Source organism: Lygodium microphyllum, chromosome 13, assembly GCF_053477565.2.
Source record: "Lygodium microphyllum isolate KBCC chromosome 13, Lygodium_microphyllum_v1.1.10, whole genome shotgun sequence".
Taxonomy (NCBI): Eukaryota; Viridiplantae; Streptophyta; class Polypodiopsida; order Schizaeales; family Lygodiaceae; genus Lygodium; species Lygodium microphyllum.
The window spans coordinates 14,902,860-15,047,038 of NC_141147.1; the positions used below are offsets into that span (position 1 = coordinate 14,902,860).

At 44.5% G+C, this 144,179-nt stretch overlaps 1 protein-coding gene across 2 annotated transcripts; it reads left to right on the forward strand.

Moving 5' to 3' along the window:
• The first annotated feature begins 25,707 nt into the window (after window positions 1-25,707).
• Window positions 25,708-108,883, forward strand: LOC148026366 (protein CHROMATIN REMODELING 35-like). 2 transcript variants are annotated; one of them, XR_015692828.1, is made up of 5 exons: window positions 25,708-25,977; window positions 53,807-54,810; window positions 80,869-81,021; window positions 103,159-105,153; window positions 108,421-108,883. XR_015692828.1 is itself a non-coding variant. In XM_087690800.1 (4 exons), exons 1-4 carry the CDS (start codon window positions 25,905-25,907, stop codon window positions 105,025-105,027), a joined length of 3,099 nt encoding a protein of 1,032 aa, XP_087546926.1. In that variant the 5' UTR covers window positions 25,708-25,904; the 3' UTR covers window positions 105,028-105,658. The 2 variants fall into 2 exon arrangements, 1 of the variants encoding a protein (XP_087546926.1); XM_087690800.1 differs by lacking the exon at window positions 108,421-108,883 and having other exon boundaries at window positions 103,159-105,658.
• The last annotated feature ends 35,296 nt before the right edge of the window (window positions 108,884-144,179 follow it).

Genomic DNA, 144,179 nt, shown 5'->3' on the forward strand with positions numbered 1-144,179 from the left:
ATGATCTTGACTCTAAATAGCCTCCTCAAGGCTCTCAAGAAGCCACAAGCTCTGATCTTGACCCTGGAGTGTGTAGTGAACAAATGCCTACCTGCAGTCCACAATGGCAGCCTGTCTGCACAAAGGAAAAATGAGTCTTCACTTCCTGGAAGTAGATCTTCACTTTCTCTAGCTCTCAGAGATCCACCAAGTCCTGCTCTGATACCATGTTAGAAGAGGAGAGAGAGACAGGGTTGAGCACGATCTGAACCATTCAGGTTCCACACTCTTCTTCTCATTATTCCATCATAGAGTGAAAACACACATACAAGAGTAACATAGAGTAAGTGACATGCTGACTAGACAAACTAACCATAGTCAGGTCACCGACTAGCTAACCGACTTATTTAATGTAGTCACATGCAGGAGACAACTATACACTAGCTGTCATGTCGGTAGTACATAAAGACAGTCACACACTACACGGGGAGCTTGACTTCTAACAGGTCATTATGTGACATCCTTCAACTTCCCATTGCAACCTAAGAGCATACCACTGCCTCAAGAAAGGTGATCCAGTATCAGCGAGTTGTGATAACTCCGCGATTTCTTGGTCAATGATAACAGAAGTGGTTCGCGGATCATATGACGTAATAAGGCACTGCTTGATGGCTTGCTCCTTGGAGATTTCGTTGTTAAGCAACTCAGCGGGCAAAGTGAGAAGCTTTTGCGAACGCGAATTCAAAGGTTTCCCAAGAGCAAGGTATATTTTACACTTCAGTTGCAAAGGGTTCTTCTAATAGACCTAAGTCCAAGAGGTCGTAGCTTAGTGCGAGTAACACGAAAGTGTCATCTAGTATTTTATTACAATCCACACGTCATCCCCGATGTCCTCAGCGAGGTCAGCAGCTAGCGCTAAAAAGGATTTTCATTCATAGGAGGGCATAAGGCTGACAGGTGGTTGAGGTTTGATAGAGCAAGAGCTTTTGACAATGAAGATGGGCAGTTGGGAGGGTTCGTGAGATTATGGTTGGGCTGCTAGGATGTTGAGTGTATTAGGAGTAGCCATGACGAATGGGCTACTGCATTCAGGCTGGAGTTGAGGAGGCGGATTGACTTCGGCGGGTGATGACTCTTGTGAGACGGAGCGTGCGGTTTAGGCCGGTAGGCTTGTGGCACTCTCTTGGGCCTAGGCGTGGATGAGGCGGATGGTTGTGGTTCAGGAGAGCACTGCGGCTTGTGGTTTTGAGGGTTTATGGAACGCAGTTTGATCAAGCTTGAGGGCGGTGTATGAATGGTGCCTTTGGCCGTGTGGGCCTTAAGGATCCACAGCCAAGTATTTCCCTCGTAGTAGCCTCGTGCATGTAAGAGGGCTTTAGGGACCCATCTTTGCGTGATCATGCGGCGCTTTCTATGAGACTGCGTCTTGGCCTCCTACGTTTAGAGTTCTTGGTCTTATGAGGATAGGAGCGTCAACTCCAAGGCGGCAGTTGCGGCTGCTTAGGCTTCCATTGAAATCGAGGCTGTTGAGCCTTATGTTTTGCTAATGTGGCCTATGATTCCTGAATTCTGGGAGGTGGCGGCCGCGCACTACCCCCCTCCTTAGATTTGGTTATGGAGAATTCTATCGGTGGCTTTTCGGACGTTGATGATGTCGCACAGCCCTTGCTGAAAGTTGTGACAATGCGAACGTTGCCTATTGCGAGGTGGATGTGCTACGACTCATAATCAACATTACAATGAGTCTGCTTTTTGAAAGTGCACCCTAGCAGTGACTCCGTGCCTGTGTCTTTAGCATTTGGCAACACGTAAAAAATCATTGCGACAGTCTCAGACTCGATAGAAATGGCTACTTTGCACTTGCTGAGGAGTGCGTAGGAATGGGCTCCATATGGGCTTAACTTAGCATTCGTGGGCTGAAGTTGTGGTCTGCCAAGTTTGGTCCAATTATCGTGAGTTAGGACATTGAAGTCTGCTCCCTCATCGATCAAAGCGTTGAAAGCGCAGGTTTGCTATTCTTCAACACTATGTGCCCTAAGATGCATCTGTGCTTTACCCAAAACTGGCACTTGAAGGGGTTCAAGGAGAGACGATATAAGCGACATTGTTCAAAGACTGCGCGGAGTTTGTCTAAGTGTTCGATCCAGGTCGAATGGACACATAGGTTATCGACAAATATTTCTAACTCCTTACGAAGCATGTCCCTAAAGATGGTGCACATGAGGCCTTGGAAAGTGGCAGGGGCGTTAGTCAACCCGAAGGGCATGACTATGTAAGCAAAGACGCCCCACTCAGTGGCGAAGGCGGTCTGTCTGCAGGATGCACTTGCACCTGGTTGTACCCTGAGAAGCCGTCTAGAAAACTGTAGCCTTCCTTGTCTGCCACCCTCTCAAGCATGTGCTCGGTGTACGGCAATGGATAGTTATCCCTCTTTGTAGCAACGTTCACCTTCTTGTAATTGACACACACTCAGATTTTTCCATTCTTTTTCATCACGATGACTATGGGTGATACCCAATCTGTGTGCTCAATTTCGTAAATGAACCCCGCTCTCATCAGCTTGTCAATTTCCTCTTTGACAGCATGAGCGTGTTTTGGATTCATAGGGTACGGTCGCTGCTTGACTGGCGTTGCGTCTGGCATCATGGGTATGTTGTGAGTCACGACACTCGGATCTACCCCCTTAAGCTCTTCCAAGGACCAGGCGAATACGTCTATGTACTCTCACAAGAGAGTGACAAGATTAATTTCTTCTTCCTCACTCAAGTCGTCGACAATGAAGACTGGTCGGGGTGTTTCCCCTTCCTGGGCCAGATTCACCTCCTTGACCTTGGCTGGTCCCTCGATTAGTTCGTTGGTTTGTCCTTGACGTTTGGCACCTAACAGAACTACTACCCTATCCCCTTTTTTGAATTTCGTGAAGTGCTTAGGGAGGTCCTGTGGTTTTCGTTGTTCTTCCATTCGTGTATCCCTGGATTGTTTTTTTCCTGCCTTAACCATCTACGCCTCAGGTGGACGGGTAGGTCCCCCTTCGTGCGTCTAGTCGTGGGCGGCCTAGGGATTTCTGGATCACTGTCTGAACTAACCTCCGACTCAGAGTCAAACTCCCCGTCCTCGCTAGAAGAGGTAGTCTCCCCTGGTGGACGTAGTTCAGATGGTGATTCTGTCCTAAGGACTAGTGTCCTCCCTGGCTGGGCTAAGCCTGCTTGTTCAAGGTCTATTGCTCCTACGTGTTGCAACCAGGCGCGATCACATTCCCTGCGCATGACCCCTCGCTCTATCCTAAAGATATTTCTTTTCTGCGGCTTGGAGTCTGCTCATATTTGCTCTATTTCTTGTCCTTCAGTGTCGTATTCTACGGTATCTACTTCACCCTCAGTTCCATCACTGAAGGATTGGTAGTCTTCGTATTCATTGTTAGAATCCCCTTCATCATACTGCTCGTCCTCTCCTGGGGCTTGGTACACCTCTTGTCGTTGGTCAGGGAGTAGGGCCCAGTTATAGATGAGGTTTAAGTCATGCACTCTGGTCCATTGCCACTTGGATTCACCTAAGAGATCCTGTAGTGGTTTGAAGTTTGCAGCTGAATTGCCAGCTAGCTTGTCTGTCAAGTATTCCAGCATCTCTTGGAGTTCCCTTTTGTTAGTTGGGAATTGGAAGTTGACAGGCTTAGGCTTTCCCCGAAGGGTTCCTGCCATCATGCAGATTGGTACGGAGAGTGTGTTGTTAGGCTTGCCGATCATTTTCATGGTTTGCTCATACACCCCATGGTCTAAGAATGGCAGGTCGATTGCAGCAAGAATATGCATCCAATCCCGCTCATCCTCTGGGCATGGGATATACTTGGTCAAGGGCCCATAGGACTCCTTGACCTAAGTGTTACCCTTGAGCATAGCAGAGATGGCGTCTAGGTCGACTGGTGATGTCTTCCAAGTATCCATCTCTATCCTTATAACATCCATTCTGTTGCGAAGGAAGATCAAGCCGTTACCCCAACCTTTGATTACTCTAGCGTTGCGTATCTAGGGTCGGCCTAATAGGATATCGTAGTCCACTCCCTTCATAACTATAAAGTCAACAGAGAACTGGACGCCTACAATCTTTAGTGGCCAATTCTTAAGTACCCCGAATGGCTTTACTCTCATATCGTTTGCTAGTGTGACATTAAACCTAGAAGTTTCGACAGGCAGGTTTCCCCAAGTCTATGATGGGCTTAGCATCCTTGAGATGCTCTTGAGCCTCCTTCACCCATTCCTTCACCTTTTCTATGGCCTCTAGCTGTCGCTTCGGATGCAGGTATTCCCCTACCTCAGCGCTTCCCTTTTCGGCCGTCTTAGGGGCTGAAGTCTCTGGCTTTGCGTCTGAAACCTTCTTTCCACTGAGCAAAGTCGTAGCACTCTCGGTTTTTAGTGCAACTTTAGCTTCCGATCTCTTCTTTTTCTGCCTACGGATTTTCTTCCCTATCGAGGTTGTGTCAAGATTGCTAGGTCCTGGCAAAGAGATGCCGGCCTGTTTCGTTTGGGCTCGGGTCATGACCCGCAATGGGATAGTGTGGCCTCCCCATCGAGGTTTTTGACACCAAACAACCCCAATGGGACAGATGGTACGTTGGTTGAGCTAGAGGATGGCTTTCGCTTTGGGCAATCTACGAAGAGATCGGTGATTCCGCACTCTGCGGACCTTTGGTCAGCCTTGTCTCTGTTTTGCTGCTCTCTTTCAGGGCAACGTGATGAGACATGACCGGGGTGACTGCAAGTCCAACAGATGATTGGATCCTGTAGTTGCCCTCCTAGGCCTCTACATCGTCCTCTTCCCAACGCCATCACCGACACGAGTTGATAGTCCATGAGGACAGCGTTGCCCTCTTCGTCATGCAAGACGTAAGGGTATATGTAAGTTTCTTCCTCACTTGGCTCTTCCACGTAGTGGACTGGAGCATCGCTCGGTGGATGGGTCACGTAAGGACCAGGCAGTCTAAGGATGCCCGTAGGATTTATTTCCATCCTAGGAACAGCTGGCTTCATATCGTTAGGCGCGAGAAGGGCCAATGGGGCTCCCCTTCCAAAAAATGGCTGCGGCCTGTTCGCTAGGTAAGGAGGGCCATAGGGTTGCGAGTACGGAAGTCTTCTTGGTAGTTTACAATGTGTGACATCATGGCCAAACCTACCGCAGTTAGCACAAGATCTTGACCTAGGGTCTTGACACTCGGCCGGTAAGTGGTTTCCGCCACAGTACATGCATTGAACGTGCGGGCGCGTTGGTGGTCTCAACATGTCTTGCAACTTGGCTAATTCCATCCTAACATCAGCTAAGCCTTGGTCTGTCTCGGTGGCCTTCCCCTTATCTTGGGATGATGGGATTGATCGCTCACTAGAGGCTGACGCTCTCTTTGAACCTAGCGAGTTGGTCTCCTCCACATTCGAGCTCTTGGAGCTCCGCTCTTTCAGCTGATCATTGACTCTGATGGTTTCCTCAAACAAAGCCTTATATAACTCCTCGTCTCGAATTCCACTGCTGAATACAGTCGAAACTACTCTTTCAGTCGGTCGCTCGGCCAGAGGGATTCTCTTGAAGAGACTCCTCACATGGGTTACGTAGTCGCGAATGTCCTCCTTCTCTTTCTTTTTGACGTTCATCAAGCGCACTAGTAGGTTATCGAAGTATTCGAGCTCAGCGAATCTCTTAATGAAGAGATCCTTGAGGCCGTTGAAGTTGGCTCGCTCTACATCATCTAGGCTCGTATACCACATCCTACCCTTGCCGCCTAGGCAAAGCCCGAATGCTTGTGAGTGTCGAGTTAGGTCGTTGAGGCCGTTGGCTTCGCAAACTTGCTCAAACTGCTCAACAAAGCTAAATGGGTTGTCATGGGGTTGGTACTTGTCGAGTTGCTTGGCAACGATTGGTATTTTGGACTGGCTCTTTGAGCCTTGGTTCGCCCCTAGTCCTGCGAGCAGCGATGTTGCTAGTGTCGTGGCACTTTGCTCTGCAGCCGTGTTATCTAGCAGTCGCTTCATGAGAAGCTCGCTCAACATCAAGTCCCCCTCTAGGGTTCTCTTGTTATCTATTCGGTTCCTACCTACTAAGTTCAACACTCGCTGCACCTCACGCAACTTCGTACTTTGCCTTTGGCTTCCAGCCTGTTGATCCCTATTGTATTCGGCTATGCTTTGCAATGCTTTGCGGGCTAGCTTTCTCTCCTCTTCTAGATCTGCGATGATAGCGTCTGCTGTCCTACCACGATGCTCATACCAGGTGTGTGTGTGTCGTAACTGCTTACTAGCTACCGAATAGCATTTGGGAAGACGTTCAAATCGAGTTCCTCATTAGACCCGCGGTCTGAGCTTTCCTCTGCTATTGTCGAGTTGTCTTGCTCCATCAAGCTGTCGATTAGGTTCAGTAGACTTGTTAAATCCACGTTGTTGGCGCCCCTTGCCTGGTTCTAATCTGCGCTTTGATGGTTTGTCTATGTCTTGGGTCCTCTCCTATTGGTGGGTTCCTTGAGTGGTTTATCTGAGTGAGTTCCTTTAGTTATTGAATACAAACCTCAATTTACGATCACTCAGTGCGTGTGTCGTTTCTCGTGCACTTGTGCTCGATCAGGCTCTTAGCTTTCTTAAGTGTACTTCAAGTGCGAAAATTCAATGTGAGTGCAGCAAGCAATTCCTAAGCGTCTTACGCACTCTCGCTTGTTTCGGCCTGATAGGCTTGTAGATCGATTTTCTGGACGTTTTTCAGGGTGTAGGGTTTTTCTCGTATGTCGCCTTGTTCGTTTTCGGTCAGTCAGGTTTTGCAGCTCAACGGTCCATGTCTAAGTCCTTGGGTCTCGCAACTGCCTACTTCTAGCCACTAAAAGGTTGCACGCTATGATTTTTACCTATTACGTGTGCCAAAATCAAGTTCTGAGCGCCCGAAGGGTCTCGACAATTTGTGCTGCTGTGTATTAGCTGGGTCAGATCAAATTTCTAAAAATTTTGATGAAAAGTTACACTCGCACCAACCGATCCGAATTGCAGGGTCCGAGTAGGTCACTCGGACGAGCCGAGGGCCGAATTTCAGGGTTTGACTCAGACGGTCTTGATTCGGACGAGCCGAATGGCAAATTCGAACAAGGTGATTCGAACGGGTCGAGGGCCGAATTTGAGACTCAGACGGGTTGTTCGGACGGGCCGAGGCCACGAATATGCCACGTGGCCGAAAGTTTGACTCGGACAAGCCAAATGGGTTGACTCGGATGGTTTGACTCGGACGAGTCCGAGGGTCAACTAGCCGAGTGGGCCGAGTGACAGGGGCCGAGGGCCGATTTTGGAACTCGGCCCAAAAAAGGCCACTCGGACGGCGGGTCGAGTGCGGCACGCGTAAACAACGCGAACACAAATTTGATCGATTCACAAGATGCAAGCAAGCACAATGGCCATGCACTTCCAAATCCTATCTAGGGGAGTAGAGGGAGAGATTCATATACCTGAATGGGCCGATAAGCGCGTCGGTGATGCGATCGAATCGATGCGGTCTCTCTCTCTCTCTCTCTCTCTCTCTCTCTCTCTCTCTCTCTCTCTCTCTCTCTCTCTCTCTCTCTCTCTCTCTCTCTCTCTCTCTCTCTCTCTCTCTCTCTCTCTGAAATGGCACAAATGAGCTCTCCCTTGGCCTCCTGGCTCTTATACCCCTTCCTAAGTGTGGTGTTGATGCCCCCAATCACTCACTTGCTGATCTTAGCATCACTAGTGAGCGTTTTACCAATTTTTGCACGATTTTTGCCCTGTTTCGAAACAGTAAACCCTACCCTTCTTCGGTTCAATTTCCTAATTCTAACCTACGCTAAATGCAACAAAAATCATAGGCAAAAAACTGAAATAAATTCTCCATGTTTTCCAATCATCAAACAACCAAAATATCCCAAAATACTTACTTGTTTTGAAGATCAAAAACACCCAAACTTCCTACCTATCTCAAGCTCCGTTTCGGGGATGAATCCCCTACTTCGATGCTCGATATGAGGCACACAAGTACTCAAGCTTGAATCCATTGGTCCCGACAAAATGAAACCAAAATGTAGTGAGAGCTCACGCTCAACCGCCAAGACCCACGGACCGCTTATTGCTTCAAGCATTTCAAGCGAGCTCTAATGGCTATCTCTCACCTAGCCCACGCGCCGTCGATCCTACGAGTGTAGTGAGCTTACCTTGATGTCGATGTGAGTAGCCTCCTCCCTCGCACACCTCAGTAGCTCCACGATTCTTGATGCTAGCTCAAGCATCCTCAAGCCTCGTCCATCTCCAAGCTCCATCCTCCATAGCCACGAGCGCGAGAAAAGAGAAGAGAAGAGAAAAGAAGAAGAGAAGAGGAGATGGTGAAGAGCTTCACCCTCTTGATCCCTCACTCCCACACACTCACTCCCTCACACTCTCACACTCCCTCTCTCAAGAGCACACACAAGCAAGAAGAGGAGAAGAAGAGAAGAAGAAGAAAGCTCTTGTTAGCCACACACCAAAGAATGAGCTTCCATTCACTTTTTGAACTTTATATACAAACTCTAAAATCCCATGGGCACCCATCCCCTTTTTTACATGACCGGCCATTGTGGCAAGGTCTTTTTTCCATTTCCCTCTTCTAGCCTTATGCCTCTAGTCTCTGGCCGTCTAATATTTTACAATTGACACACGAGGGAGCCTGGCGCTCTTTTACAAGAGTTTTTCAAGTTTTTTTAGGCACCTTTCATTTAAAATTATGCCTTTGGTCTCGGCTTAGCTTTTAGAGGTCGTTTGCATGTCTTTGCTCTTCTTCCATGCTTTTTTCGCTTTTTCCTTCATTTTCCGCCATTTCGACTTGGGGTTAACATCAATAATGGTAATAGTAGACATGCTAACAAAGGTTGCTCATCTTATTCTAACAAAACCCAATTACAAAGCTTCAAATATTGCAAGAATTTTTGTAAAATAGATTTTTAGACTACATGGGTTACCTAAAAAGATCCTCAATGATTGTGATTCTCTTTTCACATCACATTTCTGGAAGAGTCTATTTGAAGCCATTGGCACCCAACTTTGTTTCAATACTGCTTATCATCGAAGTATTCAGATGACCCCATTTCAGACACTATATGGTCAAGATTGTCGTACACCACTTAATTCTTCCAATCCTACTCTAAGGGTAGAAGCTTCAAGAAAAATGTTAGAAGAAATGGATGATCAAATCAAGATTATCAGACATGATATTCATGCTTCCAAGCACCGACAAAAGACGTATGTTGATCTAAAAAGGCAAGAACGAATCTTCAAAGAGGGAGACATGGTCTTCATCCTTGTCCATCCAAAGAAGAGTTCTTTATCTTTAGGAGAATTTAAGAAGCTAAGTCCGAGATATTATGAATCCTATAAGGTTCTCAAGTGCTTAGGACCAAGCGCTTATAAGATACAACTCCCTGAGAATATAAGAATCCACAATGTATTTCTTGTTAGCTTATTGAAATCATACGTAGCTAACCCTAACCATATCCTTGATCATCAACAAGTTATAATACCTAACCAAGGAGTCCTTAAGCTACAACCTAACAGAGTAATTGATGTAAGAGAGAGAAAATTAAGGAGTAGAGCCCTTAAAGAATACCTTGTCTAGTGCAAGGATTATCCTAAAGAAGATGCTACATGGATAGATGAGAATGTTCTTTATCAACAATACACACGCTTTCTCTTGAGATGAGGAGATCTCAATTTCTCTAAGGGGAGGAGGATGTAATACTTCCACGCAATTAAAAGTTAGTTGGTTAGTTCGAAAGTTAGTCAATTAATAAGTTAGTAAGGTTACTAACTAAGACTAACTAAACTAAAAACTAACTAACGTTAATAACTAACCATTTTTATTTAATTAAAAATATTTTAAAAATTGAGAGTCGTAACCCGACATTTTTTTCGAATTGACAAGGATTGTAGTAACCCATCATGGAAGTTACAACGTGAACAAGAGTTATGAGCCATATTAGTCATTAGCATCAATGTGTATAGTATGGATGGTCCAAAAATATTAGATTTTACACAAATAGCATATTTTTATATTTTTGATATTATTTATCGTAAATATCCTAAAAAGATATGAAAATTTCTAAAACAAGATGTCATGTAAGACAAGCAAGTGATTTTTTTCAACTTGTTTTGGAGATTTAATGCAAAAAAAGAATGATTAGCGAAATCGCGCACATCGCGATCCCAGTTTACAAGCAGCAAATAGCACTTCCAACAGGGAAGAGAAGAAGGAGTGATTTGGAAGATTTCTAAGAAGTGTCTTGGAGTTTTACCCCCCTTTCGGAGCCAATGGAATCATCAAATTTTTTATTTAAGCATCAGATTGTTGATTTTTCCAAGCCAAAGAGCTCTTCTTCTCATCCACAACCCTTCTTCTCCCATTCAGTTATAAATATGAGGCATGGGGAGCAGTTTAGGAAAGTGTAAGGAGACCCCAAGAGGCTGCGAGAGAGAGGTCGAGAGAGGGAGGTCAAGAGAGGGAGGTAGAAGGATATCCCTCCAAGAGGCTGTGAGACGAAGCTTGAGAGAGAGAAAGAGAGAGAGAGGAGTTACCCGAGAGGCTCTGAGGAAGAGAGTTAGCTCAATTCCCCCCTATCTTGGTCTTTGACTTAGCCATCTTCTCTTATGCTCTCCTATCTTGAATTCATTCCTCCTTCTTTATCTCTCAAATCCACTTGCGAAGGATGGATTCAAAGTGACAAGGTGGAATGACCATGTGAACCACCGCAATCGATCTATTGCCAAAGATATGGGGGTGCCTGAAGTTGCCAGACTTGCCACTACCAATGGAACATCGAGTGTGGCAAACGCAAGCACAAGCAAAGAATAAATTCTCAATGTCATCATGCCAAACCAAGTTATTCATTACTAGGGTATTATTTTGCCACTTAAAATAATTACATAAAATATTAGCTCTATATTTTACACTTACATGAATTGACAATTTCATCTAGAAAGCATACTAGTACACACATAAACAATTAATCGCTATGATTTGTAGTTAGATTTATTGAGATTCTAAATCGTGGAATCATGATGGAAATAGTTACAAGAGGTTATTGCACATATGACTTTATGCGCACTCGAGAATAGTAAAATAACTCGATATAATCATTGTCAAACATGACAAGGTTAAGTATTGACTAACACTTAAAAAGTGAAACTCTATTTAAAGGATTTATAAGTCATCTCATTAAGTTATTTGCATAATATATTTCTTTAAGAAATTTTTACTTATGTTGGATAAGATAGCCCAAACGGGAAATTCATGCCTTGGTTAACATGTTGTAAGAGATGTACTCAATACTTCCTTATAGGGAGGAGAATCCTCATTAGAATGTAAGGTTACCTTAGGATAAGGTCTACCTTGGCTATGGAAGCTGTGAATTGCATGATGGTGTGATTGTCATTGCATCATTTGATATACATTTGAAAGGACTATTTGTATTTGCTAGAATCTAGATCTCTGATTGAAAATATTAACAAACAGGACAAAAGGAAGGATCACACTAGGCTATCCCCAAGCTAGCGTGGCAAGACCCTACTCCAAGGGGGTCATAGTTATTGCTTCGTGAGGCTTAGACTGGCTCTATTAGCGAAAGGTTACATGTTCAGAGTCAGTGTAGCCCATGACTCCTATATCCTAGCCACCATAACAGATGCACATAGGTGCTATGTCCTTCAAGCACCTCATGATACCCTTGAAGGCATCACAATGTTGTCTACCAAGTGTAGCCATATAGTGTGCCACAACTCCCATTGCAAATGTTAGGTCAGGATAAGTGGCTATCATAACCTAGATCAAACTACCCACTGGAAATGCATAAGGGATCTTGGCCATCTCAGCCTTTTGATCATCAAATTGTGGAAAATAAACTTGACTAATCTTCACATGAGAAGGTAAAGGACAGATAATAGGCTTAACATCCTATAGATGAAACTACTCAAGGACCTTCTAGATGTACTCCTTCTGTAATGACAAGTAAAGGAGCCCCTTAGAGCAATTGCATGCAATGTGTATCTCACGAATATGTGAGACCTATCCCATGTTCTTCATCTCAAAGCTCTTCTTGGGCTGACCTTTCAAGACATCCAGCTCATCATGAGTACTCCCAGCAACAATTAGCATATCATCCACATAGAGTATCAAAATCATAAGGCTACTATCATGAGCCTTTTTTGTGTATAAACACGAATCTATATCACTACCCGAATATCCCTATGAATGCATAAAGGTATCAAGCTTGTGGTACCATTCCCTAGGTGTCTACTTAAGGCCATAAAGACTCTTTCTCAATATGCACACTAGGTGGTCCTTGTCAGGTTTGGCAAAGCCCTTAGGTTACAAATCTCATCATTCAAGTTCCCATAAAGAAAAGTTGTCTTGACACCCATCTGATAAATATCCAAGTCAAGCCATGCAACTAAATCCAATACCAAGCATAGGGTATTCATCTTCATAACCGGAGAAAATACTTTATCAAAGCCCACACCATACTCCTACTTGAAACCCCTAGTAATCAATCTAGCCTTGTATGCTAGCTTGGGGCATCTAGGGGTACTTTTCAACTTGTATACCCATTTTCATGGCAAAACAGGCTTTTGACTAGCCAAAGGAACCAAATCCCACATATGATTTTTGTGTAGTGAGTCATACTCTAAATGCATGGCCCTCTCCCAAGAGGGACTATCACCTCTACATGGTCTCATCATAAGTAAGAGGCTCACTAGCATCCCGGGGGGGTCCACTAGGGTTTATCGTATGGTACCACATGAGTGTAAGGGATGGGGGTTATTTAAGGGAAGGAATGCACATTTTATAAGGTAAGGTCCCATAAATAGGGGGTAGATAAGAGGTATTTTCATATATTTCTTACACGCAGGTGATGTCTCCTTATTAGTACTAGTGAATCCCCCGTGACTAGCATCTATCACCATAACATAATCCATAGAGGGCACAAAATACGCTATCTTCTATCTCTAGTAGATCAAGGCTGTGGAGTCTATACATTCTATGGAGCATCAAGGACCTAGGCCATTGGAGCATCAACCATTATTGGAGGCTATCAAGCTAGCTATAATAGTAACAAGAGGATCCTCCTAAAATATCACCCTATGTGCCTCAATCTTCTAATCGCAGCATAGTGCTTGCAAAGTCTAGTGTTAAAATTGAAGAGATCAATGTTATGTAGCCTGAGGATGTTGATGATGATTATATCCTTGCAGCTTCTTCTAGTGCTTCACAGATGACAGAGATACACTCTATGTATACACAATGTTGGCTTTTGGACTCAGGTGCATCCTTTCATGTGACACCTTGCCAAGAGTGGTTTCATTCATACCATACTGTTTCGGGTTCTGTGCGCTTGGGTGATGACAGGTCTCTTGATATTGTGGGCATTGGTGATGTTAGGCTGCAGTTTCCTTCTGGCAGCAGTTTTGTTATGTAGGATGTACGTCATGTACCTGCTTTGACACGCAGTCTCATGTCAGCTGGACAGCTTGAGGACGCAGGTTATCATGTATCTTTTGGAGACTCTACATGGAAGATCACTCGTGGCAGACTTGTGATTGCAAGAGGTGCCAAGGCAGGCAGTCTCTATCCCTTGATTGTATCCGCTTCTTCCCTTGATCATGTTTTGTCTGTGGGTTCTATCCCACATGTATCTCTTTGGCATGCCCGTTCGGGCCATATGTCTTTGAAGGGAATGAAAATGCTTTCTGGTTTGCAGTACTTACAGCCCGTTGATTATGCATGTTTTGATTCATGTGAGCATTGTCTTTATGGCTGGCAGACTAGGTCTACGCATAAGTCTGGTAGGCCATGCATGAGTGAGCCCTTGGCATTGGTACATTCGGATGTCTATGGGCCCATGCCTTGTCAGTCTATGGGTGATGCAAAGTATTTTATTACTTTCATAGATGATTTTTCACAGAAAGTTTGGGCTTATCCCATTAAGCTGAAGTCTGTTGTCTTGGCTGTATTTCAGAGATGGCTTGCATTGCTTGAGAACCAGTCTGGGTATAGGCTAAAATGCCTAAGGACAGATAATGGGGGTGAGTATGTCTCACATGCTTTTGAGCAGTTATGTGATGAGAGGGGTATTAAGCATCAGTTGACCGCCCCCTATACCACCCCTCCCAGAATGGTTTGGCTGAGCAGATGAATAGAACCATCCACGAGCGTGTACGCAGTATGCTTAGCCATGCAGGCCTACCACAGAGCTTTTGGGCTGAGGCAGTTAGTACAACTGTGCATATCAGAAACAGATCACCTTCTAGTGGTTTGGATTTCTAGGTTGCAGAGGAGGTATGGACTGGACCTCTTATGCGCATCTTTGTGTCTTTGGATGTGAGGCATTTTGCATGTGCCCAGGGACAAGAGAAGTAAGCTGGATCCTAAGAGTGTCAAATGCATTTTCCTTGGTTATGGGGATGCAGGCGAGATGAGTTACCATCTCTGGGATCTGCAGGCGCACAGAAAGTCATCCACAGTCATGATGTAGTCTTTCATGAAGACAAGATGCATAGGCAGCCTGAGAGAGTTGTTGAGATCCGCAGGGTCATATTTCAAGAGGAGCCAAGAGCTCCCGCACAGCCAGTTGGACAGCCTACAACTGTAGCAGATGCTCATGGTTAGGGTGTTGGACAGGCAGCTGGGCAAGCAGCAGAGCCTACCATGAGATGGTCTGCCAAAGACAGACATCCACTTGATAGATTTCAACCCTCAATGCATTATGTCTTAGTTACAGATGCATGAGAGCCTTTCACTTATGATGAGGCTATGAGCAGGGGTGACAGTCACTCCTAGGAGAGAGCTATGCAGTCTGAGATAGACTCCTTACGTAAGAATGAGACTTGGGACTTGGTTTCCTTGCTTAAGGGCAAGAAGGCTTTGCCATGCAAGTGGGTGTATAAGCTAAAAAGTACCCTTGGACACCCCAAGCCGGTATACAAGGCTAGATTTGCAGCAAAGGATTTTAAGTAGGAGCATGGTGTGGACTTTGATGAGGTCTTTTATCCTGTGGTTAAGATGACCACCCTGCGCTTAGTCTTGGCTTTGGTTGCTCAACTTAACTTGGATTTATACCAGATGGATGTCAAGACGGCTTTCTTACATGGGGACTTGCATGATGAGATTTATATGGAGCAAACTAAGGGCTTTGCAGAACCTGGCAGGAAGCACCTAGTGTGCAAATTGAAGAAAATTCTTTATGGCTTGAAGCAGGCACCTAAGGAGTGATATCATAAGTTTGATGCCATTATGCAGTCACAAGGCTACAGCATGAGTGCTATGGATCTATGTCTTTACACGAAGAAAGCCCGTGATGGTTTTTTATTGAATTTGGTACTCTATGTGGATGATATGCTGATAGCAAGGAAAACTCATGATGAGCTAGATGCTCTTAAGGCTCAGCTCAAGAAGAGCTTTGAGATGAAAGATCTGGGACAAGCCTCTCACATACTTGGTATGCGCATTAGACATGACAAGCATCAGGGACTCCTCTACTTGTCACAGAGGGAGTACATTCATAAAGTCCTTGAGCTTTTCCGCATGCAGGACGTAAAGCCTATTGCCTGTCCATTGCCTTCTTATGTGAAGGTATCACAGGCTGATTGTCCGCAGACAGATAAGCAGAGGGCCGAGATGGCCAAGATTCCCTATGTATCTACAGTGGGTAGTCTTATGTATGCCATGATAGCCACTCATCTAGATATTGCCTTTGCAGTTGTTGGTGTTGTGGCACGCTATATGGCTACACCTGGCAAGAAGCATCAGGATGCCATGAAGGGTATCATGAGGTACCTGAAGGGCACTGTAGATATGTGCATATGCTATGGCAGCTAGGATACAGGAGTCGTGGGGTACACTAACTCTGATTATGCAGGACATGCAGATAGTAGGAAGTCCACTTCCGACTATGTATTCACCTATGCTGGAGGTGTTGTTTCTTGGATGTCCAGGGTGCAGAAATGCACGGCCCTTTCTACTACAAAGGCTGAGTATGTTGCAGCCATTGAGGCTTGTAAGGAGGCCATTTGGTTGGGTCGTTTGGTTGCTAACCTTGGTATTGATGCTATCTCTACACTGCATTCGGATTCTATGAGTGCTATTCAATTAGCCAAGAATCCAAGCCAAGAATCCGGTCTTCCATGCGAAGACGAAACACATTGAGGTGAGGTATCACTTCATACGTTGGATTGTTGAGGACAAGTCTATTGACCTTGTCAAGATCTCGACTAACCAGAATCCTGCAGATCTGCTCACGAAAAGCCTCTCTATAGAGCGCTTTGCCTTCCTCATGAGGTTGATGGGCGTGGGATGAGATAACGTCTTTCCTCATCCTGTTGTACATGTGTACATGTTGTACTGTCTTTTTTCTTTTTTCTTTTCACTCCTCACTAGGGCAGATTCGCCTTTAAGTGGGAGGTTGTTGGGGATAAAGGCGCCTCCGCCTAGCCGCCCGTGTATTACTACATTGACAGTCCTGCCATTGCACACTACAGGTGGCGGGCGCCCGTCACCGTCACTTTATTCTTTATTCTTTTAGTGACAGTTTGAATAAAGGAAGGCCCGATCACACATTGTGACTGTTGGAGTTCCCATTTCTTGTCTCTCTCTTTCTTGCTCTTGCTCTCCCGCCATAGCTCTCGCGTGCAAGCTTCGATCCTTCTCACCTTTCAATAATAGGGGGATTGATTAATGAAGTGTATGACAGTAGTAACTGCCTTAGCCCAAAAATATTGTGGTGAGCCTACATAGCTAAGCATACTATGGACTCGCTCCTGAATCATCCTATTCATATGCTCAGCTATACTATTATGGGGTGGGATGTACGGGGCGCGGTCAATATCCCCCTCATCACAAAATTACTCAAAGGCTTTAGAGACATACTTACCCCATTATCTAACCTTAAGTATTTCAACCTATACCCAGAAACCAAAGCAATCCAACATTGAAATATCACCAAGACTTTTGATTTTTTATTAATAAGGTATGCCCAAACCTTATGCGTATAATTATCAATAAAGGTAATGAAATACTTTGTGCCATCTAATGACTTGCAAGGCATGGGACCGCATATATTCGAATGAACAAGAGGCAAGGGCTCACCCATGCATATCATACCAAACTTTTTATGTGTATTACGTGTTTTCTTGCCATATAAACAATGATCATAGGACTCAAAACACTTGTAGTCGAAGGGAATAAGATATTGCAAATAGGTAAGCATTTTCATTCCTTTCAAGGACATGTGCCCAAGGCGACGATGCCAAAGGAATACATGTGAAATTGCATCCACTACCAAAACATGGTCAACTGACTCAAATACAAGCAAGGGGCAAAGAGTATTGGACTTAACACCACTTGCAAGGAAAAGATTCCCATGTGTAATCTTCCATGAGGAATCACCAAAGGGGACAACATAACTTGCATCATTTAAAGTGCTAGTAGACATAAGGCTCTTCATGAGAGTCGGTACATGATATACAGTATGAAGAGTGAATGTGCTACATGAATCAAAGTGTAGCTAGACATCACCAATGCCAATGATCTCTAATGCTAGGTCATTACCAAAAAGGATAGATCTAGTCATACTACGATAGGAGTGAGACCACTCTCTATGAGGGGGTCACATGAAAGCAAGCCTCTAAATCTATCAACCAACACTGAGTATATCCTCACAAGGCATCAGTTAGCTATGATGTACCAAGAGAAGAATCTACAAGTATAAAATCATTATCAGAATCAACCTACAAGACATTAATCTCTTCAATATTAACATTAAACTTCCTATGACAATGTTGCGATCATTATTTTTGTCTTGCACTTTACACTTGCGTGTCCTCACACATTTTATGACACTATGGCCAAATATGTCTTGCTTTTCCATAGTAATGATAAGTCAATGAGGCCTTATGACTACGAAACTTACTATGAGACTGACTATCCACATGATTGACAACAAGGCAGCTAAGAGTCTCTCCCATGGTGGTCATTATTGCTTCTACCATTATTGCCTCTAACAGTCAAAGCATGAGGAGTGCGAGAAGCATCAACATTCTTTCTGTTAACCTCTTCATTCAAGAGTGCACCCTCTACATTTGTAACTTTAGCCCTTCAATAGGCATGTTTACACACATAGCAGTACAAAATGTATCTCATGATTCAAGCAGTAGCATAACCAAGAGGAACAAGGGAGGAAGATTACCCTCGAATTCAATCCCTTCCAAAGACAAATGGCTAAGAGTGGAATGAAACTCATCTAAGTGGGATGGCATGGAAGTGCCCTCCTTCATGCAAAGTTCCATGGGTTGCTTCAACTAGTACATTTGAGAAGCAGGGCTTTGCTTGTCATAGACATTGCGAATCTTATCCCATAAGTCCCATGTGGACTACCCATCAAAGACAACATTATAGAAAACTGTTTCAAAGGCTTAATGTGCATTTTCTGCACTAAAACTTACTAGATTTGGGCCTTTCAATAGTTGTAGTTGGTACCATCCAACTTGTCAATAGTAAAGATAGCACTATCATTAGAACCACAAGCCCTTATAGGACCAAGCAAGTGCACCGAAGTGCAAAACATCCCATTGTAATAACCTACAAATCAGCCCCAAAACCACTGCCAAATCAAGCAAAAAAAAGAGATATTGACCAAGTAATAAGTTGTCCACAAACTCAATGCAAAAGACTGTCAAATATGGAGGTGACTACTCCATAAATAGTGCAGTAAACTGCGATTACAACATGTTGAAAATGAAGTACAATAGTAAGAAATAAATGCCAAAGAGGGGCAATCACTGATACAAGACAAACTAAACTGCCAAGGAATAGCTACACCTGGTAGTGATTGAATATACAATTGGCACCAAGAACTATCAAAGGATCAATGTGTCAAATTGAGATACATCCCATAGGCATAACCATCATGCTATATGTACACAACTAACTGAGCAATGTAATGGAAGCTCAATGCATAGCCAACCAATATGCATACATCGCTATGATGACAACATGATAGAGATATGTGCCAGCCCAAAAATAATGTATGATCAGCCCACTAAGCATCAATTGTGTACATAAAGCATGACGAGAGCATGTACATGTCACCAAATCCCACAATCTCACTATAAGAACATCAAGCTCAACTGCATATCCAAATGCTTAATGCAACATCCAAGTGTCAACTATGGCTCAATACAGAAAGCCTAGTAGCTCCCACTTTGCAATAAAAGTCGAATGCTAGACAAGTAAACAAAACTCAAAACATCATGTGGAAGGCAAGGCATCCATACATCCAAGATCCAAGTAACATATATCTAGGATCATTCAACCTAAGTATCTTGCAAAGCTCTTATTATAGCATCCAATGATAAGAGACATGAAGTGTCTCAATTTAATGCTTGCTATGAGAGATGACAGTGAAGGTCAATGAGACCAAGCTTCAATCTCAGCCCAAGAGCATTTTGGAAGCATAACCAAGTATGTGCCATCAACCATAGACATCAATGTAGCATGTTGAGTAGTTGGTAAGCATTAACAACAAGCAACAGGTATGAAGCTTCTTTGACAAAATAGCATTAAACCCTACTTACTATAGCAGTAAAAAACCTATGTAAAACTGAGCAAATGAGTGCTCGAATTGATCTAATAACATTCCAATACATTGACATAGCATCCCCAAATGATCTAGCATCAAATAGATATCTCGAGAAGCATGACCTTTAGACAATGAGTGAAGGGCTGTCCAGAACTAGTATTATAGCAAGTAAGTGAACAACAATACATACCACTTCAATGTGAGCCATGGTTGCCATGAAAAAGAACTGAAGGTATTCTCCACAAGCATGCTAAGTGAGGCTTGAGCTCTCAAGGAAGATGGCTCTAATGCCAATTGAAGGGAGTGAGCTCTAAAGTGGAAACATGATGGAGCAGAAGCTAGAGCTATGGTGGAAGGAGCAAGAGCAAGAGAGGGAGAGAGAGAGACACAAGGTGTAGGAACTCCAACAAGCACAATGTGTGACCACAGCCTTCCCTTTATTCAAATGCCATGGATAGAGAATGGAGTGATAGTGATGGGCTCTTGGCACCTATAGTGTATAGGTGTATGGGTAACTAATACGCGATGCAGGTACTATCACTGTAACTAATACACAGATGGCTAGACATATGCATCTTTACCCCCAACAACACTTCTTCTTGATGATGAGAAATGGGTAACTAATACATGATGCAGGTACTATCAGTGTAACTAATACACAGATGGCTAGGCACATGCATCTTTTCCCCCAACAACACTTCTACTTGATGTAGAAACTAAATGCTGATACTCAATCTCAATGCCAATCCCTTTTTCCATCAAGTTTACTAGTTCCTTTGGCTTTAGCTTTGGCTATTTCTAGTGCCTCCACCATGATTCGTACTAAGTCTACATCTACTAGTTTTGCCACCATGGCTTAAATTGATCCTACTTGGGGTGGGTCTAGAAGACATGTTCCATTGGTAGACCTGTTCCTACATCAAAAGGCCAAAGGGAAATCATTAATGTAAAAGGAGGCCCTTCCACTCAGTGATAACAACAAATAGTCACCTCCCTCACCCTTTTCAGATGCACTACTGGTGGTTACCACTGGCAATTCATGTAATCCATAGCTAGAATTTCTATAATGGAGCATTGATTGGTTGCCTCCCTCACCCTTTTAGATACTCTAGTGGTGGCTACAAGTGATAGTTTACGCAACTAGAACTGCTACTAATGGAACATTGCAAAGTCCTTGAGGCATAAAATGTTGATCTATGGGAGTGTGTCAAAGTTCTAGAGGCTTATGTGTTGTAATTCCAAATGCTAATGTTGATGAAAAGGTGGCACATCTTCTCAAACATATTTCAAAGTAGGTTTGAAAATGTTGGCACCTTGGGTACAACAAGCTACCTTGGCTATTCCTCCTTTAGGTTGTTTTGATCTAGTACTAGATCCTATGTTTATTAAAGGCTAAGCTTCTCATTGTGGCAAACCTTCAGGCAGCGTGTTTATGAAGGCTTAGTAGGGACAATAAGACACTCAACATAAGGATGTTGGGCCCAAGGATGAGTAGCAATATGAAGTAGAGTAGGAGAGCCCTGAGGCCACAAGAGACATCATGAAGTGCTCCAGTGCAACTTCAAGGGATATTAAAATAGCCTCTAAAGCCTTGTCTTCCAAGTGTATGATATAAATAGACAATCTTGAGGATCAACATTACCAATTGTGATGCCTTGACCATGTAGAGAATATGGTTGCTATGGTTCGTTTGGAGTGGAATCATCTCCAACAAGATGTGTAGTGAAGGGTGAGCCCGAGTGAAAGCATGACCAAGCAGAAGCAAGAGATATGAGAGCTATGGAGGATAGAGCAAGAGCACAAGAGAGGGACACAATATGTGTGGAAACCTCAATAGTCCCAATGTGTGATCGCGGCCTTCCATTATTCAATAGTCACTGAAAGAATAAAGAATAAAGTGACAATGATGGGCACTCACCACCTGCAATGTACAAGTGTGCGATCATGGTGTGTGTAGTACATACAAGGTGGTGTAGACATATGCGCATTTGCACCAAACACTAATTAAATGCGAATGTGCCTCGAGTGAGGAAAGAACAAGAAAGAAGTGACAAAGTACAAATGTATATAAAGTACAATAGGATGAGGAATAGACGTCATCTCATCCTACGCCCATCATCTTCCTGAGGAAGATAAAAGGTTCCATTGAGAGACTTTTAGTGAGCACGTTGGTGGATTCTCAACAGTCAAGAATCTTAATAGAATTGTCCTCTACCACCTCCCTGATGAAGTTATAATGCACCTCAATGTGCTTTTGTCTTCACATGAAAGACCAAGAATTTTTGGCCAACTGAATAACACTCATAGAATCGAAAGTATGGTTTGGCCTACTATAGGGCCTCACTAAATAGCACTCATAGAATCAGAACTATGGTTTGCCACTAGATGGCCTAACCATAGGGCCTCCTTACAAGCCTCAGTGGGGATACAATATACTCTGCATGAGTAGTAGATAAGGCCATGCATTTTTGCACCTTGGACATCCAAGAAATAGCACCTCTAGCAAAAAAGTGAAGACATACCTAGAGGTGTGGATTTCCTACTGTCTGCATGTCCTACATAGTCGGAGTTAATGTAACCCACGATTGTTCTTGGCCACCATAGGAAATACCAATATCTTTAGTGCCTTTCAGGTACTCATGATACCCTTCATGGCATCCTAATGTTGTTGTCCAAGTGTACCCATAGAGTATGCCACAAATCCCACTACAAATGCTATGTTAGGGCAAGCAACTATCATGGCATACATCAAAGTGCCAATTGTGGATGCATAAGGGACCTTGGCCATTTTTGCCTTCTACTCATTTGATTGGGGACAATGTGCCTGATTGACCTTCACATGGAAAGGTAAAGAGTAGCCACTAGGCATTAACATCCTATTTATGAAATCGCTCAAGCATCTTCTATATGTACACTTTTTGTTATAGGTAAAGGAGCCCCTTAGAGTGATCACATGTGATGTGACTAGAGGTTTATGCCCATTCTTATACACTGCTAGTTGCATTTTGTTGAGAGGAATCACTTGGGTTGAACACTTTATTGCATTTATTTTGTGGATAGCCATACATTGTATTGCACCTCACCTCTTGTATTTAGTTTTGGGCTGAACATGGGGATGATTTACTATCATTACGATAGCCCCATCACTCTTTGCTTTAGAGTCATAATGACATCTACTTCCAATGTTTCTATGGATAGTGCCATTTTCAACATAGACAAGTTGAATGGCAACAACTTCAATTATTGGAAGATCCAAATATGGGAAGTTTTGGTTCAAAAGAAGCAAATTATACCATTGAAGAGGCTAAAGAGATATAGCCCAAAGAGTTTAGTGTAGAGACTTGAGCTGATCTTGATAAGTTATGCAAGTCCACCATTATCTTGTCGTTGTCAAAGTAGGTTTATCTTAATGTAATTGAGAATGAGGTGGTACTTGGGAGTTATGGGAGAAAATATTCATTTTTTATGATAAATGAAGTCCTACTTTGCAATTATATTGGCTTAAAAAACTCATGGATCTTCGTATGAAGAAAGGCACTACTATGTCTTCTCATTTGAACGAGTTTCATTCCATTTCCAATCAACTTACATTGGAGCTACTTTGTAAGGGATTATCTTTAAGAAGAATGTTAGCTATGTTATTGCTTGTTACTCTTTCTAAATCTTGGGATACTTTTCGCACTACCGTAAGTACAAATGCCCCTACAAAATGATTTTAAGCTTGAGGATGTAGAGGGTGCCTTGGTTATTCAAGAAGTAAATAAAAAGAATATTGATGCCACCCACACCTAGGTCATAATCATGGTAGATATGTTAATGACCACCATGGTAGAGATGCACAATAGGGTAGGTCAAAGTTTGATCTCATGGGCAGGGTTACAATAAATCCCATGGCCCCAAATCATATTTTATAGGTCATTATTGTAGGTAATAGAGCTGTATTCGGCCACACTACCATAAAATGCACCAAGATAGGCGAGATAAAGGCAAGGGAAAAGCACAAGATAATGCCAAGACTTTTGATGAGGGTAGCATCACAAAGTCTACTATCAAGATCGAGGAGACAAATGCATTTTGATGAGTACATTTTGGTTGCTTCTATACATGATGCTCATTTGATTGATACTCAATCCCCTTTTCTCCAATGTTGGTTGGTTGATCACCTATCGTTCTCCTATGACAGATTCTTTGAGATAGGGAGATGATCGTGTTTGTGATATTGTTGGCATTGAAAATGTTCTTTTGCAACTTGTTATTCGTAGTTCATTTGTTTTGCATAATGTACACCATGTGCCAGCTTTGAATAAAAGCCTCATCTTTGCATGACAATTAGATTTTGGCTTTGTTGCACGGAATTTACATGAAAGGGATTGTCTATTGGGTTGACATCTGGGATGTTGAAGCCAATAACTTCATAGCACCTGAGGTTATCAGCAATCGGTATAGCCTAATTGAAGAAGAGTCTAGTTGGTTGCAGTTGGTTTTATCTTGGAAATAGTTTGACTAGCCAACATCATGCAAGATGGAGGTTTTGACTTGAATCAAGCATTGGAATAACAAGGAAGGTAAGTTGGTAGTAGTCATCAAGAAGAATAGGATTTCAAAATCCCCAATTCTTAATGGTTTTTGGTAGCTAGTGTGGCCTAGAAGAGAGAGGATCCAAGGCCCTATATGGTTATTCGGAAGAAAAGGCGTAAAAGCACTACAAGCCACCCCCTCTTTTAGATTGAACATGTTGCTTTGGCTACTGGTTGCAAAAAAAACTTGCCACGAACAATTGAATGCCCAACTCTAAGAGTGTTTCTCCTTTTGTGCCATTGTTTGGAAAAGAGCTTGAAGGAAAAAAGCACTTGTTTTGGAGTTGTATTAAAGGTAAAGCACTTTGGAACATAGTCATGGGCATGATGAAAGGGTTGAACTTGCATTAGGAAGTGAATTGGAAGTAGACACTCCTAGGTAATAGAGGGAATATGAAGAAAGAGGTCTCTTTAAAAGTTTGATTGGTGTTGAGAGCAGTGGTTATTCATGTGGTATGGTCATTTAGGAACGAGGTTGTGCATGGTAGACCAAAGCATGCCAAAGGTAAGCTTGTGGGTTATAGTCAATAAGTGTTTGAGGTAGCCCAAGCTATGTTAGTTAAAATGTTAGTCAAATATGGGGTGTTAAAGCAAAATTGTAAGCTTCTTTTGAAGCTAGCTTAAGTGTAGCTCATTTGCAATCTTTTACCTTATGGGGGATATACATATTATCACAATAATGTAAATCACTCACATTACTAACAAAATGGTAATCATCACTCTTACACGTAAGGCTTCCCATTACATGCTTTTACATTTAAAGGTGATAAACTATCTTCTTGCTCTTCGTTTTCATTGATGTTTTTTATTAAATTCTTCTCCTTTTTCATTGCTCACATTTAACTTTTTACTTTTCATTTTTAAAAGGCCATAATGTTTGTTCACATGATATTATGTATTCTCTCTCTCTCTTGAGTCTCTCCACACACACACACACACACACACACACACACACACACACACACACACACACACACACACACACAATCCTTGGCTCTTGTTTGTATTGTTTTTTATTTTAGAGCTTCTGTATTTTATAGCTATGCAATATTATTATATTAGGGCAAGGATATTTTATAATGATGACATTAGAAAAGCAACTCAAACTGAGCATGATAATATCTAAATCATGAGCTTGGAGCTAGCCTCCTTAGAAGAAGACCTCCTCACTCTCAAAAATCCACCTAACACACCTTCGAAAATGATCTATTGTGTTAACGAGCACGTAGGATTGAGCGTGAAACAAAACTTGATTCTTTGCATCCCATATGGTGCACATCATTAAGCCTCACACCGAGTTTGAGCATGATTGAAGAGCTAGGTGCGTTCTATCTTTGGCCCCTATTACAAGGCCTAAATTTTGGACCATAGCCAACCTTAGGGAATTTTGTTTTTGTGTTTTGGGGGGGGGGGGAGTGGAAAGGAATAAAACTTTTGCAATTGGAGGGTGTCTTCTCTCTCTCTCTCTCTCTCTCTTTTTTTTTTTCGTAAACTCTCTCTCTCTTTCTCTCTCTCTCTCCCCCCCCGACCCCGGCGGCCACTTCATGCATTATCCAACAAGTTGGCACTCCCTTTGAGCTCACTAGGTCTTCAGCTCGCCTGATAGCTTTCATTCGCTGAGAGCACGTGTTTCTGCGCGGAGAAGAAGCTTCGCTCTCTCTTCTTGGTGCTCCCATAAACACCATGTCATATAGAAATCATCGTCGCTGCCTGATTCAGCTGAGTTGATGGGGAAGATGGAGATCGAGCTGTGGGGTTCGCCTTCCAAAAAGGACACCAGAGATGTGTCCCGCCCGCCAGGCATTTGCTGATCTGCCATTCTGAACTTGCTTTTTATCACCGTTCTTCCATACATACACAATGCATTTAGAATAGATGAGTAGCATTCATTGCACAATTTTCTTGCGCGGAAGCGTTTCTTGATCCAAAAGGTAGGACCAAGAATAGATAGTGTCAATGTGCCAGTCCCCCGCTCTGAGTTGTGCCATGCATCCGACATAATTGGTACATGAATGATGGAAGTTAATGAAACACACAAGCGCTCGACAACAACGTGCATGATTATGGCACATATGTCTGATTAGTTGCTTCAGTTAAAAGTTTCCTGTCGGAGCTGAAGAGTGACATCCTATAATACCTAATGAAGAGAGACCATCTGCTGACAGGCAAGAAGTATACTTGACTCCAGTCCTGTTGCCACTTTCACAGGAAATATTTACTTCAGGCTGGAGCTTAGATTACATGCTGTGCTCCTTACCAGTGTTCCGGAAAACTTATCCCTATCAAATGGAAAGAAGGAAAAGGGTGAAATGTGATTGGCTTCAAGGGGAACACGTATGGTATTAGCTGGTTTTATAACTAAAATGTCCCAAAGGAATGGCCAGTTTTAATCAGGACAAACTTGAATTTAAATAAGCCTTTTGAAAACACAGTTGAGAAAAAAAACACTAAAGGACAGTCTTTTGGGAACCTTGTTCCTTAAGTTTGGAATGTTAGATTAATCTATCCATTTGGGGCCGGAACAAAGTTCCATGAGCAGTTTGCATGCACTTGCATTTATGCAATAAGTACCCGAATCTGCATTGTGTAGCTAGCATGTATCCCTACAGTTCAGCTCTCTTTTCTGCAAGTTTCACTTCATCATAGATTTCCACCTGCCATTCTGGCTCGTGAGTAAGCTGATTTGTCTATTTGATTTTACAGTTTGTTGGTTAGTCAATTCATTGTTTGTCATGTGGCACTCAACCCATGGCAGTTTGTAGGAAGTTTCTTATGGGCACAGATAAACACCGTTTGTGTAGCTGTCACACGGATAGACACCTTATCCATTAAATGGTTCTGATGACGCATACCTGCCATGTGTTGCATATGTGATACTGTTATGGACTTGCACGTCTGAATGCACATTAGAGGAACTGCTGCCATGGATGTAGGAAGGTTTTGTGCAAATCAAATGATGGAGAGACTCTATGAAATGTTATTACTGTTTTCTACCAATTTTTGAGATAGCACACTCAACATATGACCAGCTAGGATGATTTGTCTACTCCATTGACATATGTCAGTGCATTTGACAAGGTGCATTGGCAATCTTCATTATGGATGTAGCAAGTGGATACACCCATTACAACTGGCATAGTTACATAGGCAGCCCATCATATTTGTATTGTTACGTAAGTATATTATGTCTTCACTTATATGTACACCCTAACACTTGTATGTTAGAGTAAAAGGAAAAGAAGAAGAAGGAGAAAAATAAGAAGAGTAAGAACTAGTTAGCCTTCATCTCTACGTGTGTGTGAGAGAGCAAAAGAAAAAGCTTCTTGTGTGTGTGCACAGGGAGGGGGAAAGCCATAGTATGAAGGAGTGTATATCTCCTATCCTTCGTTGTGGTATGAGAGCATGACAAGCGAAAGGAAGCTTCACAGATTGCAGAAGATTGAGAAGGCAAGCAAGCACAGGTACAATAGCTTGGTCCATTTCTTCCAAGGTTTCTTGTTTGCACATGGCTACATGTATTGATTCGGTCACTATCTCCGCTTGGGATGAAATCCATGTGAGAGTGTGCAGCGGAAGAAGAAACACGAACACAGAGGGAGAGAGAGAGAGAGAAAGCAGAAAATGAAGGAAGAAAATCTGCACTGACTGTAATGAATGCTGAATACAAAACTGTGGATTGATCAGTCCCTACACACAGCCCGAAGTGTCGTGAGGGCACCAAATCAGGCTGATGATGACGGCAGCATCGAAGACGGAGGAAGATGACGGAGTCGGAGTGTACACCTGCCAAAGAAGGAGGGAAGATGATAATACAACTGACTGCCAAGTGGGAAATGACTATAAATAGCCAAAAGACCCAAAAACTGGCCGACCTGAAATTTGAGGCCATAAATATGTCCGACCAGCATTTAATACTGGTAAAAATGCCAGGAATGCTCAGAAAAATCCCGGAAAGGGTGGACAATGTCAGCAGGTGAGGCAGGCTGAAGAATGCAGAAACTGCCTCGGGAAATGCACATAAAATCCCGACTGGAGGAGAAAATGCACTGAAATGCAATAAACCGAGTGCTCTAGAATGAGCTACCTCCTCCGTCAAAACAAGTGATAGACAAGTCAAAGCTCCTAAAGTCCTCGTCTGACTCAGACTGAGGCTCACAGGCAGGAGATGACAAGGCATGACAAACATGACTGCTAACACCCCCTCTCAGATCCTGGATGTGGCGGAAGGCCAAGGGAGAAACAGATCCTAGGGTGGCAAGAGGAATGCCAAGGTCGATGAAGTCCGTCGATGAAGATTGCCAATGAAGAAACTCCTGGCGATCCTGGGAAGCCCCCTCTAAAATAGTAGGGGCCAGGAAATCCATAGCCGCATCACCGAGATTGTCCCCCTCTGAAAGGGATGGGGGGTACGAGGGAACCACCGGAGGAGAGGGTGGGGGATGGGAAGGAACCTGTGGAAAAGAGGGTGCACAAGTGGAAACAGGTGTAGCAATAGACAACTGCCTCGGAGGTCCCTGTAAGAAGAAAAGGGGAATGGAGCCTATAAATCCTGCTCTCCTGCCAACCTGTCGCAATAACAGCCCCTGTAGAAGAATCCTCAATACAAACGGCCTGCTCGATGAAGACAACCCGGGTACCAAGCCTAGTAAGGCCATAGACTGAGAGGAGTGGAAAGCCCAAGTCAGGAACATAAAGAGCCTGTGAAAGGGAGCTCGACGCGCGGTTGAGAAATAAAGGCAAAGTGCCAACACCGCAAATAGGCACCGAAACAATGTCACCAACAGTGACTGAACCCTCAGAAGGGCATAGATCCTGCAACAAATCACCTCGGGGAGTCATATGACTAGAAGCTTCACTATCAACCAGCCAAGGTCTCTGAGAAGATGAGGCAACCACTGAAGAAGGCTCCTCCAAGTCAACAATATAAAGGAACATTGACTCATGGGTAATTGCTGGAGTAGAGGTAGAAGGCTTAGATATTTTAGCTCCATCCTTCGCTCCTGGACGAAGGTGAGGGTACTTCTTCCAACATTTCTCCTCTGGATGTGTCCCCTTCCCACAGTATGGGCATTTAGGCGTCTCCGAGTCGGAGTCAGAACCTGAAGAACTCTCCTGTCTTTTAGCCTGTGACTTCCCTTTCTTTTGTGTCTCCCCTCTCGAACCTGCAACAAAAGCTTTGATGGAGGTGGATCCAGTGGCTACCTCTTTGGTGCGCTCATCATGCTCCAAAACAAGTGGGGCAAGCTCCTCCCATAGAAGCTTCTCACGGGTCCTCGATGTAAGAAGGCTGGTGTAGAAGACATCAAAATGGGAAGATGGCAGCTGAGTCAAAAGAATCATGGCCATATCCTTGGAAGAGATCATCCTGCCAAGGGACACAAGCTCATCCCTCATGTCCTCCAACTTGTTGATATGATCCTTCATGGAAGAAGAATCATCAACAACGAGCATCCGTAATTTCTTCTCGAGAGTAATCCGATGGGCAAAAGGCTTCTGATGGTACAAAGAAGCAAGCTTTGTCCACACTTCCGCTGCTTTCCGCAACCTGCGCACATGCACTAGGACAGAATCCTGTAAGCTCATAAAGAGGAAAGATTGAGCTCGTGAGTTGAGCCAATCCCATAAGGCCGCACGATCCATCGATGATCCAACGGTGGGATCCTCCACTGGACGGGAAATAGGGTGGGTAACAAACTCCCAAAGATCAAAGGTATCAAGGATACACTCCACCTTACACGACCAAAGCGAGTAGTTGGAACCATCAAGCCGGTCTTCTTTGGGCAAAGAAGGGAGTACGGGCACCTGTATAGAGGGTGCCATGGAAGACATATGAAGGCCAGCAGAATGAGCCTTCTGTGAAACATGGAGAGAACGGGGAATTGAGGGATCTCGGTCAAATAGGCTAGGTGACTTCCGGTCGTCGCGTGAACTAGCACGAAAGTCTCTCCGTCTCTCAGAGGAAGGAATAGAGACCTCATCCTTTGAATCAGCAAAGAACTGGTGATAAGACATCTTTGTATATATCTGCAATCACCAAACAATCTGCAACCAACAAACAGTCAAGATGGAGCCGCCTATGTCAGAAAAGACCTAGAAGATGTTGTCGCTTGCAAGAGGAGAGAGAAAATGCTGCCGCCTGGAGAAAAAAACTGTCGCCTATCCTCCAGACGATGACGCCTTCTCCTTTGCTGATGTCGACCACCTCCCGTTGGCTGTGTTTGATGCAAACGCAGGCTGCAAACACCTAGAAAACTGTCGCCTACTCCTCCTAATGCTGCAAAACAACAAAATGCAGGTATGGAAGGCTGCGTTTCAGCCTGGACAGCATCGCCAAGGGCTGGAAAGGAGGGAAGAAAGGCTGCACTTGATGGTGTCCTCCTCTGCAATGGAAGCTCTCCTTTGTGCTCTTAGTTAGGCTTTGATACCATGTGAGAGTGCGCAACGGAAGAAGAAACACGAACACAGAGGGAGAGAGAGAGAGAGGAAGCAGAAAATGAAGGAAGAAAATCTGCACTGACTGTAATGAATGCTGAATGCAAAACTGTGGACTGATCAGTCCCTGCACGCAGCCCGAAGCGTCAGTGAGGGCACCAGATCAGGCTGATGATGACGGCAGGACCGAAGATGGAGGAAGATGACGGAGTCGGAGTGTGCACCTACGAAAGGAGGGAATATGATAATACAATTGACTGCCGAGTGGGAAATGGCTATAAATAGCCAAAAAACCCAAAAACTATCCGACCTGAAATTTGAGGCCATAAATATGTCCGACCAGCATTTAATGTTGATCCAACCAGCATTTAATGCTGGTAAAAATGCTAGGAATGCTCAGAAAAATCCCGGAAAGAGTGGACAATGTCCGGCAGGTGAGGCAGGCTGAAGAATGCAGAAACTGCCCCGGGAAATGCACATAAAATCCCGACTGGAGGAGAAAATGCACTGAAATGCAATAAACTGAGTGCTCTAGAATGAGCTACCTCCTCCGTCAAAACAAGTGATAGACAAGTTAGAGCTCCTAAAGTCCTCGTCTGACTCAGACTGAGGCTCACAGGCAGGAGATGACAAGGCATGACAAACATGACTGCTAACAATCCAGTGAGTGCAAAGAGGGTGCTAAGTTCTATAGATACACATCTTAGGGTTTTGTGTTGTTATTTTGGCCATTTGAGGCCCTTTTGGTCTTCATTTTGCACCTACAAGGTTTTCTAGGCATTTTTGCCAATTTTGCAAATTGTAGGTTTTGACCAATTTTGCAATTGTGCAAGTTTTGTGCAATTATTGAGTGTTATACATTGTGGGATTACAGTCTACATTCTATATTTACATAGATTTGGAAATTTAGGTATGTTGGGAATTTTTGTGCATGTGCACAACTTAGATTAAAAGGATACTTGTATTGCCATATACAATTGTGTGAGAGTAGCTACAATGTCAATGTAGACACATTGGATAAAAGCAACTAGCAGCCCTGGAAGTTCAGGATGAGGAGCTTCTTAACAAGTAAAGGCTTGTGGAGATGAGAGAAAGAGGCAATGCTCCCTAAAGAACCCATTGAAGAACATCAAAAGGCATTTGAATGAGAAAGACAAAAATGCCATATTTTTTATACCTACAAATGTTTTATGGATGATTAGATACTTATTGGACCTACATACTGCAAAGGAAGTGAGGGACACGTTAGAAAAGCTGTGTAGTACTAATAGAAAAGCGTGGAAGATTCTTGAGTTGGATAACATAAAGAAAAGCAGTCCGTTAGTATGTGCTGAAAATCAAGGAGATTGTAGAGATATTGGAATCTTTTGGTGCATTTGTTGAAGATGACGATTTCTTCTCTTTAGTGTTGAATGGGTTGAATGATGATCACTATTGTTTATGTACGTGAAACATTTCTGGATTTTGAAGATCTGATGTCCATCATGATTACTGAGGAGATGAGAATGCAAGGAAACAGTGGAGGAAAAGGAAGAGGTGTAGGGGAACAAGCACAAGCCTTCTATTCAGATTCAAGTAGAGATAGGGGGAGATCTCAAGGAGGACGTGGTGTAAGAAGAGAGGTGGTTGTCAACAATATACCCAGAATTAGAAAATTGTGGAACATGTTTCCAGAAGTGGAGCAATAATGGAAGCGTAAACATATGCTGAAATAAAGTGCTGAAACACAAGACAAAAGAGAAAGGGAAAGAAAGTGTTGGGTGTAAAGGCCGTTTATGTGCTCTCCCATGTATATATTACTTCACACATGTGAACCCACCCTAACGGGTGTAAGTGTACCATACCCTAAGTATAAATACATTCTTTTATTCTTTGTGTGTACCACATTAGTACACACCTATCCGTTGATTCACTCTCACTCTATCACTGTCAAATACTGTTCAGTCCTGGGTCATTGAACTTCTTGATTAATGTGCCTGCGCTCAGCTCTCTTTCTCTATCTACTTCCGCTTCAACTCTGCAAATTGGTATCAGAGCCAATGGCTGACGCAAGCAGGCAATCGTGACCGGAAGCCATTGCTGACAGTGCAGTCGTCACCATTGGGACCAACAAGTGTAACAGTCTGTCGGGCCGTTGAGAAGTAGGTGAGCAGGTAACATGTGTCAACAGTCGAACAGTGCAGCTGATGGGCGCCAGGTGACTGATTGGTCGGGTGCAGGTGTAACAGGCTAGGCGACTGACTGGTTGCGATGGGCGATTGCTGTGCGACTACTACATTGACTAGTGGCATGCAGGCGTAATGGATTGTTGGATTGTTGCGCGATGGGATTGGAGGCATGCGTCAAACGCTCATGCGTGACGGGGATAGGGTGTTGGGCTGCACAGATGACGGACGTCACGCAGCTGCACGGACAATGGGCAGGTCAATGCCCTGTTTTTTAAAATTAAAATCAGAAAAATTTCAGTCTGATTTATTCTCTCCTCTTCTGGGTGTTCACGTTAGCAAGCACAGAGTCGGAATCTGTGCAAATTTCCCCCTTAAAATTTGGGGCTTTTCCCAAATTTGGTGCCTGACACATATTTCAGTGACTTCTAACCATAAATTGCAGACATTGAGTGCACAGGCTTCATAAATTTCGGGGATTCTCAAATGCAAGTGAAATTTTTGCTTGGTTGAGCCAATTTCTTGGAAATTGTGCACTCTTGGACCTCGAAAATTGGGGCTTTTGCAGAATTCGTGAAATTTCTGCAACATTTACCCATACTTGATGCTCGGGAAGATGTATTTATGCAATTGGAGTAGATTCACTGCAGAAATTTTGGGATTTTTCACATTGGTGATGTATTTTGAGTCATTTTGAGACTGGATACTGAAATTTGCAGCAGATTCACTGCTGAGTGGGAGTCTTTTGAGTTTTGGATGCTTTAAATGTCGAAAATGGGTAGCTTCTCTTGGTACATGTATTGCTGAATACTCATTATGCAGTGAAACAATGGTAAATATAGCATTTGGGTCATTGTATTTGGGAATTTTGGTGATGTATAACTGAAGTGGGAGCTATCCTTAATGCAAATGTATCACATTTGATTCGTGCATATGTTGTAATCAGTACTTGAGATTGAAATTTGTAGCTAAACATCTGCTTCTTGGACATCTTGGAAGTATAAGAGTGTGTACTTGCTGCTACAATTCAACAACCTTTCTAGTGGTGGCTGAAAGCATTCAGCCCTTTATTGCAGCTGTGTAATGTTGAAGATGACTGGTAGTGCATCTACATCAGACACAAAGAGAGTCGTAAATTTGACGGCAATGGTTTTTGATCTTTGGAAAGATCGTATGCAAGGTATACTCTTTCTAAAGGATTGTGATGATGCTTTAGAAAAACATACGCCTGTTGCTTTGTTAGATGAGGATTGGGCTAAAATGAATAAAAAGGCCATTACTTACATTAAAATGGCCGTCACAGATGATATCTTGGTTGATATAAAGGGGCTTGATATTGCCTATATAGTTTGGGAGAAACTCAAGGCTACTTATGAGAATACAACTCTTGTCAGTCATCTCATGTGGAAGTTGGTCAACTTGAAGCTTGATGAGTCCAAGCGTACCTTAGAGCATTTGAATACCTTCATTGGTATTTTGAGTCAGTGATGCAGGTTTGCCAGCTTTTAATCCTCAATTGAGGGCTATCTTTTTGCTCATGACCTTGCTCAATTCATGGGAAGCATTAGTTGTGTCATTGAGCGATAACCCCAACTTGACATTCGATGGTGTGCGTGGTTCTATTCTAAATGAAGAGATTAGACGCAAGGCAAGTGGGGAAAACAGTGGATTAGCTTACAATGTAAGAGGACTAAAAAAAGATATAATGTTGCAAATAAAAACAAAAATCACAGCAAAAGTAAGGAAAAACAGCAAGATGTAACTTGTTATCAATGTGGTCACAAAGGGAATAAAAAGCCCGATTGTAGGTACTTTAAAAAGGAATAAGAACGCAAGAAGCAGGCTAATAGGAAAGGCAAAAAGAATGATGAGGATGGCAACTCTACCCCTAAAGAGATAGAAAAAGCAAATGTGGTATCTAGTGTTGTTATTGAGGAAATAGAAGATGATAAAGATGCTAATTTGCTGGTTGCATATTCAGATCCGCTTGCTATGACAGTGGAGGACATGTATATCACTAAAACAGATGTGATAGATGCTTTGTTGTTAGCTCATGATAGTTTGTCACAATAGTGGATTGTTGATAGTGGTGCTTCTTTTCATGTAACTCCATCTTTGGAGTGTTTTTCTACTTATGCAGAAGGTAATCTTGGAAAAGTCTACCTTGGCAATAATCATGCATGTGATATTGAAGGAATGGGCACCATACACTTGGCTCTAGAAAATGGTCAGGAATTGATTCTTCATGATGTTAGGTATGTACTTGCTATCAAAAAGAGCTTGCTTTTTGTTGGGCAGCTAGACAACAAAGGTTACTTTACTACTTTTGGTGGTGGTATGTGGAAAATAGAGAAAGGATCTATGCTAGTCACTAGAGGTGGTAAAAAGGGGACTCTGTATTATCTCTACTGCAAGGCACTTCCTGGAAAGTTTGTTGCAGTTGTTGAAGTACAATCACACATGGAATTATGGCACAAGTGTCTTGGACATATGAGCCAAAAGGGTTTGCAAGCACTCTCTTCACTTGGAAGAGTTGATGTGAAAAGCTCAAAGCTTGACTTTTGTGATGATTGTGTTTTTGGTAAACATGTAAAGAGTCCCTACTCTCATGGAGTCTCTTGGAAGGCATGTATCTTGGATTTAGTTCATTTTGATGTTTGCACCATGCCAATAAAACCTCATAGTGGTTTTCGTTATTTCGTGTCTTTTATTGATGAGACCATTCTAGGAAGCTATGGGTCTACTTGCTTAAGCAGAAAAGTGAGGCATTGGATGCTTTTAAAAGGTTTTATGCATTGGTTAATACTCAAAAAGGCTTAAAGTTAAATCGCATAAGAACAGATAATGGGGCAGAGTATGTGTCTAAAGAATTCAATAAGTTTTGTGATGACAATGGGATTAAACAAGAGCTTATAGCTCCTTACAATCTATCATCTAATGGTGTGGCTAAGCGAATGTGAGAAGATTCCGTGTATGCTGTCCATAGCTAATCTCTTGCAATCGTTTGGGGAGAGGCACTTAAAACCGCGGTGCATATTTGCAACAGATCTTCACATCGTGCACTTGAAAGTGGTATCCTTGAAGAGGTTTGGTTTGGCAAACCTACTTCATATGACCACTTAAGAGCCTTTGGCTGCGAATTCTATGTACATATAGCAGAACCAAACTTGACATGAAATCTCATAGAGGCATCTTCATGGGTTATGGAGATGAATGTGAAATGGGCTATCGAGTTTGGATTCCAAGCATAAAAAAGGTGCTACACAGTCGGGATGTGGTATTTAATGAGTCAAAGTTGCTGAAAAATGTCACATCTAATGACTTAGACACAAAGAAAGTTAAATTTCAGCACGATCAATAACTTGAGCAGCCATCAGCCACTGAAAATTCAGCTCCTTTTGATGCTGATTATGATAGTCAGCGTATCATTATTGAGCCAGATGAAAATGGGCAGCAAGGGGATATTGAAAATGAATTACAACAGCCTGAAATTGTATTACAGCAACTTGAACATCAGTATCCCCTTGAGCACCAAAATCAGCGTGCTGAAAATGAATTACAGCAGCCTGAAATTGTATTATAGCAACTTGAACATGCAGTTCAGCAGCCAAACAATGAGGTCATTGACATTCCCTTGGATGTGGATCCATTATCTGATAACACAGATCATTGGGTAAGAAGGTCTACACGTGTTAGAAGACCTATAGAAAGATTTGATCCTTCTTTGGACTGCATTTTGCTCACAGATGAAGGTGAGCCTCTTATGTATAAAGAGGCCTTATCATGCGAGTTAAAGAAAAAGTGGGAGCTAGCTATACACAAAGAAATGAAGTCATTGTATCAGAATGATACTTGGGATTTGGTTACATTGCCCAAGGATAGAAAAGCCATTCCTAAGAAGTGTGTCTATAAAATCAAATGCAAGGATGGCAAACCCAAATACAAAGTTGGACTTGTGGCTAAGGGCTATACACAAAAGGAGGGCATTGATTTTTAGGAAGTGTTTTCTCCTGTTGTCAAAATGACCACTCTTCGAGTGTTATTTGCCGTTGTAGCATCTATGGATCTTGAACTTGATCAGATGGATGTTAGAACTACATTTCTGCATGGGGATCTAGAAGAAGAGCTGTACATGAAAGAGCCCGAAGACTTTGTTATACATGGAAATGAGCATTTGGTATGTAAGCTTAAGAGAAGCTTATATGGTTTGAAACAGGCTCTTAGACAATAGTATAAAAAGTTTGATGCCTTCATGCTCTCACATGGTTTTAAAAGGAGTAGTGTAGATCACTGCTTATATATTAAGAAGACTAATGATGGAAGCCTTATTATACTTGTGCTTTATGTGGATGATATGCTCATTGCTGGTAAGCATAAAAGCCAGATTAATTCAGCATTTTCTATGAAGGATTTGGGTGTAGCTGAACATATTTTGGGCATGCGTGTGACACGAGATACAGAGCAACAACTCTTATTTCTCTCACAAGAAAAGTACATCAGCAAAGTACTTGATCGTTTTTCTATGGCTGATGCTAAGCCTCTTAGTGTACCTTTTCCACCCTATCTTAAGCTTAGCAAAGCAGATTGCCCAAAAGATGATAAGGTAGCCAGTACTATGAAGGGTGTTCCTTATGCTTCAGCTTGTGGTTCACTCATGTATGCTATGGTTGCCATTAAACTTGACATTGCTTATGCAGTGGGAGTTGTAAGTAGGTTCATGTCCAATCCTGGCAAATCACATTGGAAAGTAGTGAAATGTATCTTATGGTACCTTAAGGGCACACAAAGAAAATGCATTTGCTATGGCAAGGGTACTTTGGATCTGCAGGGGTATTGTGATGTAGACATGGCATGTGACTTGGATACTCGCAAGTCTACTAGCGGGTATATCTTTACCTTGATGGGTGGGGTGGTTTCTTGGTGCTCGCAGCTCTAGATTACAAAAAATAGTAGCACTCTCTACCACTGAGGCTGAATATATTTCAGCCACTGAAGCTTCAAAAGAAGCAGTTTGGCTTGGTCGTTTGGTCAAGGATTTTGGGTTGCCCATCAAAATACATATACTTAGATGTGATAGTCAAAGCGCTGTATGCTTGGCTAAGTATGCCATGTTTCATGTACGTACCAAACATATTGATGTTTGGTATCATTTTATCAGACAGGTTTTGGATGATGGTCTAGTCACCCTGACTAAGATCAAATCACAGATAACCCTGCAAATGTTCGCACTAAAAGTCTTGCAAAGGCTCAACATGAGCATTGCATTAGACTTGTGGGAGTTGGTTAAAGGTTTGCTTAGGACCTTTAAGTGGGAGGTTGTTGGGTGTAAAGGCCCTTTACGTGCTCAAGCTTGCCCTTACATCCCTTCAGGAGTACTTGCAGTTTGTGGCTCATGGCTTCCTTTACCCTTCCTCTTCTGCTTAAGGTGCCCTATTCCAGCATCAGGCATTGCGTTTGGAGCATCTTCCACTTGGCATCATTATTCTTTGCTTGGCTTCAGTATCCTTCTTCTTCAGGCTTCACCTTCACTTGTGTTTTTCAGTCTGGAGGTTTTTTTCTTGCGTGGCGTCACCATCTCCAGCTTGGTGTCAGCATCCTAGCCTTTGGCGATAGTCTCCATCACCTAGTATCAGTGATTTCATCATTCGTCTATCACAGGGGTTGTTGGGACCTGCGTTTTTGTAGCCTAGCTCCTCCTTCATCACCTAGCATCACTCCTCTGTCACAGAGGTTGTTGGGACCTGCGTTTTTGCAGCTTGGCTCATCCTCCATCATTTGGCATTATCATTATCCACCTGGCATTAGCATTTGGGCTGCTCTCCTTTCGTTTGACAGCTCCGACACTCTAGGATTTGCATTTCGCTGCCTACGTCACTCCCCAATATTAGAGGATTGTGGTTCACTCCCTTGACAGTTGGTAATCATCTTCCACATCTCTGATTGCATCAGATGATTGCGGTCTGCTCCCTCGGCAGCTGTCTTTCACCTTCTAGTGATTACCTGTGATAGCCTACTACTCCAAGGAATACGTTTCACTCCCTTCATTGTGCAAATTTTCCACGTGCTGCGGCTTGATTTAGATATGAGAGTGTAGTTATCTTTTGAGCTTTGGCTCCGCGGTATCAGCTTTTCTTCTCATAGCATGATTCAGTGCATTATCACCGTGTTCTTCTTGTGTTTCTAAGTTTCTCTTCTCTCTCGGTGTTTGCTGTACACACTGTGTTACTCCCCACAAGCCCTACTGTTTCTTTGCATTGTTGCTTATTTTGGCATGGTATTAGAGCTGTAGGGATGATGCCTCTCGATCTGAAAATTCACAAAGTATTGGGGAAAATGCAATGCCTGATCTTGGACAAGGTGCGTAGCATGGGCAACAAGCCGATAATGTTGTTTTAGACCAAAATGTGGGTCCTTCTAGGCCTTTAGACTTGACAACTATCTTTCATCTTCGAGTGATTACTGCAATAGCCCTCTGCTTAGAGGAGTATGTTTCACTCCTTTCATTGTGCAAATTTCCCACATGTGCTTGTGGCATGATTCAGACAGGACAGTGCAATTATCTTTTGAGATTCGGCTCCGTTGTATCAGCTTTTCTTCTCATAGCATGATTCAATGCATCATCACCATATTCTTCTTGTGTTTTTGAGTTTCTCTTCTCTCTCTCGGTGTTTGCCGTACGCACTTTGTGTTACTTCCCACAAGCCCTATTGTCTCTTCGCATTGTCACTTATTTTGGCATGGTATCAAAGTTGTAGGGATGATGCCTCTTGATCTGAAAATTCACGAAGTGTTGGGGAAAATGCAATGCGTGATGTTGTACAAGGTATGTAGCATGGACAACAAGTTGATAATGTTGTTTTAGACCAAAATGTGGGTCCCTCTAGACCTTTAGAATTGATAGCTGTCTTTTACCTTCTAGTGATTATTGCGATAGCCCGCTGCATGAATAACTATGTTTTACTCCCTTCTTTGTGCAGATTTCTGACACGTGCTGTGGCATGATTTAGACACGACAATGCAGTTTCTTTTGAGCTTCGGCTCCGTTGTATCAACTTCTCTTCTCATAGCATGACCACTGTGTTTTTGTGTTTTTGAGTTTCTCTTCTCTTTCAGTGTTTGCCGTACACACTGTGTCACTCTCCACAAACCCTACTGTCTCTTTGCATTGTCGCTTATTTTGACATGGTATCAAAGTTGTAGGGATGATGCTTCTCTATCTGAAAATTCACAAAGTGTTGGGAAAAATGCAATGCTTGATCTTGGACAAGGTTTGTAGCATGGACAACAAGTTGATAATGTTGTTTTAGACCAAAATGTGGGTCCTTCTAGGCCTTTAGACTCGACAACTATCTTTCACCTTCTAGTGATTACTGTGATAGCCCATTGCCCGGAGGACTACATTTCACTCCCTTCATTGTGCAGGTTTCCCACACGTCCTGTGGCCTGATTCAGACAGGATAGTAAAGTTACCTTTTGAGCTTCGGCTCCGCTATATTAGCTTTTCTTCTCATAGCATGATTTATGCATCATCACCGTGTTTTTCTTGTGTTTTTGAGTTTCTCTTCTTTCTTAGTGTTTGCCGTATACACTCTATGTTACACTCCCCACAAAGCTCATTACATTACGTAGGCGACCGTAACGGATGTCAGCCCAATCTGAAGGAGAATATGCTGAAGCAAACCCTACTGTCTCTTTGCATTGTCGCTTATTTTGACATGATATTAGAGCTGTAGGGATGATGCCTCTTGATCTGAAAATTCACAAAATGTTGGGAAAAATGCAATGGCTAATCTTGGACAAGGTACGTAGCATGGATAGCAAGCTGATAATGTTGTTTTAGACTAAAATGTGGGTCCTTCTAGGCCTTTAGGCTCGACAACTGTCTTTCACCTTCTAGTGATTATTGCGATAGCCCATTGCCCGGAGGACTATGTTTCACTCCCTTCATTGTGCAAATTTCCCACACGTGCTGTGGCGTGGTTCAGACAGGATAGTATAGTTACCTTTTTAGCTTTGGCTCGGCTTTATCAATTTTTCTTCTCATAGCATGATTTAGTGTATCATCATCGTGTTTTTCTTGTGTTTTTGAGTTTCTCTTCTCTCTGTGTTTGTCATATACACTTTGTGTTACTTCCTGCAAACCCTACTCTCTCTTTGCATTGTCGCTTATTTTAATATGGTATCAGAACTGTAGGGATGATACCTCTTCATCTCAAAATTCACAAAGTGTTGGGAAAAATGCAATGGCTGATGTTGGACAGATGACGTACTAGCGAGACAGTAGGGTTTGCGGGGAGGAATATGGAGTGAACTCGGCAAACATAGAGAAGAGAAGAGAAGAGAGAAGAAACTCTGATGAATGGAATGATGAAGTTCTGAATCTTGGAGTGAATGTGATACAAGGGAACAAGGGTGCCATAGCATAAGGAAGATGATGAAGACAGCCACGAATCACGAACCGCAATGTCCTCCTGAAGGGGTGTGAGGGTAGTGGAGAGGTTGGAGAGAAGGGGTGACAGACTGAATGAATCAGCTGTAAGGAATGAATGAGAGAGTGGCCTATAAATAGGCACAGTCAATCTAGGATGGCGCCTCTTTTTGGGGCTGTAAACCCTAAACGCAAACCCTAAACGTAAAACGCAAAAACACAAAAATGCAAACTGCGGGTGAAGGGTTTCTCAACACCCCCTCTCAGGTCCAAAAAGGGGAACAAGAGAAGAGTGAGATAGAGATGCAATGCGTATGCAGCAGATTGCTCATGCAACAGGTGCCACCTGGACAGTGTTTCTCGTGGGGAAATTGCTCACTTGCCTAAGCGCCCTAGTACATAGATGATGAAATCATGCAATGCATAGGAGGAATGTTGGACTTTGTGTGGTGCCGAGAACCATAAGGATATTCATGTACTCGATCTCGGGAGGTGGCTCCATGTTGACCAAGTGACCAAGGCAAGAAGATGTAGAGAACCCCTAAGATCCAAGATTTCCACCGGAAAGGGAACCTGTAGTAAAGAACGGTAGATAGAGTGAACTAGAGAACCCGAAACTCAACCTTGGGAGAGAAGCCACTAGCTCTGTGCATCCGTGTTGGAAGGAATACGAAGACCTTGTCACCAAGTCGCGGCTGAATCTCCAAGGTCTCGATCTAGGTGGTACCTGAAGAGCATGGGTATCAGTAGAAGAGATGACTGGTCGAAGACAACCACCCCAAGAAAGTAGAGGATGGGTGAAGAACTTCATGTGGAGTAGGTTCCCCTCTGAGGTGGGAGGTGGAGAGGCTCTCGCTGAAGTCGAAGAAGAAGTAGATGCCCCCTCTGAGGGCAAATAAATAACATTTTCCTCTGAATCCCCCTTTGAAGTAGATAGGGAATCCAAATACTCATGGATCACGGACTCCGAAATGTCTGATGACGAAGGAAGTACTGCCGGTCGTGCCAAAGAAGGTATCTGGGGTGCCGAAGAGCTCCTGGAGGTAGCCTCTCGAACCTGAGTAGTGGAGGGTGGGGAAGGCTAGGGCTCAGAATGAGCAAGAGGTGGGCAATAGTCGTTGTCTCTCAGTGGAGCAGATTGGGTAGCCGAAGAAGAGGAAGGAGTCGAGCAGCCACTGTCTCTCGAAGGAGCAGATTGACGATGAGATGGTATCAAACAATCACTGTCTCTCAATGGAGTGGATTGCAGAACTGCGGGCCGTGGTAGTCACTGTACCCGAAAATAGGTGGGAGAAGACTGTCGTTGGCATTGCGACGATCTCGAGGAGGTCATAGCGCCAATCGATTCTCCATGTGCTCAAAAGGACTTAGTGCGTATTGGATGCGTCTTATTGCCTTGAGCATAGTACTCTGATAGCCAATGCAGAACGATCTTTGTGGCCCAGAAAGGAGAGGTGGCACAAGGAATGCTTGGTGGAAGACGTATATACTCTGGGGGGGGTGGGGAGCAAAGGTCGAAGTTGGCAAGCATCGGTGGTGTGTTTGGTGATGCCACAGTGGGAGCATCCAGTAGTCTGGACATTTGTTGGTAAAGAAGCCATGGATAACAGTGTGCCTTGCTGAAGAAGGAAGAGGTTAGCCACCATGAACCATGAATCGCAATGTCTGCCTCAAGGTGTGTGAGGGCAGTGTGAAGCACGAACGGCAATGTCCGCCTCAAGGGGTGGGAGGGTAGTGGATGTGTGGTGACAGACTGAATGAATCAGCCGTAAGGAATGAATGAGAGAGTGGCCTATAAATAGGCACAATCAGTCTAGGATGGCGCCCCTTTTTGGGGCTGCAAACCCTAAATGCAAAAAACACAGAAACACAAAAATGCAAACTGCGGGTGAAGGGTGAAGGGTTTCTCAACACTTCTAGGCCTTTAGCATGAGGAAGAGGAATTTGATGACAAGTTTAAATATCACTTGAGGACAATGTTGAGAGATAGACATGTGAACCCACTGTATCCAAGGTTGGATAAGGGTAGATGAGAGGGTAGGGGAAAACCTAACCCTAGCCATCCAGAGGCTATATAAATAGCCCTAATGGTCACTCTCGGTAGATGAGAGAGAACCCAATTGTACTTTGAGCAACTTAATAAGCAAGATCTTGTTCTTGTACTTTGAGCTCTCTTCTCCCTCTTGTGCACATCTTTTCATGTTGCAACTCTGATATTCCAACATGGTATTAGAGCCATCTTTGATCCATTGAGCTTCCCCTAACTTCATCTCAGCCTAAGTGCACAAGAAAAGTTTCATTTTTCATCTTATCCTCTCAATCTCCATAGCCAATTCTGGACTTGCATACTTTGGAGGAGTAGGTGTGGCCAAAGGAGGGAGTATCAGCTCACAATTTCTTCAGTGGATCTCTTCTCCACCTCAGGGCACGGTTGCTTGTCATGTAAACCACTGACATTGTCCGCTCCAAGAATCAGCATTGCTGAAATACGTAGAAAAAGGCGTAGATTTTGTCCGAGCAGATTCAACCTGATCATGCTCATCACAAAGGGCATAATGGTGGCGGCTACCATGGGGTTTAGATAGCTCCCCAAGTGGGCTATCCCCACCTAAGAGGGCTTGGCAAAATTCATTCTCTATTGGCCACATTGATCAAAACCCTAACTGTGTGTTTGGTTGGCAGCCATAGCCAAAAGCTTTAAGCTTTCTTCTTTCAACCTTAATCATCCTGGCTGACATTAATAGTGATTCTAATAATTGATTAACCTTGTCTAGAGTTCATTGGGCTGGACACACTTGGTGGACATCATCAAGTTCATCAAAAGATTGACATTTCATATCTCAAGTGAGGCATAAATTGTGAGATGAGTGCATGTAGGCACTAATGTTATATTTCTCAATCATTGCTTGCTGAAGTTTATTAGAATTTTGAATGTTAAACTTGAGATATGCATGCCATTTAGCATTTTAGCACGGTCATTAAGTGCTTATCCCATTAAGTGACAATGTAAGGCTATGTGTAAACCTATAAACACATAGACTATGTCATTGATCCTCTCCAAATGTTATCTTACTGTTTTTTTTCTAATAAGTTCTAAATCACTTTCAATTTGATGTGTACTTTGCATAATTTTATCTACTTCCACTCTTATTGTCTACTTTGTAAAGGAATAGACACTGCCATTGCCTTGTGCAATAAGTAAGACCTTCCTATCATGGTCTATGCCGATGTTAGACCTTGAATTGGCAAGTTTGATGTCCAGGATTTCCATCCATGGCAAGTATGTGTGAAATATAAAATGATGGAGAAGGGTGACTGGCTCTTCATCAAAGGGACCAAGGTCATTGACCCATCCAATCCTAGAGATGCAGTAGATGATGAAAGAGCCCAAGCTATCATAATGTTGCGTTTGGATAAATCCTTAATCCACCATATTGACCAACTTTCAACAGCAAAAGAGAATTGGGATGAGCTCGAGAAATTGTATGGTACAAAAGAGAACTCCAAAATGTTTCTCAAAATAGAGTTTTTGATCTTGGAATATAAGAAAGGAGAAGTCTTGGGGAAGTTCATTTCGCACATGAAAGGGATAATGGCCCAACTAGCTCCAGTACAAGCTCCATTGTGCAGAAGATACCATTGCGATACTTTTAAAAGTTGTAAGGAATGTCTTTCCAAGTGTTATAACTACTCTAACAAATGTACCAAATCCTACACTTGAAAGTGTCATTCAGTCTTGTTTGGATGAGGAGACAAGAACCAAGGGTTCCAGTGAAGTATCTACCTAGCCTCCCGTGATCAATTCCTTGTTCATTTTGTTTCTACTAAATGTCTCTTCTGCAATAAAAAGGGACATACTGTAAGCAACTGTTAGACAAAGTATCCCAACAAGATGACGTGCAATAAATGTAAGCAAACGGGAAACATAACCAGTAAATGTCCTAACTCCACTGAAGCGCCAAAAGAATTGGAGGCCAACTATGTTTCCAACGCACTGATGATCGACTATTCTAAATCTATAAATCCTCTACCTATAAGCACTCTTGTAGCTTGATTTATAAAGACTCTTCCTTTCGGGGGGATATTTCTAAGCCATGTAATCCAATGCCACTTTGGCATTGAGGGGGGGTGTTGAGAGATGGGCATGTGAATCCACTGTATCCAAGGGTGGATGAGGGTAGATGAGTGTGAAGTTTGAATGGATTGGAGGGCAGGGCAACCCTAACCCTAGCCATCTAGAGGCTATATAAACAGCCCTAAGGGTCACTCTCAGTAGATGAGAGAGTACCCTAGTTGTACTTTGAGTAACTTAATAAGCAAGATCTTGTTTTTGTAATTTGAGCTCTCTTCTCCCTCTTGTACACATCTTTTCATGTTGCAACTTTGATATTCCAATAGACAACAGCTGAAATGTATATGCAATTGGCAAATGATCCTTAGTTCATGCACTTTTTGAACCCCTTAAAGGAGGGTAGTAAAGGCAGCTCCGGGACAACAAGATGCATTGAAGGAAGAGCCAATACAATAGGATGATGTTCCAAATGTGGGTAGTAAGCAGAAGCAAATGGTGCTAGTGGGGCAATTGATGCATATGCAAAGCCAACTTGGAAGTGTCAATCCAAAGTTTTTTTAACAGCAAGGTATGCATGCAATTATGGGGCAGCCAGGTTACTTTGGTAGTGGCACTAGTTTCCATGCTATGGTGGGTTAGGAACCGTTGATGGGAATATATGTCACAACTCCTTATCATATGTAGCAACCAATGCGTGGTGTGTAAGGCCCAATGTATTTGGGTATGGCTGGTAATATGCATAACCCCATGTATAACAATGTTGACATAATGTTGGGGTACAAAATGGCAAGTTTGGCAATGTATATATGCTTCCCATTGTGTTTGGAACTCATGGTATTAATGTTGGTCATGCAAATGCTTTGTATAGTGCTGGTCATGAGGAAAAATGCAACTAGTAATATATGCAATGTATGGGAAAATGTATCTTGGTATGGTTGGTAGTATACAAATTTCCTTGCACAGTCACATTGCAATGGTCCAAAGTATGCAAACAAGAATGTTTCCTAATGCATCTGGTGCTCCTAAATGTCGGGTACACAGGAGGGGCTAGTTAATTGGATTCAATGTTGCATATTAGTTAAGTTAGAATTGTAGTAATGTGAAAGTATAAAGCATTGCAATGCTTAAGGGGAATAAAAGCTCACAACCTAGTGGAGGTTTTGAGGCAAGTAAAGTTAGAGGTAAAGTTTCCATATGCTTCTTGGTGAAGCTTTAGCATTGTTTCACCAATAGATGAAAAGTTTGGGCTTACTCAGTTTCAACAAAGCAAGGGTTTGGAGTATTGTCTAATACTCAAGGGGAAGGTAGCACTTTCACTCTGCTGGTTGTGGACAGCTCTTGTATGTAGTGGATGTCAGATGTATTCAGCATGCATCCAAGGTACTGTGCTGATAGTATGTCTGCCATGAGGTAACTACTCAATGTATTAGTCATTGTGAGATGTATGCAGATGAGTATGAGTTTCACCCGATCACTGAAACTATACTTTTGTATTAGTTTATGATTAAGTTGGCATGAGTTCTTGCCTCAATTTTGAGACAAAAATTCTGATCACTTTCAGCTTAGTTTGAGAATCATTTATGGTCACTTTGGGATTAGTTTTATATCAGTTTTTGCATTGATTACTGATCAGTTTTACAATCAATTTGTGATTAGTTTGGGATCACACTTGTAGCAATTTTTGACCAGTTCTCAGTTCAGCAAGTGATCAATTCATTATCAGTTCATACTAAGTTTTCAATGGTCTACAGTTGGTCCCATGGATAGCAACATGTTAATAAATGCCATTGACAATTTCAGCCATGGTTTATGTTCAATTAATGTTTTTCTATGGTTGATAGTTAGAATAGTTCAGAAACATGAGTTATGGATACATCCCATAGGTTTCTAGTAGCAGTTTTGGACTATTTTTCAGATTCGTGTCATATTTTAATTGGTTAGAAAATTTCAGTAAGGTTTGGGGCATGTGGCATGGTTGGATAATAGTGGCCAATGTTGTGACTGTGATGCCTTATGGAAATTCTAGTGTAGTATGCTTTTCCTTTGGCACAATGCAGTGCAATTGAGGATGATTGCAAGGATTTCAAGGGGGAGCTCTATCACAAGGACGTGAAATTTTGAGATGCTTGAATCTTGCTAATAACATTTGATTAAGTTATTAATCAAAATGTGCAAGGTTGTTTAGCACGTGTTGCACATGGTAGTTATTTCACGGTAATTGTTAGCAATCATGTTTATCATGCCTTGTTATCTCCGGCCTGTGAGCCTTAGTTTGAGTCAAATGAGGACTTTTGGAGCTTGAATAGGTTTGTCATGTGTTTTGATGGGGGAGGTTGCTCATTCTAGAGTGGCTATCTGGGTGCATTTCTTTTGTTTGTTGGGTTCTAGTGTGTTTTCCATGAATAGTTTCTGTATTTCCTAGGCTGTCCACACCTATCGGACATTGTCCTTATGTCGGATTTTTTGGTGGCCAAAGGAGAGGACATAGAGCTGCGTGGAGCTGCATCACACCATCTATTGTTGAGGTGACCATCCCAGATTGCTCCAGACACCCTCTTAAATTTGCGTTTTGTTGTCACGCAGCCAGTTCCCTTGCAAGTAGCTTGTTTTCTCCCCTCTTTTCTTGCATTTTGCTGCTAGCTATTGTCTGCATCAGCAAATGCAAACTTTGGTTGCATAGAGGACAGTTGTTTTCCTCCAGATGGACCATCTACATCGAATCTTTCAAGATCCTGTAGCCGCTTTTTAGTGTTTGAGGGCGTGTCTCATCCAAATGCATTTTCTCTTGTAGGGTATCAAAGATGTCTTATCAGCAGTTCTTTGCTGACTCAGAGGATGAGGTCTCTATCCCTTTATCTAAGAGATGGAGAGAATTTTATGCTAGTTCACGTGACAAACGGAGGTCTCCTAGCCCGTTTGTAAGGGATCCTCTCCTCCTTGTTCTCTCCATGTTTCATAGAAGGCCTGTTCTGTTGGCCTTTATATGCTATTCATGGCACCTGCTATACAAGTGCCGTATTCCCTTCTTTACCCAAAGAGGATCGGCTTGATGGTTCAAACTACTCGCTTTGGTCGTGTAAAGTGGAGTATATTCTTGATACCTTTGATATTTGGGAATTTGCTACCCACCCTATTTCTTGTCTAGTGGAGGATCCCATCGTTGGATCATCGATGGATCGTGCGGCCTTATGGGATTTGCTCAAGTCTAGAGCTCGATGTCTCCTCTTTATGAGCTTATAAGATTATGTCCTAGTGTATGTGTGCATGTTGCAAGCAGTTATGTTTATCATGCCTCGTTATCTCTTGCCTGTGAGCCTTAGTTTGAGTCAAATGAGGACTTTTGGAGCTTTGATAGGTCTATCATGTGGTTTGATGGGGGAGGTTGCTCATTCTAGAGTGGTTATCTAGGTGCATTTTTTTTGTTTGTTGGGTTCTAGTGTGCTTTCCATAAGTAGTTTCTACATTTCTTAAGCTGTCCACACCTATCGGACATTGTACTTACCAGTTGCTCCTATGCCTTTTGTCCAGCATGGACATGATGATAGAAAGAAGGATGTTTCCCAAGTTGGTATCGAGCGTGCATCCCTTTCGGTTGGTTGGAATTTGCCTCCTCAGGATGATTTTTGGGTCATTGTGGTTAGATGTAATGCTACACAGGAGTTTCGTTCGCCAATCACCTTCTCATTCTATCACTCAGAATTTTCAATGCAGAGATAGGGTTTAATAGGAAACCTTAATCTTCATGTGTTCCTGCGGTTGGTGCGGATGATAAAAGTGCTTTTGATTTTGCTTTGCGCTTTGACGCACGTGGGAGGCTTGTGCCTCCTTGGGATGTTTTCCATTCTCAGCAACAACAGTTTCCTTCTCGTGCTTTGATTGCTAGTTTGTAGAGAACAGATCTTGTAGATGTTATTCGAAGTGAGATGGAGAGATTTTAGATAGCTAAAGCTATTGATGTTAAAGGGAAAGGGAAAGTGGTGATTTAGTAGTTTTCTTTTCTGTGATTTATCATGAGACTTGCTTTATGCAATGTTAAAGGCATTTCTTCGGGCAATAAGCAAAATAGGTTGTGGAAAGTTGTGTTTGTTGGAAATTGGGATGTTTTTTGTGCTGTGGAGTACAAATAGCATGCTTTGGCAGGATCTTCTTATGTATATAAGGATTATACATTCTTTTTTTGTTGTCATGCTCCATATAAATTTGGATTTATGTTGGCTGTCAGATCTTCATTGCAACCATCTTTGGTTTTTTGAGACCCTCGTGGGAGATTTTTGTGGCTGGTGGTCGTGTATGCTCCTTCTACTAATTGGGAATGTCATTAGCTTTGGGATGATTTGCACTGCCTTGCCATGGCTCGTCAAGGCTTTGTTATGGGTGATTTTAATGCATGTGTATCTGTGGATCAAGCGGCTTCACCGCACTCAGTCATGAATGGTCCTAAGCAACAGGCTTGGGATGCTTTGGCAGCTATGTCATTGGAATAGGACATGTGGTCCTGGATGCATCCTTCTTAGTTTGGATATACTTATCGTTCCCTTTAGCATCCAAACACTTGGGTGAGACTGGATAGGATCTACATTTGTCAGAGCGGTTCTTTTCTTCCAACAATCATTGATATGTGGGTGGAGTGACAACATGTATTGTCAGACCACTATCCTTTGGTCTTGGATTTGACCCATAGACCTATTCATGCCTTTAAGGCTCTAGTTGCCCATTTGCCTCTTCGTTTCAACCAATCCTGTTTGCTACAAAATCAGTTTTTGGAATTTATTCAGCAAGTAATTGCTTCTTTTAGCTCCAGGGTTCTATCTGGAGGGATGGAAGCATGGTTTGTTTTCAGGGATAATGCACGATCGTTATGCGGACAGTATGGTATTCAGCATGATTCCTCTTTACGAGCTGAATTGAGGCATGCACAATCTTTGTTGGCCCACTTGTTGTCACTATGTCAGTCAGGGGATACCACTAATGACTTGCTCACATGCATTGAATGGTTGAAATGCAGAGTTCAATCTATTTAAGAAGAGGAATATGCTAAATGTGTTATGGTGTTATGGTGACTGATCCTGCTTTCATTATTCAGATATGTGTTGACTTTTATAAATCATTGTTGGGTCCACAAGAGATTTTTTTTGATTCTGTTCCCTTTGCTCGCCGATACATTTGCGATTTGGTTGGTAACCAGGTTAAGCCAGAATGGGTTGATTTGATCGAGGCTGATATTTCGGAGGATAAAGTGGAAGAGATGCTGTCCCATTTGCCTTGAAGGAAAAGCCTTGGCTGGGATGGGCTTCCTAATGAGTTGTTTTCAGCTTGTGTTGAGCAGCTTAAGGACCCATTAACTCGCCTGTGTCAGCAGGTGTGGAATTCCGGTATGGTGCCTTTAGAGAGGAAGAAAACTGTCATTCGATTATTGCCAAAGTTTCCCTCTCCAACCTCTTTTGCCAAAGTTTCCCTTCAGAGAGGAAGAAAACAATGGAGACCCATTTTTGTTATGGGTTCTTTAGATAAAATCTTTTGTAAAATCATTGCCAACAGATGGCAGAAAGTATTTTCGCACTTGGTTCATCCACGTCAATAAGGTTTCATTAAAGGGTTGGAATATGATGCACAACATTTTGAATGTTCAATTGGGGATTGACTATGCTAAAGCTTTAGGCTGGTTGGTTGTTAAGCTTCAACTTGATATTGAAAAGGCATTTGATCATGTTAGCTGGTCTTTTTTGCGGCAGCTAATGTCCTCCATGGGATTTGGTCCTCACATGATTTCTCTTGCTGATATCATTAGTCAGGGTGCTCTGGCCTGTATTGCCCTTAATGGAGGGATCACAAATGAAATTGGCTTTTTCGATCTCTTTGGCAAGGCTGCCCTCTCAGCCCTTTGTTGTTTGCTTTAGTCACTCACCCGATACTCTCATTGTTGGATAAGTTGGCTGATCAAGGCGAGATTGTTGGCTTGTCTCTTCCCAGCGGTCCCAAACTTTTGGGTCAATCTTTGGCAAATGATTCTTTTATGTTCCTTTAGAATGATTGCACTAACATTAATTGGGCAATGGTTGTGTGGAATCTTTTTGCTATGGCATTGGGACTTCATATTAATGCTGAGAAATCTACATTGCTCTCTTGTATGGAGAATGATTTGTAGGCTACAGCCTTGGGCTAGCATGGAGTTGTGATTTCTAAGGGAGATATAACCAGACACTTGGGTTATCCTATTGGTGTGGATGTAGCTCTGCGGGCCTTGCTTGATTGGATGTCATGCTGTATTCATGATTGGTTCATGTACAAGAAATCTCAAGGGTGGCATGTTCATGTGAGACTTAAAGTTGCTGAATGCATCATGATCAGTATGATTTCGTTTTTTCTACCATTGCTTCCTTGGACTAAGAAGTCTCTTTTGGAACTGGTTTAGCCTATTTGATTCATGTTGTGGAAAAAGAAAGGGAATCGTTTAGACTAGGTGTGGATTTTGTGGGAGCATGTGACTACTCCTAAAAGGATAGGGGGAGCAGCTTTATTAGATGTTAATTTGCATATGGCTGCTTTGAGGCTAGCTGTTTTGCAGGCACTATGTGTAGAGAGTCATCCTTGGTCGGATATTGCAAAATTTTTGATAGAAAGGACTGACATCTCTCAGGGTAGCACGGTTATTCATGCTTCTTGGTGGCATATGCTTAATTTCATGAGGCCTATTAAGGTGTCCCAATCTTTTCTCCTTTCACATTTGATTGCATCTTGGCAGGAGATGTTATGTTTTGCATTTTTGGCACCCTCCTAATTTTCGTGAGGAGGAGAATTTGTTGCAAGGAGTACTCGCTACCTCCACTTTGTTGGATTGGCGTGATAAAGATTTGCAGCGAGACAAGTTTAATTGAATGGCTCGTTTGGGGTTGCCGATAGTCCTTGATGGTGTCATTCCTGGGCAGGCCATTCTTTATTCTTTTTGGCGTATTCCTCACTACTTTCGGGTGCCTCGAGGATATCACGACATTTGGTCGTCCATACATGACAGACTTCTAAGGTTCTCACATTTGCCCGCGTTCAGCCATTGTCTCCCTGGTATGATTGGATGTTTGTGCTTCCTGATGATTTCGAGAAAAGGTCATCTATGAGATATATCATTAGATGGTGGAGGCCAAGAGATGGGTCACGGGAAAGGCTAATAAATTATGGCATATTCGGGATAGCAAAAAGAAATGGCAGGAAAGATTCTTCCAACTTTGGAAGTCTAAGGTTCCTTATCAAGGTAAAGTGTTCATGTGGATGTTGCTTATTGGGTGGGGTTCTTCCAACTGGGGATGTGTTGCATGCCTGCAAGATCTCTGTTGGTTGTTGTGTATTTTGCACTATATGTCATGAGATATTGCTTTATCTATTTGTCTCTTGCCTTGTTTCTCGACAGATTTGGAGTTTTGTTTCCCGTGTGTGGACTTGGGTGACTCAGCACCAGATATCAGCTTGTTCGTGGATTATGGCGAAGATGACCTCCATGTCTACTTTGCATTCAGATTATTCCTGCGTGTTCTATTTCCTTAGATGGACATCCCTGTGGCATATTTGGCGTAATCGGAATGCCTTTATTTTTGATTTTGTATCGGGCGTTGATGGTCATGTGGCCCATGTTCGTGGTTAGTGTTATGGCAGATCTCCTCTATGGTGTCAGCTGATCTGGTTCTTCTTGACATTGCTGCTCTCTGGCTGGATATTGTTCATTTCACACCAGCTGTCCTCCTTTGTGTGTGATATTTTTGTGTCAGAGTCTTGGTAGACTTTCATTTGTGTCTGTTTTTTCTTTGCTGACCTGATGGTCTGATGTAAATATTTACTTAATTAAATTATCTTCACGAAAAGACAAAAGAGAGAGATTGGCTTTTGATGTTGCTGGTAGAGTCATCACTCCACAGGATGAAGGTATCTCGGTTCTTCCCACCTAGCCGATGTGCCTTTGTCTTTACTGTCTGAATATCAGCAGCCGAACCCCTTTGTGGTGTTGGGGGACTTCTTTGAAGATGTTGTTCTGGAGACATTGGCAGCTAAAGCCCAGGCCCATGTAATCCCACCAAAAACTCTTGATCTTTTTTGTCTCTTGAGTCCTCAGGTGCCTTTTTTGGTCTAGGATGTTTGAACTTTTCAACTCTCTCACAAGTACAAGGTGGTAAAATATGGATGTTCTTTTGCAGATGAGTAGTGCAACAAGTGAGGTATGACCTGCCATGTATGGTTATCATTTTGCAGTCATATCCTGCATAGTAGGTATCATAAACTTGCTATCTCTGAGGATTCTGAGTTTCGAATAACATTTTAGAAAGTAACTTTCTATCAAGAAAAACAATTATCTTCCTTTTTCTTAGGCAGTAATAATGACCATAGCAAGGTATCTTCCTCTTCTACAACTTATGTGATAAGATTTGTAATACCTCTGTTTGTTTGCTTGCTTATTTGATTTTCCAAGAGCTCTTCACCTTTCTGCTAACACGATTCTCTTCTTTAGTTGTGGATTCTCATTAAAGCCTATGCCTTTTATGATTACAGGCACTAAATCCAAGAAAAAAACAGACTTTAGTCAGTATGGGAGCTTGTCAGATGAGGTCCTTCTTCATGAAGAGATTTGCGAAAACATCAAACAAAGTGTACAGGACTTGCGGCAGATGATCAAAACACATAAGTCAAAGACATTATGCATGCTAGAAACACCTGAACTCAAATCTATCATGCCTCCTGTACAAACGACCGTTGGGGTTCTACCTGCCTTAGAGCATGTTCCACAGGAAACTGTTCATGCATCTTTGAATTTGAAAGAAGGCTTAGGCATCCAGATGTCACCAAACTTTGATGTTGACAGTGTTTCTATTGGTGCATCTGCACCATTTTACAGCTGCTGTGGGAGTACGACAGAGTCATGCAGCAAGGGGAAGCTCCAGGAAGAGACCCTCCAAGGTTGCACGAGTATACAAAGTGGTTCCTTTCAGCTAGATACTAGGAAAATAACAAATGTATGCAAGGTATTTAGCTGTCTGTTGCAGGACTTGGCACAGAATGGCATTGTTATTAAGGCATCAAGCTCATGGGAGTCTACGGGAGGAGTAATGCCAGTGTTTTCAGGTGCCAGGTTCTTGATTCCTAACAGCATTAATGTAGACTGTGTCAGCCAAGAAGCACTATCCAGTCCAGATCTAGGGGAATTCTTGGAAGTCCAAACTGTCGAGCGAGCTGATATTAAAAGAAGTGCATGTGGCAAAGGTTCAGAAAATTCTGAGGAGCTCAAAAAACATCAGACTGCTCAGGAGGCTTATATTATGAGAGATGTAAGTTGCAAAGAAGCAAGTATATTCGAAGCCTTTCAAGCACATCAGGATGTAGAAGCTGCAGAGAGTCAAATCCATACTTTAATGGATGCCAAAGAAGGTACAGAAGGATCTGACACAGAAAGTGGTTGGAAAAGAAGATGGGAGGATCTGGAAGTTCCAGAATCAGATGGAGACAATCCTTTGAAAAAAATGTGGGAGGATATGGATTTCTGTCGTGCCTGCCTAAATGTAAGCAAGCAGCTATAGTTTTCTGAAGTCTAAGAATCTGATTTGGATGTTGTGCTTGTTAACAGCAACAGTGCATGACTGTTAGATGTATTGACATAGTCATGTACTTCTTGAGGGCAGTTGTTGCATGGTTGTTAGACTGGATTGAACTACAGAAGTTATGTGAGAGCCGAGCTATCCTCTTAATCACAACTAAATAATATATAGCAATGACACTGGTAGTGGACAATGCACAGCTTGTCCTGAGAGAGCTGAGCTATCCTCTTAATCACAACTAAATAATACATAGCAATGACACTGGTAGCAGATAATACACAGCTTGTCCTGAGAAATTTACATGGATGATGGTGTACAATATCAGCATTGTCTGTGTTTATTTTTTGGCACTTCATATCTTCCTGCTTTTCCCCAGTTTGTTTGTTTGTCTTTTTTCAAAATTTTTATTTTGGGGGGGGGGGGGGTTCGAGTTTTCTGTTGTGATTTTTGTTTAACAGTTTCCCAAATCAGTGGTCTTCATTAACTACAATTGCCTTTGCTGGGTGAGATTAATGTGCCATCAGTTGCAGCTCATGGAAACCCTGACCAACAATATGTTTCTTTGTTTTGCAAAGGCAGCATTGTGATTGGGAATAACTGCTCCATATTAGACTCTAGATTATGTTAAGGGACTGAGGAGTAAGGACTCTAGGTCATGTGCAATGCTTCTTTGGAGTTTTCCTAGTGCAGAATTTTTAAGACTTACGGTGGGCATCCCTAGATCCTGCAAGTGTGGAACTACTCCAGAGATTTCACATTGCTTATAGTCTTCTTCGGCTACAACCCATCTTGTTGTCCAAGGCAGTTTACTCATTTCTTCAGAAAGAGAGATTTAATCGCATAATCAAGGAACTATAATTTATGTCTCTCAATACATTATGGAGCAACTGACCATGCTTTCCCATGTTTGTTTGATTTGTTGGGGCTCAAATATAAGGTTCTTCTTATTTCCCAAGAGAAGAAAACATTAGTAACACCTCAGAATTATCCTAGAGGTAAAACACCAAAAGTCCTTTGAGAGATTGCTAGGTGCATATAATAAAAACGGTGGTTGAATGAATAACCAATCTGGTGGACTATAATGCTAGACCATTTGTAGTGCTAAGTGAAAGAGGGTGCTGGAGTCCCATATCTACATAAAAGCATCTCTCCTTCTCTTGTGCTCAGGGTCCCTTTGAAGTCTCTCCCATCTTTTGTAGTGAAACTCTGTAGTGGAAACAATCTATTAAGGTCAATGACATGGCTACACATGGCAATCCAAATGGACCAAGCAATGATGCAAGCAATAGACTCCCATCTGTGATAGTACTCCTCAGTCCATTGGGGTCTGTAAGTAATCTGGAAACGGATTCCTGCTCAAATGTTAACTAAGGATAAGAAATGTGTGACTCTCCTGAAAATCCTCACAAAAACATGTTGGGCCTCTAGCTGTGATCGAAGCTACTGCCCCCCAAGTTGATACATAGTCTCAATTGTGCTATGAAAGACAATCCTAAAAGCTCTCCTGCACAACTCTTGGGCTCTGGGACAATCCCATCAATGGTACCTCTGGGTCTGCTCTCTCTCGACATCTCACACATTCTACAAGAGCCTTGCCATAGGCCAGGCACATTGCCCAATTTTTGTGGGATGTTAGTGATAGGAAGAGAGAGAATTCATGGGTATGAAGTTATCATCAAATCTCCTCCCAAAATCTTTCAAGAAAGGCATAAAGATGCACTGTTTGTCACAACGATGGGTGGCTGGTCCCCCAGCTCTGATCTTGCTCATTTGAATCCTCCTCGCAAACCAACGAAGGCTATATTGTAGGATGTGCATAGGGAGGTGGAAAGGAGAGGAATTATGCTTGGAGAGGTTGGTTAGACAGTGTTGCCCGCTAGCTCCATATCTTTTACTGCTCTTTTCGGAGGTGTTGTTTTATTTCCTACCATAAAGGCTTTATTGGGATCCACTCTATTTAAACTTGGAGCTGTAGTGGTAGCTGCTGTAAGCTTTTTAGAGCTTCCATTCAGACTTAATCTTTAGGAGAAATTGCATCAGCCACAATTGCTAGCTTCCGTTGGTCAAAAATATGCAGTTGCCTTTACCAAAATGGTCTCCAATGGCTGAGAAGCGGTCCCAAAAGAAGGTAACAACAGTCCAACACCTCTTCCCAACAGCTCCAAAATGTAGAAATGAGATTTCCTTCTCTCTTCAGCCCCAATTCAGCTTTCCCAAACTTGCATGGGCAAGTTTTGCCAAGTGATAGCCTTCTAAATTGAATTTCCACATTATCCAGCCCATTAAATTATTTTTCAAAGTATAATTAGTTTAAATTAACATAATAATTATTCATGCATTCAAAAAAATAGTCTAATTGGCCAACAAATAAATTGGCTAGGCCAAAATTTTCCCCAAGTATCTCGGAGCACTTATTTGCCTTAGACCTACATTAATTAGTTGATTGGCTAAGCCAAAATTTTCCCCAAGTATCTCAGAGCACTTATTAGCCTTGAGATTGGCATCAATTAGGTAATTGATGCCAAGTCTCTAGTGTCACCACCACGAACACTTCTGGCTAATTAAAGTGTTCTAGGCCAATATCTGACACCAAAAACCACCTAGAACCTAACGGACATAACTTGTTACAACTTTTGCCTTTCGCAGTGGGCTATATTATGGTGTCCTTGGCCTGCTACCGTAAAATAATTTGCTTACACATCACATGTGCATCTCACGTTTGTATGTTTAATTATTAAATTAATCAAATGCTAAGTAAAGCATTTAAATTTCACATCCCCATGACAAACCTCCCCCTTGAAATCTTTGCAACCATCCTCGATTGCACTACAATGTGGCAAAGCAAAGTATACTACATTGGAATTTTCAAAAGGCATCATAGTCAAAATAACATAGTATGCTACTGCCAAACGCTTCTTGAAAATTTCTAGTTTGCATAAAAATAGCAAAAAACTGAAAAAGAATCCAAAATTGCTGCCAAAAAATCATGGGATATATTCATTTCCCATGTTTCTCAACTATTTTTGCTAAGCAACAATAGTAAAGCATAAATTGAGCATAAACTATGGTTGAATTGTCAATGGCATTCATTGAACATGCTATTGTCCATAGAACTAGCTAAATACCACTAAGAATTGAGCATAAACTGATCATAATTGGATCATATGGTGATCACAAAATTGATCACAAATTGATGTAAATGTATGGGTTCAGAGTGTGGTAAAAACCATAACCATCTACATACAAACTACAGTGACTAGTAGACTAAATAGTGACCTCATGGTAGACATACTGTCAATACAGTACCTTGGATGCATGCTGAAGTCTGAGATTCACTATAAACGAGAGCTGTCCATCAGTGGAGGAGTGGAAGTGTTATCTCCTCCTTGAGTATCAAACAATGCTTTGGATCCCTGCTCTACTAAACTTGATTGTGAGTCCGATTCAATGTCGGTTCTAATTGAAAAGTCTTGAGGTAAAGTTGCAGCAACTAAGGATGGTCTACAAAAGTTATCTTTTTCCTTCCACTTGGCATCCATTGGTGAACAATTTTGAAAATCTACCAAGTATCTTCTGGAGTCTCTACCTTTGATCTTTCTCTCTTGATGTGTCAAATTCTGCTCGGGTACCAAAGTCTCATCTAGCTCCTTAACCTTTGATTGAATTTTAGCATAAACATCCTTGGGCACAATACCATGAAAAGGCCAAAACAAGCTCATGTGAAAGGCATTGTGTATCTGCTAGTGTTGAGGCAATTTCAGCCTATAAGCAACATTGTTGATCCTCTCCAACACCTAGAAGGGCCTATAATATCTCCAACACCTAGAAGGGCCTATAATATCTTTAATCTTTTTTATCCTTGCCTTTTTAAAATGTAGCAACGCATAATTGCCCTCTACAAACTGCAAAGCACATCTACAATGATTAACTACATTCTTTTGGTTCGCTTGAGATCTCTAAAGAGCATACTTCACCTTTGCATAGGGTACATCCATGTTTTCCATATACTGGTCAACCTGAAAGATCTTGTCCTTTGTGTGCCACAACTCGGCCATTGTGCATTAAAACAGCCCCGATGGTGTTTCCACATGTATCACATTGAACAACAAATAACTTCCTTAGATTAGGCAACACAAACACAGGATTTGAAGTCATTTTATTTCTTTAGCTTTTGAAATACTGAAATTTCCATCCCAGTCCACTTAAAAGGCACACCCTTCTTTTGGAAAGCATACAATGGAGATGCAGTTTCAACAAAGTTGCGCACATACTTCCTATAATAGGAATATAGACCCAAAAGCTGTGGATCTCATGCATATTTTTTAGCAGTGGCTATGAACGTATTGCCTCAATCTTTGTAGGGTTCATATAAATGCCATCAACTCACACAATGTGGCCTCAAAAGTGGATCTCATTGAATATAATTTTCAATTGAACACAATTTTCAATTACTTTCTATGCTTTATCTTATTCTTTGAGTAGACAATCATGTCATCAAAGAAGGTGCCCACAAATCCCCTATGTGGCTTCAAGATGTGATCCATCATCTAATTAAAAGTGACGTGAGCATTTGTAAGTTCGAAAGGCATGGCAAGGAATTCATACAACCCAGAAGACATTGAAAAGGTGTCTTTGGTACATCCTTTGGCCGAATGTGTATCTGGTGATATTTACCTTTCAAATCAATGTGGTTGAAAATGGTTGCCCCTAGCAATCTATTTAGAATGTCATTGATCTGAGGGATTGGAGATCGATTCTTTATTGTGATTTTGTTCAACGTGCGTTAGTTAATGGACATATGCTATGAGCCATTCTTTCTTTGCACCAAAAGCACTAGAAGAATAAAAGGGGGATGAGCTGGGTTGAATCAAAGCTTTTTCCAAGAGCTCATTTGCTTGACTTGTCTTGTCAGTTACAAGGTGAATAAGAAACATGGACCTTCATTCATGCTAGAAAGTAGATGTAACCAAAATGTACCAATAGTTGGGTCTATGGAGAGGGAGATCAGAGGCAGTGGGCTCAAAGTGAAGCTTCTTATGCATGACAACATGCTGCATGCACACTTCTTGATTGTCTTTTTGGGAGCCACCAGGCCTAAAATCCATTATCCTGCCCTTCTAGCATGATAAAAAGGGTTGGCTGTCCAAGACCTCTTTTACTTTCTTTGCTGCATGATTATTCAATTTCCCTTTGTTATGGTCAAGGGGACCCACTTGTCCTACTCATCGAGCGTATTGAAAGTGACTATGGACTTGATGGAAGCACCAGATCTTCTGCACCGAGAAGACATCCCCATAGAGTAGGAAGATGGAGGGCAGAGATGTGCGGTTGAGTGGAGAGAAAACAAACAGAAACTCCAAAGGATGCAGATTGGAGGCAAGAGAGAGGGAACGAGGATTGAGTACTCAAAGATTTCAAATGAGGAGAAGCTTCGCCATCTTTTTTCCCCTTGGTAAGAGAAACGGCTGAAATATGACAGCAAAACATTACTATTGGAAAAACGGCAGTACTCTGCTTTACTGATGGAAAGCGGCAATTACCTTACTCATTTGAACAAAACTAACAATATAAAAAATGCCAAATTTATTTTTTGAGAATAGAAGAATGATTTTCGGAAAAAAAGTTCCGTCATGGAAGCCTTCTCGTCATTGGTGGAGCGCATACTCTTTCTACATGCTAAAAGTCTGAAAAGTGACCTCAAACTCCTACTATTGGTGCCTGTGTCTAGCCGCCTGTGTATTAGTTACATTGACAGTACCCGCACCATATATTAGTTGCCCACACTGTGGATTATTTATCCGCACACTTGTACACTGCAGGTGGTGGGTGCCCATCACTCACTTCATTCTTTTTTGTTTTAGTAACATTTGAATAAAGGGAAGGTTGGTTACACATCGTGACTATTGGAGTTCCCACATCTTGTGTCTCTCTCTCTTGCTCTTGCTTCTTCCACCATAGCTCTTGCTTCCACTCCGTGCTTCCACTTCAAGGCTCACTCCCTTTAATTGGTATTAGAGCCATGTTTCTTGAGAGCTCGAGCCCCAACCCGGTAGCTTGTGGAGAATGCCTTCAGCTCACAATTTTAATGGTAGCCGTGGCTTCTTCCATTCGAGGTGAGCTTTGATCTCCTACTTTCTCCAGCTTGTGGATAGACTTGTTTAAGTCCCCTGAGGTGCTTCCCTAACCCATTCCCATTAGCAAGAGCAGCAACAACAATAGTGTGAATTGCGCTTGTTTTTGCTGCCTACTTGTTGATACTCTGAGGCCTATCCTTCAGCTCCTAACACTGCTCCTGGCACTTGGCAAACTTGTGGACTCTTCCCCCACATTGGTCTTGTGATTCTGGGCATCATTTGAAGCTCTTGAGTTCAGCTATCGATTCACAGCTTGTGACAGTTTATTGTCATACAGTTCAGGACAGCACTTACCTCATTGTTCGGAGGTCACTTATGCTTCCCGGGATGTCCATTTGATGCCGGATTACTTGGGATGTTATGCCAATGTATTGGAATGCTATGGGACTGATTTGAGCACCCTTTTGCTTAGTTTTACAAAGGTTTTTTTACTGCTGTAATACTATTTTATCATAGATATTTTATGCCTATTTCCATTGGATGCTTCTCAAGTACTTTGGATGCTACATTGGGATATACCACTGATCTTACATGCTTGGTTATGACCTTTACATGCTCTTGAGCTGAGATTGGAGCTTTGACTCTTGACATTGGTTTTCATTCACTGTTATGAATGGTCATTTGATGCTATAGTAAGAACTTTGCAAGTGACTTGGGTTAGATGCTCCCGCATAAATGCTACTTGGATCTTGGATGTATGGATGCCTTTCACATGATGTTTTGAGCTTTGTTTGCTCGTCTGGCATTTGAGTTTTGTTCTAGTGGGAGCGGCTACTTGACACTTGGATGTTATATTGAACATTTGGTATGTAGTTGAGCTTGAGGGTCTAATAGTGCGAGTGTAGGACTTGGTGACATGTACATGCTCTCGTCATGCTTTTGTACACAATTGATCTTAGTGGGCTGATTTGACATTGCTTTTGGGCTGGCGCCTATTTTTGTCACGCTGTTTTTAGTGATGTATGCATCTTGGTGAGCTATATATTGAGCTTCCGTTACATTGCTCAGTCCGTTGTGCCTTTAGTTGGTCTCTTCTGTTATCTGTGAGTTCAAGTGAGTTGGCGTGGAAGTGTTCTCCTTTATTCGAAGGTCCATGAGTTGCTTCAACCAATGCATTTGAGAAGCGGAGCTTTGCTTGTCATAGATATTGTGAAGTTTATCCCTTAAGTCCCATGTAGACCGCCCATTAGAGACAACATTATAGAACACGTGCTTAGAGAGGAATAAAATTATGGTGGACTTATATAGCTCATCCAATTCAGCCCAATCCTTTGCATTTTTGCATGTTTCAAAGGCTTAACCTACATTTTTTGCACTAAAACTTGCCAGATTTGGGCCTTCCAATAGTTGTAGTTGGTGCTATCCAACTTGTCAGTATTAAAGATAGCACTATCATTGGAACCACCAGCTATACTGAGATCAAGAAAATGCGTAAAAGGGCAAAACAGACTGCTGTAATAACCTGCAAATCAGCCCCAAAACCCCTGCTAGATCAAGCTAAAAACAAGGGGTACTGACCAAGTAATGAGTTATCCACAAACTCAATGCAAAAGATTGTCAAACAGAGGTGACTACCCGCATAAACAGTGCAGTAAACTACAATTACAGCATGCTGAAAATGAAGTATACCAGTAAGGAATCAATGTCAAAGAGGCGCAATCACTGATACAAGACAAAACTGCAATTGCTAGGAAATAGTTGCAACTAGCACTGAGTGTATATGCGATTGGCACTGAGAATTGTCAAAGGATCAATGTGTCAGACTAAGGTAAAAAGTAGGACATATTCGGCCATAGTGTCATAAAATGCGTGAGGACAAACGTAAGGAAAAGGGCAAGGGTAAAGTACATGACAAAAATGATGATTGCAACATTGTCCCTAGCAAGTCCAGTGTTTAGATTGAAGAGATTAATGTCATGTAGACTGATTCTGATGATGATTTCATACTTGCACTTTTTTCTCTTAATACTTCATAGTTGATTGATGCTTTGTTAGGGTATACTTAGTGTTGGATGGTAGATTCAAGGGCTTCCTTTTATGTGACCCCTCATAGAGAGCGGTTTTACTCCTATCGTAGTTTGACTGGATATGTTGTTTGGGTAATGACATGGCATTAGAGATCGTTGGTATTGGTGATGTCCAATTGCAGTTTGGTTCAGGTAGCGTGTTTACTCTTCATGATGTACATCATATAGCGGCTCTCACAAAGAGCCTTATCTTTGTTGGCACTTTGAATGATGCAGGTTATGTAGTTTCTTTTGGTGATTCCTCATGGAAGATTATTAGTGGAAATCTTGTCATTGCACGTGGTGCTAAGTCCAATGCTCTCTATCCCTTACTTGTATGTGGGTCAATTGACCATGTTTTGACAGTGGATGCAGCTTCACAAGTATCTCTTTGGCATTGTCGCCTTGGGCACATTTCCTTCAAAGGAATGAAAATGCTTACCCATTTGCGGTATCTTCCATCCCTCAACTATAAGTGCTTTGAGTCTTGTGATCATTGTCTATAATAAGGGAGGCAGATATGTAATACACATAAAACGTTTGGTATGACATGCATGGGTGAGCCTTTGGCTCTTGTTCATTCGGATGTATGTGGTCCCATGTCCTGCAAGTCGTTAGGTGGTGCAAAGTACTTTGTTACCATCAGTGATGACTATACACGTAAGGTTTGGGCATATCCTATTAAGTAGAAATCAAAAGTCTATTGCCTCATACACTCCACCCTAGAATAGTATGGGATTGAGCACATGAATAGGACAATTCAGGAGTGAGTCCATAGTATGCTTAGCCAGATAGGCTTACCACAACATTTTTGGGCTGAGATTGTTACAACTTCCGTAAACTTGATTAATCGGTCTGCATGTACGACTCTTGACTATTAGGTTGCAGAGGCGGCATGGTCTAGAAAACCTCCCTTATATGCTCATTTGTGTGTCTTTGGTTGTGAGCCTTTCTACCATGTTGCCAAGGACAAGTGTAATAAGTTGGATCCTAAGTCTAGGAAATGCATCTATAGGGATGCAGGTGAGATGGGCAATCACCTAAGGGATTTGCAGGCTTGGAAGGTTATCCGCAACCATGATATTGTTTTCCATGAGAAAAAAATGTATAAATAGCCTAAGCATGTCGTTGAGGTACGTAGGGTGATATTTCGGGAGCAGTCTCTTGCTACTGTAGAGTCAGTTAGAGAGCCTACAATCGCGGTTGATGCTCTAATGGCCCAGCTCTCTAATACTCCACAGTATGTATAGGCTTCACGGCTTGTTTTGAGGCGGTCTATTAGAGATAGACGACAGCCTGTGCGGTTTGATTCCTCTATGGATTATGTTATGGTGATATATGGTGGTGAGCCTCTTATCTATGATGAGGCCATGTGCAGAGATGATAGTTTCTCTTGGGAGAAGGCCATGCAGTCAAAGTATGACTCACTACAAGAAAATCATATGGGATTTGGTTTCTTTGCCTTCTAGAAAGTGTGCTTTGCCATGTAAATGGGTGTACAAGTTAAAAAGTACCCCTAGAGCCCCAAGCCGGCATACAAGGCTAGATTGCTTGCTAAGGGATTCAAGCAAGAACATGGTGTGGACTTTGGCAAAGTCTTTTCTCTTGTCGTGAAGATGACTACCCTATGCTTAGTATTGGCTTTGGTTGCTTAGCTTAACTTAGATCTTTATCACATGGATACCAAGACGGCTTTTCTTCATGGGAACTTGCATAATGAGATTTACATGGAGTAGCCCAAGGGCTTTGCAGAATCTAGTAGGGACCACCTAGTGTGCAGATTGAGAAAGAGCCTTTATGGCCTTAAGTAGGTACCTAGGGAATGGTACCACAAGTTTAATGCTTTTATGCATTCACAGGGATATTCCTATAGTAATATGGATCCGTATTTATACACAAAGAAGGCTCGTGATGTCAGCCTTATGATTTTGATCCTCTATATGGATGACATGTTGATTGTTGACAGTGCTCATGATAAGTTGGATGCCTTGAAAGCTTAGCTGAAACAGAGCTTTGAGGAGATGAAGGACATGGGATAGACCTCACATATTCTTGGGATGCGTATTACACGTGATTACTCTAAGGCGTCCTTTACTTGTCATAGGAGTACATCTAGAAGGTCCTTGAGCGGTTTTATCTACAGGATGTTAAGTCTATTGGCTGTCCTTTACCTTCTTACATGAAGATTAGTTAGGCTAATTTCGACGAGCAAAAGGCCAAGATAGCCAAGGTCCCTTATGCCTCCGTAGTGGGTAGTTTGATGTATGCCATGATAACCGCTCGCCATGACATAGCATTTGTAGTGGGAGTTATGGTATGCTATATGGCTATACTCGGCCGATGACATTGTGATGTCATTAATAATATCATGCAATACTTGAAGGGCACAACAACTATGTGCATCTGTTATGGTGGCCAAGATACATGAGTCATAGGGTATAGTGACTTTGATTATGCAGAACATGCAGATAGTAGGAAGTCCACCTTTGGATATGTCTTTACCTTTGTTGGAGGTGCTATTTCTTGGATGTCCAGGGTGCAGAAATGCATGGCACTATCTACTACAAAGGTAGAGTATGTTACAGCCACTAAGGCTTGTAAAAGGAGGCCTTGTGGTTAGGCCATTTGGTGGTGGCAGACCTTAGGATTACTGATGATATCCTTTGTGCATTGAGATTCTATGTGTGCTATTCGGTTAGCCAAGAATTTGCTCTTCCATGCGAAGACGAAGCACATTGAGGGTGTGCTACCACTTTATTAGAGAGGTCGTTGAGGATAAGTCCATTGAACTTGTCAAGATCTCAACTGACCAAAATCTTGCAGATCTGCTCACTAAAAGTCTCTCAGTGGAGCATTTTGCCTTCCTTAGGAAGTTGATGGGCATTGGATGAGATGACATCTTTCCTCATCCCACAGCAGCTAAGAAACGCATTTCTTTGAGTTTGAAACTTACGAAACGTTTCTTAAAATACGAAACGTTTCTGAGAGTAAAAAACGTAGGTGTTTTTATTTTTTTTAAATTTTTTGGTGAATCGAAACCCAAAACATGGTTTTTTTGACAAAAAACTATTGGGCAATGTTAAACATGATAATGATGATGTGTAATGACTCGTGAGGGCTCAAGATTTTGAATGAGAGACTGTTTTTTTGTGATTTTGTTTAGTTATTGGACTTTGTCAATCTAGAATCTATTCTTGTCTTGAGATTTGAATATTGTACGACTTTAGTCTCATTTATGAGTTATTTATGATATATTACAATTCATTCTCGATTTTGACATTTTATTAGTTTGTTTTGAAATGAGAATCATGATGTTGCAACTTGACCGAGTCCATATTATAGGTAGGCTATTTACATGTTAATTTTAATTTTCTTTGTATGATATATATGAATCATAATGTTTGAGTTCTAAACCATAGTATAGATTGTCCAAAGATTAACTTTGACATAAGTGACAAGTCAATAATGGATCATGGATATGTAACATATAGTGTATTATTCTCAATTGACTCTATTATCACTCAAGCTCAATTAGTCATTCTTTGTTTAAGAGAGAGTTCCATAGAGGTTTAAAACCTCTTTCCCCAGTCAAAACTATTAAAAATTCCCATGAAAAAAAACCCGCATTTCTTATTTTACCCCCTCTTGAAAGAAACTTACGAAACACGTTTCTGACGTTTCGTTTCTAAACGTTTCTAACGTTTTTGGCTACTATGCCTCATCCTGTTGTACTTTTGTACATTTGTACTTTGTCACTTTTTCTTGTCCTCTTCTCACTAGAGGTATATTTGCCTTTAAGTGGGAGGTTGTTAGGGGTAAAGATGCTTGTGTCTAGCCACCTGTGTATTAGTTACATTGACAGTACTCGCATCGTGTATAAGTTACTTGGTGGCAGGCATCCATAATTGTCTCTTTATTCTTTATTCTTACAGTGACATTTGAATAAAGGGAAGGCCAGTCACACATTGTGACTATTGGAGTTCCCACATCTTGTGTGTGTCTCTCTCTTACTCTTGCTCCCTCCACCATAGCTCTTACTTCCGCTCCGTGCTTCCACTTCAACGCTCACTCCCTTGAATATATTCCCTATAGAAACATCTTTGACACTCACTATAAAAAGAGTAAGTCATCTCTCGGGAAGGGGAGGTATAAGGGCCTCCTCTCAATTTCAAACTCGGTATCAGAGCTTGCATTGCTAAGTTTAGATGGCACTACGACCTCAACCAAGGTGTGGTTTGAGGGGGAGTGTTGGAAAAGCAATCCACACTTGCTAAAGAAAACTAGCTCACTATCACTGCAGCAGTGATGTGTTGAGACAAGGTCTAAATCCTAGACTAAATGCAAGAAGATTTCCATAAGTGGATAGACCAGAGGCCAACCATCCATCACCTTAAGGTTTTGGGGGCTAGATGGCTAGCCCAATCATGGGAAACTTCCAGTTAAGCACACACCAGTGCACACCTTGCAAATAAAATGTGGCTAATTATATTACTTTAGAAAAAACCTGAATATAAGGAAGTGCTCATGCTCAAATAGACTAGCTGGAGCTGATGCAGAGTCACAAATCTATCAGATGTATAAGCCTCTCAGGGTGGTCTAGGGGGGATGGGGGAAAGAAGCCATGGAGAGGGGGATATATTGCCATCTGGGGTGCCTACCTATATCACAAAAAACAGGTTCTGGTCGCCCGAAGTGTGCAAGAAATGACAACGGAGCTCCTGCTGAGCCCTGGATTCGCGCTGCACTTGGTCCCATCGGCCGCGGAGGGAGTGGATGATGGAGGTCCAGAGCTCTACTAAGGTCGTTTGTGCTGAAAGTCTCTCTCTGCCAAAAGCCTCTTGACACCGTGCCTTCTAGATATGCCATCCAGTAAGACTCCCACGATCTCCCATATCTTAGAGCGGTCTGCTGTGGCCTCCAATACCTGGCTGATGGGTAGAACCTCCAGGCCGACCACTGCGCACGACCCTGTCTCAATAATGAATATCGTGTCTTGCATCCCGGCCTCATACAACAGGTGACAGCCCTGGCTGACTGCCTGCCTGCCAACAGAAAGCTCCCCATGAGATATATCCAAGGCTGGGTGCTATACAACGAAGGATGCAGGATGCTCCTCTCCACACTAGCTGCGCCGTCTCGCACGACCAAAGGCAGTGCTTTGGTGTTTCCATAGGCTGTAGTGTGTATCGCTTACAACCTCCCTCCTATATTTGGGCTAGCCAACTTCTCACCGCCAAGCCTCTGTGTGCCACCAGCCATAAAAAATATAAAACTATCCCATAGGCAGTGCCAGAAGGTCCATCGGAAAGGCTCTGTGATGTTGTGCTCTGCCCAGTGCCTACTATGTGATGGTGCCCAATCCATGTCCTCTTGCATCAGTACATGTCTACCAATCCTAGCAGTGTACTCCACGAATTTCAGTGGCTTCTTGGCGACCGCAGTGGTCGGCCATAGCTACTCTCTCGGGTCCCACTCGAGCTCATCAAATGGCCTGCCCTCCCAGATCCAGAGGCGCCACTCCTTGAGTTCCTTCAAGAAGACATAAGGGTCCAACCGCCATGTCTTCCCTTGAAGGCCAATCACCCACATCCTTCTCCATGAAAGGATAGCTATCCCCACATACTGTTGCCCTCTGTCAAGGGCCATACACCCCCCCTCGTGCACGGTGAAGGTCCTAGGTGGGGCGCCGCCCATTCTACCTGTCACTTATAGGGGGATACGTGTTGGTGAGAACCTAGCGGCCCATATCTCCCCAGGCTCTATTGGCTCTCGAATCGGGGGAGCAAGCCACTCCTAAGGTATTGTTGCGTCTGTCTTCCTTCTTCTCAGCTCCACTCCTCTCTAGCAGCTTACTACACGTTGTAGCACCTCCTCGTCCACCATCCTGTACACCTCCCGCCATGTCCTGATGGTACGAGCCGGTTTGGCCTCCCAACTAGTCCACTGGGTGTGGGGGCGGCCGCCAATCTATGCTCCTTCTCGATCTTTGACTTGGGGGTTTCAAATCATCAGTTGACGGTCTATCTCCTATTGGCAGCTTGGGGGGCTTTGGATTAGGGCCTTACGAAAGCCCTGCTAAACACAGAGCAAGCTGTATAGGAAGGAGGATCTGGGGGGATGATGTGGGCTGTCGTGAATATCCATCTTAGGGACGACTACCACTCACCGCCAAGTCTCGGTCTACAATCCTGAAGTCCCTCATGCAATAGGATCTTCCAGGTTTGCCCTCTTGGAGTGAGGTTGCGGACTACTAGCTTGTCCAAGAGAGCCATACTTTGATACTCTGGATCTATGATCCCAAGGCCTCCTGACTGATGCTGGATGATGGTCGCCCATGCCACCTTGGCCCGGGAATCCTCGGAGCCGTCTGACCCGGACCAAAGGAAGTTCCGCCCTAGGCGGCGAAGCTGCACTACATAGGATGAGGAGAAGCACCAACACAAGGTGATGTACTAGGCTGCTGCTAGGAGAACTTGGTTCACTACCAGGGCTCGGCTTGGTAGGAATAGGCGAGTAGTACTCTAGTAGGTTAGCTTCCTCCGAGTAGAGTGCAGGACTGGAAGAAACTGCTGGGCACAAGTGATGTCGAGTCTCACTTGGAACCCTAGGTAACGGACTGTTTGCCCTCTACTCACCCATCTAAATCCCAAGTGGATACTCCACTCCGTACTAGAGTCCGGGTCTATTAGAAACCAACCGACTTTCTCTAGTTGATTTTCGCTCCCACTGCAGTATAGAACACCTCAAGAGCCAGTCTCACTCTCTCTAGCATCAACTTATCATTCTCTATGTAGAGTGCTGTGTCATCTGCATACTTTGAGTCTAACAACTCCGTCTCCTATCTCATTGGAAGTCAGAGGCCATGTAAACTGGTCACTCGTGACTTGAGGAAATAAGACATCGCCTCTGCAAAGAGCAAGAACAGATACGGGACTAGGGGGCAGCCCTGCCGGACCAATCTCCACAGCCAAAACTCCTCTCCTTGCCTGCCACCTATGAGAATCTTGCTGGTAGCCAATCTCTTAAGTGCGGAGACCTTGTGGATCCATGCATGGGGGAAGCCCAGCCTCACCATGGTGCCCTCTAGGAAATCCCAGTCCACCCTGTCGTAGGCTTTCTCGAAATCCAGGAGTAGTACGGCCAGTCCCTGCCCACTATGCTGAGCCCACTTTGTTGCCTCAAAGAAGGTGAATACATTGTCTAGGATGCTCCTGTCCTGGACAAAGCTTGTCTATGTGTCATGAATGATGTCTGGAAGCACAAGGTGTAGATGTCTACCAATCATCTTTGCCAGTGCCTTATAGGCCACCGACAATAAAGTGATCGGTCTCCATTGGGAAAGCTCTAGTCGGGTCTCCCCCTTTGGGCTGCCGAAAGACTTCTTGGCATTTGTCCTGAAGTGAAAATCTCTTGGAAGGCCATCAGTAAGGGGTCCTTCACCACTTCCCACTAGGTAGTGAAGAAGGCCTTAGAAAGGCCATCCTCTCCTGGGCATTTCTGCCCGTCGTGTGTGGAAAGTCTCCTCTAATTCCTTCTCTATGAAGGGGTCTAGGAGGGAGCGTCCCATCTTCTCTGTGACGAGGGATGGGATGTGATCCCCGACCTGTTGTTTGCAACATTGTCCTCTGGCTAAGGCTATCTCCTGTTGGAAAAGGCGTCTGTAGTAGTCGGTGGCAATCTCCATCACCTCGTCTAGGCTAGAGCGAATCCTCCCATACTGATCCCGAAGGCTACGTATTTGCTCTCCTGAGGTGCGGGACTAGTGTGCCTGAAAAAACTCCCTGCATATCATGCCTCCCTCCCGCACGCCTAGAAGGCTGTTGAGGTGCGAAATGAGAACTCCAAGCGCTTGTCCTATAGGCCAGCGATGGCTGCTCGTGCCCGCACCTCCTGTGCGTGGAGGATGGGATCCCCTGGAGTCTCATGTAATAATCTTTGCGTGGCTGCTAGGTCCCTCCGGAGCGCTCTCTCCTCCGAGCTCTATTGCCTGGCCTGTAGGGCTCACTCCTGGCAGATCCTGCTTGACTCGGCTAGGACCTCTGCGACCTCCTCTGCGATCGGGTCCCTCCTGCCCCACTCCCTAGTCCGAATCTGCTCAATCTATCTCTTTACCTCCTCCCTCGTGTAAATTGAGTCAAGGATCCAACATGATCATGTATCTAGGTGTGATGCTGGGGGATTAAGTGTCAGGAGGACTGGGCAGTGATCGGACATAGTGGTGCCAGCCAACTGCGCTATTTGGCCTCTGTGAGAGTATCCCCACTCTCCCACATAGAGCGTGTCCAACTGCTCCAACAACAAGACTCCACCTAGCCACCTGTATCCCCAGGAGAAGTCCAATGACCTTTCCCTCCTGTGGAAAGTTGGGTCTCTTCAAGGATCGCGAGCTCCTACTACTAGTAGAAAGACCTCCTATGCCTCGTGTTCCTCCCCAGCCATGCCCTGGTAGTTTGTGCCTCTACTCTATTGGTCCTCTAAGGCCTCCACGTTGTTGAAGTCTCCTCCAATAATCGAGTTCACCTTTGGGAGTCTTGCTGTAATCTCCACCAAGAACTTGGTGCCCTCACCTTAGTGTGGGCATAGACATTGAGGACTCTGAGGCACGAGTCCCCAATATCCAACCTGATCCAAAGAATCCTCCCTGCCACAATCGCCCCATGATCCCGTACACATGTAGTAAGGCTCGGGCCAATAGAGGTGCATACGCCTCCACTCCTACCGTGGGCAGCGATGGCGTACTCCCAGTAGGTGTGTGACCTGCTTGGGAGAACCTTCCCTACCCAATGGGCCTGGGCGGGGGTGAGCTTGTGCTCTTGCAGAAGTAGGATATCTATCCATCTAAAGGGCCAGTTGCAACTCTTGCTGAACAATCAACTTCCTAGAACCACATGCCCCACTGTAGTGGAGACTATTCACATTCCAGGATGCAAGGTGTAAGCTCATGGGGAAACTTGTGATTGACCAAATAGGCATTTGTTCGGTGTGGAAGCTGCTACTGAGGAGGAGGAACTATGGGGCATGCGAGTACGCTTTGCCGCAGGCTTGGATGGCGAACTCCAGTCCCCCATGGTGGCCCTCGGGTGGGATCATAGGGGTGATAGATGCTCCAGGTGGTACCACTAATGCATCTATCATCGAGGCTGAGAGTTGTGACTCTGTACATTGGTAAAAACGGACCGCCTGTGCCAAGGGCCACTCGATCACATCCATCGGAGCTCTCCACTGTGGAGGGGCTCGAAAGATAATGCTCAAGTGTGGGACCTCAGTACCAGCCCTCTAGTTAATGTCCATCATGCAACCTGGCCACTACTGTGCAAATAGTACTAGTCCTTATTCCATCCATTGGGAGATGTGGTCCGCCACGTGACTCTTCACCTCCTCTATTTGTGTCGCCGTCCAATCCCCTGAGTAAGAGGAGTGAAGAAAGAAGGCGTAGTTTGGTCCATCTGGTGGTGCTAGTAGATGGACCTTGCTCTCCTTGACTTACATACCATGAAGATCCCCACCTCCAGAGGTAGTGGGAACTCTCCGCGCTCCGCAACTCTTAGGTAGGACCACGGGCCACTACGGAAGAACTCCTATGGTAACAACTGCGCCTATCTCGGAAAAGTGTGACAAGCAGCAGGGGCAGATGAGCTGGTGGTTGTGTAGGGAGGGCAAGGCTGTTGGTGCGAGGAGAATGTAGGCATGTGTGGCTCATCGCCTCCTGTGGGAGGAGGGGGATTGGGTTGGGGGGATCACCTGTACCGGGTGCGGATCAGGGGGGTGCTCGGAAGGGGAGGTGGTGGAGGGGAAGAAGATCGAGAGATGGTGGGGTGGTTGGAGGTATATGGCCGGTGTGGGGGGGGGGGGGGGCTGGTGGCCTTGGAAGGGGGGGGGGCTGTGGGCCAGGGTCAGTGGGGGAACCATGGGAGGTGGGGGGGGTGGGGTGTGGGGGTTGTGGGATCTCAAGTGAGGTAGCCTATGGTGCAAGTGGTGGATGTGGGGGATTGTGGTCTTTCCTGGTGGGGCGGGTAGGGGGGGCTGTGGAGTGCTCTGCGAGGGGGCCGTCGCTCGCCCTCTTGCTCCCTGCTGCTGTGGCTGTGTCTGAGGAGCTGACTGCGGCCTCCCCGTCATCTCCCTCTCTGTCATCTCTGGACCCGTGTAAAGCCGTTAGCGTCTATCTGTGGGCCTGTCGCCAGAGCCGCATTGGCTCCAAAACGTATGTAATCTGTTGCCTGATGCCCAAAAATCATGGCAGTGTAGGCACTGCCCTGGTTGCCCAGTCACAATGACCTGTTGCCTAAAGGAGTGGCCTCCTGCCTCAATCTCCAGGAACTTTGGTATACTCTTTGTCTTTCACGACCACTCGTACTTTTGGGACTCTTGCAGCTGTCACTGCATCCACGAAGGAGGCAGGAAGAACTGTGCCGAAGAGCCGTCCAAATTCCTCCACTAACTGGCGGCACTCTACCGCCAGTCCGGGGAAAAGTAAAGTGACTGGATGTATGAGAAATCTGTTATGGAGCGTAAATGTCTCCATTGTGAAGTCGCTATACTAGGGGACCATGTAAATGACCCCCTTCGTGGAGGCATAGGGTGCGCTCTTCACTAACTCACGAGCTGCATCTGTAGAGGTGAGTTGAACCATGAAGATCCGTTGGCCCATGAGGACTGCCTCCGCGATTTGCGCTGTGCCAATGCACAATGTGGAGTGGAGCTAATCCCATAGCTAGGCCCTCGATGGGGAGTGTCTAGCGACCATCGTTGTTTCTTTCAACTCTAGCTCTGTTGCTCGGATGACTAAGAGTTGTTCGTCAGAGAGGACGATACGCAAGGTGTTTGACTGGGGGGCACTTGCAGAATGTGCCGGCGTCTGACCAAAGGTTTCCATTGCGTGTCCCTGTTGAGAATCTACCCATCACAATGCAATGCTACCGGAGGGGGGAGGAGAGTTGCTGTAGGGGGAGGGAGCAATTGGAGGGGGGGGGGGGGGAAGGGGAAAGTTGCTGTTTTCCATTGCGTGTCCCTGTTGAGGACCTATCTATTGTGTTGCTTTGCTACCAGTGTGGGGGGAAAGTTGCTGCTGAGGAAGGGAGCAACTTGGGGGGGGGGGGGATACCGATGGTGGGTCTGCCAGGTGGGACCTTATGCTGCAGGGCGGAGGTGATAGGGGCAGTGCAGGGGGTTTATTAAAGTCTCTGCCTTCCTTCAGCCAAGGTCCAGGGCAAGTGCGCCATTGATTCGTAGGCGGGGGAAAGCAGGTCGGGTACAACTACAAGCAGGGGCGGGCAGGCAGTTGTTAGGTAGGCGGGAGTGTTGGCAAGGGGGGTGATAGGGCAGACGATAGATGGCGAGGATAGGGGGGCGACGGCAAGGCAGGTGGTAGATGGGCGCGGGCCAAGGGAGGCGGCAGATGGGTAGGCGATTGGCAAGGAGAGGGCAATGACCAGGGCTTGGTAAAGGCAGCGCTTGATTGGGCGATGGTGGCATGGTGAGTCAGTCGGGGTGGGAGGTAGCACATGATGTGATGGGTTGAGTGAAAGGTGACCATTGCAAAGCTAATCATCACCAGTGCATGCTTAACTAGAAGTTTCTCATAATTGGGCTAGGAATCTAGCCCCCAAAACCTTAAGGTGATGGATGACCTCCGATCTATCAAGTTATGGAAATCTTCCTCGATTTGGCCTAGGATTCAAACCTAGTCTCAACACCTCATTGTTGCACCGATAGTGAGCTAGGTTTCTCTAGCAAGTGTGGATTGCATTTCCGACACTCCCAAGCCTCTCTCTCTATCTAAAATGCCTTGGAACATTGTGCCTTTGCCTTGCTTATCCTCTAGTGCCTCTAGATTCATGAAGTCTCCTTGAACAATCTAAGAGACGATTGTTGGAAGTCATGTCCTTACCTTTCTCTAAAACTAGCTTGACTTTGAAGGCCCGCGCATGGGTGCCAATTGAGTACTAAGTAGGTGAATGAGTCTCCTAGAAATGTCTTTTCAATGCAACTAGGGTGAGAGGAAGAGAGCTTACTATGCTCTTGCAACAACAAGATGCCAATGTGTTATGTTGTATTTCTTGCCTAATTATGAACTTTCTAGGATCTTGCACTCCATTGAAGTGAAGATTGTTAACATTCCAAGATGCTAGGTAAGTACTTAGACTCTAGGGTCAGCTAAACATGTTCCTTCTTGGTGTAGTGGAAGAGGAGAAAGAGGGTCAACCACATGCCCTGCAAGGATGCTTGGCTGCTATTTTATAGGTTGACATCCATTGCCCCATACTAGCCCATGAGCATAGTATGGAGTTGATATTTGGCCCTTGTATTGGGAGTGTGTCTCCATCAGCCAAGCTGTAAGACATGCCTTAGTTGCCATGTAAAAGCTTGTGGCTTGGGGCAATGGCCACTTAATCATGCCTATGGTAGATGACAATCATGTGTGACTTGTAGGAGAGTACTAACACATGGAAATCTCTAGTCTAGTCCACCAGCTCATGTCCATTGTGCACATGGGCCACCACACCGAAAGTTGCTGTAACCCCCTTGTGCCCAACCACCATGACATATGCTTTGTCACCTAGTCATAAATGGCTTCTACTATCTCATTAGACAAATGGTCTATTAGGAGGGGCTAGTAGGTGCAGCTTGATATTTGAGATTTGCAAGTCTAAAGATTCCCATTTCCAAATGAATGGAGAATTCTTTGCAACCTACAACTCTCACGTACGATGAAGAATCATAGTGGAAGAATTTATGTGGTAGTAGTTGAGTGTGGTGGGGAAAGCCTAAAATGAGGTGCAACTTCCCATCAGCTAGCATGGGCTACCAGCACATTGCTATTGTCTAGGAGAGGTTGCTAGTGTATATACCTTGTTACCTCTTGGGGGAGGGGGAATCGGGGGATGTTAGATGGTGGAGGCAAATGCAAAGGCAAAGGGGGAGGGCAGGGGTCAAGGCGTGGGAGGAAGTGGAGGCAAAGATGGCTGACACTTGCAAGGAGGAGAAGCCTACCTCTAAGGGGTAGTAGATGGGTCGCTAAATGTGGCAACCTTTGGGGTCCTTGCTCTTGCAACAATGATGCTTAACTTTGATGAATCCATTGTCATTCCTTCTAAGGTGGGGCTTTGTTTGTCGAAATAGTCTCTAGATGGGTAGGCTTATGCTTGAATTAGGTGCACTTTCCAGCCTTGTGTGTTAACTCATGGCGCTAGAGGCACTGGTTGGGCTGCCTACAGTGTATGAGTTGCTTGTAAGTTGTATCCTTACTCACCATTATATCAATGGTGGTGGGAATCCTCTAGGTGTTTGAGATTGCCACACAAACCTTTGGTAGTCATCACATCTATGAATGGGGTTGTTAAAATCATAGTTACCAAGAAACCCGTTTCATAAGGTTAGGAAACTCATTTCATACTCAGGTGTTTCATAAACATATGAAGCACCTATTTTAAACTTTCAAAAAAGCCCTACCATGAAAAACATGTCTGATCTTTTGTAATCAACATTTGTCATGGATTCTTTCTGCATGATGTGATGGATATTTGCATTGATTACAAGAATTTTGTTTGAGTAGTTGTTTATGATGCATGCATATATTGATGGCTTCTTCTATTGTTAACACTAATGTTGGTCATGGATAATGGACCACAATGCATGTAAATATTCACACTATGTTGAATTTTCATTCACATTTTATGAAATCATGAATGTGTTTGCTACATTACATGAGCCACATTCTATGTGTATATGAAGTCTTATAGTTCTTTTCCATCTCAAATGAAACCCGTTTTTTCTAACTTTTTAGGAAACTCAAATGAAATCTATGAAACACATTTCATACCTCCTGTTTCAGAAACCTTGGCAACAATGCCTGGAAAGGTGGCCAAAGTACACTAATTGATGAAACTCCACCTCAAGTCTTTGTAAAAGGAGGGTGATTGGGTATATCAAGGGAATGAGTGGGAGAGCTGAAGGCTTGAAATGATGAAACCACTATAGCACAAAACTATGTAGATAGCTCCCCTCCAGGAGACCAATGAGGACCATGAAGTAACACTTGCATGGCCTCCACCCAGGTAAAATGAACCATAAAAATACCCTGTTCCATTGGAGTGCTCAAGACCTGTCCAAAGAGTATCGTCTCTTCATAGTCCTCCATTACCCTAATGGACTGAGCTTCTTCTTGGAAAAGGACCACATGCAAGGTTGTTAACTTGGATGGAAATGGGAGTTGCATTGGTGTTGGATCACAAGTTTCCATTCCACATAGTTGAGAGGCAATTCTGTGCCATGAGCTTCGTAGTAAAAAGTGGGGTGAAAACCACTGCAAGGGAATGGTTGGTACTCTAAAAGGACCACATACAGGGGTGTTGACTTGGGTGCAATTGTGAGTTGCATCCACGTTGGACCACAGGTTTCCAATGCACATGCTTGAGGGTCAATTGTGCGCCATGAGCCTGCCAGCAAAAAAAAAGGGTGAAAACCGCTGCAAAGAAGGACATGGTGAGGTTGTGCAGCAAAGGGAGAGGAGAAGAGGTTGTGAAGGGATCTGTTGTAGTGTTGAGTTGTTGGGAAACAATGTAAAGGCTGATGAGCATGGCAAAGAGGGAGGTGGAATGGGCACAAGGGAGGGGAAGGACAGATGAGGTGGAGAAAGGGGTGCAGCTGGAGGTGGATAAAGGGGTGTTATTGCAGGCAGGAGGATATCAAGGGGGCATAAGTGTAGGTGAACTGAGTGCGAAGGAGGTGAGGGGCAGGCAAATTGAGGACAATGGTGAGACAGCCATGTAAAGCGGAAGAGGAGGCATGTTGCAGGCGGGCGGGGGGGGAGGAGGTGCAATAGATCGAAAATTGGAGATGAGATGACAAGAGGAAGCACATGGAGACAAAGAGGTGGGTGTGAGGCAGTTGTGACCTGCAGGGTTGTCTTCGTACGTAGTACTAACTAATCCGTACTGTACGATCCGTAAGGGATGGTACGGTACGTATCCGTACGATTTAGTACAAAAAAAAGGCATTTTTGGGCCACTCTCCTTCAAGCCTATAAATTTCTTTTTTTTTTTCTTCTTTCTTTCTTATTTCTCTCCCCCAACTCTCTCTCTCAAGCTTCTCACACCCTCTCTCTCTCTGTCTCTCTCCCAACTATAGTTGTACTAGTACCACGTATGAAAGGTTTCATACTATACCATACTTAAGGTACCGTACCTTATGTATTAGTACCATAAGGTACCAACTTAATGGATACATGTTTTCCCATTTGAATTGCACTTTGGGATGAGCTAAATGCTCCTTATATTAATATGATTCTCCCATGAGATTAGGTTATTTGAGATTCAAACAATTTCTCTCAACCTTCTTTCTCTCAAGCCCACACTTCTCTTATTTATATGATCATTCATGTATGATGTATCCACTCCCATCCATGTAGTTGTAAGTTGTTGATATCAGTAGCACATGTTGTGCATGCAACATTAGGTTTTGGCATTTTACCCTCAAGTATTCATCTTATATACAGTAATAGCATTGCTATTTAAACTTGAAATATCTATCTATTATCTTTAGTCCAAAATAAGCAAAATTTTTTTGTTGTACTAATATCCTACTGTACCTTATAAAATCTTAAGGTACCATTTAGTACCGTATTTTATCGTACCATACCGTACTGTACCTTTCATACTTGACAACTATGGTGACCTATGGCAGATGGTTTTAGCAATGGGCAGAAGAATCTTATAGGTGGAGCACCATACAGTGTTAGGGCAGCTCAACTAGGATCATGATCCCTCGACTTTCCAAGATGAAATGTTGGACATTGTAGCTAGATATGAGAAGTAGAGAGCGAGCTCCAAGTATTCAAAGTAGGTTCACATTTCTATGCTATGGAAGGTTAACAAAAAAACTTTTTTTCTTGCTGTGGGGTTGCTTTTCCTATAGGATTATATTCTTGCTACTTTCAAAGGCTTATGAACTTAGTCTTTAAACCATATTTTAGGAAATTCATAAGGGTGTTCACTTTCTACCTTCTTCACCACTTCTTATGCTTCCCTTTTCCTCCTAGAAGGGGGAAGTTGTAGGTAGGACAGGAGTGGGGAGGGATACACTATGCAGGGAAGAAGGGAGTGAGCTAAGGCGGGAGGAGCTGAGGGGGGAGGAAAGGAGGTGACTTGAAGCAAGACATGCATGAAGAGCAAGGAGCAATGGTCTGATCAAAGAAGGGGGGTGGGGGGCGGCTTTGTTTCATGAAAAAGTCCTAACAGTGGTAAAAAGGGCCCATTCAGCTACAAAAGAAAGACCTACACGGAAATTGGATTCGCCACACTAGCAATAACAAGGACAATATTGTCCACCTACAATATTTTTATTTTACAATGATGATGATTATTATTTTGGCCCTAGTGGGGGGTTTGTTTTATTTGCCCAGGGGGTCAGCAGGGGGGTGGGATGTTGAAATGACCATCTCTTAGCTACGCACCTATGCATTGAGTGCCCAATGGTGTAAGGGCTCCAATTGAGGAGAAGCAATGATGGGCATTGGACATGTGTTGGGGTTCCAAGTCAGATATTTTAAGGAGTCTAGTCAAGAGACTAGATGGTCAGGAGGGGACATATGTGCATGCAACTTTTGCGTTAAGCTAGAAAGATTAAATGAAAATAGTTGAGTAGAAACTCAAATGCACTTTGTATTAGGTGGTGGGAGTTAGCTGGGGTGTTTCTAGTTTGTGGAGTAAGGAATATTTCCTAGGATGACTAATATATGTGGGCAGTGGAGTTTGAAATTAGTTAATGTCTCATCCAATGCTCAGCAGTAGCAAGTGTGCTGGGAGTTGTGAATGCAGAGAAATATCCTGCTCCATATCTGCTCTCTTCACTTTCTTTTTGGACTCTGCCATGTTGGAAGATCTGCGTCTACCACTAATTTCCAACAGATTCGTCTGGACCAGGGCTGAAGGGTTTGAGATCAGGGAGTGGGTACCATGCGAGCTGGTGGAAGGGTGACCAGGAGGTTCCAGACAATAAATTGCCTATGAATTGGCTCATCCAGCTGGGTATGAGTTGGACTGAGCTTACACTCCTGCTCTGATGATGGCTGAAGAAGATCCTCAAATTTGGTTGAAGCAAAGTGGTCCTCAACATCAGTCGCAGTGCCATGCTTTCTCACCTCATTGAATTTCCATTTAGTTCTGGATTCCAAAGGACTGCAACTAGCTTCTCCAAGGTTCAGGAAATTCCATGATCTCTGGAGAATAAATTAGCATCTTCAAAGACATACTATCATAGATGATCTGTACAAGCATTTAAAGATACACACATAGATGACTTGCACAAAGTGTTTTGGGCCAATCACTGTCAAAACACAGTTTTCCACGCCACACGACACTTGAAAAAGTTCAAGGAGGTATACCTTTTATGTGGATAAGTTGTAAACTTCCTTCTATGTAAAATTTAGATCCTTAGGAGTATGTCAAATAATGCACTAAGATAAACTTATGTCTAATCCAGATAACTATCACAGTGAAATTTGTCCGCAGCTAGCGATTTTCTTTTTTCAGTCTTTGGAACATATCTGTACTAAATATATTTCTATGTGTTTGTTCTCCCTTTTGGTCTAGCATGCAATTGAGGCCAACTACAAGCAGAATGTGAATATCTGGATGAACTGCTTTGTTGAACATGATCAATTTCTAGGATGCTTTCTTCAAAGTAACATCATAATTTGATTAGGCGAGTTTCCCAGAAGTTGGCTTGTACTGTAGCTTGAGGATTGAATATTCAGAATGTAAAGTTATCATTTGGGTTAGCACAATGGTTGTGAATGATTTCTGGTCAAAGTTCCAGGAGGAAGAAACAGGGGGGAGAGGGGAACTCAGGAAGTTGCAGAACATTCACAAATTCTTTTGCTTCAGGAACAGAATAACAATTCTGTAGACTCAGCATTGGATGAAGCTCCGGGCTGTGACCATGATTTTATCTTGAAATATGATGTAGGCCTGGTATGTGCACTATGTGGTCTTGTTGGAAGAGACATTGAGACAATGTTTGACATCGACTGGTGGACAGTAAGTTCATTGGACATTTTCCTTGATTTCAATATGGTGATGCTCAGCATTAAGCAGATAGTGTGAGTTATGCTTACTGTTGTAGGTTTTCTGGAACTTTACTTTGCAAATGGAAACTTTTCACTCCAGAACATGAGATTCTTCTTCAAAACACAAGCATATCTGTTGTAGGTTTTCTGGAACTTTACTTTGCAAATGGAAACTTTTCACTTCAGAACATGAGATTCTTCTTCAAAAATGCTTCATCCCTTCGTGTAACAAGGGTAGCACAAGCGTTCTGATATGCAGAGCAACCACAACTGTTCAAAAACATTGTATTCATAAAGTCCCAGTTGTGAACAGAGTGCACTCCAAGCTGCTCTGGAGGTTGCTTGATTATAATGTAGGCAGACAATGAAGTCCTGGAAAGGTTTACAGAACAAAATTTGAGGAGGATTGAATTACAACAAGGGTAGCCCAAGCAATCTGATATGCAGATCAACCACAACTGTTCAAGATCAATTTATTTCATAAAGTTTGGATTGTGAACAGAATACATTCTAAGCTGCTCTGGAGGTCGCCTGATTACAATGTAGGCAGCACAAGGAAGTCCTGGAAAGGTTCATGAGCAAAAATTGAGGAGGATGGAATTCCTTCATAAAGTTAATTTACCAAAAGTTTGTAGTTTCAACAAGAAATAGACATGTAAGTTACAACATTTGCCTGTAGAATTAAACTGGTTTGACTGTGGTGAAATTCATATGCTGTATGCCACTACTACTTATGCAACTCTCCGAGCCTGCTAAGCTGTTTAGTTTGTTAAGAAGTGCCAGCCTTGTCCATGCATATATGGTGAAAGTGAACACGACAATGAGCAAGAGTGCGTAGTAGTTCTGCACTCAAAACATGCAAGTGCTAGAATGGTAGAATGAAAGTACAATAGGTCTTAAGTAAGTGAGACCTATCCCTAACTTAACTAGAGTTCATTTAACTCTAGAACTAACTATAAAAGTGGTAACACAACTTATTAAAGTAGTTGCGTTCACACTACAAACCAACTAATTAAAACATTGAGCGCTGCCCATACAATTGGCAAATTCTAACACTCCCTTGCAGTGCCGATGTGGCAATCTGAATCACTGTAAGCATGTAGATGCAAGTCTCTTTCCTTGGAAAATAATAATGCATGTGACTGAATACCTTGCAAATATTTGAAAATCCTCTTAACAGCTTGCCATTGTATGGTCTATGGGCTGTGCATATACCTACTCACGTGAGATACTGCATACTAAATGTCAGGGCATGTGAGGGCATGTGTTGTAAAGATAAATAAGATAGCCAACAGCTTGGCTGTAGATTGCAACATTAGATAGCTCTTCACTGGCTCCATAGGAGTGCACATAGGTTTGCAATCTTGTATATTAAACCTATGTAACAACTTATCCACATACAGTGACTTGTTGAGAAATGTACAATCACACCCACTGTGTAGCCTCTTTGTATGGAGCAACAAGGCAAAGGATCACACTATAGATAAACCTTAGACTAGGTCACTTTATGCATGCTTGATTAAAACCACGGTAGTTGGAATACCATAATCCCTTTCCACTCTTTGCCACCTCCCAATACCACTTACTGTAAGCCTATAAAAGTGCTCATCCCCACACTCATTTAATCCTATCACTCTCATTTAGTTGACTTGCATTATACTTCAATAACATCAGTTATTCTCTTTTGTCATTACTTATGGTCCATTATGATTGTCTTTGTGCTCATCAGGGATCCACCCTAGCATGCATCCTCAATATTTTTACACGGTATCAGAGCCATGGCAGTCCTAATCCTTCATTAGGTGCATTAGTTAGGTCATTGGATTAGTTACAGTTTGAGTTTTTGACTTCCATCTCTTTTCTTAATTTCCTCACCTACCTCCATAGCCATCTATCTTATTTGGAGGACCCAAATCTCTCAATCTAGGCAAGATCTCCATAAGCTCTCTTTCCAAGAAACTTGATTCCAGGCATAGTGGCCTGTGACCTCAAATCACAACATTGGTGCTTCCTTACCCTGTCATTGCTTGATTTCCAGCTCGTTGCCTATTTTGTGCCCTTGCCCTAGTTGTACGTTCATTTGGCCGGCATGCAACACGATGCCAATCATTACCATAGGGCATTTAAAGCTTGCCACCTAAGCTACCTCTACACGAGAGATCTCATCTAATGATTGCTACATCAAGTTGCAACAAAGGAAAAACAAGCCGGCTCCATGTCAAAACTATAATCAGCCATAGCCATTAAAGCTCAATCTCATCTCTCTCTTTATTCTCTCACTTCTCTGAGTTCAATCATGACCTTGACACTCAGATCTGCTTCAATACACAGTTCTAAGCCAAGCTATTAGCAAGGAGGGGATTCGACTTGAAGATCAAGCATGAAGAATCAACATCAACCTTCAAGTATAGTATCTCTTGATACTCAAATAGTGTTGACTAATACTAATGCTCTTGTGTCCTTTGACATAATCATTCTCATCCCTCTTACTACTCGAAAATCAGTAATTTGTTGCTACTCCCACCATCAAAATGGTCAAAGATTCACCTTCATGCCGATTCAAAGGTGTCGGGTTCCACACTTGGTAGACACGGATCAAACTCATCCTGATGAAGAAATGCTTGTGGTCAATCACAAGTGGCCAAGAGAAGAAGCCAAGGGAAGCTGCACTCTCAGTAATATATGATGACAAAGCACAAGCTATTATTAAGCTTGAACTCGACGACAACTACATTCATCATGTTGAGATGATTGTGAAACGTCTTCAGCAACATGGGATCGGTTAGAGACCTTGTTTGAAGCACATTCTAAATCCTCCAAATATGGTTTACTTATTGAAATTTTTAGGCTTGAAATAAAGAGCATTACCTCACTTGTAACACATTTAAATCATATGGAAAGCTTGTTAACACAACTTGCAGGAATTAACTTGAAGATGGATGAAGACATTTGCATTGGAGTACTTCTCAAGAGTCTACCACCTGAGTATAATCATGTGTCTACCACACTGATTAACATGCCAAAGCCCAAGCTTGTGGACATGAAAGCCTCTCTTCTTGAAGAGAAAAAGAAGATTAAGAGCAAAGGAGAAGCAAACACCTCAAGAGGAGACCAATAACTCCTCTATGTGAAGGACAAAGGAAAGAATGACATAATTTGTGACTTTTGTAAAAGAACTAGGCATATTGAGAAGTTTTCTCATGCTAGGAAAAGATCTCAAAGAGCATAGATTAGAATAGTCAAAGAAGATGAAGACAACAATGAAGAAGAAGAAGAATGAGACACTCATGAGCAAAAGAATAGGACCTATCAGCCTTTCTTTTGCACCTCATTTTTTGATAGAATTTTTTAGATTTTGTGTGTGTACTTGCCTAACGTTCTTTCTATAAGCTCTTTTACTCCTCATATAACTTGTGCACCATAGCCTCTACACACTTAGTGAGGCCTTGTGTCAGCCTCTAACTTTATATGGTCGATTTTTCCATGTCTGCACTTAGCAAGGTTCTACTCATAATAGCCTTTATATACTTAGTGTTTTTTATGGTTGTGATTGAGGAGGGGTGTTAAAAATGTGCAATCACACCCGCTTTGTAGCCTCTTTGTATGGAACGGCAAGGTCACTTTATGTATGCTTGATTAAAACCACGGTAGCTAGAATACCATGGTCCCCTTTTTTGTACCTTTAGAACATATACTTAGGACGCGTGCATCTCCTACTTTGGCTTCTTATTGCAGCCGTTTGGCTTGTTTGGGCCGTGCTTGCTTGGCCTGACTGACCACTTGCGTCCAGTCCGTCCCTCCGCTAGCGGCTCTGCTCGACTGCTTGCTCGCCAGCGCCACCTGCTCGACTGCCTGCACCGCCCGATTGCCTGGCCGCCAGCTCTTGTCTTGCTTGAGACCGCCCGATTGGGGTCCGCGCCTATCCCATCAAGCTCTGCCCTCTGTGTTAACGATCATCGACCTGCTATGGTGGTTTCGCCCTCTATTTGACGCATGAAAGACCTCCCTAGTCGACCTGCTCCGGTGTCTCCATCCTATGCTACACGTTTATACAACTAGCATTCGCTGCTCCCTCCATCTGCAGAAACATTCCCCCGGTATCACAGCAGCTAGTTTGGTAGCCTTCAGCAGTGACGCCCAATGGAAACCTCTGGTTAGAACGCCGGTGCATTCTACGAGTGCCCCCTAGTCAAACACCTTGTGCGTCATCCTCTCTGAGGAACAACTCCTTTTTGTCCGTGCCACAAAGTTGGAACTGAAAGAAACAACAATCTATGGATAGGTCATAGGACACTCTCCATCCAGGGCTGAGCTTCGAGATTGGCTTCACTCCACGCTACGCTTTGCCACAGCGCAGATTGCAGAGGCAGTTCTCATGGGTGAGGGGATCTTCATGGCTCGACTCACCGTTGTGGATGCAGCCCGTAAGCTAGTGGATAGCTCCGATTATGTCTCCACTAAGGGGGTCATTTACATGGTTCCTTGGTATAGTGGATTCACAGTGGAGGAGTTCGCGCTCCGCAACCGGTTTCCTAGACACCTGGTTACCCTTCTATTCCCTAGACTGGCAGTAGAGTATTGTTAGTTAGTGGAGAACTTTGGTCAGCTTTTCGGCACAGTTCTTTCTCCCTCCTTTGCGGATGCAGTGACAGCCGCAGGAGTCTCGAAGGTACGGGTGGCTGTGAAAGATACAAAGAACATACCTAAGTTTCTTGAGATTGAGGCAAACAGACACTATTTCAAGCAACAGGTTATTGTGACAGCACAACCTGGCCAGTGTCTGCGATGCCATGAATTTGGGCATCACGCAGCAGATTGCATGCGTTTTGGAGCCAAGGCGGCTTAGCCAGCAGAACTACAGGTGAATACTGACAGTTTCACATGGGTCCAGCAACGATAGAGAGGGAGACGGTAGGAGGGGCCTTAGCCAGCCCCTCAGACACAGCCACGGCAGCAGAGAGCAGGAGGGCAAGTGACGGGCCCTTGTCAGACCCCGCAACACCCCCCCACTCGTCCCACCCAGCAGGATCACAGGAGGGCAGGTGACGGGCCCCTGTCAGAACACCCCGCACAACAGCAGAGAGGAAGGCGGCCCCCCCCCCCCCCCCCCATTCCACAGCCTCCCCACTTTGGGGCCACTCGTCTCCCCACACACTTGCCTCATATGTCTGATCCCCCCACTATCCCTTACTCTTCCTCTTCCCCACCTTCTCCCCTGCTGACCAGCCCCCCTTGATCTTCACCTAGTACATGTGTCCCCCCTCCCATTCATTCCCCCCCTTCCAACAGGGGGTGACAAGCCTCACATGCCCATATCTTCTCCTCTCTAGCTGCCTAACAAACCCCCCCCCCCCCCCCCCCCCCCCCCGCACACACACACACAACCACTAGTTCATCTGGTCTAGTCGCTCGTCACACTTTTCCTCGACAGGTGCAATTGCTCCCGAGGAGTTTTTACGAAGTGGTCTATGGTCTTACTTGAGAGTTGTAGAGTGTGGAGAGTTTCCACTACCTTTGGAGGTGAGGATCTTTGTGGTCTGCAAGTCAAGGAGTGGCAAGCTTCATTTACTAGCACCACTGGATGGACCAAACTACACTTTCTTCTGTTAGACCTCTCATTCAAGAGATGACGATCACGCAGATAGAAGAGGAGGATGTGGGCAAGGTTGCAGACCACATCTCCCAGTGGATGGGCGAAGGAGGACTAGCACTTTTTTCCCAGTAGTGGCCAGGGTGCATGATGGAAATTAACTGGTGAGTTGGAGCCAAGGTCCCACATCTGAGCATTATTTTTCGAATCCCTGCGGAGTGGAGTGCACCGATGGATGTGATTGAGTGGCCCCTCACACAGGCTGCCCGCTTCTACCAGTGCAGAGTCACGCCTCTAGCCTGGCTATTAGACGCCCTGGTGGTACTGCTTTGGAGTATCTATTATCCCCATGGTCGCTCCACTGCCACCATGGGGGGAATGGAGTTCACCCTCCAAGCTTGTGGCCAAGCGCATTCGCATGCCCCATAGCTCGTCCTCTTCATCAGTAGCTTCCACACTGAACAGATGCTTGTTCGGCTAGTCACAGGTTTCCCCATGAGTCTACATCTAGCATCGTGGAATGTGAACAACCTCCAGTACAGTGGGGCACGTGGTTCTAGGAAATTGATAGCTTAGCAGGAGTTGCAGTCTGCTCTTGCCGGATGGATCAACATCTTACTTCTTCAAGAGCACAAGCTCCCCCCCCTATGCCCCCCCCCCCCCCCCCCCCCCCAGGCCCATCCGGTAGGGAAGATACTTCTAGGTAGCTCACACACCTACTAGGAGTACTCCATCGATGCCCATCGCAGGAGTGGAAGTGTATGCACCTCTATTGGCCCAAGCCTCACCGTTTGTGTATAAGACCATGGGACGATTGTGGTAGGGAGGGTCCTATGGATTAGACTGGATAAAGGGGACTTGTGCCTTGGAGTCCTCAATGTTTATGCTCCTACTGAGGTTAGGGCATTCACAAGGTTCTGGGTGGAGATCGCAGCAGGACTTCCAGAGGTGGACTCTTGGATTGTTGGAGGAGACTTCAACAACCTGGATGCCTTAGAGGACCAGCAAGGTACAGGCAGAGATTACCAGTGTATGGCAGGGGAGGAGTAGGAGGCATGGGAGGTCTTTATCCTTGCAATAGGAGTACGTGATGCTTGGCTGGACCCAGCTTTCCACAGGAGGGAGAGGTCGTTGGGCTTCTCTTGGGGATACAGGTTGTTGAGCGGAGCTCTTCCGGAGTGGTTGGACTGGTTCTATGTCGGAAAGTGGGGGTGCGCTCGCGGAGGCGAGGTAGGGCAGTTGGCTGGTACCACTTTGTTTGATCACTGCTCGATTCTCCTCACTCTTGATACTCCCGTTGCAGCCCATGACACGCGATCCTGTCGGATCCCAAACTCGATCTATAGGAGGGAGGAGGCAGATTGAGCAACTCTAGACTAGGGAGTGGGCTAGGGTGGACCGGATCATAGAGGAGGTTGCAGAGGCCTTAGCTGAGTCGAGCAGGATTTGCCAAGAGACAGCCCTATAGGCTAGGCAACAGAGTTGGGAGGAGGAGAGAGCACTCCGGCGAGACGTAGCAACCACTTAGAGACTACTGTAGGAGGCACCAGAGGATCCCACTGTCCACATGTAGGAGGTGCGCGCACGGGCAGTCCTCACCGGCCTTGAGGATAGGCGCTCAGATTTTTTCTTCCGTACCTCAACAGCTTTTTGGGTACCGAAGGGGGACATGATGTGCAGGGAATTTTTTTCAGGTGCGTCAGCCTCGCACCTTAGGAGACTAGATTTGCAGCCTTCGTGATCAGTACAGGAGGATTCACTCTAGCCTAGATGAGGTGTTGGAGATTGCCACTGACTTCTACAGATAGCTCTTTCAACAGGAGGTAGTCTTAGCTAGAGTATAGCGATGTAGACAGCAGGTTTGGGATTGGATTCTACCCCTTGTCACAGAGGAGATGGGACATTCCCTCCTAGACCTCTTCATAGAGGAGCTAGCTGAGGCCTTCAATGCAGAGGATGGACAAAAATGCTCGAGAGAGGATGGTCTTTCTAAGGCCTTTTTCACTACATACTGGGAGGTGGTGAAGGACCCCCTTCTACTGGCCTTTTAGGAGATTTTTCGCTTAGGACGGATGTCACGGAGTTTATCAGTAGGTCTTGTTAGTCTCCTCTCCAAAGGGGAAGATCGGTTGGAGCTATCCCAGCGGAGACCGATCACCTTGTTGTTTGTGGCCTATAAGGCCCTGGCCAAGATGATCGGGAGTGGACTCCGCCCCGTGCTTCCAAGCATCATTTATGACACTCAGATAGGTTTTGTCCAGGATAGGAGCATCCTAGACAATGCCTTCACTTTTTTCGAGGCGACGGAGTGAGCTCAACATAGTGGTTAGGGATTGGCAATACTTCTCTTGGACTTCGAGAAGGCCTATGACAGGGTTGAGTGGGACTTCTTAGAGGGTACCATGGTGAGGCTGGGCTTCTCCTAGGCATGCATCTGCGGGGTTTTGGCACTTTACAGATCAGCCACTAGTAGGATTCTCATTGGTGGCAGGAGGGGGGAGGAGTTTGGCTAGAGAGATTTGTCTGGCAAGGCTGCCCTCTTGCCCCATATGTATTCCTACTCTTTGCGGAGGCGATGCCCTATTTCCTCCGCTCATGAGTGAGCAGGCTACATGGCCTGCGACTTCTGGTGAGGGAGGAGACTGAGCTGTTGGTAGTATGCAGATGATACCGTTCTTTATGTAGAGGATGATGAGCTGATGTTGGAGAGAGTGAGACTAACTCTAGAGGTATTTTGCACTACGGCTGGAGCGAAAATCAATTGGCAAAAGTCGGTTGGTTTTCTTACAGATCCGGACTCCAATACGGAGTGGGGTGTCCACGTGGGGTTCAGATGGGTGACAGACTGTCCGATATCTAGGGTTCTAGGTGGGGCTTAACATCGCTCCTGCCCAGTAGTTTCTTCCAGTTCTCGACTCTATTACGTGGAAGCTGACCTACTGAAGCACTGTCTGCCTTTCTTTTGCGGGTCGAGCTGTGGTGGTCAACCAGGTCCTGCTAGCGATGGCTTGGTATATCGCCTCTTGTTGGTGTTTCTCCTTGTCTTGTGTGGTTTAGCTTCGCCGCCTAGTGCAGAATTTTCTCTGAGCTGGCTCAGACTGTTCCAGGGATTCTTGGGCCAAGGTGGCGTGGGTGACCATCATCTAGCATAGGTTTGAGGGAGGGCTTGGAATCATTGACCCAGAGTTCTAGAGCTTGGCTCTCTAGGGCAAGCTAGTGGTCTGTGGTCTCACACCAGGTGGGCAGACCTGGAAGGTCCTTTTGCAGGAGGGTATCCAGGAGTGTAGAACGAGGCTTGGCGGGGGTTGGAGACCATTCTTGGGATGGATCTTCACGCGACTGCCCAGATCACGCCACCCAACTCCTCCTTCTTCCGTAGTTTACTTCGAGTGTGGCAGGGTCTTTGCAAGGCCCTAGTTCAGAGGCCCCTAGGATGCCAGGAGGAGATAGATTGCCAGCTGGTGGTCTGGAATCCCGAGGTCAGAGATCAGGACAGGATACAAATAGGTGAGCGCTCACACATCTAGTGGGCGAGCTAGAAGGCTAGCCTTGCTCGTCCTATCAGTACATTGAGGGAGGTGTATAGGATGGCGGATCAGGAGGTGTTGCAGCGAGCATCGCAATGTTAGCGAGAAGCTGAGCTGAGGAGGAGGGAGATTGACTCAGTGATCCCTTAGGAGTGGTTAGATCCCCCGATCCTAGAGCCGGTGGAGCTTGGGGAGGTGTGGGTTGCTAGATTCTCACTAGGAGGTATCCCCTTATAGGTGGCAGGTAGAGTGGGTGGTGCACGCTGTAGGACTTTCTTTACTATGTAGGATGGGGGGGCGTCTGGTTCTTGGCAGAGAGCAATAGGATGAGGAGATTGTTGTCCTTTCGTGGAGGAGGATTCTGTGAGAGTGCGCAACGGAAGAAGAACACGAACACAGAGGAGGGGAGAGAGACAGCAGAAAATGAAGGAAGAAAATCTGCACTGACTGTAATGAATGCTGAATACACTGAAATGGACTGATCAGTCCCTGCACGCAGCCTGGAGCGTCAGTGAGGGAATCAGATCAGGCTGATGACGATGGCAGCACCAAAGACGGAGGAGAAGGACGTCGGAGTGTGCACCTGCTGAAGAGAGATGACCAGCCAAGTGTGGGAGGCTGGCTATATATAGCCAAAAGAGCCTAAAACTGGCTGACCTGCCCCAGGGGCCCTAAAAATGGGCCGACTGCATTTAATGCAGTCCGACTGCATTAAATGCAGTCGCAAAATGCTGACGTGGCACATCTGGGGCCAAAAAATCCCAAAACAGGGGGACAATGCTTGACAGGTGTGGGCAGCCTGGGAAATGCAGAAATTGCCCTAAAAATGCACATCTGAGTGCTCTAGAATGAGCTACCTCCTCCGTCAAAACAAGTGATAGACAAGTCAGAGCTCCTAATGTCCTCGTCTGACTCAGACTGAGGCTCACATGCAGGAGATGACAAGGCATGACAAACATGACTGCTAACACACCAAAGAAAACTGTGCCGATGCCGAAGAATGACCACCAGAAGGGCCACCAACCACCAGAAGAACCACCAAACTCCAGGAAATTAGGTGGCCTATCACCAGGAGGTGAAAACGCAGCTGTGTAGGGCACAAAATCCGGAGGGAGAGTTGCCAGGCACCAAAACGCAGCCAAGAAGAGAAGCGCCAGCTGGAGATGAGCCGCCAGGAGGGAAGACGACCAGCGTGGATGCAAAACGCAGCCTGTAGTGGAGTCGCCCAGCTGAAGAGAAGGCCGCCCAGCTGAAAACGCAAATAGACAGGGGCTGGTTGATGACATGGCAGCCTCTGGAAGGGGCTGATGCAGCAAACACAAATATATAGACCACCTGGAGGGGCCGCCTGGCTGTTGGAGAGAAGGGGGGGCAGCAACAGATGATAGGTGTGGTGTCTCTCCAGTCGATGAAGACCTCCGTGCTCTCAGTTTGGCGATGATACCATGTGAGAGTGCGCAACGGAAGAAGAACACGAACACAGAGGAGGAGAGAGAGACAGCAGAAAATGAAGGAAGAAAATCTGCACTGACTGTAATGAATGCTGAATACACTGAAATGGACTGATCAGTCCCTGCACGCAGCCCGGAGCGTCAGTGAGGGAATCAGATCAGGCTGATGACGATGGCAGCACCAAAGACGGAGGAGAAGGACGTCGGAGTGTGCACCTGCTGAAGAGAGATGATCAGCCAAGTGTGGGAGGCTGGCTATATATAGCCAAAAGAGCCTAAAACTGGCCGACCTGCCCCAAGGGCCCTAAAAATGGGCCGACTGCATTTAATGCAGTCCGACTGCATTTAATGGACTGCATTAAATGCAGTTGCAAAATGATGACGTGGCACATCTGGGGCCAAAAAATCCCGAAACAGGGGGACAATGCCTGGCAGGTGTGGGCAGCCTGGGAAATGCAGAAACTGCCCTAAAAATGCACATCTGAGTGCTCTAGAATGAGCTACCTCCTCCGTCAAAACAAGTGATAGACAAGTCAGAGCTCCTAATGTCCTCGTCTGACTCAGACTGAGGCTCACAGGCAGGAGATGACAAGGCATGACAAACATGACTGCTAACAGATTCATGTGGTCAGACTCTAGGGGAAGACCTCACGATTGGACCCTTATATGCCCTGGGAGGAGTTTCGAGAGTGGCGCTTTTGGATATGGGAGAGTAGGCCACTTGATGAGTTGGAGCGGGATGCATGAATACATTAGACTTAGCCTTTAGCCCATACACCCATATATACCTTAAGTAGTTATCAATAAATGTAACAAAATAAAGGTGACTCCTAAGTGTATATGTCCTCATGGGACCATAATAATGGCATTTTGCCTTCTTTTAGACTTATTTGAGTCTTGAACAACCTTGTTCTAGCATCACCCTATTGCCAATTTTGTGCAATTTGCTTAGCTTTACCCTTGTCTTTAAACTTGGAGAGTATAGCCACGTCACTGGAATGCAATGCAACATTTTTTTGAGTTTGCTTCTCTTGCAACAAGAGGCTCTCCAACTCCACAAAAGTAAGGGGATTTGCATCCCCCCACCCCCACCCCCCCCCCCCCCCCCCCACACACACACACACACACACACACAAACAATAACATCAAAGAGGTGTGAAATTCACGATATGACTCTAGAAGAGAGTTTAGTGTGATGTTCACGAATTTGGCATTTAGAATAATCTTATTAACATTAAGCAGTTGCTGATGCAAATCCTATATATGAGTAAGGGGATTTGTCATGCTATCACCCTTATCCATGTTTACATTTGCCAACTCTCTATTGCAAAGATAGGAGATCTTGGCCTCATTGCAGATAGCCAACATATGCTCAAGTATGTCCAGTGCTGATTTTGAGGTCTTGCAAGACCAAATATATGGAATGATGGTCCTTTTTATTGACAATGCTATCAAGGAAAGTGCATGAGTATTCTTGGAATCCCATTTTGTTTGATTCTCTGTAGGAGGGAGAGGCGGCGGCAGCAGCAACACCAACAACCTGTTCTCGAGCTTGACGCAGAGGTGTTTTAGGTGTGAGATCTCCTGGTTGCTGCAAGTCACGTTTAGCATAGTCCCACAAGTCGTTTGCAACAAGAAGGTTGCAGATCATAAGACGCATAGTTGGAGCCATCAAGCTTGTTCTCCTGAGTGAGGACACCAAGGGTGCTCCTCTGATCATTGTTTCCCTGACGTGCCATGCTATTAGGAATGAGCAAAAATCTATAGCTAAATATGTCAATGTTGAAGTATAGTGCGTGTTCTCTTAAGAGTTAAAAATCCCTTGGGATTATTAAACAAGTGCTAGATTGTCACACAAATGCCAAAGTGTGCACAATGCCACCTGAATCAACACTTAGCCACAAGAATAACAACAATGCATTGCTGTATACTGTTGTAATATACATGTCTTGTAATGCGTGTCCACAAAATTACATATTCCAATAATTTAATTCCGATTCTTACCAAAATTTTTGAAATTTTCCATAATTTACCGGTCAATCTAATAGTAGAAAGCAACAATTGAACACTGTTGTAGCATTGATTTCTTGCCTTGGAATGCGTGCAGAAAAAAGCCCTAGATTTCGTTGCAAAACTTGAAGGATATTGAATAAATTTGTACCTGATAGTTTGAATTTTTATAGAAATGTCTATGAGAATGCGCAATGGAAAGGAATGGAAACATAGAGACAAAGGAACAAGGAGAGACAACAAGAAAAGAGGAATGAAAATTGCACTAAAGAAGAAGGAATGCGAATACAAATGGGAAAGTGGAAGGAGACTGATCAGTCCCTCTGCACGCAGCCCACAATGTTAGTGAGGGCACCGGATCAAGCTGATGATGATGGCACCATCAAAGATGGAAGGAGTTGATGGAGTTGGAGTGTGCATTCTCCTAGGAAATGCATACAAAATTGCGACTAGAGGACAAAATGCACTAAGAGGCAATAAATTTAGTGCTTTAGAATGAGCTATCTTCTATGCCAAAACAAGTGATACACAGGCCGGAGCTCCTAAAGTCCTTGTTTGACTCAGATTGAGGCTCATCGGTAGGAGATGATAAGGCATGGCAAAAATGATTGCTAATACCCCCTCTTAGATCCTAGATGTGACGAAAGGCCAAGGAAGAAATGGATCTTGGGGTGGCAAGAGAAATGTCAATGTCGATGAAGTCCATCGATGTAGATTGCCAATGAGGAAGCTCCTCAGGATCTTGGGAAGCCTCCTTTGAAACACTAAATTCTAGGGAATCCACATCCGCATCACTAAGATCGTCCCTAACTAAAAGGGATGGGGGATACAAGGGAACCACCAGAGGAGAGGGTGGGGGATGGAAAGAAACCTGTGGAATAGATGGTGCACAAGTGGACCGGGTGTAGCAATAGACAACTGCCTTAGGAGACCCTGCATAAGAGAAGGGGAATGGAGCTTGTGAAGCCCGCCCTCTTGTCAACTTGTCACGATAACAATCCTTGTAGAAGAGTCGAAGTGCAGTCGGCGGGAAACAAAGGCAAAGTGCCAACACCACTAACAGGCACCGGTACAGTGTCACCAATAGTAATAGAGCCCTCAGAAGGGCGTAGATCTTGCAACAAATCACCTCATGGAGTCGTATGACTAGAAGCTCCACTATCAATCAGCCAAGGCCTCTCAGAAGACAAGGCAACCATTGAAGAAGGCTCCTTCAGTTGAACAATACAAAGGAACATTGACTTATGGGTAACCGTTGGAGTAGAGGTAGAAGGCTTGGATGCTTTAGCTCCATCCTTCGCTCCTGGATGAAGGTGAGGGTACTTCTTTCAAAATTTCTCCTTTGGATGTGTCCCCTTCCCACAGTATGGACATTTAGGTCTCTTTGAGTCAAAGTTAGAGTTTAAAGAACTCTCCTGTGTTTTAGCCTTTGACATCTCTTTCTTCTTCCTCCCCCCTCTCGAACCCACAACAAAAGCTTTGGTGGAGGTGGATCCATTAGCAACCTCGGATGACCCTGTTTAGGCGTTCTTTGGGTCTCAACTTGTAGTTTCCCACTTTATAATATTTGGGTGTGGTGTGTATATGCACTCTTGATGATAAGATAGGAAAGCTCATTCCTTGAGTTCGTACCCTTATTTTAATAGGATACTCCTTCGAGGAAAAAGCCTATTGTTTGTTCAATTCTTAGACAAACAAGGTAATCATACAAAGAGATGTCATTTTTGATGAGAGGACATTGTGCAATCTTTTGTATTGAACTTTGAGCTAGTGCCTCTATGGACTTGGTAGGTTATTGGGCAGTCGATGTGCACCCTATGCCCTAGTTGCTTTGGGGTGGGATGCCCTAGGATAAAAGAAAAGAAAAAAGGCTTGGGGTTATTTGCAATCCCTCCTAGTACCAATTTTGGGCGTGAGAGTGGGTGTTGAGCTAAAATTGCATTAGCTTCTTTAAAACAATCCCAAAACATGCTTAATTAATGAATTTTACCAAACTTTGTTAAAAGAAATACGGTCCTAGAGAGTTTTTGTGTCCCATATGCAAACCTAATTTGGTGGCCCAAACTTTCTTTAAATAGGTAGGCTGTACTCCATTCAGCCCAATCTCATTTTTCCAGTTTGTAGGTGCCGAAGCTTCACTATCCACACACCATTTGTAGAGGGTAGATTGCTGTCCACCTACTAGTGCCTCTTGCTTACCATTCCATTGCTATTTCTGAGTCCTCAGAGCCTAGCGATTTATGCCCACACCGTGGCAACAGCTATTAGAGCCTAGCGACTATTGTTCTACCTGCATTTATTCTGTTTTGCATCTCCAAGAGCTGCCAAACAGCCTTAACTGCTGCTGCCCTGATCTGCCCACATCATCCATTGCCATGCTTACAGTCATACACTCTTCTGCTGCAGTAGACGCAACCCTACATGGTTGCGTTCTCTTGTCGCTTGGGCTGCTGCCATGTCATCAACATTTGTGTTTGTAGTTTGCTGTTTCATCTTTGCTGATCTAGCTTCTCTCCGCTGTGTTTGCTGCTGCCAGACATCTTCAAAGGCTGCCTTGCTACGTTTGGGGATTTGTTGGAGTATGACACACTCTCCAGCTCATACGCTCTTCGCTAGTTCTTGAGACAAAAGGTTTGGGGGTCAATATTCATTCACTGCATAGTGTGTTTGTTGCATTGAGCATTTTATTCTATTTAGATGTGTTCATTGTCTCTGAGTTACCCTAATCCTAATTGTGCTCTATGATTAGTTTGTGCTTTGTGGTACAATTGTACTTGAGTTTTGGTGTTGGGAATTTCTTTACACCTCCAACATCTATCCACATTGTTAGCAACCCTTGTTCTTTGCACCAACCATGGAATGTGCTTCACACGGATTCAAGTCGGCTCTTTATTCGAAAGGAATTGGTACCATGGACACTCCCAATGCTAGGTGGATTATTTCCTTACCCAAATAAGAATTCTTGGTAATTCAAAATGGGATTGACTGTAAGCTAGGCCTTGGGACAAACTTGTTCAGAGATTTATTGCGCATCTTCTAGCAAGATGTTTTTTCTTTAGTTGAAGGGAGGCTACAACTGCAACCTGGTTTCTAAGCCCATCACTTAATATCTTCCCTTGGTCACCGTTTTCTTCTTCATTTTGCTTGGATTTCATCATCTGTTCTTGTGTGCTATGATGGCTCCCTTTTCTTGCCTTCTTCCACATTTTTTTTCATAAGAGCAATTGTATTAATTACGAAGAATGTATAAAAGTCACATGACTATTTAGTATCACACACAACATGACTAAAGAGATGGTAGTAATCTAGGGAGCCAATCATCCTTGGTAAGAAGACCCACACACTCGAAGGTGCTCAATTGTATACCTCCATGCATGCCTTCTTTGATGTCAATGGCTGTGCTTACTTGCAAAATTCTCCACCTAGATTGGCACTTGCACACATAGTGGAAACTATTTCCTGTACTCTTGCCTTTATGGAATATTCTTGATCTTTGCAGTTGGCTTGTGCTTGCTAGAGAGGTGGTTTTTTGCACTGCTCCCGGGTTCTCCTCACACTTGATGCTCCGGCTTCAGCCCTTGACACGTGATCTTGTCGGATCCCTGACTTGATCTACAGGAGGGAGGAAGTGAGGGGGGAGATTGAGCAACTCTGGACTAGGGAATGGGATAGGAGGGACCGGATGACAGAGGAGGTTGCAAAGGTCTTAGCCGAGCGGAGCAGGATCTACCAGGAGGCAGCCCTACAGGCCAGGTAGCAGAGCTGGGAGGAGGAGAGAGCACTCCGGCGAGACCTAGCAACCACTTAGAGACTACTCCAGGAGACACTAGGGGATCCCACTCTCCACTCACAAGAGGTGCGCGCATGGGCAGTCCTCGCGGGTCTTGAGGAGAAGTGCTTTGAGTTCTCCTTCCGTTTCTTAGCAACCTTTTGGGTGTGGAAGTTTGACCATTAGATTGGCGTTAGGTACCATTAAACGCCACTTCTCTAGTGTCACCAATTGACACTTATGGCCAAATGAATGACCTAATCCAACAACTGGCACCAGATACCACCAAGTACTTGTGTGGTATAACTTATAGCAGCTTTTGCCTTTGACGTCTCGTGATTCCTTCGGGTCCCGAGCTCATAAATTTACTTTAACCCCAGTTGCACCTCACATGTGCAACATTTACTTAATCATGTGATTAAAAATTAATCCATATGTTAAGGGGGACACGATGTGCAGGGAGTTTTTTCAAGTGCATCAGCCTCACACCTCAGGAGATCAGATTTGCAGCCTCCGTGATTAGTACGGGAGGATTCGCTCTAGCCCAGATGAGGTGATGGAGATTTCCATTGACTTCTACAGACAACTTTTTCAGTAGGAGGTAGTCTCAGTCAGACTACAACGTTGTAGACAGCAGGTCTGGGATTGCATTCCATCCCTCGTCATAGAGGAGATTAGACACTCCGTCCTAGACCCCTTCACAGAGAAGGAGTTAGCTGAGGCCTTCCATGCACAGGATGGGTAGAAATGCTCGGGTGTCGGGTGAGGATGGTCTTTCTAATGCCTTCTTCACTACCTACTGGGAGGTGGTGAAGGACCCCCTACTACTAGCATTTCAAGAGATTTTCAGCTCAAGACGGATGCCAAGGAATTTATTGGTAGGTCTTGTCAATCTCCTCCCTAAAGGGGGAGACTGGTTGGAGCTGTTCTAGTGGAGACCGATCACCTTGTTGTCAATGGTCTATAAGGTACTGGCCAAGATGATCGGTAGTCAACTCCGACCCGTGCTTCGAGACATCATTCATGATACCCAGACAGGTTTTGTCCAGGATAGGAGCATCCTAGACAATATCTTCACTTTCTTTGAGGCGATCGAGTGGGCTAAGCACAGTGGTGAGGGATTGATTGTACTCCTCTTGGATTTTGAGAACGCTTATGATAGGGTTGACTGGGACTTCTTAGAGGGTATCATGGCAAGGTTGGGCTTCCTCCATCCATGGATCCGTGGGGTTTCTGCACTATATAGATCGGCCACTAGCAGGTTTCTCATAGGTGGCAAGAGGAGGGAGGAGTTTCGGCTAGAGAGATCTATCCAGCAAGGCTGCTCTCTTGCCCCGTATTTGTTCTTACTCTTTGCGGAGGCGATGTCCTACTTCCTCCACTCACGTGTGAGGGGGCTACGTGGCCTTCGACTTCTGCTAAGGGAGCAAACGGAGCTGTTGGACTCAGAATATGCAAATGATACCGCCCTTTATGTAGAGGATGATGAGCTGATGTGTGAGAGAGTGAGACTAGCTTTGGAGGTATTTTGCACTGCAACTGGAGCGAAAATCAACTGGCGAAAGCCGGTTGGTTTTCTTACAGATCTAGACTCTAGCACGGAGTGGGGTGTCCACTTGGGGTTTAGATAGGTGTGCAGGGGACAGAGCGTTCAATATCTAGGGTTCCAGGTGGGACTCGACATCACTCCTGCCCAGCAGTTTCTTCCAGTTTTCGACTCTGAGGCGGAAGCTGATCTATTGGAGCACTATCCACCTTTCCTTAGCGGGCCGAGCCCTGGTGGTCAACCAGGTCCTAGCGAAGGCTTGGTACATAGCCTCTTCTGGGTGCTTCTCCTTGTCTTGCGTAGTTCAGCTTCACCGCCTAGTATAGAATTTTCTCTAGGCCGGCTCAGACAATTCTAGGGATTCGTGGGCAAGGTGGCATGGGCAATCATCATCCGGCATCGGTTTGAGGGAGGGCTTGGGATCATCAACTCAAAGTTCCAGAGCCTGGCCCTTTAGGGCAAGCTAGTGGTCTGTGGTCTCACACCAAGTGGGTAGACTTGGAAGGTCCTTTTGCAGAAGGGTCTCCAGGATTGTAGACCAAGGCTCGGTGGTGGTTGGAGGCCTAGATCATCCAAAGAGTATCGTCCTTCTCGTAGCTCACTTCGAGTGTGGCAGGGCCTTCGCAAGGCCCTAGTTTAGAGGCCCCTAGGATGCCAGGAGGATGTAACGTGTCCACCTATTCCCTTCAGGACACGTCTTAGCAGTCCATCGGAAAGGAGGTCTAGAAAGCTCCGCCTGGCACTCCCATGGAATGTCACGGGTTTTGTGATCTAGGACTTTCCGTGTCTGCCACGTAGCGGAAGTATTCTGGCCGTTCCCACTTAGGACCGATCTGAATCAGGGTTTTCCCTAATGGTCATTTCCTAAACGGCGACTAGCGTTGGACCTCGAGCGAACTGCTTTATGCAGAAACGCTAGGGCCGAAGCGGAATCACGCTGCACTTGGTTTAAGGAGAATGGGAAACGAGAGGGATGCAAAGCTCGACCTCTCTGCCATAAGGCATAGCCCCATTCCGTTCCCCTAAAACAACGTAAATCGAGATTATTATAACCTAGAGTCTAGGTGAGCGCCTTTGCTATTCATTTCCTTTGAGATGATCTTCTTGCTGTCCATTATGATTGAGAAAAGTTTCCGGCCAACCGGGACCATCCATCCGTAGGACGGACCCATGGCCACATCCACCACACTTTCCTCAGTTGTTTTAGTTGTCTAATTACTTACCACATTTAGTTGGACATGTATCAAGTAGCTTCCTTAATTAGCCTGTTAGGCACCGATTCCTTCACGTAATCTTAGCACTTGATATAGAAAAACAGTGTTAAACAAGTTTCTTTTCAATAGGTTATCATATTTATCTTTGGAATACATTCTTAAAGTCCAGCCCGTATGCTTATCCATAATCCGCCCGAAGGCTATGTAGCAATCCACAGGGATTACTAATCCAAGATTCCGCTCGTAGACTAGTATGCGGGCCTCGAGATCCAATCCCGAGTCACGTTGGCCTCTTGTGCAGGGCCCGGAAGGCGAGGGATTTACTGTCAGAGCCCCCCCCTCCCCCCCCCCCGGCACCCAAGCATTCTTCTGCTCCAAATAGCACTCAACGGAGAGACCTCACGCGGCGGGTTCGGTCCACCTTCCCGGCGCGGCTAACAACCCCCTTAGTTAGGGTCAGGCAGACAGTCGGGGGTAACTGAGGCTGCCTCTCCCTTCAGGCCTTCAACCTGAAGCATTAGATATCTTTTCATCCTTTAATTCTTTGAGCAAACAAAGCAAACAATGCTCTTAAAGCTGTTACAAGCACAATCATTTCCAGTGGTCGTTATTTGGCCAACTGCTAAGGAGTGAATCCTTCTCTCCGAATGCATCAAGCATTTGATCCGGGATCAATTGCGACTCGGCAAGATCCCCAAGGATTTGTTGTTAACCTTATGTCCTTGGGTTAGGGCGTACCCTATTAACGCAACTTTACCAATACCTTAAGTTCTATTAACAAAAAATATGTTGCTCCAAATTATTGATTGGTCCTTTGTTTCCAAGTAAATATATCTAATCCCCTTATCTTGGTCGCTTTTCCCAAGAAAGTACTATATCACGATGACTACTCATCCTCTTGCAAGATAAACTTGCGCAAGAATCTGCCAATCTTATTCCGAGGAATTGGCCATTCCCTTGTGGTCAACCAGCATGTATTGGATACTCAAGGCTTGTGGGAACTTATTCAAGGGCAAGAACCCTACCTAATCCTTGTTGATCTCGTATGAGGTAGTTCACTCCCGGAAGAGTAGAAGTACCATTGCCATTGTCAACTGCCAGTGAAACGCCTGACAAGGTGGTGAGGTAGTCCTAAGTGAAGGTATATGTGATGTGGATGCATAAAGTGCAATGGGATCGGTGCTAGCAAACCAATCAATCAACCCCTCAAGAGTAGAGAAGGATGGCTGCCGCTGAGGCTATCTGTGTGCCACATATCCAGAAACCATGGGGACTAAAGGAGCAGATAAAATAGCAGCGAGAGGCCTAGCCCCACTAGACTGTGTAGTCATAGTAGTCTCCTATGGTTTTCTAGGAGGAAGACCTTGGGCCTTGGTGCAACACTCCTCATCTGACCAAGTGGTAAGGTTAGACCCATTAAACCCTGTCCTCATCCGCAAATGCATGCTTGGCTGATGCAGATGGAGGGATCTCTTGATGAGAAGGTGGATAGGTTAGTGGTATAGGATAGAAAGGTGTATAACAAGATGCTACATGAGGCATTAAAGTGCCTAGCATGGTGACTCTATTTTGTGTTCTAAAGTAGGTAATTGACTTGTGGATGGTCCACTTGTCGAAAAGGTATAGGATGGCCCACTAGGTATCGTGATGTTGATAACCTGGGGTGGGGCTTGAAATGTGTGGATGGGATATGTGTTCGTATAGGTCCCCATGGTTAGTTGGGTTGAGGGATAAACCCCTACCACTGGTGCACTTTCACCACCTGGATGTGCAAAAGTAGAGGACCTAAAGGGACATGATGTGCCTATGTTTGAAAATCCCCCTAATGGGGTGTGTGGTTGGATAGGTGGAATGGTAAATGATGTGGAAAATGGTGTAAATGTACGTGGGTGTAGCGGAAGAACATGGTGGATGGGTGATTTGATATCCAGATCTGGAACAGCTCCTCAATGCAATAGGAGTGATGGCAATGACTGCAAGGGGGTGCCTCAGGTTGGAAAGAGCTGGCAGCAACACGATTTGAGGTATCTGCCAAGGAGTGTAGACTGGGCGCCAACTGATAGTGTAATGTGCAATAACGAGATAGGGCTGAGTGGTGGGCAGCCTGTCTATTAAAAGATGAGTGGATCCTCCCAAATTAGGGTTTGCTTTATGGGACACATACACTCTCTAGGAACATGCTTCGCCCCATCATTTTTGTCTCAATGATGTGTGAATTACCAATGCAAAGGGTAGAGTAAAGCCAATCCCTGAGTTGGGTGTGGGAAGTGGAGTGGACCAAAAACCCCGACCTTCTCATACTCTTGGTAGAATGCATTGATCAAAGTTGTGCCTCAAAGAGCATCATTTGCAAGATAGATGACTTGGATGGTGCACCTGCATTGGACTAGAGGTTACCCTTGGATGTGGTTGAGGAGCGGATAGTCAAGGATTCTGCAAGAGAGGGAGCGGTAAACAGGCACAGCAAAGAAGGCAGAGGAAGGTTAAGGGAGGAGGCGAAGAAGTGACAACAAATAGGAAGGTGGCACTTCTTCGCTCAGAATCCATGGAGGGAGGGGCAGCAAAGGATGGTGGCAGGAAAATGGGGAGAGAGGACAGTGCAGGCGGCTGGAGAGGCAGCATGCTGCTTGAAGAGGGGAGGATCAGGCAGAAGAAGAGTGCAAGACTGCAAGGGCCAGTAGGCAGCAGGGTCAGTATCACCAGGCCTGTTTAAATACATTTCTAATAGGTTCAGAGATGTGTGCATTTTTTGGGGAGTTCTATTATGAGCATTACTATCTTGTTGATTGGAAGCCGGCTATGTGACATTTCACTTTGCTTTATGAAACACAGAAGTGCAGAACTGTGAGCTTAGCTGCAAGTATTCCAGTACTGTAAGTTGATTACCCATGAGATACTTGTTCCCGAAGTAGGCTTCAAGTATTGGTAGCTGTGGATTCACTTGAGTCTATTGCTATGGCGTTCCTTTTAAAGATAATGATGTGAATGTGTTTTCTTGCAGCCTGCAAAGAGAAAACGAAGCCGAAGGGAGCCTCAAGAGAAGGCAATTCGCACTTTAACACAGGAAACACTTGATGGCCTGCGAGGCTTCAAACCTCCTGTCACATGTGATGAGGCACCAAGCATTCTGACATTGCATCCAGCTTACAGTGAGAAAATGCATGTGCATCAAAAAGACGGTTTCCAGTTTTTGCAGAGAAACCTCTTAGGAGAAGTGCCTGGGGGTTGCATTCTAGCACATGCTCCTGGAACAGGAAAGACATTTCTAGTCATTGCTTTCTTGCAGAGTTTCCTGACAACCTACCCTGATGAAAGGCCTTTGATCATTGCACCCAAAGGGATGCTGAATGTTTGGCAGAGGGAGTTTAAAAAATGGAAGATGGAGGATATTCCAGTGCTCAACCTCTATGATATCAACACCCAAGCACATGGGCTAAAGCCTGAGGATAGTCACATAAAGCAACACAGGCTCAAAATACTGGAGGAATGGAGGCAAAGAAAGAGTATTTTACTGATGAGCTACCCAATATTCTCTATCTTGATGAGTGATGAAAGTACAGCTACTTGCACAGCAGAGATCAGGAAAATCCTGGTAGAAGTACCTGGGGTAATGATACTGGATGAAGGGCATTTTCCCCGTAATCAAGGCACTAAAATTCTAGAAGGCCTTTTACAGGTGCAGACCAAAAGGCGCGTGCTGATGTCTGGGACCCTATTTCAGAATGACTTCGATGAACTGTTCAACCTATTTCATCTTGTAAGGCCGGATTTCCTGGAGGGCCTCTTGGACCCGGCTTTCACAGACAAAAAACCACAAGCGGAGGGAAAAATCAGTATGTTCTCACCATCAAAGTCTGGCAAGAAAAGATCAAAGAGAGAGATGCAGGAGCTGAAGCTTTTTCTAAGCATAGGAGACTTAATAAAGTCAGGCTCCAAACAGGAACAAATCACAGCAATCACCATGCTTCGAAATCTTGCAGAGCCTTTTGTTCATTGGTACAAAGGGCAAGTTCTACAAGATTTACCTGGCTTGGTTGATTTAACTGTCATCCTCAACCTCAATCAAGTGCAGAGAGAGACCCTTGCAGCAGTAGGAGCCACAGTTGATTCTGCATTTTTAGATTGGCAAAATGTAACTGCAATGATTTGCATACATCCTTCTCTCTTGAAATCAGAATTACAACAGAGCCAGGCAGAGTCCCTAACAGCAGCAAGATTGATGCAATCAGAGAGTGATAAGAAAATCCATCATTGGAAAGGACAGGACCCAAACAATAGTACGAAGACCAAGTTTGTGATTGACATGCTACATTTATGTGCTGCTTCAAGAGAGAAAGTCTTGATATTTTGCCGACTCTTGGCTCCTCTTGAGCTGTTGGAGTGCATGCTCACGAGCCGATGGGGATGGCGCAAGAATTTTGAGATGCTGAAGATTGTCGGAGGGATGAAGCTTGAAGACAGGGACACAATAATAGACATGTTCAATCAAGACCCTGATGTGCGTGTTCTGTTTGCTTCAATCAAGACCTGTGGAGAAGGCGTGTCACTGATTGGGGCATCAAGGGTGATTCTTCTGGACATACAGTGGAATCCTGCAGTTTTGAGGCAAGCTATCAGTCGTGCATTCCGCATTGGCCAGAAGAAGAAGGTCTTTGTCTACCGGCTTGTTGGGGCGGAGACGATGGAGGAGGTGGCACATGACAGAAACTGTGAGAAGGAATGGATTGCCAAGAGAATCTTTGAGGACTGTGATGTGGATGAATATGAGGCTTATGTTCACCAAGTGGATCCCCGAGCAGAAGATCAGCTCTTTGAGAGTGCAGATTTGAGACAGAATGTCCAGAAATGCTTCCGGTGCTCCTTCATATAGTTTTCCAAGCTCTTGATATCAAATGTACAGAGTAACTTAAATTTGCAGCATCGCAATTGTCTTTATCATGAAAGTGGAAGCACGAAGAAGGGGAAAAAAAATGTTGATAATGCATAGCATTTGCAGGTAGCCTTTCTCATAGAAAATATTTGTTTCAATAACATGGTTGAGAATATGGGAAGAGGGGGAGAGAGAGAGGCAGGGGTGTGTGTGTGTTTTAATATACCTGCACTTGAGTCCCTCACTCTACACGACATTGGAAGAACAGACAAGATTTCAAAACACGAATATGCTCTTGTATTACTCAAAAGAAAGAAAGGTACAACAAAGACACACTAACCCCCATAATGCTACATGTGTGGGTACACCATAGACTCCAGAGTATGGAGATTACACCTAGAAAGGCTTGGTTGAGCGCACCACTACCCCCTCACTCCCTCAACACAATACAGGAAGAACACAAGATATCAAAACACGAGTACTCTTGTATTGCTCAAAAGAAAGATAGGTACAACAAAGACACGTCTCTCGACTAACCCTTGTAACACTAGACGCTTTGGTAGATCCAGTTTGTAGGCAACTTCATTGATGACTTCAATGATGCGAGATGGTCCATAATATTTGTTGATGAACTTTGGAGTCATATTTCTGGTTAGTGACATGTGCTTTGAATTGACTAAGTACCTCCTTGCACTTCTTGTTGACTTGCTCTATCATTGTGATTTGACTCTTTTCATGACTCTTCTTGGCTGCTGCGTTTCTTTCCCTCCATTTCCTTAGGAATTCTTCTATGTCTTTGTTTTTTTTTGCAAGCATAGCGGTTGATGCCAAGGCTAAGGGGTTGATCACTTTCTTCTCTATGGCTAGTTCAAAGGGGGTATAACTTGTAGCCTTGTGGATTGAAATATTAGTGAATCTCCAAGACGTCTAGTTAGAGAGTCCAATCCTTTTGATCCACTCAAGCATAGATTGGTAGAGTATTCAGTGCCTTAATTCAGTTGCTTAGTTTGCTCATTTGTATTAAGGTGGAAGGATGATTTAAATCATATTTGTGGTTCCAAGGTTTTGAAGAGTTGCTTCCACATGTCACTCATAAATTCGCCATCTTGTTCTGATACGATAGCCATCTTGTTCTTAACTGCTTCTATCTTCTATGAATCCACCTTAATCCCTTATCCTATTATGAATCCCAAGAATTCTAACTTCTTGACTGTGAACTAACATTTCTCCGATTTTGCATACATTTTGTGTTGTCTCAACTTCTCAAAGACTCTTCTTAAGTGCTCTTTATGTTTCCTAACATCTTGCTATAGATGGCATCCATGTAGATTATGACAAACATGTCTATATCTTCCCTAAAGACTCCATCCTTTAACCCAAAAAATGTAGCTGGCCCAAAGGTAAGTCTGAATCCTAAGACTAGCCACTCATAGCTCCCATACATATTGTGAAAGGCTATCTTCAATATATGCTCTGCAACTATGCAAATTTGGCAGTAGCTTGATCTAAGATCTATGTGACTAATGTATTTGGCTCCCTGTAGTCTATCTAAGAGGCCATTCACTAAGGGTATATGATACTAGTTCATGATGGTGATTTTGTTGGGTGCTCTTTAGTTTATGCATAATCTCAGCCCTCTGTTCTTCTTCACAAATAGCATTGGGGTTTCGAAGGGAGACTTGATTGGGCAGATACAACCATACTCCCCTAACTCATAAAATTGTTTCTTCAACTCCATCAACTTTGTTTGGTTCATGTGATAAGTGGGCTTAGCTGGTGGTATTGATCCTGGAATTAGCTTGATCTTGTGATCCACATCTCTTTTTAGAGGTAGCCCCTCGGGGAGCTCTAGGGACATCACATCTACATATTTCCTTAATAAATCCTCCACCTCCTTGTTTCCTACTTGAACCTTCAGCATTTGTGCTTCCAAGGGTCTCATCATGCATAGGTATACCATGTTTGCTTGGTTCATGGACTTCTCCACCTGCTTGGGGCTACATGCTATGATCCTGGGCTGAATAATAGTACTTGCATTGGTTGTAGGTTTGGTTGGTATTTTGCTTTGAGTTGGGGCCCTTGGGTTGCTTGATTCCGACTTGGCAGCATGGCAAGAGGCTCCCACGGACTTAGTTGCTTCTTTCTTCTTTGGCTTGTCTCCTTTCACTTTCACCTTTGTTGGGGTTTTGTTTGGAATTTGTAGTCTCTCACAAGGGACTTGAACTAGTCCTTGTATATCCAGAATGATTTCATTTACTCCCTTTTCAAACATTGCCAACACATACTTGTCATAGAATTCGAGGCCTAAACTGACTTCAAAGCCATCCATGGGTATTACAAATTAATTCAGTTTGGCCTTCCATTGCCTTACTTGCACGAGTGTTGAGAATGCTTGCTTAGCCTCCTTGGCTTCTCCTCACGCAAAGGTCATAAATAGATTTTCAAGCTTCTTGGATAGCTTCAATCTATGCCTCGGTGCCATTCTAGGGTAATGAAGTTGTAGGTGGCACCTATATCTATCATCATAGCTTGCTCGCCCTCATTCACCCTTCCTTTCCAGTATAAGTGATGCATTGGAGCCACTCTTGCAGCCATGCATTGTGGGCATGCACTCATTTTGCAGGCTCTGTGACTCTCTTCACTTCTAGGTTAACAATGTGTCCCACTGGGCAGTTGGACCAGTTGTGAGGGCTACCACACATGAAACACCTCACTCCTATTGAGGCCACAGGTTTCCACGATGATGCACCCATCCTTGATGACCCATAGGATGAATTGGAGGTTGGTTTGTGGAAATTACTTTCCTACTTTCTAAATGCCCCCCTTGATACCAAGGGGGATTGGCTTTGACTTGGGGTCCCCCTTGTTACTCCAGCTATAATTTTTGATGCTAGGCCTCTTGGAGGGCTTGGTTTTGGGATCTAGGTGTCAGGCAGGTGCTGGCAATTATACTAGGGCTGTCCCATACGTGGGTCCCTCAAATTGAACTCGTTCCTTCTAAGTCTACCAGTCTTTCAAGCACTCATGTGAGGGCTCACCACAGAGTATGGAGATAACATGTAGAGGGTCACAGCTGAGTTCACCAATAGCTCCATAATGGTGCATTTGGCTTCAACATCAAGAAATAGCTATAAATCCTTGAAAGTGGGAAGGGGGTGAGTTCCTCCATACTTTGTGGTGAACCCTCACGTGTCCAGTGTCATAGGAGTGTAGTCAAGAGGCGCATTTTATGTGCTGTATCCTTTTATTAAAACATACAAGGATTTGTTATTGTAATATTCTGTATCTCTTTTCCACTCTGCCATTTTTGTATCATTTTTAAGGTTTCCACATAAAGTCTTGCGAAGGTCCATTACACTTGATAACAAAGCCATTCTGTCGTGGAGTGTCCAGGCTGATAGGGAAGTGGGATCATGGTCGTAGAGGTGATCTTGACGGAATGTGAAGCTGACCTTGATGCACCAACCAAGCTATGAGAGCCAAAGCCTAGGGGAGCATGGTTGTATTGTTTGAGATGACAACCAGTTGGAAAGACCTCTATTATGGAAGGAGATCTCATTTGAAGAGAAACAGGAGCTTTGCCATTGGCGTGAAGATAGCTACAAGAAGGAGCTGCTACTCAAAGGTCAAACAAATGTGGAAGACCATTAAAGAGACGAAGAAGACCCACAAAGGAACAGAAGTGCTGAAAAGTCTGAAAATCTCAAAGAGACCTTGGATGTTGTGAGGAATTATTCATGACCATGGGGGACACCAAAAAGAGATGAGTTGACACAACTCGACTGCTAGAAATAGATATAGATGATGATGATCATATAAAGAATAGCCTGCTACAAACTGATATTTATGCTTCTCTATAGCTAGAAACACATGTAGAGCCTTGACACTATGATGAAATTGGTGTTCTGTTTACAAAAGTTTACGTCTCCATAAGAAAAGTCACCTTTGACACCATGATTGAAACACATAGGATAATAAAGGTCATCAGGTACTGTATACACAAAAACTCTCTCTTTTTTTGACATGTGAGCTCCTTCAAACTTGGAATCTCAATACACAAATTGACAATCTGGTACCCATGGTTCATTCACACACAATCAAGAGGAGCATGTTAAGAGCATACAACAAGACATCCAACAAGACAACTGCACCAACACATGAATACCACCAAAGGACTTGGGAGCTGTTCAAGAAGCCGAACTCTTGATGCCTCTGCAAGCCGAAAACTCTTCACCACGAACACATGAACACAAATCCCAATGACCAGTTCAGGGAGACCTTCAAGTTCAGTCCACAGCTCAACTTGGTCTCCAACAATCACCAACCAACTTGTCTTTTATGGACTCTTGATTCTTCAAGCTCAATGAAGAAAGAAACCTCATGGCCGGGAAAAATAGATGGATACAATAGCTGCCTTCTCTTCAAACTCACTAACACACAGCTTTCAAGTCAAAAAGAGGCAGCTCCCTAACTGCTGCTATAACAGCTCAAAAACACACAATATCACCCTATAAAATACCCTCACTACCTCTCCTCTATCGCATGAGGAGCAGGTTTTCTGAACACAAAGAGAACTTCTGTCTCACCTTCAAAACAGCCCTTGTGAACTGCTATACAAATAAAGATTCCTTTCTTTGCAAAACCCAAGTCATGGGCTGCTCTCGTGCACTCAAGAATTCAGTAGTTCCTCTCTTCATAGGCAGGCATGTGGTCACCATGCTCAATTCCAGCCAATCGTTTTGATTTTGGAGATCAAGAACTGATCTTATGATGTCAAGAAATCAGTGTACTCTGAGTGATACGCATCCATGTAACTTACACACTCATTGTTAGTAGCAAATTGTCAAAAATCCATGTGATGATGGTGGCCCAAATTAGGCGCATACTTTTTGTGTAGTTGCCACCTTTTTAGGAGGCATATGACCCATAATATCACTTCTCAAAATGATTTTTTAAAAAGCCACTAAGGACTAGTTCATACGAGCACACTTCTCCTTCCTTACATAGGTGTCAAAAATGACTAACAGAAGAAGGCTCTAAATTCATGTCAAAAAATGACTAAGAGACCAGAGAGACAATAGGGTTTGCAGGGAGAAACATAGTGTGTATGGCAAACATTGAGAGAGAAGAGATACTCAGAAACACAAGAAGAACATGGTGATGATGCATTGAACCATGCTATGAGAAGAAAAGTTGATACAATAGAGCACCGAAGCTTAGAAGATGGTTGCACTATCTTATCTGAATCTGGTAGTAGCACCTATGGGAATCTGCATAGTGAAGGGAGCGAAACGCAATCCTCTAGGCAATGGGCTATCGAAGTAATCATTGGAAGTTGCAGGATAGCTATCAAGGGAGCGAACTGCAGTTCTCGGACACCGGGGAGATGGCTTGGGCAGCAAAGGCAACTCCTAGAGGCTAGGATGCTGAGAATGCGAATTGTAGGAACCTGGATGCTGATGCTTGTGTGAAAGATCACTAGATGTGGAGGCGATGCCATATGATGACAAACGCAAATCCCTAAGTGAGGAAAGCTAATGCCAATGCCCCTAATTGGCGAATATGAGCAGTAGATGCGAGGGGAGAAGGATGGATGCCCACCATGAACCACAATATGTGCATGAAGGGGTGTGAGGGCAATGGAGAGGTAGGAGAGAGAATGTTAGAGTGACAGAAGAAGAGGGGTGAAGAATGATTGAAGTAGTTGAAGAATGAATGAAATGACAGCCTATTTATAGGCATAAGTTGTCTAGGGTGGCACGCCACTGAGTGGGCGACTATTGAAAAAGCGACCAAATGTAGACACCAGCCCTTTTTGGGGCTTTCAGTACGAAACGCTAAATGAAGTGTGTGAACTGAAGAAGTGGTTTCTCAACAACAAGGTCAATATATACACATGAAGTTAGTGGGTTTCTATGCGCACAAGCATGAAGTGTGTGAATTGAAGAAGTGGTTTCTCAACAATAGGGTCAATATACACACATGAAGTTAGTGGGTTTCTATGCGCACAAGCATGTTGAGCTAAAAATGCATTAGCCTGACTTAAAGAGCACAAAAACACGCTTAATTAATGAAGAAAGTCTCTTATTTTAAAAAGAAATGTGATCTAGAGAGTTATTTTGTCCCACATGCAAAATCCTTATTTGGGTACCCCAAACTTCTATAAATATGCATGCAGCCCACTACTTTTCCTAAATCTTGTTTTTGCAGGTTTTAGGAGTCGTGTCTCTATTTTCCACACCCCATTCGTGGAGGACATCGTGGTCAGAGCTTCCACTAGCCACCTATTGCCATCTGGCGCTTGATTCCAGTCTTTCTCATGTGTTTGCACTTGTCGCTAGGTTCGAGGAGCTGTTGCCTACAGTTGGGTGTTGTCGTCTACAGTTGATTGTTGTCGCCATGATCTTCTCTTCTCTAAATGTTGCATTTGCAGTTTTTGGCTAGCGCCTTGACATTCTCTCATCTCTATTTGTTGCATTTGCACCTAACAGCTATTGCCTAGTTTTCTCTCTCCTCAGGTACTAGTTTTCTTAGTCTTTCTCTCTCTTGCACTGCCCTTTGCATTAGATCTAGCCTTGGCTGTGTTTGCTAGTGTTTGACACTTGGAGGTTGCTTTTGCTGCAATACATTATCTACCCCATACCACAGTAGGGGGTTTTGCACATTTAGGCTCGACCTCCCACTTTCGGGCTATTCCTTTGGGTGTGCATCCCAAAAATTCTTGAGTGTGGATCGTTTGGTATGGCAATTTGCCTCTATGGCATGATCTAGTGGACCATCCGATCATTCTAATGTGCCTCAGCTATCCCAGTTCCTCCACCTACACCTACGGTACCATATGGGCCCATGTCCATTGCGGTACCTCCACAACAATTAGCACTCATTGGACACTAGCAACCTATTTTTGCCTATCCATCTTTAACCCCTTCTACTTCTTATCCACCACCACCACCACTACCACCATCTTATCCAATCTATCCATCTTCACAAACAGCTCATGGTTCTAGTTTCTCATTTGTCAAGTATGCATTTAATGATAAGACTCGTTTCAATAGGTCAAACTACACCACTTGGTCAAATTTGATGACGCATGTCTTAGACTCTCAGAACCTATGGGACTTAGTGTAGGGTTTGGAACCCCAACCTGATCCCACTCTTGTTCCATACGAGGTTGTCTGCTCATGGAAGGCTTATAATGCCTTCTCTATTATCGAGCTTATGTAGGGCTTGTTGCCTCAGTTTCACTCTCAGCTTAAGCATTTCGACTTAGCATCCAAGTGTTGGGCATACTTGACTAACTGTTATGCGGCTCAGGACAGGACTTGTCGCATCAATTTAGATCATGAGCTCCAAAATTTCAAAATCATAGACAAGGATGACTTGAAAGTCAAGTTGGCTAAGTATGAGTTCCTCCTCGATGAGTTTTCAACCACCATTGGGGCTCCTAAGTCCTTTGATGATTAGGTTATCTGTTCCTTAACAAGTTGCCAAGAAAATATTTCCATTTTGTGCAGTAGGTGATTTCACAGCCTGAGATACCCACATTTTATGAGTTTGAGTATCAGCTATTGGATTAAGCACGGTTGTTCGATCAATTTCATAACACATCCTTGATAGAGGGGGGTCTTGTTGCATATTCTCAGAGAAGGCAACAGGGCAAGGGTACATAAAACTCGAATCAAAATTACAATCATAACAAGACTAGTGAATCCGAAGGAACCAATCAATCTACACTTAAACCTAGATAGAAGAATGTATAGCCATTATGAGAACAAGTGCTATTTTTTTCCTTATGCATACATGCTAGCTTTGCTTGACTTGCTTGCTTCCTTGTTTTATCTTTCATCTCCACATATTCTCCATATGCTTGGCACACACACACACACACACACACACACACACACACACACACTTAGGAATCCCTAGGTGCTTCTCCTTGTAGTGCGCGGGATTGTATTTCTTGTTGTATGAAGGTTATGGGGCTATTCATCCTTATTTTCCTGTACTTCGAGGTATAGTGACTCAATGGGATGAAAATGGATTCAAAACCATCACTTTATGCTAGATCTTTTTGAAGAAATCACACCAATAACCCTTTAATGAAAAAGTCCATTTTTGATTCCATTCGTCTTTGCAAGACTTAGTAGGCCTGTGGAGAGCCGACGAGCACCCTTGGTTCAATGCCTTGGTCTCTTTGGGGTGATTACTTGGGCTCCCTTTGTAAGATATTCATCGCCTCTATAGTCTTGGTAGGTTACTAGGTAATCAACATGCACCCTTTGCTCAATGCCATGGCTGCTTTGGGATGGGACACCTTAGGGTAAAAGAAACTATATATCAAGGGCTTATTTCTCATGGCTCAATTTGGTCTTGAGAGGGGATGCTAAGCTAAAAATGCATCACCTTGGGGTAAAAGAAACTATATATCAAGGGCTTATTTCTCATGGCTCAATTTGGTCTTGAGAGGGGATGTTAAGTTAAAAATGCATTAGCTTAACTTAAATAACCCCAAAATAGACTTAAATAATGAAGAAAGCCTCTTATTTTAAAAGATATGCGATCCTAGAGAGTTATTGTGTCCCATATGCAAAATCCTATTTTGGATGCCCCAAACTTTCTACAATAAGCATGCAGCCCACCACTCTTACTTAATCTTGTTTTTGCGCGTTTTAGGTGTCATAGCTGTGTTGCCTACACCCTGTTCGTGGAGGACATCGTAGTCAGAGTTTTCACCAGCCACCTGCTACCATCTGGCATTTGATTCTAGCCTTCCTTGCATGTTTCCAGCTGTCTCCAAGTTTTAGGTGCTGTTGCCTACAATTGGTTGTTATTGCCATTAGCTGGCAGTTGTTGATGTTCTCTCACCTCTGAATGCTACGTTTGCAGTTTTTGGCTGCCGTCCTGGCATTCTCTCATCTTTCGTGTTGTGTTTGCACCTAATAGTTGCCACCCAATTTCTCTCTCTCCTCAGGTACTTGCATTTTTAGTCTTTCTCTCTCTTACATTGCGGTTTATATCAAATCTAGCCTTCCTTGGCTGCATTTGCTAGTTGTCGATACTCGAAGGCTACTTTTGCTGCAATTTGGGATCCCTTTGGAGTACGACACACTCTACAGCTCATAACCTTTGCCTTGATCCCAACGATACGAGAGTTCAAGGTTTAGTATTCACTGCATAGTGTGTTTGCTACATGAGCACTGTATATTCATTATTCATTGTGTTCATTGTCTTTGAGTTACCCTAACCCTAATTCTAAGTGTGCTTCGAGTTGATCAATTTGTGCTTTGTCGTATGATTGGTTTTGTGTTTTTGGCATTTAGATCATTTCTTCACAAAGCATACATGTTATCATTATCTCAAAACTCATACACTCCATAGTATCCTAAAATGGCATTTTGGACCCTTTTCTCGGGAACATTTCTGAAACTATAAAATGTGTTTCTAAATCCTAAACCCTAAATCAGAGTTGTTTTCAAATGCACTTGAGAAAAATTTCAGATGTTTTTAGACATTTGAAAAACATAGTTCAGACCAAACGTTTCTTTTTTATAAAAAAATTCGGGAAAATTTAAAAAAACACAAATTTCAGGTCACTTTGGCATTAATGGTTGGGATGATGCAAAATACAAAGAAATCAAGGCTGACCTGCACGTTGATATGATTTTTTTTTTGTTGCAAATAAAGTGTGGCTAATTATATTACTTCAGAAAAAACCTGAATACAGAGAAGTGCTCATGCTTAACAGACTAGCTAGAGCTGATGTAGAGTCACAGATATATCAAGTATACAAGTCTCTCAGGGCGGTCTAGGGGGAATGGAGGCAAGACACCATGGAGAGGGGGTGTATCTCCATCTGGGGCTGCTTGCCTGCATCACGAAAAATAGGTCCTGGCCTCCCTAAGTGCGCATGTTTGAAGGGGTCTAGGAGGGAGCGTCCCATCTCCTGTGTGACGAGGGATGGGATGTGATCCTAGATTTGCTGTCTACATCACTATCCTCTAGTTGAGGTTGTCTCTTGCTGGAAAAGGCGTCTGTAGTAGTCGGTAGCAATCTCCATCACCTCGTCTGGGCTAGAGCAAATCCTCCCATACTGATCCAGAAGGTTGCGTATCTGCTCTCTTGAGGTGCGGGGCGGATGCATTTGGAAAACCTTGCATATCATGTCTCCCTTCCGTATCCAGAAGGCTGTTGAGGTGTGGAATGAGAACCTCGAGCGCCTGTCCTCTAGGCCGACAATGGCTGCTCGTGTGTGTACCTTTTGTGTGTGGACGATGGGATCCCTTGGTGCCTCTTGCAGTAATCTCTATGTGGCTGCTAGGTCCCGCTGTAGTGCTCTCTTCTCCTCCCAGCTCTGCTACCTGGTTTGTAGGGCTGCCTCCTGGCAGATATTGCTCAACTCGGCTAGGACCTCTACAACCTCCTCTGCGATCCAGTCCCTTTTGCCCCACTCCCTAGTCCAAATCTGCTCAATCTGTCTCTTCACCTCCTCCCTCATGTAGATCAAGTTAGAGATCTGACTGGATCGTGTGTCTAGGGCAGATGCTGGGGGATCAAGTGTCAGGAGAAGGCAGTGATCAGACAAAGTGGTGCCAGCCAACTGCCCTACCTGGCCTTCGCGAGAGTATCCCCACTCTTCCACATAGAACCTATCCAACCGCTCTAGCAAGACTCCACCTAGCCTCTGGTATCCCCAAGAGAAGTCCAACAACCTCTCCTTCCTATGGAAAGCTGGGTCTCTCCAAGCATCACGTGCTTCTACTGCCAGTAAAAAGACCTTCTATGCCTCATGCTCCTTCCTACCAATGCCCTAGTGGTTTTTGCCTCTGCCCTGCTCGTCCTCTAAGGCCTCAAGGTTGTTGAAGTCTCCTCCAACAATCTAGGAGTGCACCTTTGGGAGTCTTGCTGCGATCTCCACCCAGAACCTACTGCGTGCCCTAACCTTAGTAGGGGCATAGACATTGAGGATTCCAAGGCATGAGTCCCCAATATCCAATCTGATCCATAGAACCCTCCTTGCCACAAACATCCTGTGGTCCCATACATAGGCAATGGGGCTCGGGCCAATAGAGGTGCATACGTCTCCACTCTTGCCGTGGGCATTGATGGCGTGCTCCCAATAAGTGTGTAAACTGCCCGGGAGTACCTTCCCTACCTGCTGGGCCTGGGCGGGAGTGAGCTTGTGCTCCTGTAAAAGTAAGGTGTCCATCCATCCAGCAAGGGCGGGCTCTGCAGCTCCTACTGAACAATCAACTTCCTGGAACCACGTGCTCAACTATAGTGGAGGCTGTTCACATTCCAGGATGCAAGATGTAAACTCATGGGGAAGGCTGTGACTGACCGAACAAAGCATCTGTTCAGTGTGGAAGCTGTTGACAAAGAAGAGGAGCTATGAGGCATGTGGATACGTTGCCAACTTGGATGGTGAACTCCATTCCCCCATGGTATCCCTCGGGCGGACCATGGAGGTGATGGGTGCACTTGGTGGTACCACCAAGGCATCTATCAGCGAGGTTGAGGCGAGACTATGTACACTGGTAGAAATGGGCTGCTTGTGCTAGGGGCCACTCGACCACATGCATTGGAGCTCTCCACTGTGGAGGGGCTCAAAAGATAATGCTCAGATGTGGGACCTCGGCCCCAGCCCACCAGTTAATGTCCATCATGCAGCCTAGCCATTGCTAGGAAAAAAGTGCCACTCCTTCTCCCATCCACTAGGAGATGTGGTTTGCCACCTGACTCTTCACCTCCTTCTCTATTTGTGTCATCGTCCAGTCTCGTGTGAGAGGTCTGAACGAAGAAAGCGTAGTTTGATCCATCGCGTGGTGCTAGTAGATGGACCTTGCCACTCCTTGACTTGCATACCACGAAGATTCCCACCTCTAGGGGTAGTGGGAACTCTCTGCGCTCCGCAACTCTCAGGTAAGACCACGGCCCACTGTGAAAATACTCGTGTGGTAGCAGCTGCGCCTGTCTCGCGAATTGTGATGGGCGGCATGGATAGATGAGCTGGTGGCTGTGTGGGGAGGGGGGACTGGATTGCCAGTGAGTGGAGAACATCGGCGTATGGGGCTCCTCATCTCTTGGGGGGGGGAGGGATGGGTGGAGGAGGGGTCACTTGTATTGGGTGGGGATCAGGGGGGTTGGTCAACGGAGGTGATGGTGGGGAGGGGGAGAATCGAGGGATGGTGGGGTGGTGGGAGGCACAAGGTGGGTGTGGGGGGGGGGATTGTGGGCTAGGGTTGGGCGGGGGGCATGGGGAGGAGGGGGAGGGGGAGGGTGTGGGGGATGTGGGCCCTTGGGTGAGGTGGTCTATGATGCCTTCGTGGGGGGTGGATGTATAGGTATGTGGTCCTACTGGGTGGAGCGAGGGGGGGGGGGGGGGCGGCGCGTGGTGCTTTGTCTGGAGGGTACCACTCGCCCTCCTGCTCCCTATTGTCATGGTTGTGCCTGAGGGGCTAATTGCGGCCCCCCCTTTCGTCTCCCTCTTTGTCGTCTCTGGACATGTGTAAAGCCGTCTGCGTCCACCTGTGGGCCTGTTGGCAAAGCCGCCCTGGCTCTGAAGCACATGCACTCTGTTGCTTGATGCCCAAAGTCATGGCAACGTAGGCACTACCCTGGTTGCTTAGTCACAATAACCTGCTGCCTGAAGGAGAGTCCGCCTGTCTCAATCTCTAGAAACTGTGGTATATTCTTTGTCCCTTTCATTGCCACCCATACCTTTGGGACTCCTGTGGCTGTTACCGTGTCCGCGAAAGAGGCGGGAAGGACAGTGCCGAAAAGCTGTCCAAAGTCTTTCACTAACTGGCGATACTCTATTGCCAGTCCTGGGAAGAGTAGGGTGACCAGGTGTCTAAGGAAACTGTTGTGGAGCGCGAATGCCTCCACTGTGAAGCCACTGTACCGGGGAACCATGTGGATGACCCCCTTCGTGGAAGCATAGGGTGAGCTAGCCAATAGCTTACGGGCTTCGTTTGCCGAGGTGAGTCATACCGTGAAGATCCATTGACCCATTAGAACCGCCTCCATGATCTACACTATGCTGATGTGCAGCGTGGAGTGAAGCCAATCCCGAAGCTGGGCCCTAGATGGAGAGTGTTCGACTACCTGACCAAAGATCACTGTTTCTTTAAGCTCCAACTCTGTGGCACGGACGGCTAACAGTTGTTCCTCAGAGAGGACAACGTGCAAGGTGTTTGATTGGGGGGCACCCGTAGATTGCACGGGGGTCTCACCACAGGTTTCCATTGCGTGTCCTTGCTGAGAACTTGCCAATCACGTTGCTGTGCTATCGGAGGGGGAGGGGGGGGGGTTGCTGCAGAGGGAGGGAGCAATTGGAGGGGAGGAGGGGAGGGGGTTGCTGTTTTCTGTGTAGGTGGTGGATCTATCGGACAGGGTTGGGACCGCAAGGCAGAGGAGGTGAGGCAATGTGCGGGGGGATCAGGGTGGGGGTGGATTGGGCAGAGCCTTGCTTGGTGGAGGGGGGGAACCAGAGGGGGGGATTGGGTAAGGGAGCAAGCGGGGCGGGGCGGGCGGCTAGGATCAAGAGTGGCGGAGCGGGAGGGGGCGGGACAAGAGCAAGAGTAGACAAAGCGGGTGGGCCGGGCAGGAGTAGGAGGGGTTGGCGCAGGCGGGCTATGGAGAGGAGCAGGCGGGGCGATTGTTGGCGCAAGGGTATAGGCGGGGGTGGGGGCAGTAGTCGCAATGCGACGGGTAGGGAGCTGTTCGTTCTTTTGCATTGAATATCCTCGACTACATGTTGATATGATAAATAACTTGAACAAAGTAAGTGATACATAGAAAGTAGATATGGATGCATTGAAATCTGATACAAATGCATGCAACAGCCAAGGATATGCAAATTGTTGAGCTGAAAAGGCAGTTAGAGGCATGTAAGAAAGAATTAACGACACACAAGTCAATGATGGATACACAAACAACAATGCCAGTTGCACAGGAATTGAAGAAAGAGGTAAGTTTAAGAAAGGACATGCACACATGGGTGAGTGGTAGAGGGAGCTTAGAAGAAAGTAGAAAATGTCGAGCATACAACGAAAGAAAATGCACAATGCATTGAGGTAGTCAAAAGAAACAAAAGGATGCCTCAGAACAAAGTAGAAATGATGAATGCAACACTAGAAGAGGAAGCAAATTACGTGTTCGTGTGATGGGGTGGGTTGAAAAAGGAACCCTCCTAGAGGATGCTAAAACACTTTGCGCTAAGATGGGTGCAAATGAGACACACATTATGGATGCCTGGAGGGTGGGTGATCCAAGTGACAAAAGAGGTTGGATCCTCATGTTGAAATTTGAGGGCATGGATAATAAGAGGGCCTTCCTCTCAAAAAGAAAGGCTTTGAAAGGTGAAAAGGTTTATCTCGATGAGGATCTTACACTCGCATGGTTAGAGCATAGAAGGGTCAGCATGCCAACGGTGTTGGAGGCATGTAAAGAAGGCAAGTATGTTAGTCTATATAGGTGGGACTTCAAAGGTTCTCTCCTTTGCTTGCGTTACAGCCATTGTCTCCATGGCATGACTAGATGTTTGTGCTTCCTAATGATTTCGAGAAGAGGTCAGCTAATTAAAAATAACATCAAATGGTGGAGGCCAAGAGATGGGTCAATGGAAAGGTTAATAAATTATGGCATATTCGGGATAGCAAAAAGAAGTGGTAGGAAAGATTCATCTAGCTTTGGAAGTCTAAGGTTCCGTATCAGGGTGAAATGTTCATGTGGAGGCTGCCTATTGAGGGTTTTCCAACTAGGGATGTACTGCGGGCCTGAAAGATCTTTGCTGGTCGTTGTGTATTTTGCACTACATGTGATGAGACATTGCTTCATCTCTTTGTCTCTTGCCCTGTTGCTTGACAGATTTGGAGTTTTATTTTCCGCATGTGGTCCTTGGCAACTCAACATCGAATATCAGCTCGTTCGTGGATTATGGGAAAGATATCCTCTATGTCTTCTTTGCATTTAGATTATTCCTGCCTTTTCCATTTCCTTAGATGGACAGCCCTGTGGCATATTTGGTGTACTAAGAATGCTTTTTGATTCAATATCGGGCATCCATGGTCATGTGGCCCGTGTTTGTGGTTTAGTGCTATGGCAGATCTCTTCTATGATGTTAACTGACCTGGTTCTTTCTGAGATTGTTGCTCTTGGGTTGGATATTGTTCGCTCTCCTCGAACTGTCCTTTCTGTGTGATTTCTTTGTGTTAAAGTCTTGGTAGCTGTTTGTTTACTGACCTGATGGTCTGATGTAAATATTTACTACTTAATTCAATTATCTTCAGGAAAAACGGAAATATTAGATGGAGCCTCATTTAAAATAGAAGATAAGATGAGAAAAGAGATTAAGAAAAAGCTAGACCTAGCAAAGAAGATAGGAAAAGATAAGAAGAATGAGAGAGAGAGAAAGGAAATGAAATGATGAAATGATATATCTTAACGTCTACAAAAGGCCAAAATGACCTATGAGACCATGAGCTACAATCACGTGTATGATGGTACAACTGTCTGGGCAAAACGTGAGAGAGAGAGAGAGAGAGAGAGAGAGAGAGAGAGAGAGAGAGAGAGAGAGAGAGAGAGAGAGAGAGAGAGAGAGAGAGAGAGAGAGAGAGTAGATGAAGAAAAAAAGATAGGAGGAAGAATAGACTTAGAGAACCAGGTAAAGGAGGTAAAGAAGAAAAGGATAGATGGCAGCTTGCCTTGCCAAGGAAGTAGGGAGTAAGGAAGAGAGAAACATGAACACCAAGAGGAAGAAAGCAAGAATGAGAAAGAGCAAGGGGAGCATGAGAAGTTCAAGACAAACCAAATGCCAAGAAATGAAGACATGCAATGGCCAAGTTGAAGGAAGAGAAAGAGAATGCCTCCACAACCCCCCAAGCTACACAATTGGCTAAGGATGAAGTAAAGGAAACACTTAATCCAAGGCCACAGCCCATCGAATTGGATGTAGGGAGAAAATAGAAGTACTACAACCACAAGTCACTCCTTTGACCCCAAGGAGTGTCAACAAATGAGATATGCTTTGATACCATATCAAGAAATGGCTGCTGTGAAAGCAAACCAGAGAGATAGTAGGGTTTGCAGGGAGAAACACAAAGCATGTATAGCAAATACTAAGAAAGAAGAGAAACTTAGAAAACGCTGAAGAAGAAGATGATGATGCATTGAATCATGCCAAGTGATCAAAGTTGATACAACAGAGTTGAAGCTTTGAAGATAATTGCATTATCCTATTTGATGAGGGAGCAAAACCTGTAGGGAATTTGCATAGTGAAGGGATCGAAACATAGTCCTCCAATAATAGGATGTATAAATCTCCTCCTAAAGGACACCATTCAAGAAGCCAGACTTTACGTCCATTTGATAAACAAGCCAACGATGGTAACCTGTAAGAGCCAAAATAAGTCGAATAGTAGACATCTAAGTTGTAGGTGCAAGTCTCAAAATAGTCCAAACTTTCCTTTTGAGTAAAACCATTGGCTATAAGCCTAGCTTTGTACTTATCCAAGGAGCCATCTACAAGATACTTGGTCTTATAGGCCCACTTCACACCTATCACCTTCCGCTTCGGGGATTGCATAACCAATTTCCAAGTTTGATTATGCTCGATAGAATGGAGCTCCTTTCTATATGGCCTAATGCCAAATATCTATGTAAGAGCCTCCTCAACTATAGTAGGTTCACAGACATGAAAATATGTGATATAAGAGCATAGTTCATATAAAGTGAACTATTCTTCTACGCACATAAGTGGACTGATCTATGTGGACTTGTAGGAGAAGCACGAAAGTGAGAAACACTTGAATCTTGCATGAACTTTCAGTACCAATGAGGAATCCGGATAGGCTCATCCTTTTGCGAGGAAGACTAAATAGCCTTTGGTACCTATAATGCACCTCTTTGGGGTAGGGACTCCAACTCACCAAGGGAAGGTAAATCCTCCTCATTTGAAAAAGGCTTCCCCTTTGATGGCTGATCAGCCCTAGAAGACTCCAGAGGGGAGGCTAAAGGGGTAAAAGTATACGACCAAGAAAAAAGTAGTTGCATCTATCAAAGGTGATAGGGAAGCTAGAGTTGAGGGAGGAGGAGGAGGGGGGGATTTCAAGACAAAGAAGGGATACTAAGGCGACGTGGAAGAAAGTAGAGGAACGGAGGGTGGTGGTGGGTTAGTCGATGATGAAGAATCACTTGCAATACAACCATCAATAGGATCCTCAGAGACCGAAACCTCGTTGAAGGTCACATTCTTGCTCACCTCAAGCTTTCGTATATTCAGGTCGTAGAGTCCATAGCCCTTTGTGGTAGTGTTGTAGCCCGCAAAGATGAGCTTTCTCGACTTGGAGCCAAGCTTCATCTTTCTCTTCTTGTCTACATGGACAAATGCATCACATCCAAAGATACGGAAATGAGACACAGAGGGCTTTCAACCAAAGAAATCCTCGTAGGGAGTCATGTTCTATAACAATGAAGTTGGGGAACATTTGCAGATGTGAATCATAGTAGCCATTACCTCACCCCAAAGGGAATGAGAAAGACCCCGAAACTCCAACATCGATCGAGCCATCTCTAGAATGGTGATTCACACACTCCACACCACTCTTTGAAGGTGTATTTGGATGGGTATACTTCATTCGAATGCCATTATCCCTACAAAATTGAGAAAAGAGGTTAAAAGTAAACTCTTCACCATGATCAGCTTGTACGCCACAAACTTTGAAGATAGTTTGTCTCCACAAACACCTTCCACTCGCAGAAACGGTAGTATGCCTCACTCCTGTACTCCAAAAAATAAGGCTACTCATAACGACTTAGGTCGTCTATAATCCTCATCAAATACTTGGCCTTCCCAAAGGAGGCTGTGCCAATAGATCCACAAAGGTTGGTATGAACCAACTCAAGCGGGGTAGAAGCCCTCCTAGTCGCAACTTGGGGATGAGGTTGCCTATGTTGCTTGCCCCTCAACTAGCCAGAGCACAAAGTGTGAATAGGAGGGAAATCAGGAAGTCCCTCCATCATCTTCTTCTGAGAAGTCCGTCGTATAGCGTCAAAATTGAGATGACCATAAGGAGCATGCCAAAGCAGCCCAAGCTCATGGGAAGACCTCACGTTGAAGGCTATGAGCATGGAAATCCCACCCTCTTGTGATCATGTCCAAAGAATGCAATTGTAGAAGCATCCTCCATTGTCACCATATCCTATGTAAATACCATGCCAGTACCAAGCTATGTAAGACCATGAATAAACTGTAGGTTAAAACTTGAATTTGGTACATAGAGAAATTTAGTTGAAGAAGATGACTTTTGTGGCAATAAAGGAATAGTTGCTACTCCTTAACGAGAAATGAGCCAAGGCTTCTCGTGAGTGGAAGAAGCAAGAGTTGTATCCTCCTCGTTAAATACATGCACAAAGACAAACTCTCTTGTTACCATGGCAGCCTTCATGTCCTTCAAATCTTGCTCCTTTGGCTTCAAATGGGAGTAATTTTGCCAATACTTCTCTTTAGGATGAGTGCCGTTTCCACAATGTGGGCACCTGGACTTCTTCTCATCCTTATTATCCTCCTACTTTTTGTCCTTGACTTGTGCCTTCTTCTTTTTCCCTCCACTTGTATCTGCAATCAATGCCTTGGTGGAGCCAGAACCACTAGCTCCAATTGCTCCAAGTCATTCGTCATGCTCCAAGAAAAGTGGTGAAAGCTCCTCCCATAAGAGTGTCTCACAAATCCTCGATGTGATAAGGCTAGTGTAGAAGACATTGAACCAAGGAGATGGCAACTAAGTCAGAAGAATCATAGCCATATCTTCAAAGGATACCATCCAACTAAGAGAGGCAAGCTTACTTCTCATGTCCTCCATCTTCATGATGTGCTCTTGCATAGAGAAAGAATCATCAAGACTGAGTATCCGCAACTTCTTCTCAAGGGAAATCTTGTGGGAAAATCTTGTGCTGGTACAATGATGCAATCTTTGTCCACACTTTCACTGCAGTCTTTGACATGGAACATGCACAAGGACAGAATCTCGCAAACTCATCGAGAGAAAGGATTGAGCTCAAGAGCAATCCCACAAGCTTGCTCATTCCATAGAAGTCCCATTTGTTGGATCCTCCTTAAGACGTGGGATGGAATCTAAAACAAGAGCTCAAAGATCGAAGGTGTCAAGTATGCAGTCCACCTTACATGATTTCGTGCCTCTTTAAAGCTTGACATTCATAGACATGTTAAGGCATGTTAATAGTTATAAAAGGTTAGAAAGCATTCATAGATCTAGGTAAGGTCCTTAGGAAATATGAGTGATTGGAAAGTCACTTTGGCCCATTGTGAGCTAATAACCAAAACCAAATGATAAATAATTGTTTGTAGCATCTATGAAGTTGACAAATGCCTCTTGCTGTAGGAATCGATCAGGCACGGAGATCGAGGCAAACAATCATTACTCGCAGTGAGAGAGACAGAGAGAGTGCCAGAGAGCAAAGTAGAGAGTGAACACGTTTTTCGGTACAATGACAAGTATACCACTTTAGGTTTTTAGATAGATATATATATGAAAGTACAATGTGCTAAGGGTGTGTTCATACCCATGCACATATAAAAGGCACGATGGCCCTTTATTCCCAACAACCTCCCACCTAAAGGCAATGTGCCTTAAGAGGGGAAAATAATCAGCTAAGTCTAAGTATGTACAAAGCTGAAATAAATATATCTATCCAACTCCCATTATCTGTTGGCAATGAGCAAACTGCTCTGCTGGAAGACCCTTTGTGAGAAGGTCTGCAGGGTTATCATCTGTATGCACTTTGACAAGCTCAATGCTCTTGTTGTCAAGTACATCTCTAATGAAGTGGTACTTCACCTGTATGTGCTTTGTCTTTGCATGAAAGACAGGATTCCGTGCTAGCATGATAGCACTCCGACTATCACAATGGAGAACATGTAACTCTGAGATGCCAAGTTCTCCCACCAGATGTGAAAGCCATAAAGCCTCCTTGCATGCCTCAGTGGCAGCCACATACTCTGTCTCTGTAGTAGACAATGCAACACACTTTTGTAGCTTGGAGATCCAAGAGACTGCTCCTCCTGTGAAAGTAAACACATACCCAGAAGTGGACTTCTTGCAGTCCGCATGACCAGCATAGTTTGCATTCGTAAAGCCAACAACAGATGCCTTTTGCTTTCCAAAGTAGATGCACAACTCCGTTGTGCCTTTGAGGTATCTCATAATATCTTTCACTGCATCCCAATGCTTCTTGCCAGGGGTTGCCATGTATTTGCTAACCACTCCCACTGCAAAGGCAATGTCAGGATATGTAGCAACCATAGCATACATCAAACTGCCAACAGCGGAAGCATATGGTACCTTGGCCATTTAAGCCTTCTCATCATTAGATGTAGGGCTATCCTCTGCATTGAGTTTCACATATGGAGGCAATGGAACCCCAATTGTTTTCCCCCCCTCCATATTGAAACGTTGCAAAACTTTGGAGATATACTCCTATTGAGATAGATAGAGTAAGCCTTTCGATCTATCTTTGAGTATTCGTATGCCAAGAATGTGATTTGCATCACCTAAATCCTTCATGTCAAAGCTGCCATGAAGACTTTGCTTCAATGAATCCAAGGCATGAGTATCCTTGGTTTTCAAGAACATTTTTTAAATGTGGAATGTAACATAATTTTCTGGAAAATAGCTCCCTGCCCTCACGTGCGCTGCTACTCCGCCCCTGCCATTGCACCAACTCTCCCCCCCCCCCCCCCCCGCCTACTGCCCTAGGGTGCACTGTTCCTTCGTCTACTCCACCTATTGCTCCATCTACTGCCCTGCCTACTCCCCCCTTGTGGAGCGCTGCCCCTGCCTGCTATTCCCCCCCCGCCAACTCTCCCCTGCGTGATCTTCCTTTCCAGATCTCCCTCCTGCTGTCGTGCATCAACTTTTCCCCTACCTCTTATCGCGCCATCACGCCTCCCCCCCTCTTGCCCACCATCGTGCTTCCCCCCTCCTGCCCGCCATCGCGCCTCCCTCCTGCTTGGCCAGCATCGCGCCTTCCTCTCTCCCTCCTCTCGTGCAGTGCTCCCTTCATCCTCCTGACGAGCTGCGCCCCTTCCTGGCAGCTTTTGCTCCCTCGCCCTATAACTGCCCCTCCCCCGCCCTATAAATGCCCCACACCTATGACTGCCCCTGCCTCCCTCGCCTTGCAGCCCTGTTTGGCCCTTCCGCAGATTACAGCAGGGTCCAATACTTCCCCCATCAGTGAACAAGCTTCCCCCACCCCCCCTCCCCATCGTCTCACCTCCCCTCCAGTTGCTCCCTTCCTCTGCAGCAACATACCTCCCCCCTTCTCCGACAACGTAGCAGTGTGAGTGGTAGGTCCTCAGTTTTGGGACACGCAATGGAAACCTGTGGTCAGACGCCAGCACATTCTACGAGTGTCCCCCAGTCAAACACCTTGTGTATCATCCTCTTTGAGGAACAACTCTTGGCCGTCCGGGCCACAGAGTTGGAGCTGAAAGAGACAACGATCTTGGTTAAGTCGTGGGACACTCCATTGAATGCTCCACTCCACGCTGCACATTGGCACATCGGAGATCTTGGAGGCAGTGCTTATGGGTCGAGGGATCTTTATGGTTCGACTCACCTCTGTGGACGCAGCCCGTGAGTTGGTGGAGAGCTTGCCCTATGCCTCCACAAAGGGGGTCATCTACATGGTTCCTTGGTATAGCGGGTTCATAGTGGAGTCATTTGCGCTCCGTAACAATTTTCTCAGACATCCAGTCACCCTACTGTTTCCTAGACTGGCGGTAGTAGAATACCGCCAGTTACTGGAGGACTTTGGATGGCTTTTTGGCACAGTTCTCCTTGCTTCCTTCGTGGATGCAGTGACAGCTGCAGGAGTCCCAAAGGTACGAGTGGCCGTGAAAGACACAAAAAGTATACCAAAGTTCCTGGAAATTGAGGCTGGAGATCACTCAATAAGACAGCAGATCATTGTGACTGGGCAACCAGGGTAGTACCTACGTTGCCATGACTTTGGATATCACACAGGAGACTGTACGCATTTCAGGGCAAAGGCGGCTCCGGTGATAGGCCCACGAGTGGAGGCCGACGACGGTTTCACATGGGTCCAGAGACGACAGAGAGGAAGATGGCAGGGGGGGCGCAGCCAGCGCCTTGACAGCAGGGCACAGGAGGGCGATCGACGCCCCCTCGGTAGAGCACTCCGCAGCCCCCCTTGCCCGTTCCACCCGGCAGGATCGCAGTCCCCCACAGGTACCACTCACGCCATAGGCTACCCCGCCTGAGATCCCATAGTCCCCACACCCACCCTCCACCACATCCCAGGCTCTCCCCACTAACCTTGGCCCACAACCCCCCCTTCTAGTGCCACCAGCCCCCCCTCAACACCCGCCACATACTTCCGATCATCCCACCATCCCTCGACTCTCTTTCCCCCCACCATCCCTTGACCCTCTTCCCCCCCATCATCTCCCCTGCTGAGCACCCCCCTGATCTGCACCCATTGCAGGTGATCCCCCCCAGATCCACGCCCGCTCATCCCATAGGAGGGGATGAGCCAGACATGCCTACATCCTCCTCGCACTAGCTGTCTTCCCCCTCCCACACAGCCACTAGCTCATCTGCCCCCGTCGCTTGTCACACCTTCCCAAGACAGGCACAACTGTTGTCACATGAGTTTTTTCATAGTGGTCCGTGGTCCTACTTGAGAGTTGCGGAGCACAGAGTGTTTCCACTACCTCTAGAGTTGGGGATGTTCGTGGTTCGCAAGTCAAGGAGGGCACGGTCCATCTACTAGCACCATTGGACCAAACTACTCCTTTCAGTCCTCTCACTCAGGGGATTGGATGATGACACAGATAGAGGAGTTGAAGAGTCAGGTGGCGGACCACATCTCCCAGTGGATGGGGGAAGAAGGACAAGCACTGTTTGCACAGCAATGGCCTGGTAGCATGATGGACATTAACTGGTGGGTTGGTATTGAGGTCCCACACTTGAGCATTATCTTTCGAGCCTCTCCACAGTGGAGGGCTCCGAGGGATGTGATCGAGTGGCCAGTGGCACAGGCGGCCCGTTTTTATCAGTGCACGGAGTCACGACTCTTAGCGTGGCTGATAGATGCACTAATTGTACCACCTGGAGCATGCATCACCCCTATGGTCCGGTCAAGGGCCATCATAGGGGACTGGAGTTCGTTGTCCAGACCTGCGGTAACTGTACCTGTATGCCCCATAGTTTCTCATCCTCATCAGTAGCTTCCACACTGAACATATGTCTGTTCGGTCAGTCACAGTTTTTCCCATGAGTTTACACGTTGCATCTTGGAATGTGAATAGCCTCCACTATAGTGGGGCACGTGGATCCAGGAAGTTGATTGTTTGGTAGGAGTTGCAGCCTGTCCTTGCCAGACGGATCAACATTTTACTTTTAGAGGAGCACAAGCTCAACCCCTCCCAGGCCCAACGGGTAGGGAAGGTACTCCTGAGCAGCTTGCACACTTACTGAGAGCACCCCATACCTTCCACGACAGGAGTGGAGGCATATGCATCTCTATTGGCTCGAATCTCACCACCTGCATATGAGACTACATGACAATAGTGGCAGGGAGGGTTCTATGGATCAGACTGGATATTGGGAACTCGTGCATGGGAGTCCTCAACGTTTATGCTCCTATGGAGGTTAGGGCACGCAGCAGGTTCTGGGTGGAGATCACGGATGAACTCCCAGAGGTGGACTCCTGGATCGTTGGAGGAGACTTCAACAACTTGGAGGCTTTGGAGGACTAGCAGGGTAGAGGCAGAAACTATCAGGGATGACCGGTGAGGAGCAAGAGGCATGGGAGGTATTTCTACTGGCAGTAGGTGCACATGATGCCTAGAGAGACCATGCCTTCCATAGGAGGGAGGTCGCTGGACTTCTCTTGGGGATACAGGTGGCTAGGTGGAGTCCTGTTGGAGCGGTTGGACAGGTTTTATGTGGGAGAGTGGGCAGGCTCTCGTGGGGGCCAAATTGGGCAGTTGGCAGGCACCACGCTATCTAATCACTGCCCAGTTCTCCTAACACTAGAACAGGGCATGATCGGGGAGGAGCAGGAGGCATGGGAGGTATTTCTACTAGCAGCATGTGCACATGACGCCTAGAGAAACCATGCCTTCCATAGGAGGGAGGTCGCTGGACTTCTCTTGGGGATACATGTGGCTAAGTGGAGTCATGTTGTAGCGGTTGGACAGGTTTTATGTGGGAGAGTGGGCAGGCTCTTGTGGGGGCCAAATTGGGCAGTTGGCGGGCACCACGCTGTTAGATCATTGCCCAGTTCTCCTGATGCTAGATCCCCCAACATCTACCCTAGACACTCGATCCTGTCGGATCCCTAATTCAATCTATAGGAGGGAGGAGGTGACGAAGCAGATAGAGTAGCTCTAGACTAGAGAGTGGGGCAGGAGGGACCGGATTGCAGAGGAGGTTGTAGAGGTCTTAGCCGAGTCGAGCAGAATTTGTCAAGAGGCAGCCATAGAGGCCAGGCAGTAGAGCTGGGAGGAGGAGAGCGCTCCGACAGGACCTTGCTGCCACACAGAGATTACTACAGAAGGCACCAGGGGATCCCACCCTCCACGCACAAGAGGTGAGAGCACGAGCAGCCATCGCTGGCCTAGAGGACAAGTGCTATGAGTTCTCTTTCCGCACCTGAGCAGATTTTTGGGTGCAGAAGGGGGACACGATGTGCAGGGAGTTTTTCCAAGTGCACCAGCCTCGCACCTCAGGAGTGCAGATACGCAGCCTTCTAGATCAGTATGGAGGACTCATTCAAGCGCAGACGAGGTGATGGAGATTGCCACTGATTACTATAGGTGCCTTTTCCAGCAGGAGATAGCCTCTATTGGAGGATGATGATGTAGGCAGTAGGTCTGGGATCACATCTCGTCCCTTGTCACAGAGATGGGATGCCCCCTCCTAGCCCCCTTCACAGAGAAGGAAGTAGAGGAGGCTTTCCATACACAGGATGCATAGAAATGCCCAGGAGAGGATGGCCTCTCTAAGGCCTTCTTTACTACTTACTGGGAAGTGGTGAAGGACCCCCTACTAATGGCCTTCCAAGAGATCTTCACTTCAGGACAGATGCGAGGGAGCCTTTCGACAGGCCTCATCAGTCTTTTCCCAAAAGGGGGAGACCGATTGGAGCTTTCCCAATGGAGACCGATCACCTTACTGTCAGTGGCCTATAAGGCACTGGCAAAGATGATTGGTAGGCGACTACGTCTCATGCTGCCAGACATCATCCATGATACACAGACAGGCTTTGTCCAGGATAGGAGTATCCTAGACAATGTATTCACCTTCTTTGAGGCAACTGAGTGGGCTTAGCACAGTGGGCAGAGACTGGCCGTACTACTCTTGGATTTTGAGAAACCTTATGATAAGGTGGACTGAGATTTCCTAGAGGGCACCATGGTAAGGTTGGGTTGCCCCCAAGCTTGGATTCGTGGGGTTGCAGCACTTTATAGATTGGCCACCATCAGGGTTCTCATAGGTGGTAGCCGAGGGGAGGAGTTTTGGCTCTAGAGATTGGTTCAGCAGGGCTACTCCCTGGCCCGTACCTGTTCCTACTCTTTGCAAAGGCGATTTCTCACTTAGGTCCCATGTGGGCGGATTACGCGGCCTCCAACTTCCCGTGAGAGAGGAGACTGAGTTGCTAGACTCAGAGTATGCAAATGATACAACACTCTACATAGAGGACGATGAGTTGATGTTGGAGAGAGTGAGGTTGGCTCTTGAGGTGTTCTGTTCCGCAACGGGAGCGAAAATCAACTGGCGAAAGTCGGTTGGTTTCCTCACAGACCTAGACTCTAGCACGGAGTGGGGCGTCCACCTAGGATTCAGATGGGTGAGCAGGGGGTAGACCGTCCGATATCTAGGATTCCAGGGGGGACTCGACATCAATCTCGCTTAGCAGTTTTTTCCAGTTCTCAATTCTAGCCGACTTACTAGAGCACGGCTCGCCTCTCACTAGCCGGCCGAGCCCTGGTGGTTAACCAGGTTCTGCTAGTGACGGCTTGGTACATTGCCTCGTATTGGTGCTTTTCCTCATCCTACGTAGTGCAGCTTCGCCGTGTAGTGCGGAACTTCCTTTGGTCTGGGTCAAACAGCTCCAGGGATTCCCGGGCCAAGGTGGCATGGGCGACCATCATAGGGCATCGGTCAGAGGGAGGGCTTGGGATCATAGACGCAGAGTTTCAGAGCAAGGCCCTCTTGGGCAAGCTAGTTGTATGTGGTCTCACACCGGGAGGGAAAACCTGGAAGGTCCAATTGCAGGAGGGTCTTTAGGATTGTAGACCTAGGCTTGGCGGTGAGTGGAGGCCGTCCTTGAGGTGGATCTTCACTTCAGCCCAAATCACCCTCCCCAAATCACCTTTCCTACGCAGCGTACTCCGCGTGTGGTAGGGCCTCCGCAAGGCCCTAATTCAGAGCCCCTCAGGCTGCCAGGAGGAGATAGACCGTCAGACGGTGATTTGGAACCCCCAAGTCAAAGATCGCGAAAGGGCATAGATTGGCGAGCACCCCCACATCCAGTGGGTTGGTTGAGAGGCCGGATCGGCTCGTAACATCAGGACATGGTGGGAGGTGTACATGATGGTGGACGAGGAGGTGCTGCAACGAGTTTTAGGCTACCAGCCTGGGGAGCTATGGGCCACCAGGTTTTAACCATCAGGCACCCCCCTACAGGTAGTAGGTAGAGTTGATGGTGTCCCGCAAGGGACTTTCTTCACCGTTCAGGAGGAGGGGCGTCAGATCCTTGACAGAGGGCAGCAAGATGAGGGGATAGTTGCCCTTTCATGGAGGAGGATTCAGGTGGTGGGCCTTCAGGGGAAGACATGGCGATTGGATCCCTATGTTTTCTGGAAGGAGCTCAGGGAGTGGCACCTTTGGATCTGGGAGAGAAAACCACTTGATGAGCTGGAGTGGGATCCAGGAGAGTGGCTATGGCTGACCACTGCAGTCGCCATGAAGCCACCCAGGTTCCTAGAGTACACTGCCATGATTGGCAGACACGATACTGATGCAGCAGGATATGGATTGGGCGCTATCACGTTGCAAGCACTGGGTGGAACATAGCATCACGGAGCCATTCCGATGGACCTTCTGGCGCCACCTATGGGATAGCTGGAGGCCAAAGAGGGTATCGTACTTCTTATGGTTGGTAGTACATGGAGGCTTGGCAGTGGGAAGCTGGCTTGCCCAGATGCAAAAGGAGTGAGGTTGTAAGCGTTGCGATCAGCAGCCTCTAGAAACCCCAAAGCACTACCTTTGGTCATGTGAGGAGGTGCAACTCGTGTGGAGAGGAGCATGCCGCATCCTCTGCCGTACATCACCCAGCCTTGGATATATCTCATGGGGCGCCTTCTATTAGCAGGCAGTCAGCCAGGGCCGTCACCTTCTGTATGAGGCCGAGATGCAGGACACGATATTCATCATTGAGGCAGGATCGTGCACAGTGGTCAGGTTGGAGGCTCTACCCATCCGCTAGGTACTAGAGGCCACAACAGACCGCTCTGAGGTATGGGAGATCATAGGGTCTTACTGGATGGCATATCTGGAAGACGCTGTGTTAGGAGACTTTCGGCGGAGAGAGACTTTCAGCACAGGCGACCCTAGATGAGCTATAGACCTCCATCATCCAGTCCCTTCACGGTGGTTGGGATCAGGTGTAGGGCGAGTCCAGGGCTCGTCAGGAGCCTGTGGCCACTTTATGCATACCTGGGACGGCTAGGACCTATTTTTCATGATGCAGGCAAGTAGCCCCAGATGGCGATATACCCCCCCTCCATGGCTTCTTGCCCCCATCCCTCCCAAACCGCCCTGAGAGGCTTGTAATCATGATGTATTTGTGTTCCAACTCCAGCTAGTCTGTCGAGCATACATTGTAATTAGTTTCTTTGAGTAATATAATCAGCCACATTTTATTTGCAAAAAAAAAAAGGCATGAGTATCCCTGCCAGCAATCAGCATGTCATCAACATACAAAACCAAGATAATAAGGCTGCTATCTGCTGCCTTCTTGGTGTACAAGCAGTGATCCACTTGACTTTTATGAAAGCCTTGGGACTGCATGAATGTATTAAACTTATGATACCATTCTCTTGGTGCTTGTTTCAGCCCATACAAACTCCTTTTGAGTTTACATACCATTTTTTTCCCCCTTGTTTAACAAACTCTTCAGGTTGCTGCATATATATGTCTTCATGCAGATCACCATGTAAAAATGCAGTTTTTACATCCACTGTATGAGCTCCATATCCTCAACTGCAACCAAGCCCAAAATGGTTCTCAATGTAGTCATCTTGACTACAGGAGAGAAAATCTCATCAAAGTCAATTCCATGCTTCTGCTTGTACCCCTTTGCAACCAATCTTGCTTTGTACTTTAGTGAGAAACCAGAAGTGACCTTCATCTTGTAAACCCATTTACATGGAAGGGTTTTTCGCCCTTTAGGCAACCGCACCAAGTCCCAAGTGCCATTTTTTTAAGAGATTCCATCTCTGACAGCATGGATTTATACCATTTCTTGATGTCCTGTTTGTCCATTGCTTCCTTGAAGCAAGATGGTTCACCAGAGTTTGTCAACATGACATACTCAGCCACATTAATTGCACCAGGAACAAATCTGTCAGGTTGCCTAGTAGCCCTAGATGATCTCCTAACCCAATGGTCATTGTTTGCTAGCTGTTCCTGCAAATTTTCATTTTCAGCATACTGTCCTAGCATTTCAGCCTGCAAATCAGCATTAATAGCTTGTTGTCCTGGTTGTTCCTGCACATGTAATGGTTCATTTTCATGGGCAATAACTGGTTGATCATTTCCAACATCATTTCCTTCATTCACATGTTCATTTACAACAGGTATTTGCTACTGTACAGCGGGCACATTTTGCTATCCAAAAGGTATTTCTTCCCGGAATACAACCCTATGGACCTCCTCAGTCTTTTCGAATTGTTTATGCATGCGATCTTCCTGGAAGATAACGTCATTGCTGCGCACTACTTTCCTTTTCTCGGGATCCCATAATTTATACTCCATTTCACCCTCGTCACCATATCTTAGGAAAATGCATTTACAGGACTTTGGCTCAAGTTTGTTGCGTTTTTCTTTACGAATGTGCACAAAAGCCTCGTAGCCAAACACTTTCAGATGAGCATATGAAGGCGGCTTGCCCAACCACGCTTCTTGGGGAACTCCCTCCTCAAAGACCTGTTTGGTAATCGATTAATCAAGTGAACGACTGTCATAACAACCTCTGCCCAAAAACCATGGGGTAATGCAACATGAGACATCATTGTACGAACCTTATTCTGTATGGTCCGATTCATATGCTCTGCAACTCCATTTTGGGGTGGATTATGAGGGGCAGTGAGCTCTCCCTTTATCCCTTTGCTGTCATAAAATGCCTGAAAGGCCTTGGACACATATTTCCCACCATTGTCAGAGCGAAGACACTTAAGTGTCTTATCTGTCTAATTTTCAGCCAATGCCAAGAATTTTTTAAACTTATCAAGCACTTCATCCTTGCTACGAATGGGGTAAACCCATACCTTCCGTGTAGCATTATCGACGAAGGTGATAAAATATTTATTTTCCCCTAAAGATAATCCTGGCATTTGACATACATCCGAATGTACTAACTCTAGAGGAGAAGATTTCAAAGAAAGAGAATTTTTATATGACGTCTGTGCATGTTTGCCATAGATGCAATGATCACAATGCTCAAAATGAGTATAACAAAGACAAGGCAAGTAACCCAAACGAGAAAGCACTTTCATTCTTGTTTGACTCATGTGTCCCAAGCCATGCCACAAAGAAATGCTTGGCTGCTCGGTCACGGCAACAACATGGTCATGTACACTAGATACATGAAGTGGATACAAAGTATCACTCTTGCAGCCTCTGGCAACAACCCTAGATCCCTTATAGATATTCCATTTTCCATCACCAAAGGTGGTATGAAAACCATCATCATCTAGCTGCCCTGTGCTAATCAAGCTTTTCCTGAGCTGAGGTACATGCGGTACATGCTAAAGTGTAAAGACAGAGCCATGCTGAAACTGCAACTGCACACTGCCAATATCTGCAATCTCACATGCATAGTTGTTCCTAAGATGGACAACACCATGTCGATCCCCTGTATAGGCGAAAAACCACTCACGATGAGGGGTGACATGAAAGGAAGCACGTGAATCAAGAATCCAGGTATGCATGTCATCATCTGTGTCTGCAAGTAAAACATGTGCACCAAAATGTGAAGAGACAAAGAGTACATCACTTCCACTATCACTGTCATGAGTGACTACATTCACCTCTTCAATTTTTACACTGCTCTTCTTAGGCATACTATCTTTCTTCTCTTCCTTGCAATCATATGTCTTCTTGTCTTTTCCTTTCTTTTTCTTCCATTTGTAGCAGTCATGTGTAAAGTGATCCTTCTTGCCACAATGATGGCATTCAATATCTTTGCTACGTGATTTACTGCGTCCCTTGCCATCATATTTGCCCTTTTGATGTGATCTGCCCCTAGTATGCAAAGCACTGAAAGACTTACTGGATGCATTGTTCTGCCGATTCATCTCTTCCATAAGTAGATCACTCTACATCAGCATACAAAAGGATCACATTAGAATTGCTCATAGCAGTCCTGAATGTATCCCAACTCTCTAGTAGAGTGCAAAGCAAGAAAGTAGCCTTAAATTCCTCATCAATCATGAACTTCAAGGCAACCAGCTAGCTAAAAATCAAGTTAAACTCACTCAAGTGAGTAGACATTACTGTACCTTTTTTCATACGCAAATCCATAAGCTTTTCCAGCCAATACACTTTGCTTGGAGCACTCTTCTGTGCATATATTTCTTCCAGTCTAGTCCATATAGCATATGTAGAATCCAAACCTTCAATGTTGAACAACAAGGCATCAGAAATTGATAGCTCTAAGGTTGAGTGTGCAAGCTCATTCAATTTATCCCAATCATCCTAATCTATGTCCATGGGCTTTGCCCCTTTGGTTTTGATCGACTTTGCCTGCTTCTTTTGTAACAGGATTTTGTAGCACTGTTTTTGCCAAACTGCAAAATTATGTGTTCCTTCAAGCTTCTTTATGTGCATCAAATTACTAATGTCATTGCTGCCAGCCATGATTTTCAGCCCAAATGTGACAAAAAAACCAGCAAATGCATGCCCAAACAGTCATCCAAGTGACCAAGGTACAAACAAATACCAATTAGCAATAAATGACTACGCAGAAGTATAGATTTTAGGTTTGTAATTAAGTTTTTCGAAGTGCCAAAACAAGTGCTACAACATTATCCAATTGATTACAGCTGTTCCAAGGGCATGTGCATTACATTACATGAGAAATCCCAAAATTTTAGCTGCAATTTCTGTTGTACATGTACCCACGGGTATAAAATTTGACACAAATGGTCAAAAGCTCCAAAATGTTGTGCTTAAATGCGTCAAACATGTGCATTTCTTCTGTCATGCATAGGATTGTCCAATTTTGCCAAAATAAAGCAATTTCAGCAAAATCTCCAAATTTTACCAAGTGTTGATGTCCAAATTGCGCGGAATTCAACCTGCATGTATATAAAATGACCAAATGCTACACATTTTTTCTCAAACTGCAAAAGCCCCAAATTGCACGAGGTCCAATGTATCTCAATGTCGAGAAATTGGGTTAATTTCAGTCCAATTTGCACATGTACATTAAAAGCCCCAAATGTCAGGGACAAAATATCACAAATTCTTGCCATTTTTGAGACAAATATCACTGTTGCATCTTGCTCGCACCAAATTTGGACAAATCCCCAAATTTTCCAAGTCTTACGTGCACTAATTTCAGTGAAATTAAAAGAATTTCACTAAAATGTGAAAAGCCCTAAATTTCCCCTGGTAAATGTGCACCGACTTTGCAATTTCTGAGTTAGATAGTCCAAATCTATGTTAAGATCCCCAAATTCGAGAAAAGCCCCAAATTTCTAGGCCTAAATCTGCCCAGATTTGCATCGTGTGCTTGCGTGTGCGAACACCTGGAGGAGAGGAGATAAATTAGACTGAAAATTTTTTATTTTTAAAAAATATTGAACCAGTGACTTGCTCGTCGTTCGTGCAATCAGGTCACGTGATGGCTTGTCACTCATGCATCCCGACCGTCATGCCGCTTGTTACACGCCGCCCGGCTGTTGGTCGTTGCCATTATGCAACGTCGCCTGCAGAAGTCGCGCTTGCGTTTCCCAATGGTCGCACATCAGCTGCAATCCGTCACGCCCACTGGTCGTTAGTCTAAACCAGTAGACTACTGCTCCCGCTGTTGCGTGATCTCCAACAATTGTTTAGGCTCGTTGCGACTGACTGTCGTCTGCCGCTGCCCATTGCCTGCACGTCACGTCGGTGGCTCTCCTGCTTGCCTTTCTTGTTCGAACTTCGAGAGGCACGAACGCCTCAACCGCAGCTTTGATACCAGTTTGTAGCAATCAATTAGGCACTGAGATCGAGGTAGATATTCGTTACTCGCAGTGAGAGACAGAGATTGCTAGAGAGCAGAGCAGAGAGTGAACACGTTTTTTGGTACAATGACGAGTGTATCACTTTAGATTTTTAGATAGATATATATATATATATGAAAGTACAATGTGCTAAGGGTGTATTTACACCCATGCACATATAAAAGGCACGATGGCCCTTTATTCCTAGCACTTACCATGTACCAAGAGCTATGATAGCGCCCCTTACTAACACAATTGAGTAACTATCTTAAGAATAGTTATGTACTCCTTTTACTTCTTTATTGTTGTTTTCTAAAACGAATAGTTCGAATCATCGAGTTTGTCTTCTTTGGGTAATGAATATAAGACAAGCACCTATATTGAGGGTTTCAAAGACGGCATCTTCACTTCAAATGGAGCTTTCTATGATAGATGAATAGAAGCGGGATGGATGTAAATATGGGACTCCTCTTGCCTACTATAATTGTGTCTTCACTCAAAAGACTGTCTGGAAAGAAGCTCCTCCTCCGACTCATTAAAGCTCATGAATTGGTAAGACATCTTCAATCTTGTAATCAACCAAAAATTGGTGTTTTAATGTAGATAATAGGAAAGATAGAAGGCTATCAACTATAGAGATTGTAAATGTGTCATCTATTAGGGAAAATTTGTCGTCTTTAACTAGGATGTTGTCACCTGCATTAGGATGTGGTCTCCTACAAAACACAAATTTGCATTTTCTACAAAACACAGAAGTAGATGCCGCTTGATGCTTAAATGCTATTGCTTGGGACTTGGAGACTGTCGCTTGGCTGTCAAGAAGATCAAATGGGTAGTGGACCACCTGTATGAGCTATAACGCAATAAACAGAGGTTGAAAATCTGTGTTTTTAAGATCTGGGCTGCTCCTCCATGATGAAAACCTGCTCTTTTGTAAGAGATCTCTAGATAGTGTCCTCACTTAGGCAATGATACCATGTGAGAGTCTGCAACAAAAAAGAAACATGAACATAGAGAGAAGTAGAGAGAAAGAAAGAGAGGAGGTAGAAGATGAAGGAAGAATATTGCACTAATTGAGGAAGGATGTTGATACAATGATGATGGACTAATCAATCCTTGCATGTAGCCCAAAGCGTTAGTGAGATCACTAGAGTTGATGACGATGGCAACACCAAGCACGGAGAGTCGGAGTGTGTAGTTGCAAAGGGAAGTCTAAAGAGTGAAGAGTGTATGTGTCTATCAAGTGGGGGGGTTAGCTATAAATAGCCATAAATGCCCAAATCTGATAGACCTACACCAATACGCTCCAAAAAAGCTGGCACCAGCATTTAATACTAGTCACTAAAGAAAAATGTAAGAAAAATTAGGGGTGATCTCGAAAAAATCCTAGATGACAATGATGTTGTGGATTAGGCAATCACACTTAGTGTAGTCTCTTTCTATGAAGCAATTCGGCTCATAGTTGTCACGTATAAAAGGTATGATACGGTATGGTACGATAAAATATGGTACTAAATGGTATCTTATGATTTTATAAGGTATGGTATGATATTAGCACAAAAAAAATCAAGATGATTTTTTAAATAACAAAAACCATTAAATGATAGATCATAGAATACATGTTTTAAGTGAAAATAGTCATTTCATTACAGAATAAGATGAATACATGAGGGTGACCATTGCGGTCACATAGGCTGCACAAAACATGTGATACAACTACACTCTAGTATATCTTATACAAAAAAGAGAGAGACTTATGAATCTATGATGAGGGATCACTATCATCATCATCATCAGAACCATTTGAGTGCTCATCAAGAGTGTCTCAAGATGACTTGTTGGCATCGAATAATGAGACACTCATACTCATCCTTACACTGATGAGGTTACCATCATCATCAAATGATGGCTCCCTAGGTGGCATCTGTATAGGCAAGGGGAGGATGTCATCATGAGACACAGGATGTGAGCTACTAGAGTGACCATGTCCCTGCTACCTCCTACTCGAACTCCTCGCCCACGAGCACGCTGATTGCGAGTGTCACGAGTATCTGCTGCTATAAGCTCTCTATAGAGCTCAGCAAAAATCATCTCCTCTTTATCCGACTCCTCATGTATACTCGAAAGAGTACCACCCGTCAACTTGAATGTATCAACATTCACCTACATAATGCAATGATGCACGTAAGATTAATCATTGTAAATGCTAAAGTCTAAATTGTAAAGTATAAACTTTAAAGTTCAAAGTTTAAAACAATTAAATGTTATGGTTAAGTGTTTAAACTTTACCTGCTTCTTCGAACTACCCATGCTCATCATAGCTCTCATCATGCGTAAGTTAGTGCGGTAATAGACTAGCCGCTCTAACTATCGTGTGCTAAGCCGATTGCGAATCTTTGTGTGAATGAGAGAATAGGCACGCCAGTTTCTCTCACATGCACCCAAAGAGCAATCCTAGGCAAGGACCCTCATCGCTAAGGGCTAAAGGGTCTCCAATGGGTTGCCAAAGTTTTGACAACTTCACAAGTGACTCTCTTCTCCAGCAAGTGGGAGAAGCAAAAGTCACATGCCCTCTCTGATCTATATAGCATCCTAGCTCCTCCAGCACTGCATTGCCATCATCCACAAGGACCACACGAGTCAAATAAGCAAGCTGGTCCAAACGGAACTTTCTATCATCTATGACCGCCAGTGACTTGTAGGCAGGATGTACCAATGCGGCAAAACCATGGAGGATGGGCTTATGCATCCATGCCCATCTCCTCTCTGCTATCTCTAAAACATGTGCACGCTATGTCTCTGTGATCACTATACAAGCACGTGCCTCCACCAATGCCGCTCTAAAGAAGTGAATGAGAAGGCCCATGGTGGACCCCTTGCAATCACTCATACGTAACACCCTATAAAAGGGAGTCGTGACAATGACAACAGCATGGACTTTTTGCCAAAAGTGCTCATTAAGGCACAAGTGATGTATGGCTTTGGCCTCCTCTATCTCATGCTTATCCCACTCATTCCATAGAGTGGAAACCAATGTTTGCACGGACCGCACCTCATAAAGGTGCTCTAGCAATAACCACATGTAAGCAAAGCGAGTTGAAGAAGGCTTCTTCAACTCTAGTGTGTTATGCTCACGATACATCACAAGCACCTTTACCTTTACCGTGAAGAAGGTGACAATTGATGTAGCTTTGCGGACCACCCTCTTCACCCACTTGAGCTTCCCAATGTCCTCCATGAACAAGTCCAAACAATGACTTGCACACGGAGTCCACACAATCGTAGGAAACTCGGTCTCAAGCAAACGGCCCATGTGTTGACTACTCGATGCATTATCAGTGACAACTTGCACCACATTTGAGGGGCCCACCTACAACCGCAATTTACAAATTATAAGTATACTAACAATACTTGGAGGTTCGAGAGAGAAAAAGAGAGCTGAAACTTGAGCCTTTCAACTTTCAACTTTCAACTTTCAAGATTCAAGAATGAAGAGAGATGGGGGTTGGGGGCCTTGTGGCTCAGGGTGAAAGAGAGAATCGAGGTAGATACTAGAGACAAATTAGAATATGAAGATAGATAGTTATGCATAAATCAATTATCATAATGAAAGAAAGTGAAACAAATTTCAAAGGCAATGTAAAAAGATATCTAGTTCAATCGGATAGAGCTCCTTGCCCGTCACGTTGCCTGCCACCCCGCCCCCGACTCTCGCATCATGCCTGCCCTGCCATCGCTGTCGCCTTTGGCCCGGCCTGTGTCCCCCGCCTGTGACCTCGTCGCCCCTCGCTCCCTGCTCATTGCCCCCTCACCTACGGCCTAGTGGCACTTGGCTTGCTTTTCGCCCTCGACCCTTGGCCGTTGCCTCTGCTTGTGGCCTCGTGGCACTTGGCTTGCTTATCTCCCTCGACCCCTGGCTGTCGCCTCTGCCTGTGGCCTCGCATCGCCCTCGCCCCCTACCTGTCGCACTGCCTGCGGCCAGTGATGGACCCACCAGCCCCTCCCCCTCTCCTCGTCAAGTAAGTCCTTGGCCATTTCCCCTCCCCCCCTCCCTCTGGTGCTACCTCCGCCTTGAGGCTGGCTAGGCAGATACACCACCTGTTTTTGGAAAACAGCAACTTTGCCCTCCCCCCCCAGCTGCTCCCTCCCCCTGTAGCAACTCTCCCCCTCCTCCTATAGCATTGCAGCGTGATAGGTAGGTTCTTAACAGGGACACGCAATGGAAACCTCTGGTCAGACGTCAGCGCATTCTGCGAGTATCCCCCAGTCAAACACCTTGAGTATCGTCCTCTCTGAGGAACATGTGTTAGCTGTCTGAGCAACAAAGCTAGAGTTGAAAGAAACAGTGAGGGTCGTTTGCCATAACAAAATAAGATTCACATTAGAGCAATCACCAGTATATAGAGGTGAATTGTATGGTGAATGGGTGCGTTTGGAGAGGCCCTAATGATGATGATGTCTAGGATGATTTAGTAGTAAGTGTTTAGTGCCACAAGATAGTCAAGGAAAGATGGTAGTACCACCTATTGTGGTTGATGCCCTTTTCCAAATAGTGATTGTTATGTAGAGGCTTTGGAGCCTCCTAGATAAACATAGTCTAGATTTTCTTTAGTGTCATCTAGATAGCTAGCATTGTAGGGTGGCACTGAGTGATTATGCTCATATAAACACTTGGTTTAGCTAAGTGGAACATGGAGTATCTTTCTCCATTGTAAAACTTATAGTTCCCTTTCCTAAAACTCAAATAAGAGGAGTTAAGTATGACCATCACAATGAACATTATTCAACTACGGAGCCAATACTTGGTGGAAACCTGTTGAGGATCTTTAAACAAAGATGGCTTTCTACCAAAAGCATCTTATTCATCTATCCCTTTCATAGATATGAAGCACTATCTAGGGTGATTGACTTCCCATGGTTCCATCATAAGGAGTCACCTTAGACGAATCCATTGAGCATTGTTAACTATATCTTATCCAGATTCATGCTTGAGGTCATACAAACAATACTCACACACCATTGAATAGTCATATCTTGATGCTTCCACTTATCCATGTTGGATAGATTGATTAGAGATATTATGAGATGATACTAATCCTCCACTTTTCCTCCACAACATGTCATATTAGCTCCACATTCTATGAAATCCCTACTATTATTAGTCCTAGTCATTTCTTTTCTTTTAGCTAGAGTTTTCCCCTAGATTATGGTTTCCTTATTCTACTTGGAAACATGATAGCTTCCCAAATTCCAAATTTTAGCTAATTTGTCTCATAAGTTGACTTGACAAGAAGATTTCAATACATTTGTGTGTGTGCTCACACGCATGCGTGCGCGCACGCATTGGCATGTGTATATGTGTAAATAGTTCACCTTCCTCCACTAAGTCTAACCCCTTCACTTTTTCTAGAACTCTAATGAATACACTAGATGATTTTGTGCCTCACCATTAGCATGACAACCACACATTTTTGTTTCTTTAGCCTTACAAAGAATTTTTGGTGATCTTGAAGTCTTTCTTATTGCGTGGCATCATCAACCTTTGCTTCACTTCTCATTTCAATAGGTAAGTTCCATGTTTATCCTCAAACTCCTTTAGATCACAATCTCTCAACACCACTTGCTATTGCTGTCACTCTTGAACTCTGATAAGCTAGTGGTTGAATATTTGTCTAAACTTATCTTACTTGTCTTCTCCTCCACATCTATTAGAGGCATTATGTCCATCATGCTATTTCATGATCATGGTCCATAACTTTTGGGAATTTCAACAAATCAAGACCCAAATTTAGCTTGATCACTCATTGGATGGGTAAGTTTGGATTTCACTTGGTCTAGGATTGGTTAGGATTTGTTCCAGGGTTCACCTACCAATATTTTAATTTTTGCTCTTATAAGAAGTTTTCATATTGCTTCCATAGGCTAAGATTTCTTCTATGTGTTTCTAGTTAAAAGTGCGAAGATGTAATTTAAGTTGAGTTCATGAATTACTCTCCACTTTCACAAAGTTTTCTCTAAAAGGTTCTCTAGTGGATATGGGTTGGCAATGTCTCTCTATTTAAGGGATTTGCTTGATTTATATCTATTTCTAGGTATTTGAAAGTGCATCTCCCTGGTCATCTCATGCATATCGGGTTAAACATTAACAAGGACACACATTCTACTTCATGTTTCACCTCCATATCTCATCCCAATTTGATTCGATGCAGTACTATCATTTAGTTTGTATCTTGTGCTCATTCGACAACTTGATACCTTGCACTCTTCTTCAACCATGAATGATAGGTCTAAGGTAGCTAAGAAGTGCAACTTATGAGGATTTTCGATATGGTGTCCAATTTTGTATAAGAGGTTTTTCATATTTTCATTTTAACACTCATTGTCTCGTATCCCAAAGAATACTAGACTATTGTCCCAATCTTCAATTAATTTGGAGTTGTGCATCCAAGACTTTCCTAACACCAAGTCATAGTCGATACTTTTGTTATAATGAAGTTGATATAGAGCCAAACACTTGCAATCTTCACATGCCAATTCCTCAATAGACCCATGGGTTTGACCTTTGATTCATATTTGATAGAGAGCTATAAACATGTAGTCTTCATAGGTCAGT

Coding starts and splice junctions, on each gene's coding strand:
- LOC148026366 (XM_087690800.1), top strand. CDS start 25,905: ATGGGGAAGATGGAGATCGAGCTGTGGGGTTCGCCTTCCAAAAAGGAC. Junction 54,811..80,868: donor TCTGTCGTGCCTGCCTAAAT/GTAAGCAAGCAG, acceptor CTTTTGCTTCAG/GAACAGAATAACAATTCTGT. Junction 81,022..103,158: donor TTGACATCGACTGGTGGACA/GTAAGTTCATTG, acceptor GTTTTCTTGCAG/CCTGCAAAGAGAAAACGAAG.